General features: G+C 52.8%; 2 protein-coding genes and 1 long non-coding RNA gene across 4 annotated transcripts in view; 1 reads left to right on the plus strand and 2 right to left on the minus strand.

The window, feature by feature from the left end:
- Positions 1–16,323: 16,323 nt before the first annotated feature.
- Positions 16,324–21,523, minus strand: LOC142603300 (uncharacterized). The gene is made up of 2 exons (XR_012837192.1): positions 20,977–21,523; positions 16,324–17,518 (listed from the first exon to the last, which is right to left on the minus strand). It is a non-coding gene; the product is annotated as an uncharacterized LOC142603300 (long non-coding RNA).
- On the plus strand, positions 19,132–80,454 carry AR (androgen receptor). Of its 2 annotated transcripts, XM_075762976.1 has the most exons (8): positions 19,136–20,757; positions 47,653–47,804; positions 56,947–57,063; positions 63,500–63,787; positions 71,050–71,194; positions 72,078–72,208; positions 72,743–72,900; positions 73,916–80,454. In XM_075762976.1, exons 1-8 carry the CDS (start codon positions 19,763–19,765, stop codon positions 74,069–74,071), a joined length of 2,142 nt encoding a protein of 713 aa, XP_075619091.1. In that variant the 5' UTR covers positions 19,136–19,762; the 3' UTR covers positions 74,072–80,454. The 2 variants fall into 2 exon arrangements, with proteins under 2 accessions (XP_075619092.1, XP_075619091.1); XM_075762977.1 differs by lacking the exon at positions 56,947–57,063 and having other exon boundaries at positions 19,132–20,757.
- A 6,686-nt stretch (positions 80,455–87,140) lies between these two features.
- Positions 87,141–140,476, minus strand: part of OPHN1 (oligophrenin 1) — a 66,366-nt gene continuing 13,030 nt past the window's right edge. The window contains exons 2-25 of the mRNA XM_075762975.1: positions 132,692–132,787; positions 128,264–128,325; positions 125,856–125,927; positions 117,254–117,355; positions 116,123–116,233; positions 115,267–115,371; positions 114,157–114,286; positions 112,766–112,866; positions 110,694–110,785; positions 110,491–110,569; positions 109,555–109,588; positions 107,821–107,883; positions 106,857–106,931; positions 104,560–104,644; positions 104,152–104,210; positions 102,544–102,649; positions 100,723–100,882; positions 96,523–96,670; positions 94,895–95,200; positions 92,292–92,457; positions 90,948–90,998; positions 90,080–90,130; positions 87,755–89,702; positions 87,141–87,516 (exon numbers count right to left, since the gene is read on the minus strand). Coding sequence (XP_075619090.1) covers positions 90,088–90,130; positions 90,948–90,998; positions 92,292–92,457; positions 94,895–95,200; positions 96,523–96,670; positions 100,723–100,882; positions 102,544–102,649; positions 104,152–104,210; positions 104,560–104,644; positions 106,857–106,931; positions 107,821–107,883; positions 109,555–109,588; positions 110,491–110,569; positions 110,694–110,785; positions 112,766–112,866; positions 114,157–114,286; positions 115,267–115,371; positions 116,123–116,233; positions 117,254–117,355; positions 125,856–125,927; positions 128,264–128,325; positions 132,692–132,787 — 2,246 coding nt within the window. The 3' untranslated portion in view covers positions 87,141–87,516; positions 87,755–89,702; positions 90,080–90,087. The remainder of the gene's footprint in view (positions 87,517–87,754; positions 89,703–90,079; positions 90,131–90,947; positions 90,999–92,291; positions 92,458–94,894; positions 95,201–96,522; positions 96,671–100,722; positions 100,883–102,543; positions 102,650–104,151; positions 104,211–104,559; positions 104,645–106,856; positions 106,932–107,820; positions 107,884–109,554; positions 109,589–110,490; positions 110,570–110,693; positions 110,786–112,765; positions 112,867–114,156; positions 114,287–115,266; positions 115,372–116,122; positions 116,234–117,253; positions 117,356–125,855; positions 125,928–128,263; positions 128,326–132,691; positions 132,788–140,476) is intronic.

Here is a 140,476-nt window from a genome sequence, read left to right on the forward strand (position 1 = left end):
TAGGAAGATCAAAAAAGGGAAAGGAAGGACTAACCACCACTAAAATAATAAGAGGGAGAGCAGCCTACTAGTTTATCTCTCTTTTCTTTGGCTGCCAAAAATTGTACAGCCATTTGCCTTCTCCTTTTCCTGTGGTAAAGTCGTGGACATTGAGAGGGAAAATCAGCTGCTTGGCTTTACTGTGGGTCATGGTTTAACCCAGCTGGCAGCTAAAACGACCACACAGCTGTTTGCTCACTCCCCCACAGTGGGATGGGGGAGAGAATCACAAAAAAAAAATATGTAAAACTCGTGGGTTGAGGTAAAGACAGTTTAATAGGACAAAAATAGTAATAGCAATAATAAAAACAACAACAGTAATAGACTATTACAGAACACAAGTGACGCACAGCACATTACTCACCACCCACAGACCACCAATGCCCAGCTAGTTCCTGAGCCGCGGTTGCGCTGCGGCCGGCTTCCCCCCAGTTCTATACAGACCATGACGTCATATGGTATGGAATATCCCTTTGGCCAGTCGGGGTCACCTCTCCTGGCTGTGTCCCCTCCCGGCTTCTTGTGCACCCCCAGCCTCCCGGCTGGCGGGGCAGGGCAGGGCAAGAAGCTGAAAAGTCCTTCACTTGGTGTAAACATCGCCAGCAACAACCAAAACATCAGTGTGTTATCAACACCATTCTCATCCTAAATCCAAAACACAGCACTGTACCTGCTGCTAGGAAGAGAACTAACTCTATCCCAGCCAAAACCAGGACACTGTGGGCTGTGGGACATCCACTTTTTGCATTTCTTCTAAACTTACTTCTCCCAGGCTGAAAAGGCTGAAAAGGTTTTTGTTTTGGTTTGTTTGGTTTGGTTTGGTTTTGTTTGTGTTTGTTTTGGTTTGGTTTTGGTTTGGTTTTGTTTTGTTCTGTTCTGTTTTGTTTTGTTTCCTACCAGGTGAGGACCACCTCAGTGCAGGTCATGTTCAACAGACAGTACAGATTTAAGGTACTCAAGGATCAGTTGAATAGTGGCAATCAATTTGAAATAGACTACTCATCTTGTTTGTTTCCACTGTATTTTGTTAACGCCAGACAGGATTTTGTCTAATGGAGCAGAAAAACAGATGCCCCTGATGAGCCGGTGTGAGCAGCACTAGTAGAGAGGAAGGAAGCATTAAATAATTGCTTGAAACTCTTGGCTTCCCAGAAAATAGTATAAACAAGGTTATCAGACAACTGACAGAGATTCCGACACAAGGGAATTCCATTTTCCTGCTAAGCTGTGTTTTCTGTAACATGGATGTTTTGCCTAGCTTTCTGTTGCAGATTTACAAACACGATATTCATCCTCCAGCAAGGCAGCTCTTCTAAATCCATGTAGCTGGCTTCACATTTCTACACGTCCAAAAGGTTCTGCTTTCAGCCAGACTGATGGACACTGTAGAGTATGTGCTTCAGGGGATCACAGAATGTACCAGCTTGAAAGAAATGTCGAGTGTGTGTTGATATGCTGGATCAGCTTTGTTATATGCCTGGGCCGAACTGCTGCAAGGAAAATCATGTAACAGTTTTATATTCTCTGTGGTGCAGTGACAGTTGCCTGTTGGTGCAAACAAGACCAGAAAGTTAGTATTTCAGGCTGACTCTGTGTAGGTGAGAACATGACACTGCATTGGTTTATTTTTGATGGGTTACAACTGTATCTGGTGGAATTAAAAACATGAAACACAACTCATCAAAACAAGGAGCTAGCAGAGCTACAGAGAAAGACGTGGCTTCCCCAACAGCACCCCTTCCAGCCAACTACAGCCAAAAGGGTCCCAGGTTCAGGGGAAGGAGAGGAGACCAGGCACCAGGAATGACACGCAGTGCTTGATGCAGAGGAACAAGGAACACCACCATCAGGCTTCCCTTCAGTCAGAACAAAGACAGCAGCATGCTGCTTCTACAGGGGAGGGGGACTGCAAACCAGTGGCTGGCTGGTCACAAGGATGGCAATTGGAGAATAAACCTGATAATGAGCAAGGCTTTCTGGGGAGGGGTGGACACTGGGCTAGTGAAGTCTCTCCATGGCGAGGGTAGGTCAGGATTTCAAAACCTGACTGGACAGAGATGGCATTTCTAGTCTCTGCTCTCAAAACAGGGCTTGATATGAAACGACCAGATTCCTTAGGGGGAAAAACTGAAAAACAACAGAATACAAATATATGCAAGTACTGAAGACTTTTCTTGTTTAATCGGGAGCTACAGTAACAACAACAACAGTGTTCTTTCTTTTTTTTTTTATTGGTAAAGCTGCCAGTTTCTTGATGTTTCAGAAAAATGAGACATCTGCCGATAATTTACAAGCACAAAAAGACTCCCCAAATGAACTTGCAACAACAGTTTATGAAAGTACCCAGAACATCACATGATGGACAATAATCAGCTCGCAAAAGAAAGCTTTGGACAATACGGTTCCAGTTACGGTTATGTAAAATTTTAAAGCCAATAAACATCAGTTGTTGGTTGAGCAAGGCACAGACCAACACTCCACTCCGTAGCATTTCTGTTCTCTGTTCAGTCCACCGAAGGGTAAGAGAAGGGTTGTAGCCATTAACAGCTTTCCTTATCTCCATTCCCAGTACGGGACAGGACTGTGGCCATTCAAATGCAAACCTAGCACTGAAGACTTGAATTTGAGAAGGTTGCTTTTGTCTGTTAAAGCCTTTCCTGAGATTTCACAACATTTTAAAGCCTAGTAAGATATTTCTCAACCATTTATCAGAGCAAGTATTGATTGCACAGTCCTGCTAATCGTATGGGTCCTGCTATGTCCGTTGCTCTGTGCACACACAGCGGGTGTGCCCTGCCGTGCCTGGCATTGCAGTTTTCTTGTTCTTCAGAGCAGGAACCTGTCTGAAATGTGACAGGGCTCCCGCCTGGCTCCTGCACCCACGCTGCCTTTCCAGGGGAAAAGGATGCTGGCAGAAGAGCGTTGCATGCCCCAGCCTTGTTCTGCTCTCAGCTTAAGGCATTGCTAAACTGGGCAGCCAGACCTGAGAGATGGAAAGTGCTACTGGAGTCCCCAGATTTAGACATTCCTACAGGCAGTATGATATCTACTGAAAAACAGAAACCTGGAAACAAAGTGTTTTGTCTGATCCGGCTACCTCCTGTAATGCATATGCGTGCATACACCTCCTTCATTTCCTGGGTTCTTGTCATTCGCAGAGGCTGAAAGAACTGCAGCGTGTCTGTGTCTGTGCCTCTGTGTCTCTCTGTGTGCCTATGTTAAGGCTGGAATCAGGGCAGCAAAGATAAAGCCTAAGAAATAAAGACAATATATCTCTCCCCATGGGAGCAGTATTCTAGAAATACTGCTCAGGATGCAGAAAGGCTAGAAGTCTCTGTTGCCTCCTTATGCCAAGATTTACAGCCCTGTAATGATGTCACTAACAATTTTTTGTACTATAAGCTAAAACTTCTCAATACTAATTGAAGGGCAGTAGAAGGCAAATCACTGAAAAGGTGTTTCACCAGCAGGTTACTTTTGTACAGCAGAAGAACACTTGGTGAATGTAAACCCATCCAGCCTCTCAGAGTTTTCTTTAGATTATCCTCACCTCTGTTAAGGGTAAGATACTGTATTGCATTTGTCCTGGTCAGTTCAGATTCCTGCATAGAAAAATTTCTTTATTTTGATTCACTGGAGACACTTTGGAGACACTATACTACTCATGCAGTGATTTTAAGTCAATTAGCAGGACAAAATCTATTACATCTTTTTATGACAATCTATACCTGCACCTGAACTCACTGATCTTTGCCATCCTTAAAGTTCTTGATTCTTTCTATGCAGTACCACCTATGCTGTAGATTGCGCAATTTGCTGGGCAGCACGAGAAGAGTTCAATTTAAGATGTGGATCCTCAATCTGTGATTCCCTGCTGCATTCTGCTATTTCTTATGCTACAGAAAATAATAAAAAAAAAAAATAGGACTTGAGGCCAATAGGAACTTCAAGGAGGTTATCTACAGCAAGTGATTGCTACAGCATCAGTGCAGTGGGTGAACCAGAGACAGCTCCCTTTTGTACATGAGCATGTGACGTGCTTTTTTTGGGTCAAATCTGCAGGTGAGGCCTGTGGTATCCTCTGGGATACTGAGCGTCCGGTCCTGGGCAGTGGAGACAGACAACTGCCAGCACTGCTTCTGGTGAACACATCCCCCCCCAAAACCCATTGTCACAAGTGGGTCTTATCAACAGCCACTGTCATTTTAACTTCCCACACAGAGAAGCTGGGTTCGGACCAGCTGTGGTGGCCTTCGCTGTCACGTCACCCTCAGTGGGTTGTCCTTGCAGAATACATAGAGTAGGGTGAGAATCAGTTGACGTAGCTGTTGCCAGATGTGTCAGTGCTGTGTGTAAATAGCTCTCCTGCAGACTAGCTGGCATGTCCCCCATCATTGTGCTTAGTAGGTGTAAAAAGACAAAAGGGGGGGAGGAGGAGACAGCTCTCCACACCTGTGTGTTACAACCATTTTGCTATTTATGGCTTTCTTTTCCAGGTCATCTAAGTGAGGTTTCCCTTGCCAGATACCTTTCATCTCTACTGTCTCCCTTGGGGATGCACTATCCTAGTTTTCCTTTTAATTTATTACACGAGCATGCTTCTTCCTTATTCCTGAGAGTCAAGGCAGTTCCTCAGAAAGTGCACATGAGCAGTCACACCAGCCAGGCCTGGATTTACCTGACCGGGGCAAGCCCAAGGACACATCTGATCCACCGTACCTCTCATTCCAGGATGCTGCGTGGTCTGCGGCGTGGAATACTGCTGCAGCCGCGCAGCTCCTCCAGCCACCTTGCAGCTGCCTCCGGGTCGGTGCCCCAGGGTGTGTGTTAGCAAAGGAGAAGAACATATGGAGAAGAACAGGACAGAAACTATCCGCTTCAGAAGCTTGCCTTGCTTTGTAAGGGACAAAGAGTGCTTTTCATACCGGCCCATTCAGTGCTCTGCAGGAAGAGCTCGGTGCTCGGGTAAGGGAAGCAGAGAGCTTTGAGCAAGGAGCTCAGAAAAGACAGTAGATGGAGAGACTGTACGGAGAACTCCAGAGGAATGACTTAAAACTGGCATGGGAGCGATGCAGGTTATCTCGGTGCAGTGTGCACAGGTAGATTAAACAACCGGGCAGTTTGCTTTTGCACATTTGATTGCTGGCTTACTGATGTCTGGATCACAAATGGCCCGGGCAAAGATTTTTAGAAGGATGGATAAGAGGACTAAAGGGAAAAAAAAAATCAGAAAAATCTGTTCTCCTCTCATGCAGCTTAGGCACATTGTCATAGCGTTTGGGACATTTACAGTCTCTTGCTGGCTAACGGTTGTGTTATCAGCCAGCTCTGTGACAGTGGATCTGTACAGGTGTCCTCTCCACTCCTCCTTAGCACATTCCAGCTGCCTGGAGCAGCGATCAGCTCCGTCCTGAGCAGGGTTTTGCTTCCAGTGCCCCAGTCTGCGTGCGCTGCTATTCAGAGTTTCAGGAAAGGCAAAATGCATTAGTGCAGGAGTAAGTGTACCACGCTGCCTCAATTTTTAATAAAGATCTAGGAGGCGTTAAACTACTTCCTCAGTCACACAATATACTTATCTGATGGAAGAATGGACTCCTCAGTGTCCAATTACCAGTGACAATGTGCTTGGGAAGTAAATTGTGCAAAGTCTTACACCTCTAGGACATTGTATCAGAGTTTTTGTGACCTGTACTGTAACAACGTCATACAGATGTGTAGTTTTACTGAACTGTCCAGTGGGGAATTTCCTTCCCACGGCAGCTCATACTATGATCAGCACAACCTAATCCCCTCAATCACACTCAGCTTAGCCATGACACATCCCTCCTCTATGATATTCTTTAGCTATGTTACAACCTCTGAGATGTACTGAGGAACAGCTGTGCCTGCTAAGATGGGACAAAGACCGGCAACGTTAGAAACTTCAGATAAAGGAAAATGTTCTAATGCTTCCTTGAGATCCTCAGACTATTCAAACGTGCAGCAACAACCTAACATCAACTATGTATTTAAGCCTGGATGAGACGCTCTCCTGCTGAAGGCAGCAGCAGAGCCCCCATGGACTTTGGTGGAGTCAATGAATCTCCATCAGCCTCTGGTATCTCACCTTAGGTGGTCTTCCCTGTCTGGCAATGGACGTGGCCTTATCCCAGGCTTCTCCCAGCTGTATGCTGGGAAAATGGACCTGTCAGCATCGCTGCCTTGGACCAGGAACTTCATACAGGAACTTAGAAGACACAACCCCATGTTGTGACTTCAAACTCTACCCAAAATGCAGTTGTGTAAGACACGATGAATGGTACAAATGTGTGTTTCATTAGGAATGAAGTTTCTTAAAGTTCTTGGCACCATAATGATTGCCATTGATCAAATGGACCAAGCACTTCAGTCATTTCATTAAGGTGCATGAACAGGCAGTTCTGAAAATCTGTCTCCAATTTGTAAGAGAAGGAAAGTATGTTAGTGATTCTTTGGAGGTGACAGGGATGAATTTGGGCAAAGAGAAGAATAACATTTCAGGTGATTGTTACTGTTCCAGAAATACTACCTAAGACATCTGCTTAGTCCTGTTTTTAAAGTAAGATTTGTTTCAAAACGTATGAACAAAGGCATTTGAAAGCCACCGTGCAGGTCTGCCGCTCTCTGTGCAAGGATGCTGCTGGTTGCTGAGCAACCTGGCGCTGGCCTGTTGCTGCTTCTGGGCAGGGACCGGCCGGTGGATCCTGCCGCATGCCTGGAATTGATCAAACTCCTCCTCTCCTAAGTGCTTTCTTCTTGAGAGGTAATGATGCTCAATCAATTCCCCCCCTGCCCCCGCGCCGGGACAGGGCATGCAGGGTGACTGATGGACAGAGCAGGATCCTCTCACTAATCCCTGCCCTAAGCTTGATGAAAACTCACTGAAGGCAGTGGCGAGGAGCCAGGCAAATCCTCTCCCAGGAGCGTGTGAGGTTTGGGCATTCTTGGGTAAAAGCAGCGTGAGCGTTGGACATCAAGGAGAGGTACAGGGGAAAGTTAAGCAACCTATGGTGCTAAATCAGAAGGATGCAACATACTGAGCCACAAGAGATGTAAGACATTTCTACCTTCCAGAATTAAAATAGATGGAAGTGAAAACAGTTTCTGCACCCATCTGCAAAGACAATTTTTAAAGCCTCTTAACCCACCCACATGAACTCACACGTCTATCTGACAAGGCAAAGTTAGCAGTCCAGGATTGATACAAATGGCCAAAATATTTAGAATTTTAAGAAATGTGCTACTTCTGTGTAGCACTAGGCAATCTAAGAATAGCGGCCTTGATCAAATAAGGAGGAAAAGCTGTGGGTGGTAGAAATAACGAAGCCTGGTTTCCTGCAGACTTCTGCCTTGTTAGCGTCTGTAGGTGCTGGCGGGTGGGAGGTCTCTGGGGCTGCTGCTGTACCGGCTCTCCGGAGCCTAATAACCCATCAGCTCCCACCGTGGTTCCCTCAGCGACAGCATCCAGGAAAGGTACAAATAAGATCTCTCTCACCTACTTGCGTGTTTCCTTCCCCCAGATTACATGGTCTCCATTGCCGCTGAATCCTTGCTTCCCTCTCATAATTAGGTGAGAACCGTAACAAGTTCAAATACACAGAGGCACGAGCGCTCACCCCCAAGCTGACAGTGCCTCTGCCCCAGGCGGAGAGCGGGATGCCGTTTGTGCTCTAGATTATTTTTGAATATTTGCCATTATTTTAAATGCACCACAAGAAGGATTCTTAATTTTCCCATACTGGCTGCTGTAGTTGGACAGGACTTCATTATTTCCACATTTATGGGGCATTAATCAGGCAGGTCTTCTGCGGCTATATCGTAAGTAGGTTAATAACCTCATAGCTGGGATAGCGCAAAAGGAGTAGTACAATCAAGATAATACTGTAAGCAACTGGCTAATGGATTATGCCTGCAACTTGCCTCAAATGAGTGGAAGCAAAACTGTTGAACTGTGTGCTATCAGCCTATTTTACTAGAGATTAATGGCAAAAAAATGATTGATTCTGCTCCTGGCAAGCTCCACAGGACTACGATAACATTTGAGCTCTCAATGGCTGTAGATTTATGCTCTTAAACATCACCTGGTGTTGATTTTTTTTCAGGCAACAAAACAAAGAAACAGCTGTTGATCTTGAGTCTAGAGAGAAATTTTTAATGGAATGTCCCCTATCTATCTGAAAAATGTTATTTGCTGCAATTTGAAGCAGTCACATAGGATATTCTGAGCCAAAAGATTTTATCAGAAAAAGTATTTTCTCGGTGCCTGACGTATTTGACAGCACTTCATAAATAATCATTTTGGTACTGATCCAGCAAAGCACTTAAGTGAATACTTAACGTTAAGCACACGAGTGTTTCCTTGATTTCAGTCGGACTATTTATATACTTAAAGACGAAAATGTGTTGAAGCGTTTTGCTGGATCAGGTCTCCAGCATCCCCCTCTGCCCCTGATCAGAACTCATTCTGCTCCTGATGAAGTCAGACGAAGTCCCTGTTCAGTAATGCTGAATCAAGTCCATCATCTTTTATTTTTCTTTCCTCCTCGTGCATTTAAATTGACTTTCTCTGAGCTGAAAGACAAAACTCTCAGTGACATCCACAGATCAAGCCTAAGCCTGTGGTGAAGGTCCCTTATAAATATCTGTAGGGGACTTTAAAATTCACCCTTAAAAAAATATTTTCAAATAGATACAAATTGCCTCAATACATGCTGTTGAGAGAACGGGAAAACAAAATTCAAAATCGTATCAAAATCAAGTTGAGAATAGGTCATCTCCAAAATATTGCATGATGCCTAGAGCAAAAGGAGGGCCAGGGAACAAGTTCTTTTTCATGCTGTTCTCTCGGGATATTTTGTTTGCCTCCTTTGCTGGGCAGCCCAGGTTTCTGCTCTGCCTTCTGGAAAGCGGAGAGGCCAATGCAGCTAGAGAAAGGCAGGCTTCTGAACTCTGCTTTCCTCCGCTCTCACTGAGGGTTGGGGATTATGGGAGAAAAGAGAGCTGGAATTGTTTTTATCCTTATTTGACCTGGCAGTCCTGTCAGTTGGAAGAATCCTGCTCTGTTTATCAAGCAAGCTGTCTCTGGGCCTGACGGAGGAAGAAGAAATATGAAATACCCAGATAAATGATAACTTTTCTAACTGTGACCGATTTGCAGTAAGCCATATGTGGAAAAAGCTTGGCGTCAGAACGCAAGAGCAAAAAGCTGTGAGTGCTGTTCCCAGCCCCGCCACCGACTGACGGGCTGCTGGCCACCAGGTCATGCCGCTGCACAGCCACCGCGCGTTTCCCGGGCGGGAATCTGGGACAGTTGGTTGTACCACCGCCTCCTCTTCCCGGAGCTGCACGGAGATTCAGTTTGAGAAGGTTGTAAAGCATTTTGGGCCTCACAAATGGGGAAACTGCAGGAATGGGAAAAGCAGAGATGTCTGACAGTTTTCTACCTATTCGATCAAAGAGATGAAATTTCTAAAGGCTGCAGATCTGAACCTTCCCTGAATGAGGATTAACCCCTCTGCATTTCCACTGATTTTCCCTTCACGTCTGAGGGATGCACAGTTCTCCACTGCCTGCCTACCTGCTTCCCGCAGCAGAGAGGGAAGAGCCCCCCCAAAGACTGACAACAAAAGGGAGATATCTGCTGTACCCAGGGGCATGGAGGGGACAGCAAAGGTGGTTCTGTGAAGGAAGGGGGGAATTCCCATCCAATTCCTCCCAGGGGCGATATCTCAGCAAATACCACTGATGGGATGATGCTAATTTGAAATTCTTCCTGGTAGTTCAGTGTTTTAGAGTATTAATAAGTTGTAAATATTAATAAAACTACCATGTTCATTAGAATTGCTTCTTTTTCTCTCTCTCTTTTTTTTTTTTAATGTTTTTCCAACAGCTCTAGCTGGCAATTCCAGTGAGAGGCAAAACACTGCCTGTGGCCATGGGAATGAACTCGCTTGCTGCCAAGGAGAGTTGAGCCCCGGAGAGAATGTGGGTGAGCGCAGGGGAAGCCTGCGCCATGCAGGGGGCAGGTACATGGGAAGATGAACTATTTACCAGCTCTTCTTCAGACCCTGCCTAAACTGGCATGTCCAAATTTCCCCTGCAGAACTGCAGAATTATGTTTTTAAATAGTCACAGTCTTGAACCAGCGCCCAGTAATTCTCCTCGACCAGAGCTCTCCACGTTTCAAGGGCTCCGCTGGCCCCAGTGGGTCGTGTTGGTTATGGGACGAATCCCGAGCGCAGCCGGTGACTACACGAGTAGGAGCAGGACGGAGCTCCTACACAGCAGGACTCAATTTAAGACCGATGGGGTCAGCGCTGGATGCTGTTCCTGTTACTTATACCCCAAATAGCAAATGCCTGTCACACCTTCTTTGTATTGTTTTCTGCTATGGCAAGCCCCACTGCAAATCACTGAAATATAGAAAAATCTTTTCACAGAAGGTAATAAGTTTTCGCTCGTTGTGCAAGGCCCTTATCGAATAAAGCATGGTGGACACACGCTGAATTGTAAGCCTCGTAGACTGGAACGTAACAGTTCTTTTGTCTGAAGTTAACTGCAGATGAGTACTATTTGCTATAGCAGGGCCTAAATGATTTGCAATGAGATGGCTATTGCAATTTTCAGTTCCTGAAATCTTGATGATAAAATCTAAAATATTCGAACAAGAACTATGATTTCAGTGCTTAACCTGAAATAGAAATTTTACAGACAAGGTTTGAACTAATTTATTGTGCTTAGTTTAAAAGCAGAAGTTTTAAAAGCACTTTGTGTGCTGCAGACAGGCACAATTAGCTCGCTGAAAATGTGTGACTTTGTAGTAGAAAGAAACTGAAAATTGCATACAATAAAATTTTCTGCTTGTGGTCAGAGTGGCAGAAGAAACTGCCTAATTTCCTATGACAGTTGCATTCAAGAATAACTAACTATCCTCAATTTACTGTTTGTTGTCCTTTAGCACAGCCTGAAGAATATTTATAGCTGTCGTCCTATTGTATCCACAGAGCATGGAACATTTTGAGCCAGATTCTAATAGATGGGGTTGCACTGAATAGCCCTGCAATCATCTCCTTGGAGTAAGGTCCTACAGTGTAAGATACTCAGGCTCTAACTCTCACCTACCCAGATACTAAGACTCTGCTGCCAAATCATACTCTAACGTGTAAGTCATCCAAAAGGGAAAGGCTAATAAAATAAAGATCCCTAGTTAATACAGTCAGAAAAGGCATCCCAAAGGATTTTATTACTGAAGCAGTTGCAGCGTATCGTTAGCTCTGTATACGATTACACGTCTAAATACAGGGAACCCCCCTTCAATCAGTGGAGGCCAGTCCCAGCTCTCAGGACATACTCTCTGGTGTTACTGGCATTGCCAGGTGTGCTGACCCCGGCGATTTCCCCAAATGTGGGAAACTCGTGTACTGGAATAGAGCTGAAACTCTGAAAACATTTCCTCCTGACAGTGTTTAATTTTAACCAAAAGGCAATTTTCTCAGCCAGCTAAAATGCTGCACAAGGATGAGAATCTATTTTATATTTGCAAATCATGCATCTCAGCCGCAAACTGCACCTATCCACTGTAACTATCACGCTACTGCAAGAAACCCCTGTACTGTTCTCTTCCTCCCATCCTGAAAAGTCAATGCCTCCTTGTTCTTTCTAGGGGTGAGCAATTTGATAATGTCTCCAGAGAGCATTTTCATCTGTTATAAAACTCCTGATCTAATTCAGCTGCTTGCCAGGAAAAGCCTCCTTGAAGAATTACCTCCTCTGACTTTCAAGAGAAGATATAGGTTCCAGATGAATAAAATGAAGTCTCTGCAGAGACATTTTCACTGTCACACCAAACAGAAGCAGCAGGTAATCGGGTCTGACTGGCTTTTGTCTCCATGGGGTAAGAATCCGTCTCCGGTGCCCCCCCCACCTGCCTCTTGCCCGCTCCCCCAGACGGTGACCGTGTGGTCCTGCCCAGGCTTCTCCCGAGGGGTGCTGCGGGTTAGAGGACAGCCAAAGCATGCTCGGTAGTGTAAAAGAAAGCAGCATTAAGGATTCAAAATGGTAAATGCTAATAGAGCTGCAAGAGTCAAGCTTTTAAGTTTGTGAGCCTGTAGGTATTACTGAAAACAATGCCAAAGCCCCTCCGGTATCAGCAATGCAGAAACAAGCTACAGAAGGAGCGTAAGAAACGTTTATGGAACAGCTGGAGGGGTGTTACCAACACTGTGACGGGTTTCGTCTTACTGACTGTCAGTAATGTTTTTCTGGCTAATATTCCACATTTTCTTTTTTAAAGCACGTTCCATGGGCAAGTGAGGTCAGTCATTAAGATGTCAATACGATTGGGGCTCTAAAGGGCAGTGATGCACAGCATCAGTATAAATATCATCGTGCTTTTGGATTTAACATAATTTTTCTCAAATTTATCTGCCTTCTTGAGGTTGGTAGCACTAAATAAAAGCACAAAAATGGAAAGTAAGAAGTTGTTTGCTGACTTCTTTTTCATGGGAGGCAGAGTGCTGGGAGGAGGAGGAGGGAAGGAGGCTCTCGCTTGGAGAGGAGGTGCTGTGGCAGGAGCGTGGAGGACGTGGGATTGCTCGGGTGGGTTCTCAGCAGACGGGAAGAGATCAGCAAATACGAGTTTCAGAATAATTCCGGCGGCTCCCCCGGCTCCGCCCAGGGGCTCCGTAGTGCCCAAGGCCAACCCCGGACAGTACACCAGGCTACGGACCACAGGGACACCCGGGAATGCACGGGTGGTTTGGATGAAGCATGCTTAAAAGCTCAGAATTAAAGTAGATGATTAATACCTTCCATCTATGTCTTTATGCACAGGCAGCTCCGGCAGTGAAGGACGCTGTCCATGGGGTTCCGTCCAAGGCACTGGAAGCAAACGCTGCCCTTTCTCGGAGAAGCAAAGGAACAAGGTGTCGCTGGAAGTCCTGCCTGTCCCTCCAATCCAGAAGGACCCGTCAGGAAGCAATGGTACACAAAAAACTTACATTGTATAGATTTACATTTTGTTCCCGCAGGATCTGCTGCCACTCCTTTCGCCAACTGATTCCAAGCACGAAGAGCCATCACTGCTGGAAGCCGAAGAGGCACCAGCGTACGGGCAGAAAGCGTAACCCGATGGCTGGCAAGAGGTAGCAGCATCCTCAGGAAAGACAAAACGATGAGCTAAAAAAATCGCTGAAAAGCTACAGGAGCTTGGGAAGCAAAAATGGCAGCTCATTAGGTCAAATGTTAACTAAAATCCCTCACGTTGCTTTTCGCCTCATCTGAGTGACAAATAAATATTTTAACATTCTTTATGATAAACTAAAATATAAATGATTTGGTGTTGTTCAAGGGTCATTAGAAAGCAAATATGAGACATATTTGTTGGTAAACAAGCTTGAGTAAGTACCAAACCAGAAGCTACAGGAATACAATATAGCTAACACGGAGCTGGTTTCAAAGTCCTCAAGGTTTTTATGTCAAATTTTCATGTATTCTACTTGGGCAAACCATCTGTTAATCTGACATGGGTAATAAGTAATTGGTTATGTGAAATCCTTTTTAATTTTAGCACTGTAAGGGGTATACTGCCTTGTAGCCGAAGAGATTCTAATTATATGCCTGGCCTCCATGGAGTAAGTTTAACAAATCCAGCTGTGAGGTAACCATAAAGGTTTCTAACATGGAGTAAATGACGTAACCGTTTGCTTCCATTTCCTTGGGCACCCTTAAGATGTGCCTAACTTCAAGGCAAGGAGAACGTGTTCTTTTAAAATATTTTAACGGAGAAACCGCTTGTAAGATACGTATAGCTGAAATAATAAAATACATGCAAGCTGATTTTTTAAATTATGAGAATAGAGAAGAATATCTTTCAATTTTTATAAATGGGTTCCTTTATTAAATGGCTATGTTGCATTGCAGATCATGCAAGTGTACATTGTGCACTGCGCTAATGCTCTTCCCATCCCAAACAGCCAAACAAACATGTAAACCTACATCGTGTTTCGCAGCTAAGCACACGGTTACCTCATTCGGTTGCTTTTTATTTTCTACTCAATACACATACGACTCACTGGTTATCTAAATAACTTGTATTCTGCTGAACAGGTCAGGCTAGTAGAAGGTTAATCAATATCAAGAGTTTTAATTCTCTATTTAGATACTAGAAACAAACCGCAAACATTGAACTGTATCTTGTTCAGCATTATTTTTTTCAGATTTTTCTTAACATTTATTACATTAAAAAACAGGGAATGAAATATTTCTTAATTACAGTGTGATTATTCCTTTGTGTGCTCTATCAAGCTGCATTTAAAATCAGTTAAAACATACACGCAGAATTTTAAGATTATTTTACAGTTAAAGAAAATGCTATTAAATTCTGAGCATGTAAAAATTTTATTATTTAAACATAAAAAAGTATTTCATTAGATAAATAAAGCACTATCCGTGTGTAATGCATTGCATCGACTGCACACGGTCCCTGCCTTGTTCCTGGTGTTGGAAGTAGTTCATCTCACCCATTCTCATCCCATCTTGACCACAGGATAGAAACAGAAGGTTTGCTGCTTTCCCCAGCCTGCGTGCACGAGTTACTGACCCGGACCAGTCGAATGAACTAAAATGGAAAATTCCCCCTGTCCCTTGAGAAGACACTTGGAAATGACGGTTTAACTTTTCGATAAACTTTAATTTGAGGTGCTCAGGTAGTGACTTCCACTAGGCAAATGAGAAAGATTTCTCTGTGATCCTGGGAGCAAAGACAGAGAATAATGTGATGTTTTTATGTTTGATTTAACTTATTTTTATAAACTATATTAAGTTTAGACATGAATCTAGGGTCTCAATTTTTTTTTTTTAAATTGATCAATATGCATTTAGTTTGCATCAGTAAACCGCCGATAAAACAAAGGAAAAGGTGATGTTTCTCTTAAAATTATTTTATGCACTTTACGTATTTTATTGTCAAAATATTTCCTGTATTTGTATCTCTTCACTCACAAATTCACATCTCTCCGAACGCCAGGTATTACCACGTCGATACGCCACTCACAGATGTAGAGTAACACCGCGGCTGATAGCTCTGACCGATCGGAGACGAGAAGCCAGGCAGCGGACCTTCACCACGCCGGGCACGCAGAGAAGAGCCGGGCCGGAGCGGAGTGCGGGACCCCAGGCACTCGCTGCCTCCTCCACCCCGCGCACACGGAAGATGCTGCCAGCTCCCCGAGCCGCTGGGATTAACGTGGTTCAGCAATCAAACCTTCCTCCTACTGCGATGCCCCCCCAGCCTTTCCCCTTCACTCCGCACCCAGCCATGGCAACCTGCAGGAACATCTGCTGCAAATACTCAGAGAAGCCCCTCGTGCTGCATTTTCCTTTGAGTCATTGTTTTATAATAAAAGCCACATGTACCTCGGATAGAATGAAACTGCTGAAAAAATACCCGCTTTCACTCATGGCTAGTTTTCCATCACGACGATGCATTACCCAGTTAGAAAAGTCAGCGGCCGCGGGGAGAAGGCAGCGAGGGGCAGGGTCGGTGCTGGCAGCCCCCCAGGAGCTGCGGGCACGGCGGCCACCGGCCAGGCGACACTCGGCTTCGCTCTATCAAAACAGTCGAAACGTCCGCACGTCTCCCCAAACGCGTGTCTCTGATTTAAACTGCAGCACTTTCAGATTGGATGTCCACCCCGATGACTGCTTTTAATGCTATTTTACATAACAGAAAACAATATATTGTAATTCTTACACTCAGATTTAACGAATAAACTCAAATACCTCTGGAACGTTAGAAGAGAAATTTGAGAGACAGTAAAGCGAAACAAAATACTTTCAGCCCGCCTTAATGCTTTAGCAATAGAATGCAATCAAATGCACAAATACCTCAGCCTCAACCACTGACAGCCGCACACAAGGTCCAAGCGAATGATCCATAACGCGTTCCTCGACTCGTTCTACAGAAAAGCTCCGACTCATTTCAGAGAAAGGCACTTATCCGAAGCATGCCGAGGCTCATACTGCTGCTCGTTTTTCACTAATTTGATAGTCAAAACTACAGCTTACCTCGCACACGGAAAAATATACATTTGTGTAGGTTTTGCCTGGTCTTTCCATAAACGATGCCGATTTTACTGTGTTGAAATGTAGCTCTCTGAATGTCAGATCTAAGCTGAGATTGCGGTTGACTTCTGAACTGTAGAAAGTGATTTTATGGAAAGGATTTAACTCAGCTTTAATGAAACCAGTAAAAGAACTTTGAAACACTAAAGGTTAAAGTTACATTTTAATATTTGTAAGATAGTAACTGCAACTAAAACACTCTCTGCATTAGCAGTACTGATTTTTCTTCGTCAACCAAGTATAAAAACTAGAATACATGAAGCCTTTAAAATATAGCACATGGAGCCATACACATACTGTGCTTAGTTGCCGGCTGGGGCAAATCCACGACACATACGCATCCACAAAATCTGTTAACATTTAATAATTTTTCAAAGAAATACGTGAATACCAGGGAAAGATGCAAGATGTCTTTTCGGGGAATGTATAATAAAAAAAAAAAGAAAGAAAAAGAAAAGAAAAATTACCAGCTTCTTCAAATTTATGTAAAGATCTAATCACAAAATTGCTTCTAAAATAATACATCTTAACCACAAAGACCATCCATCAAAACTAAAGCGTTGGCTCTGTAAACTGAGAAGAACATAAACCATTTTGCAGTCTCTCTTTATGTGCATCTGTTGTGATTAGCATCTCCCAAACCCTGGCAGCAAACTTCAGAGTGTGGGAAAATCCACGTCCCCGCAGATGTTGCAAAGACAGGAGAGACGGAGAGCAGCAGGACAAACACCAGCCTGAGAGACAGAGCCAGGAGACACATGCGGAGGCCCAGACAGATCCCATCCCAGACAGAAAAGGCTGGTCGAACACAAAATTCTGACTTGTACCGAGGTCTTCACAGCTCGTGCCGTCTTCAGCGTGTACGAACTTAGGACATTTGTTCCTTGGAATGGTGGTGTCAAAGTAAGTTCTTCCGGGGCTTGTCCGAATCGCACGTGTGAATAACCCACTTTGCGTTTAAAAGGCAAAGCCAGCCGTTTCTCAAAGGGTATTACACTGCATCTCCCATCCTCAGCTTTTTTCAATACATTTCTCGATGCTAATTATAAGAATGCTCCCTGTGACGCTTCCCAGAGCCTGTATATTCCACTCCAGAGGCTTGGCAACGGCGGAGGCTGACAGAGCACTGGGACGCACGTACACTGGGCAGGTATCTGCATGGATTTGTGGCAACAGCTGATTTTCTGGGACAGGGGATACCACAACACGATTCAGTTGTGAATCCTGGTTTGTGCCTCCAGGTTTTTGCCATGGTTTCAGAAGCGCAGAGCAGCTTTGCAGTGAAGCTAGGCCGTCGTTATTGCTGCGTAGCTGGCAGGAAGTGAGTTCAAACACTCATCTGTGTCCAAAAAAAAAAAAAAAAAGGTTCTTTGAACTTTCAGAGAATCTAATTAAGGCTTTACACCAGCTTTTTGAAAAGCGGTGCACACAACCTTATTTCTGCAGGAGACACTTCTCTCACGAGCCTGCCCCATGAAAAGGCATCCTGCGCGCCGGCTTTTCCCCACACGGGTAGGTGAAGAGCAATTTGTAACGTGGTTAACACTTGGCCACACAAACGTCCTCCTTGTCCCCATGGGTTTCTTTGCATCCCTCCGGAGCACCTCTCCGATCCTCCCTTGTCGTGCTCCCTTTCCCCACTCCTGGGGTCGCAGCTCGCTGTTGCTGCAGGGCCGGGCTGTGCCCGAATCACCAGGCTGGGGCTTCTGGGCCGCACGCAGAGGGGGACCTTGCACCCAGCCTCGGCCGGGCCCATCTCCAGGGATGCAAGGGGAACCGCTGAGACCTACGAGTCTTTAAGAAGGCATTCTGCACGTGTTTTACAGTGCCTCCCTCTCTTTTTACCTTTTCAGGTTTTAGCCGTGCTTGTCATTAAAAGCCAACTTGGTGTTTCATCCATGTAAAAGCCTACAAGGTTTCTCCGCAGATGGTCTCCCTCACGCACGGCCAGCAGGAGCTTGGCACAGCCCTGGGCTCGGCACCGTCCCGGGGGGCGGCAGCCCCTGCCCGCCGCCTTCCTGCCCCACCGGTACCGGCCAACGGCGAGGTCCAGGCGAGCGATGCCGTCCTCACCTTGCGCACCGACCCTCTGCTTCCCCAGCGACTTTGCGGACGGGAGGTTGGGTTCTCTGGCCACTCAGGCAGTATGGAGGACACTGCCAAATTATGCTTGGCTGTACTTACTTTTTTTATTTTTATCTTCTATGGCTTGTAAAAATGCTTTTAAAAGACTGGACGTGATGCTTCGTTTTCCTGAGTGGCTCCACTTCTCCATTTGCAACAAATTCTTACTATTCCCCCTTTGAACGACTATGACTCCAGTACCAGGTTGCCTGGGAGTGGTGCCTACTGGAAGTTGCTTTAAGACTGTTATTGCAGGACCAGTAAGGGGAGCTCAAGTCTTGTTTATGGCAGGTCCTACACTAACGATGTCTGCTAGCTAGGTCTTTTTCAACCTTGCGTGTGACCAGAGCGGGGGTGCGTACGCGCACGATGCGCGGACCTGCCGCTTCTCGCTGCCGGCCAGCGGGGATCAGCGCGGGAGGCGCAGCAGAGGACGGGGGGGGGGCAACGCTCCCCCTCGGCGAGGAGAGGGCGGCCGGGGCCCCCGGGGGCGGTGCGAGGTGCGCGGGTGCCGAGTTAGACGGACCCCTTCGCCAGGCCCAGCCGGAGGAAGCTGTTGAGCACCGACCGCGTCAGCGCACAAGGAAAAGCAGCGGGTTTTGCTGCTGAATTCCGCCCGGCTGTGCGGCCCGGGGAGCGGGGAGAGCGAGCAGAGCCGGCCCGGGCCGGCGCCCGCCGGGGCCGCACGACCGCGCTCGCCCGGCAGCCGGGGCCGCAGCCTGCCCCCTCCCCGCGCCCCGGCCGGCGGGGAACCGGGGCAGCCGCCGCCCCGCCCCGCCCCCGCCCCCGCTCCGCTCCGCTCCGCCCGGCCGGGGCGCGGGGAGGCGGGCCGGGCGCTCGCCCAGAGGCCGCGGTGGCGGGCGCTGTCCCCAGGCGGGCCGGGCCGGGCGGCCCCGTCCCGTCCCTCTCCGCCCGTGGGGGCCGGCGCCGGTGAGGCACCGAGCCCAGAAATTGCGGCGAAAGCCGGCGGCGGCGCTGCTGCGGCCCCGCGGGGCTCCGTTCGCCGCCCCCGCCGCCCAGCCCGGCCGCCGCGGAAGGGGGAGCCGAGCCGAGGGCAGGGGCGGACGCCGCTTGCCTCCGCGGGCGGGTTACCGGATTAATCATTGCAGAGCCCCTGGACCGCGCCGGCGGCGCGGGGCGGTCTCCCCCGCCGCACCTCCTTCCCCCGCAGCCTGCCGCCCGCGCTCCCCGCGCCGCCGCTCACACGGACCGCAGGCAGCTGCCCGCGGCGGCCGCACCTGCCCGTTGCCTCGGCTCCAACTTTTCCTGCCTGTTGCGCGCACCGAGCATCCCGCCCGCCGCTCCCCGCCCCGCGCCGCCGCTCCGCCGGGGATGGACGCCGCGGGGCAGCGCCGCTGCTAGCCGGCCCGGCGGGCGGGCGGCCGGGGGACGCCTGCCGGGGCTCTCCGCCCCCGCCTCGGCCGCCGTTGCCATTTTCGCTGCCCCGCGCTCGGCGGGCATGGAGGTGCAGCTGGGGGTCGGCCGCGTCTACCCGCGGGCGGGAGGCAGGACCTTCCGCGGGGCTTTTCAGACCTTCTTCCAGAGCGTCTGCGAGGTTTTCCAGACGCCGCGGGACGAGCCGGGCGCCGGCCAGCAGCCGCCGGCGTGCCCGCCGAGCCCCCGGCCGCCGCCGGGCTCGCCCGCCTGCCTGCCGCCCCAGGAGCCCCGCGGCGCCGCGAAGGCGCTGCCGGCGGGCGGCCCCGCCATGGGCTCGCCCTTCCCCTGCGCCGGCGAGCTGAGGGAGCTGCTCTGCGAGGCGGGCGGGCTGCCGCTGCTGCCGCCGCCCGAGGCCGAGCCGGCGCCCAAGGAGGACCCGCTGGGCGACAGCGCCAAGCAGCTCTGCAGGGCCGTGTCCGCCTCCATGGGCCTGGCCCTGGAGGCGCTGGAGGCGCCGGGCGAGCCGCTGCCCCGCGAGGACTGCATGTTCGCGCTGCCCGCCGGGCCGCCCCGCGCCCCGCGCCCCGCCGGCGGGGACCCGCCGGAGCCGCCGCCCGCCCCGGCCGCCTTCGCGGGCGCCGAGGCCGCGCTGGCCGTCGACGCGCCCCTCCCCGGGCCGGGGCTCTACCGGGGCTCGCCGGGCCCCGCGGCGCGGCCGCCCCCGGGCTTCAGCCTGGCGCTGCCGCCCGCCCGCATCAAGCTGGAGAGCCCGCCGGGGCCGGCGGCGGGCGGCGGCTGGGACGGCCCGTGCCGCTACGGCGCCGAGATGGCCCCGCCGGGCCCCGCGCCCCCCTGGCCCGCCTTCCTCGCCGAGGAGGGGCAGCTCTACGGGCCCTGCGCCGAGCCGCCCGCCGGGCCCTTCGGCTGCGGGCGCGGGCCGGCCGCCGACACCGCCGACTTCCCCGCCGACGCCTGGTACCCGGCCGGCCGGGCGCCCTTCGCCGCCCCCGCCGCCTGCATCAAGAGCGATCTGGGGCCCTGGGCCGAGGGCTACGCCGGCGCCTACGGCGATGTCCGGTGAGTATCCGCGTCCCGCCGGCACCCCGCACCCCGCATCCCGCCGGCACCCCGCATCCCGCCGGGACCCCGCACCCCCGGCCGCCCCGCCGCCTCCCGCAGCTGCCCCGGCAGACGCCGGGGGTCCCGGCCGCCTCCGTCCTGGCTGCCCCCGCCTTGATTCATCGCTGCGCTGTCGGAGCCTTCCCTTTCACCGAAATGCTGTCACTTGTGACTTACTGGCCAAGACCGTGCCAGAAATACTGCGCTGAACTCCCGGTATTCTCCGCCGTTAAGGTTGATTGCAGTCACCTCATTTCGTTAGGGTCCGTTATCCCCCTTCTCTCGGCTGCTGTAAGCGTGCGGGAGTCGGGACACTGCGCTTCAAGCGCAGACGGATCTTGAGATGGAGTTAAAATTCTCCCTGCACCTTGCTCCGCCGTGAGCAAGACGAATGGGGAATGCGCTGTGCAGAACAGGCTGAAACTGCTGAACGGAGAGGCAGAGGAATACTGCGTGTGCTTTGAAGCTCTGATTTAAGTACAGATAGAAGATGCGTTTTAAAGTAGAGATAGAAGAGTATTTAGGAGTACGGCAGAGGAGGAAGGGTTTATGTGCTTGAAAGAAGGATTCGATGAGAAGTGATTTTTCCTCAAAAAAGGAGATTAACGGTCTCTGTAAATTAGGTATGCACAATCTAAACCAGCAGGCATATTGCATCATCACCTTTCATCGTGGCAAAACGCATTATTGCGTGAGAATCGCTGCAGCCGAGAGAAACGGGAGTGAGAACGTGACTGCAAAAGGATTTTTCTGCTGGTCAGAGGTAGCCCCAGCCACAAGTGGTTGTTACGGCCTCAGCCGGGGTTTGCATCATTGGAGTTTCATCTCCACGTGCTCCCCTGTGGCAGTCTGTGTGCTGGGAGCAAAGACTGAAAGGAACAGCTAGATTTTCCCGTTAAATTAGCACAGGGCAAATGCATCACACTCCTGCTTCTGTGCTTGGTTTGCTGCTTTAAAACGCTCACAGCTTTATTTGGGCAGTGCAGTAATTATCATCCACACAACAATTTACTTGGGGATTTTATGAAGACGTTGAGGGCTTCGCAAAAAAACTGGGATAAAAGTAAGGAAAGGTCAAAATGAGTCCAGCTGTGAGTGTCGTGTGGTGGCAGGAGTTGTGTGTACCCTGTGTACGTTCCTCTGACGTCTGCGTAAATCTCTGCTGAAATCAGTGCAGAGTGAGCAGGGGTGAATGAAGTTGGAAAAGTTTAACTGTCCAAACACCGTCAACGGATGATGCAGGTTTTTGACAGCAGAAGGCTCAGCCTGGCGATGGTTTATTTGCTTGCAAAGCCTGTGCAATAGAATCCCTCACAGATAGGGCATGTCGCGGTAAGAACAAGTTTGGGCTTACGTGGTGGTCAGCAGGCTGGACCTGGGCAGCAGGTAAGTTTTGCCCGAGTCTTGCTTTTGAGACAAGTGATGTCCTCCCTTATTCCTGTAGGAAATGCTGTATCTTCATCTTCCTTGCAGCTCTGTTCAGCGTGCTGCATCCGTGTTCCCTCTTCCCCCGGCACAGCGGCTCCGAGGGGCCTGGGCTCCCGCCGGCAGACTTCTGCAGGAGGCAGTGGCATCAAGGCCAGCACAGGGACCTTCTAAAATACCATTATCTTGTCCTTTGAACTCTGTGGCTCGTACAGCGTTACCTGGCTGCTGCGAGCGAGCAATGGACAGACAGTATTCATACCCCTCTGTGTGTTCGGATGCGATTTTAAAATGCTGTAAAGAAAGTGGAATGCTCCTTTGTGATCTGGCTAAAGCCGTACGGGTTAATTGCTGCCAGGTTTATATTTCATCCTTACAAAGTCTCCACTAACTTTACGGTGTGCTACCCATCCATTGCTCTGGCTTTTAATTTTCTGCTGGATATGCAACAGTGCCAGTGCAATGAGCAGCCTCCGCTGCAGCCGGAGCCGATGGCAGCGGGTCGCGTCCCAGCTCAGCAGCGCTCGTGCGGAGAGAAGGTCATGGGAGCTAAAACGCTTCGTAGTAAAGTTCCCTCACCGAAGGATGGTCTGCTTTGGACCTGTACTCCCCTGCTAGCTTCTAGTGGTAGGTGTAAGTTCCTGCCCTACGTGGCACCGCACGGAGAGCTTTACGCTCTCGGAAATGCAGCCTCAGCATTTTCCTTGGGAGTGGCGGAGAGCCCTTCTGTGGGCTCACTGCAGCGTCCCCGGCTGAGGAGATCTGCGCTTCAGATCCCCGCAGTGCTGGCAGTGGCAGCTGCAGGCGCAGCCCCATCTTCTCTGAAGAATAATAAAGAGCATTTTAAGGTGTGTTGCTCCTAGTTCTTTGCACGTTTTGAACGGTCCTGCTTTGTGCTAGCGGGATCCCATCTCTTCCCTGCGAGGTGAACCTCTCTGCAAAACCCCAGCTCTGCTCTGGCGCAGGCTGGGTCGGGGGTAGGTCGGTGTTTCAGAAGTTAGAGACACCCTCTCCCCTTCAGACATGGCCCAAAAGCAAGAACAGTTTCTTAATATTTTGGGGGAGTTGTTTACATTTTCCCTTTATGTAAACTAGTATCAGTTTGGGTTTCGGGGCTCCTAGTGGGAGAGTTTCTACTTGTAAAGCCGTGAGAGAGGGGAGCCGGATTGCTGGAGGGATCGTTAATGGAAAATCGGGTGCTGGCTTCCACCTCGGTCCGGGATACAGCATGCACAGCTCATAAAACAAATGCTGTCAGCTGCAGGGCGATGCCTTGGAAGCCAGCGGGTCTGACAGGACCGAACTCAGGTGCCCCCTCGGCAGGAGCCACCCTCGCCCTCTCGGGTCGGGGTTGGTGGTCTCCAGGCGCAGCGCGCAGGGGGGTGCGGGGTGGGACGGGTGCTCGGAGCGGCGCGGGTGCAGATCCGTAACTGCTGCCTGCCCCTTTGCGTGCGCAGGGCGGGATTTGTCTGGGTTTAGAGGCACCGAAACGTTGCAGAGAAAACAAGGCATTAACACAATTTAATTTAATTTACAGCTTTTGATATAGTGCACCTGATTGTGCCAGTAATGCTTATGTATAATTAGCAAATTAATCCAAGCTTTTGTTACTCTGTGGGCTCATAGCTGTTTATCTTTGCGCGCTGGTTATTGCATAATTATTACCAGCAGTCTTCGAGGTGACTAAATAACCTGTTTTAAGAGCGAGACGCAGCACAGATAGAATAAATCTAAAGTTACGGCGTCAAACCGAGTTGTGAGATCAAAACACAGTGGCAGTTAAGTGGCGTAGGCCTATTTGGTTTAAATTATAGTGGAATCAAAGAAGGCGCTATGACTGAAGCAGTGGAAACAAAGGTGATTGATAAACGAATTTAAGGGGTACTTGGCTCAGAAAAATCTAGCTGTCCACGTAGTTTCAGGCTTTTTTTAAGTGGCGCTTGCTGTTCCTACTGTTACCTGTTTGGTGTCCCTGTGTTTGCTGGTTACACCTACCTGCAGATTCCTTTCTTCAGTTCGGTTGTAATCAGCCTGGGCGAGTGCCATGTGTTTACGCATCACCTGGCATAATGGCTATATAATCCTTTTTGTGGCCAGCTATGTAATTGTGATACTGCTTAAAGATAACACCTGTAGTAATTTCTACCTGCTGAAGGAGATAAGAGTCTGATAAAAAGACGGGGGCAGGTTAGTGTAGTAACAGACAGCCGAGGCAGGAGGCCGTTCTCGGCGCTGCCCTCGCTCCCAGCCGGTGCCCAGCCGCCTGGTCCGTCCCGCGCCCGCCTGGGCGCTGCTTTGGCATCCCTGTCCCCAGGAGAGGTCTGGGGTCCTGACCCTCAGCTCTGCACTGGTGGGGCTCAAAAACCCACGGGAAGGGGGTGACCCTCCCGCCTGCTGTTGTCAGGATGACCTTTCTGCTCAGGCGAATGGCGATATTATGTTAAAATTTCTTTTGAAGACAAGCCGTGCATGGAAGAATGCTGTTTCCGAAAGCCTGTCCCTCTGGCCAGCTTCGTGATACGTACTCATGGTCTGCAGCTGCTGGTACGGATCCATGGACAGCGAACCTCGAGTGGCTGGGAAAGTCATCAGTGTGCTAAAACTTTTTGATGGTTCCTGATAAAGGAGAAGAGAAAGCATAAAAAAGAACTCTTCCTCATCACCTTTCAGTTCTTGTCCCTCCTGGCAGTTTTAGACACAGAAGACAACGCCAGTCCTGCACCAGCGCCGTGTCTGGTCTAGAGAACTCAAGACTCCTTTAACTGTGAATTGGCACGCTATCAGGCTATGACAAGACGCTCATCTGTCATGGCTTGAGTTAAAAGTTGTGAAACAAGTGATACTCTGTGGCTGGGTAACTGGAGTAGCCGGGATGTGAAAAGTTCTGCTCAAGCCTTGTTCTTGCAGAATAGCAGCGGGTGCAGCGAACCCCTCGTGACCGGGGAGAGTGGCTGAGATGGGCACCGCCGGCTTCCCCACGGCTGTACCGGGAGCACGGCACTTGTGGTTCCTTTTTCTTGCTCCTGAGCGCTGCTATCTGAAGAACTCCGGCATGCAAGCCAAAGCTCATTGATTTTCTTCCATGCTTAGCTGGTTGACTTGTTTTCATTTCATTTCGAGGGTGCTGATTTATTGAGTCTTTCCCACGAGATTATCCTTTTCCACAGCTAGTTACCTCGACTCTGCACACAGTGGTGTGAGCGCAGCGAGTCGCCCTTTCTAGAGACGGGCTCTTTGACTTGACGCTGGGCGCCTGGGTCCCGATGGCGTAACACGCGGACAGACTGGCCGTTTTCTTTTGAAGATGCCCAGAACCACCCAAAAAACGTTCCAGACTGGAAGGATTATGGCCCTTGTGTTATCACGCTGGCTGAGCCCATGGGAATTAAAAAAGCGTTGGTACTCTCAACCCTCACGCAGCGCTGGAAGTGGTGGAAGCTCTGCCCGAGGGGCTGGCACGGCCCTTTCCTTTGCCATTAAACTGGCATTTATGGCTGCGGCGATGAATGAAGGAAAACCAACTGTTTCCAGTGTTCCTCCTTTTCCAACTTGCTCCTTCCACTCAACTGATTTTGGTTCTGGGGCGTTCCTAGTGTTTCCGTAGCATATACCAAGTATCATAAAATGGTCTCCCTCTTTTTTCCCCCTCCCTCCTCTTCTGTCCTTCCCTCTCGTGTGGACTCTCCCTCTCTCCAGCTCTCCCTGTGCCATTGGGAAGGGGAGATGTGTCACCTTGTTACGGCAGGGGCTATGGAGGGCAGACACACCGTGTGTTTGCGTGGGACCTGCCCATCCGCTCTCACGACACAAACCATCTCTTTGCTTTTCCACCCGTTCGTTATAAAGCTGTTCAAGGGCAGACTTTGCCCCATCCTCTTCTCCCCATGCCTTGAATTTCTGAGCTCTTACACCCTCTGGAAACTGGTTCCAAAGTCTTAGGCTTGATATCAACAGTGATTATTTCCCCCCACCAGTTTCTCTTAGGTGCTGGTTGCAATGACAGGATGAGCTCTGCAAGACACTTGGCATAGAGAACAGTGGCTGAATTCAGAAAAAATCACCAAAGAAATAATGCATAAAGAGCTGTAAGAGTGTCGATGGGTTTGAGTTGTACAGGCATTTTGTGTGCTTGTCCTGCATTCCTGGGCAGGAAGCAGTAAAGGATTTGCTCGTGACAGCTATTCTCCTACTTGTACAGCTTTTACATTTTTTCTGCCGTCTGCAGTATTCACTGGTGTTTATTTGTTAGGCAGATGCTAGCTGTGCTCCGCATTACTTCCTGCAGTCAGTCTATCGTATCACCCGTTGGTTTTCCTGTTAGGAGAACTTAATTCCAGCCAAAGAGAGCTAGTTAAAAATTGGTAGTGATTTGGTGCTTTTTCTGAGGTCAAAAGGGCAATATATTTCAAAGTACTGATTGTGCATGAGAGATAAACCGTGTTTTGTGGCCCGCATAGGAACCTAGGGCTTTCCATATTGCCGTATCTGAAAGAAAACTGCTCCGGTGCTCAGCTGCGCCTTTGCGCACGTGTTTCGTTCTCGGGACGGACATCGGCTCTGGTGCAGGATCAGCGCCGCGGGGACGGACATCAGCCCCGGTGCAGGATCACACCCTCTCTCGGGACACGTCTCCCCTGGCGCTGCGGCCACACGTGGGAGCGGGAGGTCGGTGCTGCTGGCGGGCCCCTGGCAGCGCGGCCACGCTCGGTGATGATCTGTCACCGCGCTGCCGAAGACACCTGTGGGCATCGCGGCGTAGAAGGTATCGGCACGGGGCAGGGGCCGTGTCGTGCCGAGGAGCCCGGCGCCCGCGGCGGGTTGGCGGGTGCTCGTGTCGGGAGCGCGCCGCTGCCGCCAGCGCGTCCCTGCAGCCTGGAGCGGGCGATTCCTGGAAGTCTCTGCCGCTGGCCCCTCTCTGCAGAGCCGGGAAGGTGTGGGACCGTCCGGCAAGAATGAGAGCAGAAACACTGTAGCGAGGCGGTGAATGCTGGATGCCATCGGCCGCCCCGGCAGCCCCTCCGGACCGCGCGCAGCCCCCCCCTCGCCTCCCTCCGAGGACCCTCCAAGGCCACGCTTGGCTCCGGGCGGGAGACAACAGTTCGCCCTGTGCCCGGGCCGGGGTGGCACCTTCCGGTTGCATCTCTCAGGCGAAAGCAAGACAAAGGCATGCGGTACTTCCCGAGCAAATTTCAGGTGGGCGGCTCAAGGAAAAAGGACGGCGAGAGCCGGAGCTGATCGGAAGTCGGCGTCTGTGCGTGGTGGGAAGGGATGTCTCTCACGCGTGTGCTCCGGAACTGGGAGGAAATCTGGAAACGTTGCCATTTTCTGCAGGAAGAGATTCCAAAATTTCCTAAAATATTGGAAATTTTTTCGGTCGTATGGGAATGTTCTGTTTTGGTGTGACAAAAGCAGTTTCGTTTCACAGAGTTAAAAATAATTTGTAGTAGAGAGCAGTAGTTCAGGTCTTTGTATTTTTCTGTCATTCATATTAATTACATTTTTGTCTCAGCACTGAGCTTCATTCATATTTTATAAATTTCTGAATTTAAAATGGCTGTCCTAATTTGCCATTTCTGTATCGGCCATTGTTATTCTAATTGGCTTTCAGTCCGTACTTGGCACGCTCGCTGGTGGCTGTCCACTGGGATGCTTCAGTAGGCTGTTTAGTTTGGAATGGATACTTTCCACTTGTGATTGTAGGCTAAAATTACAAAGTTAAATATAAAAGAAAAAAATCGTATTATTTTATCATCCGGTGGAACATTTTAAATTTATCAAATGAGCATTCACTGAAAGAAAACTATTCTGTGGGAGACTTTATACTACTTCTAGTAAAAACCATTTGTTCTCTGGGCTGCTCTGGTAGATCTCAAAGCTCTGTGCAGCGGTTGTATGACTCAGAAAGTTAAACATTGGAAATATATAGAAAAAATGAAATTCCCCCTTGCACAGACATTCAGCATCTTTCCCAATGAGATGCTCCCAGGTGGGGCTGCCGCGTGAGTTGTTAGAGGAGGATTTTACTGTTTGGTGTGTTGCAAGATGATCTACGTGCCCGGAGAGGTCTCAGCTTTGCCCCTTTCGCTCTATCCCCCCTGCATTCCCCTGGTGCATTTTCAGGGTGTTGGCAGTCTTGAGCGCATTTGCAGGTGGAAAAAAACCCAGCACGGCATTGTAAGCCAGAGGGCAATGCTAAGCAAGAAGCTTCAGATGAACCTAGCTGCCCGAAGGGCTTATGAGACATGGTAGTTTCCTCCTCTTGTTCAGTTTATGTAAATTTTTTTTTTTTTTGCAATTTAAAGTGAATGTTCTTATTTTGAAGACTGTTTTCTGCCAAAAGGGACATCTGCACCAGAAACCGAGACAAGGCGAATGCTGCAAAATCATCTTGGACGGACGAACTGGCTCGTGTCAGCTGGGGAGAGGCTGCTCTTTGACACCACATCGAATTGGTGACGTGGCGCAGGGGGCATGGGCGCCTGTCTTTGTTCTTACTGTTAGGTAAGATGTGGCCATTTACCAGAAATGATCTCCTCTCGCCTTGGATGAACCCATTTCTACACCACGTTCATAGAATGCAGCAGCGGCAAAGCTTTCTGCGTGGGTACCAGATCCTTTCCAGCTCTTTTTTCCCTCGAGAGCCGGGAGACAGCATGCACCAGAGGCAGATGTCCTGTCTCCCTTTTTAGTGGAGCGTTTATGCCCGGTACACAATTAAGAGGCAGATACCAGCTTGTCATCTCTTAATACCCGGCCAGTGCAGGCATGCCATCGTGTCTCTGCCCCCTGTTCTCCTCTTGTTTTCACAGCTGCTGGATTGCAAACTAAACCGGGGTATTGCAACTTCCCGTGGCTGCCGGGGCAAGCGGCAGCCATGGAGTGGACCTCGCCGCGTTCTGCCCAGACCAGCACGGCGGCAGGCGCGGCTGTGGCGGTGGAAGACAGCCAGCAGTGTCTTCTGTGAGTCTTTGCTTCAGCTGGATCTTCTCCTCCTCCCGCACAGGTACCAGCAGGGAACACCTGGAAGATCCTCTCTGGCCGCTGCAAGTCTTCTGCGCGGGAAGCAGGCGCAGCAGCACGGACCGAGAGGGCCCGGTAACCCGCTCAGAGTCCTGCCTTACAGCCCAGGCGTCATGGCCAACGAGCGGGGGGAGGCCCCAGGGCCGCTGTCTGGATCTCGTTAGTGTTCTTTGAAGAAGTCTTGGGGACAGCAGTGGATGTGTTACCTTCCAGCACGCCGGTAGGACGCGGTGAGTGCTGAGGGGTGATGCCGCCAGGTGTTCGGATGCTGCCACACCGACAGCGAGATCCAGCATTCGCCCGTGGGGCATCCCTGCCCTGCTGCAGCTCGCCTCAGGTGGGAACCCTACCGAATCTGCGTCCAGCTGCTTTTCCCTCTTGCCCACAGCTGCGAGGGCAGAGCAGCCAGCCCGGAGGGTTCTTCCCCCCGTCTGTACTGGGCCTGGCACGCTGCTCACTGGGTTTGGTGGTTGGATGCAGGATGCTGTGCTTGTGCCGTACCGTTTGAGCACCGTGTTGCACGTGCATGAACCATCGCTGCTTCTCTTCTGCAGCCCAGGGGAGCCCCGATGGCTGCGGCCCCCGCAGCACGCTCCCTGGGCGAGGGAGCCGAGCACGGGCCCCTGGGGTGCCGGCAGCGCAGGGGGTACCGCCGTGCATCGAGTATCGGCACACGCACAGGGCCTTACAGAGGCTTGTTTCGCTCTGCGTAAAGGCTTTAAATCCGTGAGTACAAAGTGTAACTTAGGATTTGACTTTGAATATGAACAGTTGGAGCTGTTTACGAGCAAGGAGCTTTTACCTGATACACAAAAGCACATTCGGTTTCTTGTAGATCACTTGTAGTTCAGGTCTTTTGCAGCGAGAGTGATGCTGGGTCCTGTGACAGAAAGCTGAATAAAAATGCTGATTTATTTTGGGGAGTGAGAAGCAAATCTTACATTTTGTGTACATCCTTAGGGGTGAGAACAGTACACTTCCAGCGGCCCCATCGCTCACAGTTTTGAGTTAGGACCTAAGTGAGAGGAGTGGCAGGAGCCTCAGCTTGGACATCCAGAAGCTTCGGGCTGCAGTTGCAGAGTGGCGAGCCTTCCTTTGGAAAGAGTTTTGGGATCGCAGGGTGGGAAGGCAGGTCTGATTGTTAACAGTATCTCCTTGAAAAAGCTAGAGCCTATAAAAGAAGTTGTTTCGTGAACTTCACGTTTGTGCCGTGCAGCAGAAAGCATGAATTTTGCTTTGAGCCTGTGGAAGAAGTTGACGTGTCTCTGCGTGTCTGACAGTGCTGCTGACAGCCCCGCTGTCCTGCTGACCGAGTGCTTTGCTGGCGAGCCAGGCAGGAGCCTCACCCGTTACTGTGCTCATGTGCTGACAGCAAAGGATCCTCGTGGTTTCCTGTGATCCCAGTGGAAATCCCGAGGGCTGAGGCTGTGCGAGGCATGCACCCTCTGCTTGCAGTTCAGGCGGAGCGAGTTACATCTGGACCTTGAGGAAGCTGGTAGCCGGGCAAGCGGGGGGCTGGTTGGGCTGGTGAGCTGCACTCTTGACCGGGTGAAAACATCTGTCTTTTGGGAGGGAGATGTTTCAAGGCTTGGGATTTACAGAGTACAGGGCAGTATTGGTGCAGGAGAAGGGAAAAAGACGTAGAGATGCTGGTCATTTTCCGTCAATCAATGATTCTCAGCGTTTTGAGATGCTGGTTGTGATAACAGGGCCATGAGAAGTCAGCGCTGGCAGTTGTGGTGGGAAAAGGAGGCGAGATGAACCTCAGCTCTGGAGATGGGGGGCGGTGGGGGTGCTGGGTTGGGGGTGCTGGGCTGGGGGTGCTGGGCTCCGCCAGCCCCGGCTGCCTTGGCACAGCTCGGCTAGCATCACGCCGACGCCTTGGGGCACCAGCCTTCATTCGGTCCACGGGTCCCTGGGGACCTCTGGACTGCGTTAGGGGTCCGTGGAGGGTAACTGCCAATTATCCGTAGGTTTGGGTGTGCTGTACGGGGCACCTGGCTGCATCTGTGTGGATGAGCATTCCTGGGTTTGGACTTGGCGCGACCTCGGCCAGCCCTGACCTGGCGTTTGAGGCTGGCTGCTGCGGAGAAGCCGGGCTGCTTGTTTTCCTGCGGTGGGAGAAAGCAGTTTGGTCGCTTTGGGATTTTAACTCAGACAGGCTGGTGGCCCTGCTGTCGGTAGCCGCTGCACACTGTGTGGACCAGAACTGGCTTTATTTTTTAACAATAATAGCGATCTGAGCAAGCTCATTAAAATAAAAAGGACCTGACCCAGTTGTCATGGCAAAGACTTGTAATGGCGGTTCTTCATCCATATTCCCTTTCACTGCGTCCACTGCTGTCTCTGTCTCCTCCGCTGATCTGCCTGCGCTGGCTGTGCTGCTCATCCACGTCCAGCTGCAGCTTAATCCTTCTGCCGGCTCTGGACGTGGGGCAAAGCGAAGGAGGGGGTGTCCCCGGAGCGCCCCGCAGCCCTGCATCGCGCGGGGTGCCTTGCTCACCTGGGCACGCTGCCTGCAGCAGCGGTGGCAGTCGTTGCAACGTATGTTTGTGGTTTAGTCTGCTTTTAAAATAATGATTACAACGCCGATTCTTCTCATGGGTGTTTTTAAGTGAAGTTCAATATATCCTCTAACAGTAATAAAATATTACTGGTAATAGTACTTTGTGTTTTTATGGCACTTTGCTTCTGAAGCACTTAGGAGCAGCAATTCATTTAGCCTGCAGGCAATCGTGCAAAATAGGTATTCTTCCTTCTCCGTAGATGGGGGAGATGAGATTTGTCGTGAGCCGGCGGCTTTGGCAGCAGTCCCTCAGCTCACGTCAACGGCCGTGCACCCTGGCAGCCGTCGGAGCTGGGCTCCCGGGGGCTGGCTTGGGTTCTGTGCCTGGTTTTGGGAGGGAGTCCTGCAGAAGCGTACTTGTGCGCTGGACTTTACGCCCTGTCAATAGTCCCATTTACTTTAGCAGACCCGAGTGCTGTCCTCGGGGATGTCTGACCCCATTCAGCTCCCGGGCGGGCGGCGGACGGTGTTTGCAGGAGAGGGGTTACAGGAGTGCAGTGCTCACCTCGGGAGATCCGAGCGGGAGAGCCTCCGCCGTCCCCGGATGCCTGCCCGGGCAGCAGGGCAGAGGGAGGTGGGACGGGTGGGGAGGGCGGGCTTGGCTCGGGCTGCTCTCTCACCTCTGCTTTTTTCCTGTTTAGTGCAATCGGAGCAGAAGCCAGAAAGAGCAAGGTCACCTGCGCTCCTCTGTGGTTTGAAACTCCCTGGCTCCCCGTCTGGGGAGGCCTTTTTAAATAATGAGAACAAACGAAGTCAAATGCCGACACGTCCTCAGAAGCGGTGAGAATGATTTGTCAGGACACAGACCGCAGATTAAGTGATTTTTCAGTAGCAGCAATCATCTGAAAAATATAGCCCAGCTCCATGGGTATTTATAGCTGGTGCCCTTTCCCCGGGCAGCAGGCACCCGTCCCACTGGGCAGGAATGGGATGCCGCCCGGCCCCAGGCATCCCGGGTATCCGCACAGGGTGAATCACACCCCGAGCTCTCTGCAGGTCTCCTGGTGACTTTTCTGTGCAATCAAAAAAGCAGAATGGAGCACACCACAACGAATAAATACAATCCCCAGTGCAGGGCAGCGGATAAGCCCGTGCTTTTGCTGGAGGGGCTGGTTGGGTGCCTCCGTTGCGCTGCCCGGGGCGTGGGGCTGCCGAGGGGCTGCGTAATGCCATGGACCACGCTGAGCTCCTCAAGATTGCAGGCAAGGCGGCCTCCGCTTCCAAAACAGCTCTGGGAGCAAAAGAGGTGTCCTTAAGCAAGGCTTAGAGAGTTGGTGCAGAACCGCCGATGCTGGGACGCCAGTAGCGGTTTTTTATTTGTATGGCGCATCCTCTTCTGCGAGAGCGAGGGAGCTCTGCGGGCAGCCGTCCTCTGGCTTAGCTGGGGAGAGCAGCCAGGCATGTTTCACTGTACGTAACCGTAGCGGACCTCAGCGGGTCTGCACCACGGAGAGCTGGACTGCCTCCAGGACACACTCGATGTGCGCTTGGGCTGGCAGTGTCCTGGTCGTGCTGTGCAGGGTGTGGAGAGCCGCTTTGGCGTGCTGCGCGCTGTCCTGGCCGCTGCTCACGCACTGTGCACAGGCGTAGTTGTAATGATTTAGCTTTAACTCCTTTAATGTCTGTAGCCAGGTGTCTGTGAGAGGCGGTGCTGGGAGTGGTGTCCCTGGGTGCTGACTGCCTGATCCGGGGTGCAGCACCGCCTGCAAAGCTCGGCCTTAAGCTCTTGCCAGAGCCTGGGGGGGGTCTGATGCGCTGGCGACTCGTCTGAGGACGGGTGGGTGCAGGCGGGTGGGTGCCCTCTCCCTCCGCACCGATGTGCTCCTGCTGGGACTAGAAACGGGGCTGGCTGCGGCCGGTGGCTTTGGGAAGAGCCTCGGGGGCAAATCCCGTGGTACAGGAGCATCTTCAGCCGTGGCGCCGTCAGGAGCAATCCCCAGAAATGCCAGAGGGGAGACCGCAGATTTCCTAAAACACACTTTGCAGAGGCACCGGGGTGTGTTTGGTTCCCCGGATGAGGTGGGAACACTCTGGGCTTTGCTGCCTCTCCCCGTGTTCTCCCTGCTCGGGGAAGGCCTTAGAGGGCGGCTGCTTGTTGTCTTCCCAAGAGGATGCTGCTTTTTCTGGCGTTTTCTCACCACCCTTCAGCAGTTTGACTGGTGTAACGTATTTTAGCTGCACTAGCTTCTTTGCTGGTTAGAAAGGGCAGAAAAAAATGCTTTGACCTTGGCCCATATGCTGAGAACAGAGTCTGGGCACAAGTTTTTGTATCAGTAATTTCCTAGCGAAGGCTCCTGCCTCCTCCCCCTCCCCGCCTATCTGGAGCGGGCAGCAGCAGCGTCCGCACATTTTCTGCGGTGCCGTTGGGGAGGGTTTGGACGGGCTATCCCGCAGCTCCTCTTTTCTCTTAGAAAAGAGAGAAAAGGAGAAAAGTAATTTGTGTGCAGCTCAGGTTAATTGCTTTCGTCTGGGTGGCACTTAGGTGCATTAACTGGAAAATGAAATACCGCATGCCACTGTTGTTCAGATGAGCTACATTTTTTCTTGGATCGTGTGTGTGTGTGTGTGTGTGTGCATTCGTGGGTGTGCAGCTGCTTCTACCCATGGACGCGACGCACGGTTTTTGTGTGCATATTCTCTTCTTGCATAAAGAACATCTCCACCCCTTGCCCCGGTGCGTGCAGCAAGCCGTCTGCAGCCACTGGCTGGGGAGGAGACGTGGAGGAACGGGCGCTTTGCACCATCCTGTCCGTGGGAAGGAGTGCCGGTCACGGGTCCCCCCAGCTGGATGGGGCTCTGCGAGCCTCTGCGTGGGGACGTCACGGGGCTTGGCAGGAAATCGGCACCTCTTCTCGTCACTGCTCGGGTGCGAAATTGAGAACTGACCCTCCGGGTCACCCCCGTGCCTTCTCCCGCTGCCTGGAAGCGCCGGCTCCGTTCAGCGGGGCAGGTCTGGGTGGCGCGTGTCCGGCTCGGGTCCGAAGCCTGGAGCCGTGGGGCCTGCGGGGACCCCGTCCCTGGCTGGGCTGGCGCCGGGCTCTGTCCCTGTGCGCGCTCGTACGCTTCAGAGCGTGTGCGGCCATCCCAATTAGCTCAGCCTGTTCACATGGGTTTAGTTTTCTGGCTTTCAGTTATTTGCACGTTTTTATGTGTCCCCTGTGGTTGGAGAGGAAAGTCTTTCCCTGATAATACGATCTTTCACTTGCAAAGAAATCTGTTACTTCCTGGTCTGCTCCCGAATCCCCAGGAACATCTTTAAATGGTTAGAAAAAAACCAGCAGCACAGGGATTTTTTTTCCCCCTTTCTTGTGCACAGCACAGCCTGATGCCAGGTCCTCGGTTCCTGGCCGTTTCGGGGGGCGGCTTTGAAGGGGGAGCAGAGCGGGGCAGTGCCGGAGCGTGCGCTGGAGCATCGTCCCCCGGGGCCGGGCTGGGGGTGGCAGCCAAGAGGGGCCTGGGGCAGCGGTTCTCCCTGTGTTCAGCTCACCCTCCGTTTTGCCACGTTGGTGCCTAAACCCTTGAGTTACGTCCCGGATTGGAACAGCTGCGAGTCCCTGCTGGGAAGAGGGGGCGGCCGGAGGCGAGCAGGGCAGCGGGACGGTCCCTCTGCACCTGTTCCAGTGAACGGAGGGGGGTCCGTGTTCCTGCGGGGATCCCCTGGGATCAGCGGTGACCCCTTTGCTCCCAGCCATGCCCTCGTGGGCAGAGGCAAGGATGGGGCTGTGCCCCCGCGCACCCTCCGGCTCTCCAGGAGTCGGGGTGAAGGTGGGCGCTCGGCGCTTCGGCAGCGTTGTCCTGAGATGACTCTCTTGCTGCTCGCCTAAAAGAGAGTTAACGCTCTCAAGGCTATGAGGCCTAAAATCAGGTGTGGCATCTGTGCTGTGGCTTGCGTGCGGGCTTAAAAGAAAACAATTCCTGGCCGCTTTCATTCTTCACCTGCTTGGCAGGGGGAAGCAGAGGCGAAGCAGGCAGGGTGCTGGGCTCGTAAGCAATAGCAAAAGCTCCTCGGCTCTCTCGGGACATGGCTGCACAGCAGGGCCGGCACGTCTGCAGATTTCAGAGCCTGTCTGCGGTTACGGAGTACCTCCCACGCACACGGAATCCCCTGGGATCAGCCGATTGCTGCTGCTGCAGGGCTCTACCCTCTCTACTTCCCAGGAAAGGCTTTCAGCCCCCAAAACGACAGGTCCGGCTGTCCGCGCCTTCTCTCACTAAAAGAGTGTACTGGCATCAAGGCAACATTTCCCAGGGCCGTGCCGGGATGCCCTGGGCTTGCCGTGAGCGTGCCGCCGGGGTGTGCACAGCACAGCAGAGGTGCCGCGGTGCTGCCGCAGCCGGCAGCATGGGCAGCTGTGAGCCGCGGGCACGCGTGGCCTCACGGCAGCCGCCGGGGAAGGCAAGGCCACGGAGCAGGAGGGACCGGCTGGATGATAGCCGGTTCCTGCGGGATGCTGAGGAATTTGCCTCTGCATCGCTGAGATCAGGGCTAAGAGTGCCAAGACGACCATAGATATGTGAAACCTTCGTTATAATTTGTGTGTTTACTCTTTATGAGATGACTCAAAGCACGATCTGCTTTGAGGGCATGGGGAGATGATATTGTTGCGTAAGTTGTGAAGTCTCCTGTAGAAAACAAGTGGTTTGCCAGCAGAGCCGAGGAGAAATTTTGCAGATATAGCTCATACCCGTTTCCAGACATAATAAGAAAAAGCATTTTTGTGCCCCTGCAGCTGTGTCTCTGCAAAGGTCTGGTCTTGGTACAAACATGCCTAAAAATAAAACAATTGTGCCAGTAAGTTATGGGACCAGCTGAAGTTCCCACTGAGGCCAGCCCGCAAACCCCACCACAGGCTCTCGGCAGCTGCGCCGGGAGCGGGGCGCGGTGCGGGAGCCGGCATGGCCGGTGATGCCCAGCCTCTGTGGTGAGTCCCGGCATCCTGCTTCTGCGAGGGGGGATGCTGTGAGTCCCGGCGTCCCGTTTCTGCGAGGGGGATGCTGTGGGGCCGAGGGCGGGAGGCGGGGGCCGCTCCCTGAGCCGCATCTTGCTGTTTCTTCCTCTCTTCCCCATCCGTCCCCAGGGCCGTGAGGAAGAGGAGGGCGCTGGCCCACCCGGCAGTGGGGAGGACGGAGAGGCAGACCCCCCAAGAGGTGCTGCCTTTTGCTTTGCTGCCCGGGCTAGCAGGTCTCGCTCGTGTGGTGTGCCTCCCCAGTCGGGTCCCTCCGATGTAAGTGGTATTTGTGGGCCGCTCATTTTTCCATGCTGGATTCCTCTGTTGTCTGCCCATTTTCAACTCATGCTTCATCCAACAGAGAAATAAAAATGTAGAATTTGCGGCACCGGTTTCCTTAGCAATAATTCTGCCAAATGAAGTGGGGAAAATATTATGTGTTTTAAATATCCGAGTCTGGAAATGAATCCTGACGTCCCTCAGCAATCCGGCGGGGAGCCTTCCCGTTACGGATGTGGTGCTGGTGGTCTGAGGTCCGAGCGGGGCAGGGAGGGCTCCGGTCTGCAGCCCCTCTGTGCACCGACTTGTTCTTCGGTGGAATAACCGGGGAGTGGGATTATCGGACGGGTTTCCACGAGTTCCCGCAGGACCAGAGGCAGATGCCGTCCCGGGCTGCAGAGCTGATGGGGCAGTTCGTCCATCCTCCGTAAGCGAGAGGAACGCTGTGAAGCACGGGTTGCAAGTGGGGCAAGGTGTGGAGCCCTATTCCCGCTTTCTCATTACGGAAGAATGTGGAAGCCTGTGTTTAACGGAGTCTGTGAAACTCACGGGAGGTCAGTAAAATGTCACGGTGGGTGGTTCACGGGATTTGCTGGTGTCTCGGAGGAGGTCAGGCTCCCAGCAGAAGTCAGCACCTCCGCACCAGGAATTCGCTGTGTTGCTGAACTGGCTCCGGGAAGTAGAGAAAATCCAATTTATTCAGCCAGTTCAGTTCAAAGGCTAGTCATTCAAAACTGAGACCTGCTCGGAGTTGCAAAAGCCAGAAAATGTGGGAGGTTTTCTTCCAACCCGTGTACGGGATGAGGCTTGGGACAGTGGCATCCAACAGACATTAAATCTTGGAGATCCCGTAGGAAAGGGCCGGTCAGCAGAGTTTGCAGCGCACACATAAGCCTGACTTGGCTGTAGTAGTCAATTGATTTGAAATATAGCGTGCTTTGGTAAATTTAGTTCTGACTTACCAGAGGAACAATTTAAAATGTTCACATTTCCATTGAATTTATGGATCTATTTGAATTCAACTTGACACATATCACAAATAAAATATTAACCCAGCATCTACTAAATAAGAAATGTGTCATACATAATTTTCTAAGTTATAGAATGGAAAATCAAAAGTCAGGACAAACAGTATAATTGCCTAAAAAAAATTGCATAATTGCTAAACAGGAAAAGGCTCTTGCTAACGAAAAGAGCTGTCACATCCTCTGCAGAGGCATCAACATGGCCCTATTTAAAATAAACCCGTTCTGCACATTGCAAAGAGAAAATGTGAAGGTAGGGAACATCACTGAATGCATTCTTCAGGGAAAATCACTGAATGCATTCTTCGGGGAAAATTGTTGCAAAAGATGGATGTGGAAAAGATGAAAATCAGTTATTTAAGTAGAGGCATCCTTGTTGCCAAATTAAATTCTCATTACATTTGAAGTTCTGTATGACGTCATTAATCAGGGCACCTTGGTTTTCTTTCTGCAGTACCTCACGGGATTCTGTGGCGTTAGCTGAAGGTCCTGTCCTGGCGGGCATCCTCCTGGCGAGCCCCTCCGGTCCCTGCCGGGGGACAGCTGGGGGGTCAGCCCCGCTCTCGGGAAGACACAGCGCGACTCGGGGTGACCCCGGTGGGAGGCTCGGGGGGTTGAGATGCTTGAGATGCTGGAGGGTCGGCTGCCTCAGTTCTGCTGCCCGTGGGCTGGCGGCGATGGCGAGCGCTCTGCCCGCGGCGCCCGGAGGCACGCAGCCCCGGGGGCGTCCCGTCCTGTGTTAGAAAGCCAGGCTGGGGAGCGGGGCTCGCGGTGCTCGGGCTGCGGAGGAGATGCCCGTGGGTGGGAGAGGGGCTCTCTCCTTGCCTGAGCACAGAGCTGAGCAGGGCGTCTGCATATGGCGTTGGCATCAGTCCCCGTCCTGCCAGCGCCGTGCGTACCGTATCATCTCTCCCTCCAGCAGCTGTTGTTTTCAGTTGAGACCCGACAGTACTTTGTTGATGGGCCAAGTGATTTGTGGAGATACCTCGGGGACCAAGTGGCCGGTTCACATGAGGTGCTCTGGCTGCACCCCATCGCTGCACACAGGTCTGTTTGCGCTGGCCGACCGCCCAGCCTCCACAAGCCTGCCCGTATCCCTGCATCCTGCCAGGGAAAAGAAAAGTCTCGGAGCAGCTATTGTTCTACAAAGGCTTTGTGAGCAGGAGCTGGGACTACTTGTCTAATTCATAAATGCGGTGCTGGCATTAAGATCCGCGTCCTACAAAACCAACAGGAACATTAATCTGCCCGTGAAGGGTGTGCCGAGAGAGTAGCGTTGGTCTTCTGCCCCACGCCGATCTCTGGTTGCGTGAGCCCTGCAAGCGCGGGCGAGGATGGGGGTCCCTGCCGAGGAAACCCCCCCTGCCCGGGAGCGCAGCACCGGCGCTGCTGGAGGCACGAGGAGCCGTGCTGCTGGCGTGGCCGGCTGCGGGTCCGGCAGCCCCGAGTCCCCGTCGCATGTGGGCTGCTGAGGGGTGGCCCTGGCCAGGGCGTGGGGGCTGGCTCCGGCGGGGAGACCCTCGGTTACCTCTGGAGACCCGCGCTTCAGACGGGCTGTTGTGAAAAAGCACCGAGGAGCTCACGCCGTCTCTTCCGAAGCGTTTAATAAGTATCACTGCGCTCAGGTTTTGAAGAGGGAAAGCTGAACGTGTTCCTGTAAGAGCAGCCTGTTAGTGCGTGGTACTGCAAGCCTGCGGTGCCCTGCCAAGTACAGCAACAGCCAGGATGCTTTCTGGGGGGCTGTAAGCCAGTACTCCCTATCCGGCGTGATGGCAGTGTCCCTTGGAGTGTGGAATATGTGGATCGGGAGTCTCTCGTCATGTGTGATTTTTTATAGGTACATTTTCTTTTTGTCAGCAGAGGAGATGGATTTGAGAATGGAAGATTATGGTGCGGGTTAAACTAACTGAAAAAGTATTAGTCAGGACAGACTGTTTCCTTGGGAAATAAGCAGGGCTCTCTGTGCACCGAGGACACCAAGGTCTTGTCCTTGGAGGCTCCGGGTGACTCTGCAGTCACCAGGACGATGGGGAGTGCAGCGCTGATGGCCTCGGGGGTGCTCGTCAGGGCTGAAGCCCGCTTGCATTACTCCTGTTCTGCTTTTTGTCCCCTTCATGCTTCACAATCAGGTGGGTTCCCATCTCAAGTAGCCTTGCAATACGTTTATACCGTCTCTTTTCGTAGATACCTTCTCTGTGTGGGCAAATCGAGTGTTTCATCTTCTCAGAGCTGATTTGTTTAAGCTGCTCCCTGAGCTCGATGCCTAGAGATCAGGTTTTGAGGCAGAAGTTTTGGTCTCAGTACTGCATCCGAGATGCAGGCAGCTGCCCACCGCAGAGGCCACACGTGTGATGCAGAGGCCGCAGAGTGGCTTTGCCCAGGGTTTGCATTTCAGGTACAGCACACCCGCCTCCTTTCACCTTTTTAACCTCATTTTCTGCTTCTTCCTTTGGGATGACCGGAAGGTGAGAGCCGATGATGGGTGTTGAAGTCAGGAGACTCCCCAGAGCTCCGGGTGATGACGTGGCTCGGCTGGCCGGGGGGCCGGTTTGGGACTGTCCCCTGGGACTGTCCCCTGGGTCCGGGGCAGACGGCAGCTGGAGCAGCCTCCGTGCGCAGCGAAGGAAAGCAGAGGGAGCAAGAGCCGGGGGCTTCCCTGCGCTGGGCTGGTCGAGGTGGGGCTGCAGATGCGGCTGGGACCCAATGTGTGAAAAATAAACTGTCAGAATAAGTAAAAGTAGGGTATTTGTAAAGAAAAAAGGACATGTTGTTCGGGAGCTTTGAGAATGGATTTGTGCAGCTGTGCTTGTTGGAGCGATTTGTGCCCCCTGGGCTGGGAGGCAGCTCCTGAGCCGCTGCTGCCTCTGCGACCCGCTGCCACCTCAGCTGGAGAACCCCACGCCGGGAGGACCTTCTCCTGAGCGCATGCGGGTTCTGCCTGCCCTCCACCACGGGTGTTTGGAAAGCCCAACTGCTAATGTTTATTGAAATCCAGTGATGGTCGAGTTCCCATATGTGTTTACCACGGACTGTCCCTGTTGTTCACACTGTGCACCATGCTCTGCGCTCTCAGAGATGCTATCTTGCCTCTCCGCTTCCAGCAGTTATACATGAAAACAAGGCATGGTCAGTTTAGAAACATATTCAAGGCTATTTAGAAAAAAGGAAATAAATTCAGTGTACAAGGCTGCACATTTACAGATTAAACTGCTCAAAGCATTTTAACAGATGGGATGCTTTAAAGTTTCTGTGCAGGCCTTGTTGTTGGAATCAGCGCGGCTTAATGACTCTGGATTGAAGATCCAGTTCAGCTCTGGCTGAAGCCAGTGGCACGGAAACAGGACTGTGAAAGAGGGCGGGAGGCTCGTGCCTGCAACGAACAGTCCTGCTCTTAGCTGAACGTGGGGCTGGAGCCTCGGTGTGTCATAGACCTTCGTCCAGGCACGAGCCACGCAGCTCCATTGGCAGGAAGCCAGTTATCTTTAATACTGTGTTTGAAAATGTCACGCACAGATGATGCATTTTAAAGGCAACGTTTACTACTGACAACATCCCAGCATCGCAGAAATGACGGTACTTGAAATGACTGGGCAGGATTCTGTGTCGTCCAAGTTTGTGTGCAAGTGCTTATTCAGTTCATGGCTCAGCTTCGTCTTGAGCGTTATGGCCAGGCAGATTTTTAGACAGAGCGTTGTACAGGCGCAAAACCACCAGCCGCTTCCCCCAAGGCAAGCTGTGTGCCCAAAAGTGCTCTGCTCCGGGCATTCCCAGCTGACGGCCGGGGCTGCCGCCGGGGCTGGGCAGGCAAATCCCGGTCAGGGATTCTCCGAAGGCCAGTCCAGCTGAGTCTCCGTGCGTGCAAATCCACCGCATTGTGCTTTAGCAGACGTGTTTCTGGACGAGGCAGCTAAATCCCAGAGCGGGCTCCGAGCCCGCTGGTGCAAACGCTGACACTGAGCAGTTCGTGCGGTGAGCTGACGGCACGAGGAGGTCGCGCCAGCCGTCAGGACACAGCCGTGGTGCCGGGAACAACACCGCGGCGGTTTGCTTCAGTCTGGTGACTTGTTCTGCTGCAGCCATTGGAGTGATTTTAACGTGGGAAATGTAGTCAAATTTCAGAGTGAAGGAGGTGGAAGTTGTGCTTGTTCAGGTGTGTCAGACTGATGGAAAACAGAGGGAGAGTAACAAGGATGTGTCACGTTATGTTAGCATGGTGAACTGTTTACCGAATTAATCTTACTCGAGCAGGTAGGCACGGACTGCAGAAGCCGTGCAGATGAAGCAGCAAGCGTCCGTTGTCGTGCTCTGTCTTCGCAGTTGGAAGTTCTGGGCAGTGGCGGGGGGGCGGTTGTGCCTTGGCTCCTTTTGGGTAGTGCGTGCCGTCTGTTGCTGAGATGGAAACTTCCTTTGCGGGTTAGGAGAAGTGGTTGACTTTTCTCTTACCCATGATTACTCTTGGTTTTCCGGGTGTGTTGTGAAATCTGGGCTGTTTGGTGAAATTAACTTGACAAACAAGTGCTTGTATTGCAAAATTGTAGTTCTTACTCTACAGAAATATTGGCATGTGGCAGAAGCTCAATAGAGTCTATTTGTTTCCTTAAAGAACTCTTCGGAAACGACAGTAAAATTCTTTCTGTAGCCGTAAGAGAGATACCGAGGTTGTTTTTCCCCCCCCTCCTGAAAACCGCCGTGCTCCTCCGTGAGCAGCCCTGACCTTGGCCTTCAAGCCGCGCGCCAGGGCTGGAATCTCTGCCCGACGTCACTGCCGCACCAGTTGTGTCTGCCCGCGCCGCGCTATCGCCCTGCTTTGGGTTTCTGAGGCAGCGTGACGCTTGCCACACATTGTGCAAACTATGGTCGCGTATTCTGGAGCCCTCCGCAGCGCGCTCGGTGCTTGTTCTGGTCACACCTCAGTATTTCTGTGGCTCTGCGGAGTGGGTGCAATCAGCAGGTACCGACGGAGTGAAAACCTGCGCTCAGAGGGAAGCTGCCGAGCAGCACGTGGTGAGCCTGCTGCCGAGCCATCCGCCCCGTCCCTTGCGCAGGGGCGGAGGAGCTGCAAACGCTGCTGCTGCTGCTGCTGCTGCTGGGACCCCCCTGTGGGTGGGTGTCGGGGGCTCTGCCCAGAAAGCTGCTGCTCCGCACGCCCCCACGCTCCGTAAGCCATCTTTTGGCTTATTGCAGTGTTATTACCTGCGTATTTCGAGAACACCCTTAAAAGGTCTCTTGGAAACTGGAAAATAGATCGTTAAAGGCACCATTATCACAACTCGCTCTGAGTTGCCCATGTTTCCAGTTAAGTTGTTCTTAGAATTTTCCCTCTAAAAATAAAAAAAAAAAGGCAGATTGGCATCTTTTTAAAATCAAGGGCGTTCCTGGGCAAATCCTTCCGCTCTGTGGACGGTGGCTGCCGGCGGTGAAGGTGCGGGAGAGAGCCGGACATCGCGTTGGTGCCGCGGGGCTCAGCCAGCCGCCGAGCCGCTCCACAGCTGCCGAAACATCCATCTCGGGACGCGAGGGGACGCGGGGGCCGAGAGCTCCCCTGGGCAAAATCCGAAGGCAGGAGCGTTACACCCGGGAGGAGCCTGTCTCACAGCCAGGATTAACGTGTAGCGTCTGCCAGCTCCCTCTGATTTCCACCCGTAAACGGGCGGCGGGGGGCGAGGTTGGCCGGGCGCAGGTTTGCGGGGAGAGCCCGGCTGCCTCTGGGACGCTCTGCTCAGCACCGTGCGTGGGCAGGTGCACGTATGTAGGTACGCTAGATACACACATACAAGAAGGTGTGTTTGTGCTTGCACAACTCTGCTCGTGGACAAGCAGCTATTTAAAAAGCTGTTAAAAAAGCCACTCAAGCTTTAATTGCTTAGCTACTTTGCAGCTTTAAATAATTAAGCCTCAAAAATACTCCAAGGTCTTCTGGGGGTCCTGCTTCTGTTAACAGCTGCTGCTGGGAGAGTCACTTTTGCTCATTTTCTATCTGAAATACGTAGTGCAAAGAATAGGGAAGGCACAGTGTGGAAGGCCTCATGGAAAAAGATAAATGAGCCCTTTTCAGATTTCTGATTCCATGGAGAGGAGAAAAAAGGTAAGGGGTCATTAGAGGAGAGGTCTGGTACTGCTGGAATCTAGGCATTGCTGGATAAATAAGGCATTTTTAGCCAAGCTTTTATACGTGCTGCTGGTTATTTCTTAGTAGCGTCTGCTCCGGGGTGGCACCTCAGGCTGAGTGCCACGGCCGTGCAGCGTAGGGCGCTTGTGCAGACGTGCGACGGGGAAGCGGGGGTGCCGGGGGGGTCCCGCCGGGAGGACGGGCAGGATGCTGCGCACTGCGAGGCAGGGAGATGTTTATTGCATCAGGACCTAACTATGGCAGATATGTTGTAGCCGACCATATCTCCTCTGTTTAATCAGTAATTCAAGAAAAGCCTTGGAAATTGAGATTGTCAGGGAAGGATAGTTGAGCAGCATCTACAGATGAGTCACTGATTCTGATTGCTGCTGCTAAAAAGATGAGAAACCACTCAAAATGTTTCCTGTCTTAAGAACAGAGGATAAAATTGCTGCTCCAGTTATTAACCTACAATTTAGGCAGGATCTGCATAGCTCTTATATGAGGAACAGAAGATAGCAGCATTCTTGAAGGCCACAACTGACAGGAAGATCAGAGGAGGGAGGTGAGCCGGGGTTTGTCTCGGCAGTGACTGTGCCATTTCATGCTTTCCTCTCAAGGGGTGAGGGGCCTGGAGAAGACGGCCGTACTTCAGCAAACAGCCCTGGCCGGTGGGAAAGGCAAACCGCGCCGGTACTCTGGTAACGGGGTGGTCTTTGGTTGAAATGAAGCGTCCCGGCTAGTTGTTCGTATAACAACAGCAGCAGTCCCTTAAGTCCTGTCTGCACCAGAAAGTATTTTTCAGCCTATGGTATGATTTAAACCTGTCCAATATTGGTTCCTCATCTGTTGTTGAGGAAACACTTTTTTCTCATTGAAAAGCTCTCTCTCCTCAGTTTAATTTATGTCTCTTGGGAAGCGGAACAAAAGGGAATGGATAGTTTGGACTAAAGAAGCTGCTCTTATTACCAGAATTGGAAATATCTGAGCAAAAGATGATCACCAGGCAGCTGCCCCTACGTGAGCGCATCCTTGTCCTTGCCCCAGTTCTCCTGAGCAGTGATTGCTCTTTAAGCTCTTGCACTACAAGTAGTTTTAAGTCCTGATGTCCCTGGGGCTGCTGCTTGTGCAAGTCCAGGTTGCAGGATGTTTTGGCAGTCGTGAAAGGAGGAGGTGGGAGAGAGATGGGAGAGGTGTGGGACCGTGTGGGACCGTGTGGGACCACCTGCCCCGGTGCCTGCTGCAGTCCAGCCCGGCACGCGCAGGGCAGCGGTACCGTGCATTGCAACTTACTGCAGAGATGGACACCTCGGTGGAAAAGCTGGTGATTAGCTCAGACAGCGTGCATATCTGTCCTCTATTAAACCTCCATGTTGCCAGCCGCTCGTTTGGCGTGTGAGATGTCCCCTTGCTTGCAGAGCGCAGAGAGGCGCTGGCCACGGGCAGCAGTTCGGGGACTGAGAAGCAGGACAGCATTCCCCTGCCCTGGGGTCTGTGTTGGTGTTTGACCCCTCTTTCTAAAAGTTGCAAGACTTTTCAGAAGATTTATGGTACGGGTTCCAGCTGCCGTCTCTCCCAGGGCTATTTTCTGTTTCAGTGGATTTGGGGCTTATTCACACTGTGGCCCCAAATGGGGCTTTTCTGAGTATAAAGATTTTTTTCCAAGAAGTCCCAGCACTGTCACATTTGCTCTTAATATAATTTGATTTCTAAGAGCTCACCCGCAAGCATTCAAACAATACCAGAAACCAAAAGCTGATTTAATTTTGAGCAAAAAAGTTGCAGTGACCTACTGACTGTTAGAAGCTAATGGCCTCATCCGGTGCCTTGACAAAAAGCCAGTTTTAGCAAATAACTTAAAATGCTATTGCTCCCTATATTGCCTGGACATGCGCTGACTTGTGATTCTGATAAGCACCTCTCCTGCTGCCATGCCTTCCGAAAAAGCACCTTCTCCATAGATCTGATCGAGCAAGCGTGTCGGGAGGGAGGCGGCGGGACGGGTACCAGCCGAGAGAAAAGGGTTTGGGCAGGCGGATGGAGGGAAGCACAAGGAACGCGTGGTCGGAGAGGAGGGCTGGCTCGATGCCGTGGTGAACACGTCTGGTTGGCACCTTGCTTCAGCCTGGCACGGGCAGTGCGGCGCGGCACTGGCGGTGACGTCCTCCCCCAGGGTCCCGGCTCGCGGGGTCCCACGTTTGCAGCACATGCGGGCTGCGGGCCGTGCTGGCCGTGGAGCGGCAGGAGGGCTGGAGGTGTGGAGCTCTGCCTCCTGAGCACCCCGGCACCGCCGCAGTCCTCTCGTTGTGCTCGGCACCTGCCTGGGCTGTCCCAGGGCTGCAGGAGGCAAGTCGTGCTCCCCCAGCAGAACTTGTGCCGGGTTATGTCAACGCTGGGGGTTGGGGAAAACGGCCACAGGAGAAGATGGCCCCAGGTCTTCGTGGGAGTCGGTGCTCTGCCCCTGCTAACAGCTGGTTTCCATCCCCATCCTTGTTCCCAGGTATCCGGACTGAAACCCCAAAATGGGTAGTCCAGACCACTGAGCGGGCGAGTGGAAAAATGTGAAGCTCCATAATGCACAGCGATCCACTTCCAGCCTTTAATCATAATTATTATATGGCAGACCCAGCGACTTTTATTTTTGGCTCTGAGGTTTGTTTTCACCCTCCGGTGATTGCCAGCGCTGTGCTCTGCCCGTGGGGCCATCCCAGGGCAGGGATCTCGGTGGCTCCATCCCAATGTACCCCGTGTGACTGGGGGATGCAGAGGCAGCGCCTTCAGTCATGGGATAGGTATAAACAGGAGCCGACTGGGACACGTTCTCAGCAAATGCGTTATGTTTTCACTGGAGGCTTCTGGCTGGTTTCAGTAGTCATGTGCGTGAGCAAGGAGGTATCCTGGAAGAAGGTTCAGTCCAGCTGTTGCCAGGTATTGAAAGAGGGAATGGGTAGAAAACAAGCTAGAAGAAAAGAATAGCTTCAGGGAGTTTGATAGCTTAGGAAAAATTAATTTGTTTAAATTAAGAATCAAAAGGATAAATTAATCTGTAGTGAAGTGACAACAACAACCTTAATGGAGTGGGATCACGTAACTTAATGAGCATGCAGAGTCCTTTTTTGATGTACCAGCCTCACTATTGAAGCCAAAATTACATGAATACTGCAACAGCCAGTCCCAGTCATCTTCTTTTTCTAGGCTGTGCTGTCACCGCGCCTGTACTCTGTCACACGTTGGCACACCTTGCTCCCAGGGGCAATGTCAGGAGGGGCACCCCAGCGTGGTCTTCTGCGCTGCCAGAGCAAGGTTTGGCTTAGTCGTTGCTTGCCTCCTTCCTGATCAGCGCTTGGCTTGTCCCATCACTGAAATTTTGGGCTTTGCCATGAATGTTCTCCCAGGTGCCATCCGCTGTGCTCACCCATAGCTCGCTCTGACCTCATTTGCTGACCCGTCCCCTTGTTTTCTTTTTGTTTTACGCTGCAGGTTGGAGACTGGCCGTGAACACGTCTTGCCCATTGACTATTACTTTCCACCTCAGAAGACTTGCCTGATCTGTGGAGACGAAGCATCTGGGTGCCACTATGGAGCCCTCACTTGTGGTAGCTGCAAAGTCTTCTTCAAACGGGCGGCTGAAGGTAATGCATACAGAGAGAGGAGGGAAAATCACTCCCACCTCCAAGCATTGGCTTTCTCTACTGAAGCAGCCCGAGTCAAGTGCCGCGGAGACAAGTTCTCTCACTGGCAGTCAAGTCATTAACATATAAGTGCTGGAGTCATTTGCAGCATCATGGTGTTTTCCTCCTGTTGAACAAGCTCTGGGGAGCCTGCCAAGCCAAGGGGACTGAGGCAAGAGTGGTGGGGACAACGTGTGGTGGGTTACTAACATTGTCCTATGTTTATCATTCCACATTAAGTGGAATGATAAGTAGCCCAACCGGGTTGCCAAAGCACAATCCTTTTCAATGCCCGATTATCTTAGTGACCTAGTGAGACCCCAGAGCAGTCAGTTCCTGCTTCTCCTCTTGACTCTGAAGGGTGCTTTGAATTCCCATCAGCTCTCCTGTGATCTCAGACCCAGTCCAAATTTAGGGGATGCTTTTCCCCTCTTGTACCCCTTTCAGAGGGTCACTTCTCCCAGTACCTGCAATCTGGCAGAACCACCTGTCCATCAAGAGCTGTGCTCTGACCTTGGTGTCCATGATCCTTCTCCCCAACCCTTGAGAACACAACTTCTCCTTCATGTCCAGCTCTGTAGTGCCAGGCTCTCCAGAGGTAAGTGTGAGCCCCGATGTTCCCTCTCAACAGCAAGGTCTTTCCACCATCTTTCCTTGGAAATCAGTTTGTAGAAGGATCTAGCCCAGCTGTTTCCTTGGGCTGTGGGTCAGCAACGTCTGTTTTCTAACTGCAGTTAGGAGTCACGATTCCTTGGCAGCAGATGAGAGTCCCTGTTGTGGAAGCCTGTCTGGTAATGTAATGTGCCTGTAAATCACACATCCGACTTGTTTTCTGGAGTGGCTGAACCAATACAAATCATCATTCTTCCTTGGTGCTAACATAAGTTACTCGGTGCACCAGCACGCCGTTGGCAGCCGTGGCACCCCTGGGAGAGGGAGGCACCGCGTTCCCAGCCGGTGGCCGGTGGTGGGGATGGAGGCTTCTGCCTCCGGCTTGTCTCGCCCTGACCTCCCCTCCCGTGCCTCACGTCATCCCGCTGTCGAGCGGAGGTCCCAAACTGACGGGTGCTCACCTGCCGTTGTCAGAGCACTGATTCTTGATTATTTCTAGCATTATGCTGCGTGTTTTCGGAGTCACATTTTCCCTCGTTCATCACACGTGCCAGGAGTGAACTTGCCAGCACTGGGTCAGGGAGGAATCGGGGCTGTGCCATAGAGGACAACAGCATCCTGTTGCCATAATAGGACAGTCAAATAATATGAATAGATAATGTTTGGCATATTTTTCCAAGTAAATAATTTACAGACATGTCTCTTTGCTATACACCAATTCTGTGTAAGGCCAAATGGATTGGCTTGTGCAGCCAGAGTAAATAACAGATGCTTGTTTAAGTCACCAAGTTATTGTTGATTTATAGTTAGTGGAGTCTTGGCTCTCTCTGTCAGATAAACTGCTGATGAAATGCCCCGTGTCAGCTGGCGAGTCCTGGAGCGGCGATCCACAGCAGGGTGGGCTCCGTCCTGCGTGGCGTGCGGATGGGGGCCGTGGGGTGTCTGCGGGGGGAGAGGAGGCAGCCTGGGCTGCTTGCACTGCTCTTCGTCATACGCTGTGGTGGTGCTCCCTCTCCTCATTCTGTTATATCATTAATTTAAAGGGTGTTTATGCCTCTTCTTAGTTTTTAAGCCTTGAGGTATCGCAGAGGGTTACAAGTGTTGGGTTGCGTTAGGATCGGGCGGCAGCAGCCCTTTACCTTTCCCCTGGATGAGACCGTGGAGCAAAGTGCGTCTACGGTGAGGAGCAGCAGCGGCGGGGGGGGACCTGCCCGAGTGTGAGGTTTCATCTTATGTTACCCTGAGGTACATGGATAGAGTTTTTATTTCGGGGAAGGGACAATAAATCAGACTCCTTTGAATGCGGGGTAGCGGTAGGTGATGATTTCTACCCTAACTCTTAGTGATTTTCCAGCCGGACCGTTCCTTCTTAAAGTTGAGGAGCAATATTGAAAGCTGATATTTCAGTGTGTTCTCATGTTTTAAAGTCCATAAAATGCACCTCTGAAAACCTTAGGTCACCTTTGGACGCTCTTTACAATGGCAGATCAGAAAGCTTCTCTGATGGGAAAAGAAAACTTTTCTTCTGCCGCTGTGACCTTCCTGTCGCTGGTGCAAACCGTCGGGCTCCGAGGGGCAGGAGAGGCAGTGGGCTGGGAACGGAGGAGAGCACAAACAGGTCGCCTCGGAGGGAATGGAGAGCAGCTAGACACGTAGTTTTTCTTTTATCATATTCTTTGCCTAATACAATACTGAACTTATTTGACAGTAATGCAGATATTTAAGAAAGTTTTATAGACATACACTGGCTTCTAAGGGATTAGAAAGGGAAAAGATATTTTGAAAAAGAAAAATTATGACACTGATTCCTCTTCCCTTTGGAAACATGCTGAGGGATTCGTGTGGTTTCCAGTACAGCAGATCGCTCCTGCTTTGATAAAACGTTTGACAATTTGGGGGGTTTTTTCAAGCTTGTGTCCAACTGGTTCTTCCAGAAAGATGCTGGAAGAGTTAACAGAGAAGGCATGAATATTTTCCTGATCTCTTTCTGTCAACTCTCTTGATTTATAGATCCTCTCAAGATGTCCAGGTTATATATAGGCAAGCTCTAAAACACGCCCTGCAGATTCTTCAGCTCTGATGTGGACTTCCTCACTTGCACGATGGCCAGCCTCACTTTTGTAATCAAACCTGGCGTTTGCTTCTCCCTTTCTGTCACCCCGCTCTGGGGTCCCAGCGCTGAGGGATCCGGGGGGTGGGGGCTCGCTGCCCCGGCGAGAAGCACTGCCCCTCTTCTGCTGCCAGACGTGCTCGCAGCCTGCCAGTGAGGACTCCTCCTCCTAATTCCTCTTCCTCCTACAGCAGCAAAGGTTTAGTAAACAAAAAGTGCACCCACCTCAGCACAGATTTTGTGTTTACTCGACACACGTAGGCAGGGCATCACTTCGCATGGTTTGGATGGCCCAGATGAGTTACAGACTGGAGGGTTTGGTCCTCGTGATACCACACTTGTCCCTGAAACAGAAAAATGTGTCCAACACAACACACTTCCACATCGACTGGCAGTCCAGGGGTTCCTGTTGTACCATCCCATCCAGGAAGGGAGTCATTTTTGTGTCCCCTGCATCCATCCCTGAAAAACCGTAGACCTTCCTCGCCCCTTGCTTGAGGTCTGATGGCCACTTTGGCCAGTTGAGAGCTGCCTCTGTGCAGCGTTGCTGGGCAGTGCAGGACTGGGACACCTTCGGCTGTATTCCTGGTGGGACTGCCTTTAAATAGCGGAGAGCTAAATGAAAAAAATAACACAGTATTTGGCAAATTTCCTAGAGGGCTAACAGCCAGACTGCTGTGCAGTCTGTTCTGATTCTCTTTCAGTCATTCTCCATATGGATTGTTGTTCCACATCCTGGCCTGCTGAGGATTAGCCTTGCACCAGAGAAATGTCTCTGGGCCAGCTCAGCAGTTCCTTGCCAGTTTTCAAGATGGCAGCAAGTTAAGGTGAACCATTTTCAAAGACCATCACCGTGTTTTAAAACGCTTTCTTCCCCTTCTCGAGGCTGATCCGACGGTAGGCAAAAGAGTCACGTCTGCAAAAGCCTCCCGTGGTGCTGCAGCACCGTGATGCCTCTGCTTCAGTGGTGGGTTTCTCACCACCCGTTGGGTATCATTGGCCTTAAAAATCTGTGGGAAGAGCAGAAGGTGGAACAACCAGACCTTTGAAAGCTCAGGCCCTCCTGGCACAGCCTGCTGCCTGTCTCCCGTGCTGCCTGCCAGGTGGGATTGCTTTTCCCTGCCCGTGGTGTCCGCAGACCAGCTCCCCCCAGCCCGACACAGTGATGCTTCTCCGTGGGTGACCTGGTACGTTGGCAGCTGCTCGCTGCTTCAGCCCGTGCTCGAGCCGGCCATCAGTCAGTGAAGAGTCAGATGTGACATTGGTTGGAGGCCGAAGCAGACAGTTTGACTTCCAACAGACTCAGGAGTTAAAACATTATGGTTTGTCTTGTTGCCAGAGAGCTGAGCAATTAAAACATTTTTGCTTGCTGGATGTGAGCATCTTTAAAATAAAGCCGTTTCAATTTGGACAGTCCCAGAGCTGTTTACTTTTAAAGCTCATCGTTTAGCCTTGGCTTGCTCCAGGCTTCTTGCTAGGTTGTCTTCTGTACGGAGCTGTTATCTGCCCGTGCTGTTAGTTCGCCAGCGTCCGTAACCTCCATGCGTGCGTTTCTCTGGCTAGCTAGCGTTTTCCCTTGCAGACCATGGTTGCTGGCTCCCTGGAGAGCTTCCCCCTTGCTCTTCCTGCAGAGCCAGCCCGAGTCGCTGCCCCAGAAAGACCTGGAGCCGGTGCTGGAGCCTGCACTGCGCCCGAGGCCAGACGCTTTCCTTTTGTTTTCGTTAGTCTTCTCATAAATGCAGGTGACTGTTAAGAAAACGACTTTGCAAAGGTTGTTCATTAATGGTGGCTTAGTTGTTTTGACAGCAGAGCACTGGAGACCCTGCGGTTACGTGAGACCCTGGGGGATTCGCTTTCTCAGAAAGCTTGGCCTTATCCCCCAAGGGTTAGAATTTGGCTTGTGCCCTGAAATATGAGGATATGTCTCTCATCCAAAAGGCATTTAATGCCTTTTCACATTCACAATCGTAAATCTTACTCCAGGCATTTGTATAGATTACTTTGCTTTCTGGAAGAGAAAGCTACGCTAGGTGCAACAATTCATGTGGCAACAGGCTTTTTGTTAAATAACTTCTCTGGATTGAGCAACTGATCTTTCTCCGTAAGTCTTTATTTTTAGTCCAGACTGGAGAACTGCTCTTCTCTGCTCCTCATGTTCACTGCAGTCCCAGGTGATGAGCAGGACTCAGGGGTGGCAGAAGCATCTTCCTGCCTGGTGTGGGGTGGCACTGGGGGGGAGCCGGGGCCGTCGGGGGGGTTCCCAGCGAAGGGGGCGGTGGTACAGCAGAGTATTCGTGGTATGCAGTGAAGGAGGAACCGCAGCAGCCTGCCAGGGCCTCGGCCGTACAGGCTGATCGGGGATTCCTGTGCTGCTCTGACACAGCAGAGCGGTGCCGAGTGCCTTTGTAACTTCACTGCTCGCCCACGTGCACGTCAAGCCGTGTCTGAATCGGCAGGGAAGGAGAGGGGTCTTCTCTAGGCAGACATCTGCGGTGTCGTCAGCTGCGTAATTATAGCTGAGGCTGACGCCTTGCCAGCACCCCCGTTGTAAAGACAGCCTGGGCGATCGGCTTTGCAAGGAGCAGGACCAGGGTGTAACAGGAGAGTGTGTTCAAAGCGTAGACCTGCACTCACAGGTTTGCAAAGCAAGAGCCTCTGCTTTGGAGCAATATGAGAAAGCATCTCTATTGTTTGCTGGAAAGAAAAAAGAGAAAAAAAATCATTCAAATGTTAAACTCAATAAAAGAAAAAAACCAGTGCATTTATCTTTAAATAAGATAACAGCTGATTGCAAACGTCTCAGCTTGTTCTTAAATTAAGAGAGTAAATTATCCTGGAATTAAAGCCAGGTCTCTGTACATGAGAAGTTACTTGAGACGGAACCTGTCTGTATCCCAGCCACCCTTCCTTGTTCTCCGGGCTTTTACAGCCCGTGGCACCTTCTCCTCCGTACGCCCGTGCTGTGCTCAGGTTACGCGGCCGTTCGGGTCCGTGTCAAGTACCGTGTGCTCCCAGCTGGGAGACAAGGGGCGGCGTACAGCGGTGCGGACGGAGCAGAGGAGCTGCTGTTGCCGGCGTATCCACCAGAGATGCTTGGTCCGACGGTGTGTCAGTCCACGGTGTCCTGGCCGTAGCAGTTCTCTGCGGTGGATGGGGCGAGCGCAGGCGGATCAGGACGGTTGGCTTCACCGAGGCAGCGACACGGTGCGGTCCCTCTCCCAGGTCATGGCTTCGTTTCACAAACTGTACCCCCAGCTGGGGACAGCAGTGATGAGGGCACCGAGTTTCTCTGGTAATTAAAAGGGGAATCTCTACATCCCCAGGAATTAGGACAAGATGAGCAAGCAGCTTCTTCTCATGCTGAGCAGAAGCAGGTTCGTGAATAGCCGTTGCAGCACCATTTGTCTCCCTTTTTGTTAATGGCTAACAGCTTAAAATAAACAGTGCTAGACTATGCATGTACAGGTAACAGAAAATCAGTTCCTGCCCCAAAGAGTTTATTTTGTGAACCAGGAAGCAGGCCCTCACTATTTCAGCAAAATCACCGTACCATGACCGTGGGGTGAATTGTTGACTGCAACTTAAAAGCTTGCATTCATCCGAGCCCGTCGGCAGGGAGGTAAAGTTGTCGTAGAGCCTCTTCTCATGTGCCCGTTTTGTGCGCCGTGATCCGGGAGGGCCGCAGACCCGGAGGCACCCGCCTGGTCTCGGCTGGGAGATCGCTCCCTCTCCGCGCCCCTTCCCAGCGGTGCCAGAGGTGGCGGGTGCTGCTGAAGGGAAGCGGCACGGCTGTCTCACCGAGCCAGGCTTGAACCCCGTTCCCAAATCTCATCCGCCCCTGCTCCCCTCCTGGGGGTGCCCGGGGGTGCCCGGGGGGACGGAGTGGGGTGGGGGACGAGCCCACACGTCAGGACGCTGCCCGGAGCTGGGGGCAGAGGGGGGAGCTGGGGCTGGTGGGTATTCCTGTCTTGGCACAGGAATTTAGATAGAGCTGTGCCTGACCCCGGAGCATCCTTGGGGTCTCGGGCAGTGAACATGCCACCTTCCCTTACTAAAACCGCTCACAGGAGAAGCTTGACCTTTTTAACGATTTTGAGCTATTATTGTTGCAAAGATGCTGTAGTTTAGACTAGAGGGGTGAGGTAGGGAAGGAGCAGGAGCCGGGGGGCTAGGGGGGAGCAGGAGGGTTGTGTGGATGTTCCCGGGGCAGCACCGCTCGCAGCGGCCGAGTTGGCCCCGTGGGCTGGGCTTGAGCCTTCCCAGTAGTCCCAACCCCAGCCGTTTTGTACTCGTGGTAGTTTTGGTGGGCTCTGGAGCATCCCAGCGTCAGACGTTGTCATGAGACGGGAATCCTGCAGTGCAGCTGGAGGGGAAGGAGAACAGAATCTCCTTACAGCCCTCCATGCCGATGCCTGAGAAAGCAGGGCATCCATCATGTTCAATGTATGCACGTAAAGAGGTCGAGCGGAGAGAGTATGGCCTCAGCACTCATTTCCCATAGCACAAAAATAACTCCAAGTAACCCAGTTTCAGCTGGCATTTATTACTCATCCTGCTCAATGAACTGTTGAAAGGGAGGATGGTGCTTGTGTTCTCTGGGATTTGGTGTAATCGCTGCTCCTGAGGCTTGCCTAAGTGTCCTTAACACTGGTAATGAGCAAAGGGAGGGGGATGAGAAGAAGTGCTGATGAGAATGGTGTTAAAAGGATTTAGCAAGGTGTCATGTGCTGCAGGTAACGCACTCGTGCCCCATTATGTCTCCAGTCTTAACTGGGGATGACGTAATCAGCTTTTAATGGGGACGATTCTAAGAAGTTGAAATGTATGGTATTTTTTCAGCCTGTGTGCACGCAGCATGAGAAGGAGTTGATTATAACCGAGCCTTATAATGACTTTTCTGTGACCCTGTGATGTGAGGCTGCAGGTGGGATTTCACAGCTGGCGAAGCCGCAGCCGTGCGGTGCTGACGGTGGGACCGGCTGTGGGCTCAGCCCTCCCCAGAGCTGCTCCCTGGAGCGGGGAGGGCGATGGGGGAGCAACAGACGGTGCCAGTGAGGTTTGCGATACTGGGCTGCTAAAAATTTGCTGCTTTTTCTGATTCTAATATCTTCAGAAGTCGTGGATGTGTGGGCGGGAGGTGGGGAGTTGTTAAATCAGTGCACCAAAACCGGTGCATCTCTCACCAAACTGGTCCATTAAGAGGTTAGATTCAACCTCGTCCTTTTAATGGATCTCTGATGACTCCCAAGGGCTATTCCTATAAGAATATAGAAAGCAAACCCTTGCAGAATGATAAATGTTAAGCTGGTTATAGACTGACTTCCCATGTAGGCTACTTATGCAGTCTGAGGTACACAGCTCTATTATTTACTGAGACCGGTTTAGTTTGGAGTGGTATGAAGAACATCAGATAAATCCTGATCCAGCAAACGTGTTTAGACTTGACAAGAAAACAAATGATGAGTCAGGAAGGAAAGTTCACTCTTGGCGTGTCTAGCAAATGAGGCAGTAAAGTAAAAGCTGAAATCTGGAGCTCTAAGGGCTGCGCTCTAAACAAGTGGAAAGGGGAGTCTAAGATACTGGTTACTCTGACAATAAGTAACTTCTGAATTTTCTGCAAGCTCCCCTAAAGCTGCTGCTGCGCAGGGTGTCCCTTACGGGGGGGTTTCCTCCGGCTGGCTCTGCCTGCAGCCCAGGGGACAGGGTGATGGGTGCCAGCACGGCATGGGACGCACAGCGGCAGCTCCCCGTGCAATCAGTTCCCCAAGCCCGATGTCTGTAACCTGCAGACACCAAACCCAATTAGTATTAATGGGTGGCACAAAAAATAATTCAGCCCGAAAAGCACTGTAAAGAGAGTTGTGGTTGTAGAGGGAGGGCCACTGTCGTTGAACAGAACCCCCGACTGGTTTGGGTTGGAAGGGACCTCAAAGATCATCTAGTTCCAACCCCCTGCCACGGGCAGGGACACCCTCCACTAGCCCAGGTTGCCCAAAGCCCCATCCAACCTGGCCTTGAACACTGCCAGGGAGCCAGGGGCAGCCACAGCTTCTCTGGGCACCCTGTGCCAGGGCCTCAGCACCCTCACAGGGAAGGATTTTCTGCTGAGGGGTGAACTGGGAAACCAGCACTGATCTCCTCTCCTCTCCTCTCCTCTCCTCTCCTCTCCTCTCCTCTCCTCTCCTCTCCTCTCCTCTCCTCTCCTCTCCTCTCCTCTCCTCTCCTCTCCTCTCCTCTCCTCTCCTCTCCTCTCCTCTCCTCTCCTCCTCCAGTGATGCCGGTGACCCTGGTGATACTGGGAAAGCATGAGCCCATTTCTCCTTATAAGCCTGGTCTCGTCGGTACCCACCACCCATCTGCTGTTTCCTCTGATGTTTTTAGGTAAACAGAAATACCTCTGTGCCAGCCGGAACGACTGCACCATCGACAAATTCCGAAGGAAAAACTGCCCATCCTGCCGCCTGCGGAAGTGCTACGAGGCTGGGATGACTCTCGGAGGTACTGTCTGAGTAACGTCCCCTGGGTCCTTGCGGTGGGTCGGGGCAGCCGGGCTAACCCTGCAGATAACGGCTGTACTCGGCATATTAATAGTCAGTAAAGGGCTGGAAAAATGAGGCTGATGGAGAGTAATGAGCTTTGGGAAACCTTTGAAGGTTTCTAATACCAAAACTGTGAATTTCATTAAACTTTTGTTTGAGTTTCAGGAAACATTCTTTTCCTTAATTTAAAACCTTGTTAATCTGAAAAAATGTAAACAGCCGGGTAAGCTGGATTCTCACTCAGACCAAAGCCTCTTTGAACAGAGCACTCCCATTTTAAGATGATTTTTCCCAGGCAGAAAGGGGCATGTTTCTTTATAAAATTACAGCCCCGGTATTTTTCTTCGCCGAATGGCAGTTGCTCCTGTATCACTGGTAAAGTCCTTGTTACCGTTTGTCTCTGTTCCAGTAGCTGTAGCTCTACCAAAACCTGCCAGAGTATCCAAAACCTGAGGTTTTCTGCTCAAAATGTAGAAGCTACAATGTAGATCACTGGGTGGCTCATCCTTGAGCTCACTCAATATGAGAGTGAGGAGGAAAACACCCAGGAAACCAGGGCTGATGGATCTGACGCACGATGAAAAGGCCCCTGGGAGCGAAGCGGAGGGGAGTCACGGCTGATGCAGAAGGGAAAGCGCAGAGGGAAGCGGGGGAGCCCTGGCTGGTTAGATGTGCCAACATTTTAGTTTAAAGCCTTCCACTGTTGCGGGGATGGGCAGTGCCTCCCGGGGCTCCTGGGCTGCTGGAACCTTGTCTTGAAGAACGTGCTACTGAAAAAGTTCTGGTTTGTTGCTCATCGGGGCACGGTGGTTTTAAATTTATTTCTCCCCAGAACAGTTGTTACAGCTCAGGCACGGACCAACACGCACGGTCGGCAGGTCGGCTGCTCTGGCAGCAGCGGGTGGTGAGTCTGAGCGGTGGGGACCCAGCTCCTGGGGCGGGGGGGTGGTGCAGAGACGTGCAGCTCGCGCCTTTCCTCCTGGTAACAAGCAGAAAAACCAAATGTCCCAAAAGGTAATGGAGTCCTAAAACCTGCGATGTCAACCCCGTGCGCTGGCTCTGACCGCACTTACACCCTCGCCCCGTCGCAGGCGAGCTGTCGGCAAGCGGCGGGGTGCTGCTGCTGCAGCGCTTCGGGAGCGATGTGGCGTACGGGCACGTGCCAAGGCACACCGCGATTTGGGAGCCCCCCGGGAGGTGCCCGGCCCCCCCGATGCCCTGCCCGTGGGGATGCTGGGGGACAGGGGTGAGGAGCCAAACCCAGCTCCCTGCTCCGCAGCCAGCCCCGCTTCGTAATGCCATCCAGAACAAGCACGCTCTTGTTTTTAACTGCTACTTTCTGGTGACATTTCCTTAAGTGAGAGAAGACGTATATCAGTGTAACCTTCTTCTGCAGGACAAGCTGACAAAATTAATGCTAATGCTGATAGCCCCCCCCTATTTTTTTTTCCTTAGGCTCTTTGGGTCACCCTGACCTGTTCTGCCTGGTCTGTTTTACATTTGTTTTGAATGTCGGTTTAAAGGCAATTGTTAAAAGCATGCATGCTATGAGTTTGTCCACAGTTATTTCTCCCATTTGAGCATATGAAAATGCTTCCAAGCTCCAAACAGTTGATTTTAACTGCCTGTTAATTACCAGTCGCTTGTAGGGTATAATAGAGCCCCTGTGACCAGCAGACCTGCAGCTCTCAGTATGTTTAATGGGAGGAGGAGGTGACACACTGAATACCTTATTTAGGACTCTCTGCTTTGGCGCAGAATAGCAATATGTCGAAGCACTTCATTATTGATTGAGATCACTCTGACCTGCAAGCTGAAATCCATTAAACAGAATCTTCTCTCCCGATCAACACTGTAAAGCCCAAGAAAAGGAAGAGAGAGGAAAAAAAAAAAGTAAAAAAAACCCCACAAACGATAACGCCGGTTTTGTGTGCTTGGTTCTGCTGGTGCACTGTCCTGCCTCTCCCACAGCACCAGTTCCTACTGCGAGCACAGGTGCCTGCACAGCTGCACGGATCCTGCCAGCCCCTGTGCATGGGAAGCGTGGTGCTGCACACACGCTGCACGGATCCTGCCAGCCCCCGTGCATGGGAAGCGTGCTGCTGCACACACGCTGCACGGATCCTGCCAGCCCCCGTGCATGGGAAGCGTGCTGCTGCACACACGCTGCACGGATCCTGCCAGCCCCCGCTGCACACACGGGCATCCGGACCCCTCTGTCCTGCTCCAGTCGGGATCCTGCCCATCACTCAGCCGGCACAGCTCCTGCTGCGCTGCGGAGCTCTGGATTTAAGGCACCTCCTGTTCATTTCCTTCCAGTGCATTTTAATCTTGGCGTGCGAGGTCCCGTAGGCTGTTCCCGTTGTGAGAACCAAGCGTCTCTGCCCGCGGCCGGAGCTGGCAGCCCGCCTGTGCTGCAGGATGTCTCAGCCAACAGCTCTGCTGTGCACCTTCAGCATCATGACTGCGCTCCGTGTGGGCCCTGTCTTGGGGCAAAACTTCCCAAACATGCAGAATTCAGTTGGTATCATCGATGGTACGGCTAGAAAACTCCTGTAGTAACTGATGATGGCCTGTGAAAGCCCAAGGCATGAGTCATACCTGTATTTAGTCCTAATTCCGGTCCCGTTGCCGTGGTTAAACTAGAGCTCATGTCTTACGAAAACGTTTGATATCTATGTAAGCATTCCCAGCAGTGGAGGATCTAACACACTTTTTGCCACGCAGTTGCAGTAGTTAATTACGTTTGGTGTAGTGATAGATGTACCTGATTTTTCATCTTGTCTGTCCGTGAGTTCCAGCAACTGAATCTTTATTACATCTTGCTTGCTAGATTGAAAAAAACTACTTTTACTGAATTTCTGTCCCCACAGTGGGTCTTTGTTGGCTGTGATTGAATAACCCTTTAGCGCGCTGCATAGCCACCTCGGTAAAATCGGTTCCTTCCTTGCTCCAAGGTGCCTTGCCTAGTCTTTACTATTCTTACGGCTCCTGCAGTTTGCGAACGCCTCCCTCGTACGGTGAGTAATAATCCCAGTTTCCCGGTGTCAGCAGCATCAGCGCTTAGAGGCGGCGGTAAGATGCTCTCCGGGCCAGCGTTTTCTCCTTTGCGCGCGCGGGGTCCGGTTAGTGCGGTGTCCGCTGAACCACGCTGCCAGCTCAGGCCTCTGGGTTTGTCCGTCGGGTTTTGGTGCGAGTTGAGCCCGCCGAGGATGGAGTTCCACACTCCTCGAACCTGGCTCACTTCTCAGGTGCTCGGTGTATCTCCTTACAGGGAAGCGTACTTCGCTTTAATAGACTGAGCTTATCCGCAGACCTCGGTCAGTCTGTCCAATGATCAGTCCTTACTGTTCATTGTTGTTTTCCCATCTTTGTGTGGTCGTAAAGATTTTTTTAGTAGAAATAGTTCATTTTCTTTTTGGAATGAATGTAGACATTCACTAGCAAAGGGCCGTGAACAACCCGCGTAAGAAACAAACCTGTCTGATGTTGTTCCAACATTTATAATTACTTTTGAGATGTATCACTTGGGTGATTTAAAATCATTCAGCTGTACCGGCTGATTTTATATCATTTGAGTTTTTTTAATTCATGTGGGCCAATCTGACTGACATCTCTTAAATGTGTCTGCTATACCAGTACTATTATAATTATTAACTAAAATTATCGTGCCAGAAAAGATTGATAGCTTGACAAGATCTGGTTTCGACAAGCCACACGTTGATGTTAATAAGAAGTTGAAAGAACAGGATATCACCGTGCGGTGCCTGGGGCTGGCAGGATTTCTCTGTCATTGCCAGTGCAAAAGCAGTTTTCTTCCAGGTCCCCCGAACTTCTCCGGGTCCCAGCACTCCTGGAAAATCCGTGCCGGAGCCCCGAGCTTCAGAAACGCCTGGCAGGAGGGCGGGCAGGTTAAAGTGCTTAAAATGCGTGTCACTTTTTGATAATCGCTCTGTAGCGTGCTCCCCGGGGGTTTTGCGCTGGTGAATTTTTTATTGTGATGCCATCTGATTACGTCCTCTAAGCTTTTTTTCGAACGCGTACGGTATTTTCCCAGTTAACGCCGAGCGGGGGCCGTGCTGTGCCAGCTGCTGCTTCTCCAGGCTTGCGAGTGCCATTGTCCCCGTAACAGCCTGGCCGGCACGCCGCGCGTTTCCAGGCACGCGCGCTGGGGCTCATCCCACCTGGGCTTGGAGAAGCACGCTGCACGCCCCTGGCTTGGCTCATCCCAGGACAAAAGTATAACAGAGGTCTTTTTTTATTTCTGTTTTTGTTCCCAGTAGCTGCTGAGTAGGAGCTACCACCAAACGGGGGTTTTGCACAGGTGACTCAATATTAGCTACTCTTTACCTCGGAAGCCTTTCTCCATGTAGTAACATCAGTGTTTCAGTGCTCTGCGGAGCAGCTGCCCCTGGGCAGCGCAGACGCAGGGCTGCTCTGATCAGAGCGGTTATCATCCGCCTGCTGCTCTCCAGCACGGAGGGGGCTGCTTTACAGCTGCAGTCTCAGAGCCGGCATGGTTGGGTGCTTGTGTTCCTACTGCACTCAACTTCTTTTAGTACTAGATAATTCAAGTTTAAGAAGAAAAAAAAAAAATTAACATTTAAACCAAACCATGCATGTCTTGACACAGTGTGGGTTTGGCTCCATTTACGCGCAGCACCCGATGTGCACTGATTATTCATCTTTGGAAGATGCAGTTTGGTTTTTAATTCTTCTTTTAAGCCTGGGAGTGTTTCTGTCCTAGCTGCAGTGCCGTCTCTGAAGGCCCAGTGCCAAGCACACCACGGGATGGGGTTTGTGCCCCGGGAGTCAGCACAGGTCCCTCCTTCCCGAATGAACCCGCGGGTGCTGGGAAACACAGGGTCGGCGTTCTGCGCTCCTCTCCTTCCGTGCCGCTTCCAGTGCAGCGTCCAGGGAGAGCTGTGCCGTACCTGTCCCAGGGATCGGCTCTCCGGGGGTAGAGAGGAGAGCATGGGGATCCTGCCGGGTCCTGGTGCTGCCCGTGCTGCCGGCGGCTTCGGGAGGGCTGGGAGAGGGGAGGCTGGATGCTCTGGTGGCCTGCCACCCGCGCCGGCGATGGCTGGAGCATGTCAGGCTGCGCTGCAGCTCTGTGTTCCCGTTGCTCTCTTTTATTTTTATTACTTTTTTCTCCTCCTTTTTTACAAACCAGCCTGTCTTAATTGCTCGTACAGTAGATCATCCAAAGTACATGACTTAAAGATCAGCGTTTTGAATTGATTTACAAAGCTGCACTTTAACTTGACATTTTTATGTTTCGCTGCTTATTTTTCTAATTACAGCTGAAAGGAAATTTGAGATAAGTATCATGTAATGAAGGAGCCAAACCCCCAAGGACAGTTGGTTTGATGTTATACTCTCTGCTTGAATTAAACGATCGGCTTTTTTTCTCTAATTAATTAGGGTTTTTTGGAGTCAGTAAGGGGTGAAAGCTGTTCCCATCTGCAGTGGCCTGCCAACCCATGTTGTGCTGAACACCGTCACGCAGATAGCAGATTAGGTGAACACTGACTCTCAAAGAATTCTGAAGTCACGCATCTGAAGCTCCTGGTGTATCTTGCTAGCAGGCTGGCATCTGTAATGAAGAGCCAGGTGCACAGGAGAGACACTTCGTCACGGTGACTTGGCCACGGTCGTCGGCTGCCTGCAGTCCCAGCCCCATGCTGCTGAGGCTCCTCTTCAAGGTGGCCGGCAGACCAAGGCCACCCCTGCTCGAGTCTTCTCCTCGTCGGTGGGCTAGCTGGGGAGACTCCAGGGAAACAGCCATGGAACCACCTGCTAGCTTTTAAAATGTATTTTCCATAATATATTTGCAGAGTAGCAATCCAGCTGGGAGAGCTTGGTTATAGGGCAGGAGGTGTCGCAGGAGCCCCGGGCAGCGAGAAGGCTTTTCTCTCGGTTGCAGCCCCCTTCCACTCTGGCCTGGGATGGAACAATCCCGCTTGAGCATCTGAGCACAATGGCTTTTTTCCCTGGAACGTGTCTATCTACTGAGTTTATTTGCTTGCATTGCTTCCCTTTTTAATTGCATGTGAGTAGCTGTTTGAATTGAGCCACTCCTCTCTCTTTTCCCCAGTTCTTCTTCTCCATTTCTAAGTGGGAGTTAATGTGAGGCCGGTCGTGGCTGAGGATGTAAATGATGCTTGTTCTTTTCCATGTAAGATTAATGAGCACATGGATTTCCTGCCGCAGTGTGTGCTCCCTTTTGTCCTTAGGTGAGGTCCTCTGTGGGCGGCGTGCGCTGAAGGACTAGCTGCTGCTGGCCATTGGTTTCCCTTTTCTCATACATAGACGTGATGGAGCTGGAGGCCAAGAAGCCTCAAGCTTTTTCTTTCCTTAGTCAAGTCTCACACTAAAATGTGTCATTTCCACAGCCCGCAAGCTGAAGAAGCTGGGTAACCTGAAGACACAAGACGACGCTGATGCAGCCAGCTCATCCAGCCCCACAGAGGAGCAAGCTCCCAAGATGGTGATAACGCACATTGATGGGTATGAGTGCCAGCCCATCTTCCTCAACGTCCTGGAGGCCATTGAGCCTGGCGTGGTGTGTGCTGGCCATGACAACAGCCAGCCAGACTCCTTCTCCAACCTGCTGACCAGCCTGAATGAGCTCGGGGAGAGGCAGCTGGTCTACGTGGTCAAGTGGGCAAAGGCCTTGCCAGGTGAGCTAAAACCCTAACACATCCCGTCCCCTGCCTGGCACGTTCCTGAAGTCCCCTGCGTGTGTCACCTGGGGTGGCTTTCGAAGGAGGCGATCTGCAGCCTGTGTCCCACCGTCACGCGGTTCCTTGGGGGAGCATCCGTGGGGGTGCCTGGCTGTGTGATACCTCGGTAAAGCACCGAGCAGCGTCAGGTTTGGCTCCTTTGGGCGGCTGGTTGATGGGAGAGGTGACTAAGGTGTGCCAAAGTAGGCAGAAACGTGTGCTTTTGGGTCTGTCGCCGCTGACAGCCCCCGGCACGCAGTACCGGGTAGGCACGCGTCTGCTTCCCGGCACGGGAAGGGCTGTCGCTGGGCAGGGGTTCGGGGTCTTGCTCTCTTCCCTCTCTCCCTGCGGGGGTTTGGCTCCACTTCCAGGGCTGCGTCAAGAAGTCTGCTCTGAACAAGCGTTAGCCCCGTCCCATCACCCGCATGAAGTGGTGAAAAGGGTAAATTCCCCAGAAGTGTGCCGCTTCGTGACGCGAGAGTGAGATGGGGGAAACTAGGCTGGATGGAGCTGAGGCTCGAGAGACGGCAGACATCACCATTTTTGTATTTCACAAGCCAATTAATTGTAAAATAGCAAAAGAGAGATACAAAAATCCCAAAGGGATTGCTCTTGTGCGACAGGCTGCTGGAATATATTTATGATGCAGTCATAGTCGTGATACGGGAGTACGTTACAGTCGGGAAGTTTCCAAGCGGTAATAGCTATCAGGTGCTGCACATGAAAACGTCCTGATGATACGTGTGTTTCACTGAATACGCTCCTTGGTTCTCAGCATAGAGCTTACCCGCCTGTAACACGCTGCCTGTCGCATGTTGTAATCCTGCCAGCTGAGTGAGTGAAATTACAGAAGGCTGAGGTCACTCTGGGGGTAGCGGGATCCAGTTCACCTTCCAGCATCCCGAGAGTGGGACGTGGGGCGATACCGAGCTGCCTTCCTCACCCTGTTCCTCTTCCTCAGGAAATGCCACAGAAAAGAGGGCTCCTGCTGTTCATGTGCGGGGTGATGTGACCAAAGGAGGAAACTGAGGCAAAATAAGTTTGGCACTATATGCCAAAACCTGGTGATGAAATGTAGTCAGACGTTTGATGTTCCCAGAAATTTAGCAGTTCCCCTGAAAACAGCTTGACCAGTGGTCCAGGAGGGCTGTTAGTCTGAATACGCTTAGCTGCAGAATAGCCCATTCTATTTCTTATGTTCTTGAGTCAGAAAAGGTTCATGTGGCTTGTCAAGCCAGAGACAAATCATGCTTTGTCTTCTGGCTTATCTACACCAGACATCAAGATTTCTTCAGAAAAGTATACGGAAACGCCACCAAACCTGACCGGCTATCCGGGGGCTGAGGCTGTAGAACTGCGGGAGTGCTAATGGAGAAGGGGAGTGCTTCGAACAACATTTTTCATCGTAACCACCCCCCCGTGTCAAAGGCTTTTACACTCCTGCACTGCACCTGCACGGTGCGTGGTGGCACGGCGATGCCAGCTGCTGCACCGCTGCCTCCCGGGGCCGGCACCCGCTCTGCCAGCGGCAGCATCTGGGCAAAATTAATTCTGGTCTTCGTACATCTGAGCGGTCACCGCTCTCTGGGCGGCTGCCGGGGGCTGATGATGGATGATGACCACATCCCCTCCGCAGGCCGGGGGTCCCTCATGGAGCCCAGCTCTCCTCGGAGCCCTGCCTGGGCGCGCGGCAGTGGGATGCTGCCTGGCTGCCCTCCCCGTCCCGCGGGGCCTGACCGTTAGCATCACCGTGCCCGCGGCGAGAGGCAAAGCCAGTTTGTTTTCCCCGGATTTCTCCAGCCGTTCCCCGACATGTGCCAACGCCGGGGTTCAACAGCAGTAACTGCAAACGCGCCGCTTAGTCATTCTCCTGCTATTTTCCAGGAAAGGAATAAACAACCGCAGCACCGTTGCTGTTCTGGTGCTCCAGGCGGTGGTTGCGCGGCCCCTTTGCTCGGGCAGCGGTCCAGCTGCCGCTGCGAGGCCGCATTCTGCCTGCTCTGGCGCTGGTGCCCCCCCGGAGCCGGGTGAGGGATGTATGCAGCTGGCAGCGCCGGGCCACCTCGCTTTTTGGGTAAACTTGCAGAATCCTACCCCACAGCCAGAGGTGGTTTGCTATCTATAATTTATTGAAATGATAGTTTGGTTTGTGGTTCCCGGGCCTGCAGGTTGGCTAGGCAGCTTGGTGCTCGGCGGGCTCAGGAGAAGGGGGGGAGGCAGGCGAATGCAGACGGGGGGAGAAGTAATGGGGAAAAAAAACCGCAAGCCATTTAAAACAGCAGGATGTAGTTCTTTTTATTGAAACAGAAAGATCTTCGCACAGTCTGTTGGGAGACTGAATGCAGTTTAATGAACACCGTTGCTGGCGAGGTGCAATGGGAGCAGACCGGAGGGCTTGACCGGCCGCTGCGGTGCCGCGGCACAGCCTGCTCGGCGGTGAGGAGGAACGCTGCCTGAGGCCGAGAGCCAAAGCAGCGCGTCTCAGCGGGTGTTTCTGGTGCCGAGCAGGCAAACCTCGCTCTGTCCCTGCCCTCAGGGCAGCCCAGCAGCAGGCGTCGGGTGGCTGCTGGGAGTGCTGCGTGGTCCTCAGGAGGTCCGCAGGAAGGGTGGAAGTGTTAGCCCCCTTCCCCTTTCCCCATTAATGAAGCACATCTGGCACAAGCATCAGCTTAACTAAGCCTAAGCAGCCCTGCGTGTCAGTTAAGATAAATATCAGTGTAAAGGTGCAAAGGTTTTACTTCCCGATGACTGCTGCTGGTGGGAGGAGGGGGGACCTGTCCCTGCGACGGGCATAGCCTCCGCCTGATAACACTGGCAATAAACACTGGTTAATAGGTGGTTGTTAACCTCGCGTCCTGCATCGAACATCACCGCTGTACCAAGAGTGATGAACGTGCAGCAAGGTGTTGCGGCATTTCTTCCAGTGAGGTTTTGGTGATATCCTAAAAACGAGCCTGGGTCGGGTAGGAGCATTTCTGAACCCTGCGTGCCCGCAGTAGCAATGCCAGCGTCTGTCCAGCGGAGAAAATGTCATGTGTGGCCCTTTGGACCCTATGCAGTTGAGATTCTGTGTAGGAGGAGGTAGAATCAAACTCTGGTTTCCCTGGAAGGAAAAGATGAAATAACCACAGCTTGCCAAGAAAGCTGCTGAAACACAGAATTAAAGAATCTAATTAAATCAATAAAATCTGTCCACTTCAAGGTCAGTGGAAGGAGTATGTGTTTTCCCTTTCCCATGTATATAAATACAGTGAAGGTGTTACAGTTACTTTAGATCAGCGCTCAAACACATTAGTTTAAAGCTCATTTTGACTGGCAGCAAATGGAAAGTCTTCAGTTTGTTCGGGAAGCCGTTAGGAAATCAGTCCGTAAAAAATAACGGGACTGCGAGTGCCAGAGCAGCGCAGAGCAGCGGAAGGGCACGGGCAGGCTGCGGCTCTGCTGACGGGGAGGCGGGCGAAGAGCCTTCGCGTTTTAGCAACTCGGTGCAGAGGGGATGAGGTGAAATCCTCCACCCCCTCGCACGGAGAGGGACCTCTTTACTAGAGCTATTGCAGAACCTCTGCGTACCTGCCATTCCCTGGGGCTAACGGGGTTCCTGGCCATCGCTCGCTCGCTTTTCTGTTTCAAATCTGCTGCCTTCTCCGACTCGCCCTTTAGCTGTAGGGATACAGTGAACTGCGCATCTTCTGCCATTCTCCAGACAATAACGTCTCCAGATACAAAATGGGTATTCGCCTACACTAGAAACGTTAGTTTGTGGTAACGTGTGAGGTGCTCAGCTGCTGATCTCTTAGGAAGATAGCGTTCTGGCACAGCAGTGCATCAAGAGAGAAGATAAGGAATGTATTTCCAAACTGTGCTGCTTTAAGATTATTCACAAGAAAAAGGTTTTGCATGGATCTTTTTCAAGTCATCAGTAAATCTAATTTTACTTTTGCTATGATTTCTGTCTGTAGAAGGTGTCTTCATTTGGGTCTCTTCATACTATGCCAGTGCTAAAAATTTAACAACATATTGTGGCATTGGGTTCACATTTGTTTTCTTTACACTGTTTGATCGTACATCATCTAAGATGCCTGGAGTGGGGAGGTTTCCAGGAAATGATAGGTATCTGGTTTCTGAAAATCAGTTTGGTGTCAAGGCATTTCAACTCAGAAACTGGAAGCAGTGATTTCTTTTAGAAAAGTCGGCCACTGTGTTTTTAGAACTTGATTTTGTGGACAAGCAGAAAGGAAACTTTAAGTCCTGTAAGAACAAAACTGTTGTCTTCAAATACTTTTCCTTAAACACTGATACAGCTTTCACAAATATTTTTTTTTTTTAGTGAACATATCTGCAAGGTAATGAACAAGTGCACCAAAATCCTTCTCATAGCAAATATTAGGCGCAGCAAATGCTTTCCCCAGATATGTTGGAAAGCTGATAGTCGTTGGGAAGGGAAAGCCAGTCCCAGATGAGACCTGCTGCCTGCAGAGCGCTTCGGCGCTGGTTTGCACGGGCAGAGGCAGCGCTCGCAGCATCGCGGCGGGTTGAGCAGAACGAGGAGGTTCTGCCGCGGATGTTGGCGTTTCCGACGGCTTCGTCCTGTTGGTGCTGGACCCAGCAAAAGGGGGATGGGTCATTTCTGTGAATTAGGGCTAAATGTCACAGAGTTCGCTGTTCACGGGTACGTTTTCTGTCTCCAAGTCACTTACAGAGTATAGGTTTCCTCTTTAGAGGTGGGATTTATGGACCTGGCTCCCAGAAAACAGGCACGAGGGAAGCCAAACGTCAGAGACCTCTGGTTTGCCTTCTTCCTCCCCCAGCTCATCCTCTCCATCGTGCCCTGGCTTGCAGTTCATCTCTGGCCCTACAGCACCTCTTGGACCCAACTTCAGTTGGGAAGTTCTTCCATCTCTTTTGAAGGCAGAGCGTCTGCCGTCATAAACACGTTCGTATTCGCTGGATCTTCTTGTCTGCGTGGTTAGAAGCCTCTTTCCTGGGGAACATCTCCTCCTCCCGAGCACGCTGGGGTGTGTGTCCTCGCCGTCCTGTCGGGAGGGCTGCGCTGAGCCTTCCTCAGAGCTTCCTTCAAACTGCGGAAGAAGTTTTGGCTGTCAGTCTTTAGCTTGATCTACTGTTTCATGTTCACCCTTATTTTTAATAGAGCATTGTCTGCCAGTTCCCTCTGAGGGCAAGATTCATTTTTCCTTCAAAGAGCAATTTAAAAAGAGGAAAACCCCTAACCTTATGGATTTGGGGGGTAGGATTGTGCAGCAGACTGACGAAATGTTCATCCTCTTCACTCAGTGCCAGCGCGGGAGCGTCCCCTGCACCATCTCGCTGCCTGCTCGCTGCAGTCTCAACCACGGGGGCCAGCAGCATGGTTCCTCTTCAAGTAGCTCGAGTTCTTCCGATCTTTTCAGGAAGTCTCGGCGAGGAAAAAGAGCAGTGGCAAGTACGGCACAGGAGGAAATTCAAGGAAGCAGTCACTGTGAACAGCTTAGGTTTTACTAGGCAGTGAATTAATCTCTGACCAAATTTGCTGGATAAATAGAAAGGTTTTTTTATAGCATGGAGTACTGTAATTAAATAGGAAAATCTAACGTAGACATGTCCTAGAGATGTCTATGACCGTTTATGAAGCCCTTGAGTTGCCCAGATGCCTTGTCCGTGCTCGTGTGCCGTTAACGAGTTTCACTCTGGCTGCCGGAAGGTTCGTGTTCAGCCGGTAGCTGAGCGCCCTCCGGATAGGAATTACCTGTCCAGGGTCGGTCGGACCCTATTTGCGCACAAGCTTCAGTTTTTTTAATCCGGTGACATGAAAGCTGAAAGGAAAATGTATGCACGTAGAGCGAGTTTAGTCAGCCATAAAACATGACTTGTGCTCATTTGCAGCTGACGGCTTCCCAAGCAAGAGACAGATGCTCGCCTCAATGGATTATAATTATATGCTGGAGGTGCTAGAATTGCTTTAATATTTGATTGAAATAACATACGATTTTCTTGAAACCCGATTACATTTGACTACTTACGAGTATCTGGAAAAAAGTACAGTGTTGGAGGTGATGTTTGTGCCTGTGTTGTAAACATGCCTGGGATTTAACTGTGAACCACCATCTGGGAATACTAATTTGAATTTAATTGATATTTTTGTTTAGCTTGCGATTCAGCAGAGGTTTTCATACTCATTTTCGCAGTCGTTAGTTAAATGCATTGTGTATTTGACAGAGAAACCGAAGCAGTCTGTTACCCTGTGATGAGGCCTCGGGGTTACTTGCTGGCTCTGAGCATTATGCACTACAATCCATTTACTTAAATTTGGTGAAGTCTGAACGGGTTGAAAGTAACGGAAGGTTTTTGGTTTATTTCCTCGAGGGCCAGAATTGCACCAAAAGGAGGTAATTGGTTAATGAGGGCTCGTTTCTGCCTCAGTGCCTGGGGAATGTGATACGGTTCGCTGTATTGCTGCTGGGGCTCCCGCTCCTCTTCGGCTGATCTGTGAGCAGAACAAAGCAAACAAATCCTCATCGCCTATTTATTTCGCTCACTTTTGACACAGTGTCTCACACGGTAATTGTGAGCGTGTTGGAGCGTAACTTTGGGGGTTACGCAATGACTGCAGAGCAGAGGGCACAGTAAGACTCGGGCAGTCTGGGTGTCTGATTAGTGCCAGAAACGAGGGCTGTGCCAGGGCCAGCCTGGCGCTGGGGAAGCTGGACCCGCTCAGCACCCGAATTTGGGTGTATTATCCTGCAGGACTCCAGGAGGTCACTGAATCCCACCCCGCTGTACCTTTTTTGTCCTGTCTGTTGCAGAGTGATGCCTGCTCACCTCGCTGAGTCTTGCAAAGCCTTCAGCGACGATTTGTGAAGATCACTGAGCCTCTTAGGGGGAAGATGCCCTTCACTGCCACTTGTCACTGCCTTCCTTCAAGACACTTCGCTGCTTGTGTTTTTGTTTATCCCCTCCTTGTGTCTGGGCACCCCCTTTCTCCCCTTCCAGCTGCAGTTTTGTGCTTTGGCCGTTTCTGTTTCCCATCGGGGTGTGAGCACCGGGCTGCTGTCGCTGCGGTTGTGTCTCCGGCTGCGTGTCCTGGGACAAGCTGAGGTTAGGCTGTGGACCACCTTGACATAACAGGAGCACTGCAGGAGAGCTGGAATCCGCATGAAAACAGCCCTGGTAACTGCAGGAAACCAAGACTGATTTGTAACATCCCTCTCTCATTTTTTTAATAGGATTTCGCAACCTGCATGTGGATGACCAGATGTCAATAATCCAGTACTCTTGGATGGGCCTTATGGTGTTTGCTATGGGCTGGAGATCTTTCACCAACGTCAATTCCAGGATGCTTTACTTCGCTCCAGATTTGGTCTTCAACGAGTAAGTGCGAAATAACAACAATCTAATATTGTGCTTTGTCTGGGTCAGACTAGGTGAGAAATGAGAACAAGACAAGGAATCTGCTTTCCCATCTGCTTATGAAACGCACGGCTTGCGAAAGCCTGCTGTCAGAGCTGACCAAGAGAGCACGGGGGGCCCTGCTGGTCCCCTCTAGTTGCTCTGCAGTGGTCTCTGGGAGCAACAAGGAGAGGTGCAATGTCTCTCCTGGTCCTTCTTTCTTTTCCCTCAACCTTGCCTTGGGTTCGACCTCCATCAAGGCACCAGCAGGTGCCGGTGCGGGGCGTGAGGGGCTGGTCCGTACAGACCTGCCGTTCTTCTGACGGGTCTGAGTTCCTGCTGTCAGCTTGGTTGGTCAGCTGGAGCGAGCAGAGACAGAAACAAGCCCGTATTGTAAGTTCCTGCTGGGTTCTCTCTGAAGTACCATCAGCTGAGAGTTGGGGAGGGTTTGTTGGCACTAAGGTAGAAGAACTTAGAACCAATAAATACGCACAGCAGCAAGGAAAAGCACACCTTCACTCCGAGAGCCCCGAGCTCAGCGTCGGATCCCTCGGAGATAGCCACGTTTGGTGAATCAGTGCAGTCGCTCTTCAGGAGGGCAGAGGGTCAAGCGAACCCTGCAAATCCCAGGTAGTCATCCGTTTCCACACGAAGAGGATTACACATGGGAACTCTGGAAAACGTTCCTCTCCTGCACGCAGCCTGTTGCTGCCAGCTTCCCCCGAGACAGAGCTCAGGTTCTTGCGGGTGGGGATGTGCCAGGCGAGGCTGGGATTACCGGGTTGGGCAGAGCGTGTCCTCCCCCACACATCACTCAGCAGTGCTTTGATCTCCTTGCCATGCATTGCGCGTCTTGCCCTGCCAGGTACCGGATGCACAAATCCAGAATGTACAGCCAGTGTGTCAGGATGCGGCACCTCTCTCAGGAGTTCGGGTGGCTTCAGATCACACCCCAGGAGTTTCTCTGTATGAAGGCTCTGCTCTTCTTCAGTATTAGTAAGTACTCACGTCCTTTCCTCAGCAGATCTCCAGTTGCTATGCACTGTATCGCCCTAGAGGCACCCGGTGCTTTCCCTGTGCATGTGCTCATACTTCCCAAGGGATGGCTGTGGATGTTCTCCTCTCTGCTTCGAGCTGAGCTGCTCAGAGACAGTGAGCTGCCAAGCCCAAGGGTGCCACCACCCCCCACAGCTAGCCCGCCCCACCGCTGCACAGTGCAGCTCGGGCAGGAGGTTGCTCCTCAGCCTGACTGCTGTCATCGTGGGGACCTCCGAGCATCACCTGCCGAGCAGGAAAATAGTGCTGCACTTTGTTACCCTGCCTGTCTTTCATAGCGAGTGCTGAACGAGGGTCCTTGGGCTAGCAGCAGTCCAACAAGCTGATCAGATGAGGGCCATAGCGGAAGCGGGGCTGGTGGGCAGATCTTTCCTGTTAGTTCTGCACTGACCACGTCTCCAGCCTTCCTCTTGCTCTTCTATTCTCTCCGCTTTTTGGGCAACTCTTACTGTTTCCTTCCTGTGTTCCCCCCAGTTCCTGTGGATGGCCTGAAGAATCAGAAGCTCTTTGATGAACTTCGAATGAATTACATTAAGGAACTTGACCGTATCATCGCTTGCAAGAGGAAGAACCCTACCTCCTGCTCTCGGCGATTTTACCAGCTCACCAAGGTCCTGGACTCCGTGCATCCTGTAAGAGAGGACAGTGAAATGTCTATCTATACACATCAGAAACGATATACAAAAGAAATTTTTTACAGTGAGAGCAATATTCACTGGAACAACTTCCCTGGGGTCACGGTAGTCCCCATCACTGGAGGTTGTCAGGATGCGATTGGGCAGGGCGCTAGGTAGTCTCATCCAGGCTCCCGTTCCCAGGGAAGACTGCACCCGGTGACCTTTCGAGGTCCCTTCCAACCTGGGCTGTTCGATGATTCTGTCACCCTTTGTGGTTTGCTTTTTAACTGCTGGCACACCTTTGCAGGGACAGTATTGCAGTCTGCTCCCAGGTTAAGCGACAGAGAAAAGAGAGATGCCAACTCTACCGAGGGAGTGAAGGTTATCGGTGTCTGTCACTCCCTGCAATAACCACTCTTGTGCTTGGGTTTATGGGCTTCCCTTTTTAGCAATGTAAAGCTCTTTGTGGACCATGCTTTTCCATCGTCAGCCTAGCAGAACAACTCAAAATCTCAGTGACCCCGATGAATCTTCTCTGATTACAGCAGTGAAAACAAATTCTCTATTTGTGACTTAAAGTTGTACCGGTGAAACGTGAGCTAGACCTTTCCTCTTCCCTGGGGCTCAGCTCCGTGCCCACACAGTTACATGTCTACAAGCAAAAAAGTAATTCTTAGTGAGTGAGGTCAGCAGCATCTGCACACAGTAAGCCGAGTTTCTGTAGGAGCAGGAAAGCGCCCTTTTTATACAGCCCCGGTTTTGTGGGACTCGGTAATGCCTGAGCGTGAAGGGCCATGGCAACACACGCTCCGTGCTCCCAGGCTGGGTGGGTCCCTCGCTCATCCTTGGGATGCGCGTACCTGCCCTCTGGTAACTGTTAGCGGGGCAGCGGTGGCCAGAGAGCAAAGCAGGTCCCGCTGCAGCAAGGTCCAGCCCGGCCCTGCTGTGCCTGCCAAGGTCTGCTCGGTATCTTCCCAGAGAAGGCACTGCCCAGGGGCGTCTTGCTTAACAAACTTTCTTCCTTTCCCAGATTGCCAAGGATCTGCATCAGTTTACATTCGACCTTTTAATTAAGGCACATATGGTGAGCGTGGACTACCCCGAAATGATGGCCGAGATCATCTCTGTGCAGGTTCCCAAGATCCTGTCTGGAAAAGTCAAGCCTATCTACTTCCACGCACAGTGATCTTCGGAGGGACCTCCCAGTTCTGCCATGCCCATTTCAGCCATCTCCTGCCTGTTATTTCTGCACTACTGTACTGCAGTGCCTTGGGGAATCCCCTCTACGGAGGCGGCGTGCCAAGAAGACGGACAGTAACAAACGACTACCTGCTGGGATTCCTGAGATTTCTATTTTTCCTGAGGTACCTCTGGACTGAACTGCCCACCACGGTTTCTGCCTGGATTCGGCTGGCGCGCTGTGCTGGGACAGGAGGGGACTGTGGCACGGTGACAGTGGCACCATGTCTCTGCTCTCTTGTTTGTGTGTTTTCCACAGTGACTCTTACGGCCCAGAGCCACCGGAGATTGGGAGAAACGCCAGCAGCTGTTGGGTTGGGGTTTATTTTTTAAACAGAACAAGACAAGCAGCAGGTTCAACCTATAAGTTTGGGTGCGGGTTACTTTACTGGGCTCCTTTGGGACTTTTTATTTGCATTATGGTGCTGGGAAGCAGATGAGCTAAAATATTACAGTAGAGAAACAGAGAAGAGTTGGGGGGCGAGATGAATTTGCAGCCTGATGAATTACAGGACCTGCTGCTGGCTCCGAAAGCTGCGATGCGGTCGTCGTGGGATCTGGTCCGGACAGCACGCCGCTGCCGTCTGCGACCCCGCAGCCCCGCCGGCGCAGTAGCACGGACGAGCTGGTGGAGCCTTGTCAGCAAAAGGGCTGGAGGGAAAGGTGACCTTTGGAAATCCCCAGAGATGCCGGACGGCTGCTGTTTTCTACCTGGGATGTTTTTCCTGCGGCCAGTCAAACTGGATCTCGGTCTGCCCCGCGGACGCCTGGGCGCTCAGCAGTCACATTCCCGTCCTCGAAAGCTGCTGCTCCTCTGACACAGCCGTACGCACCTCCGCAAGTGCCTGACATCCTCGGACCTCACGCTCTGCCCTCTTCCGTGGGCACCCGCAGGCCCCTGCCCAGCACCCCGCAGCTCTGCTCCCGCTGGGTGTCCGCAGCCCCCGGGTCCCCAGCCACGCTACTCGTTTTCCGTTTGTCCCAGCTACTCCTTCCGATGCCAGCAGACGAGCGTCCCGGGAGCAAAGCAGCAGGGCTGGGATCTGCGGGCCCTGCGAGGCCACGGGCCGCTGGCTCTTAATCCTGTCCTTCGGGAGGTGGCTGCGGCGACTGCCGACCTCCTGCCCTTCTGAGCGCTGCGCACACCTCCTGCTAATTGCGGTGGTTGATTGCAGCCCGGGGAGCCACCGCCCCTCGCGCACCGTCCCACGCGCACGGTCCTGTGTGCGGCGTCCCACGCGCACCGGCTGTCCCCAGCAGCTGCAGGTGGCGCGGTGGCGGCACGGTGGTGGCACGGTGGTGGCACAGCACGGGCTGCACCTGCGCGCTGAGGACGGATGATGGTGCCCCGGGTGACGGGCGCCCGGCCCGCGGCCAGCAAGCAGCAGTGGGTCTGCAGCTGCTGGCGGCCCCCAGCAGTCGGGAGGATCTGAGAGACGCCGGCTGGGTTTGTCAGGCACACGCGCTGCCTTGGCTCCACGTCGTACGTCCCGTCGAGAAGGAAGCGCGGGCCCACCCGACCCTCTATTCAGATTTGTTTATTTGGTGGGCTCCGCTTCCCACAAAGTGACCGAGCCTGCGTGCCCCGCCGTGTTTCAGCCCCCCCACCCCGTCCCGCACAGCCGTGAGCCCTCCAAAACCGCCTGGTCAGACCTGGCCGGGGGGGTCGGCGAGCGCAGCGCGTACAGGCCCTGGCCAGGGTAGTGTTGCCCCTCGGGGCTTTGCTGACAGGCGTCTGCAAGGGGCCCCATGCCTGCGCGGGCAGACGCGGCTCGCTGGCAGGCGGTGGTTTCGCCGCTGCGTTCCCCCTGCGTAATACCCGCTATTTGTGTTTGTCAGATGTCGTTAAAAGTGAAGGGAGCGAGGTTTAGGCCAATTGATGTCCACGTACGTGTCGTGCAGAGAACGGTGGTAAGGCTTCCGCTGCTTGGCCCGGCCACGAGCTGAGCGTCACCGTCAGCTCTGCAGGCGAACGCGCTCACGGCTCGTCTGCGCTCTCAGTAAGAACAAACAGTTTTCCTGACACTTTTCGATCGTGCTATGGGATTTTCCTTAAGGGAATGGGTAAGAAAAAACCCCAAAACTCTCGAAGGGGAGGATCTCTCTTTATGGTTGTTTGTGATGAGTTTTCCTCCCCTGCTAGAGATGGCTTTGATCGTGCTCTTCCTCCTGAAGTCCCTTCGTGCAGGTGGCAACAGAATCTGTAGATAACCTTCCTGAATGCCAGCCAACAGGACGGTGGTCTCAATAGCTTTTCCTATTTTAGAGGCTTGCAAGCATTTTAATTGTTGATATGATCTAATATTTGCAAATGAACTGGTAAAAAAATCCTGCTGGTGCGTTCCTCTCTTCTTGGAGATTTTCTGGCTGTTGGCAGACGAATACAATGAACAACTGGGTTGGTAATGCCCCGATCTCTGTCTCGAGGGGAGGATGTTTATGAGCAAACTGAATAACTCCTTTGGAGAGCTTTGTATTTTGCACAAGCTTCCGTCTAAAGTTTTCGTTAGTTAATGAGGGTGGAGGTATCCTGCTGGGTACCTTTCTACTGGGCGACTGGGAAGAAATCAAACTTCACAGGGATTTGCATACACTGATTTGCTGGTGGAAGCGTAGTGCGAATGAAAAGCGGTTTAGAAGGGGATACTGCCCATACATCATCTGCCAGGTGCGTGCAGCTCACATGTGTGATGCCTCTCCAACCAGGTCCGCTGTAAGAAGGGAGCAGGAGTACCCCCGGGCGATGGGGCGGGGGAGCGGGCAGGCTGCCTCCATCCGTAAGGACCCAGAGCCCCCGTGTGCGCGAGCGGGGCAGGGGTTGTGTCCTCTGGCTCTTCTGCATCCAAGTAACTTCTGGAACTTTTTATTCAAAAAAAAAAAAAAAAAAGATATTATTAGAGAGATGACTGGAGGATGTGGGAACCAGGATCGCTGGCACCTGTGTGTGTATTTGCTGGGGAGAGTTAACACCGTTTCCTTGTTTATTTTCATGGGCTGCTGCAGGAACCAGGGAAAAAGAGTATTAAGAAATACCAAAGTCCAGGTCCTGCCATTGATCTTTGTACTTTGTGTTTTCTTCTGCGCTTTCTTGTCTGCTTTTGCTTTAATAAAGCAAAGAGATTTTCACCATCTTCACAATCATGTAGAAGCTGTCCCTGAGGCTTCCCTCGGGACGTCGAGCCCCGGGAGAGGGGACCCCCTTGGCGTCGCAGCCGGGGAGCAAACCACTTCCACGTCCCCCTCCGGTTTCAGTGGCTCTGCTCTGGTTTATCTGGGATGCGTGGGCTCTTGTGCTGGCTTGTCTGGGTCGTGGCTCAGACCGTCAGCTCCCACCGACGGCAGCAGATGGAAGACAAGGAACACACATGTTGGCGGCAGCCCGGGAGCAGCGTTTCTGCACGGAAGGCTGTCGTGAGATAAAGGGTACGAGATGAGGTTGCCTTTCGTTCGCGCAGGGGGGACTGTTCCTCGAGCCTGTGCAGTGCCAGAAGAAGTGAGCCGGATGCCGCGGTGCAGTCCCATGCCCGGGCAGGCAGCGTTCCTGGGCCAGCGACCGCAGACCTTCGCCCACCTTCGCCCACCTTCACTCCACAGGCTCCTGCCAGCCCCAGCCGTGGTCAGCGGGGACCTTCGCTTAGCAAGAGGAGGAGCTAGGGCAGCGGCTCTCTGCTGGGAGAGCGGAGGGGACGTTTCTGGAGCCTGGCAGCGTCTGAACGCTGTTCCCTTAGAAGTCAAAAGGCCCCGTGTGTTGGCTTCAGGAAGAACTGAGTTAAGCCAGAGCAGTGAGCGTCGCACACCGTGCTCGCACGCTGAATGCCACGTGGGTCAGCGCTGCGGAGGGGCGGCGGGACACTGACCGCCTTTACCACCGTGCACCGTTTCACGCTCGCGGCTCTGCCCTGTGCGGTGCCGGCGGGTCGTCGCCACGGGCCGCGGGGACGCTGGGTTGTACCCGAGGTGTCACGGGGGGTGGCCGTGCCCCCGGGCAGAGTCACGGGCCAACGCCGGCCGTCTCCGCAGCTCCCTGCTGTGCGTGGCTGTCGCTCCACTTACTGATCTCTCTCCCTAGATGCTTCAATAATGTATGTTAGACACATATATATATATATATGTATTAAAAACGGCATGCCCCATTTTGCGTTGCTAAAGATATCTATTTAATGTAGTGCTCTAAGAGAATTTATTTTCCGATTGCACTGATTGCAACTAAATGTTCTTCAGGAGATGAATCGGCATGTGCCAATATTAATGGAAACTTCTAATTGAATAGTTTTGTCTGGTTAGGTACTGCCCAGTTTTCAAACGTCCATCCTTTCACGGCGTGAGTGGAGCGTACACTGGCATAGTGTGGTGTCAGCATCTGCTTCTCCAGCTTTCTTGTAGCTGATTCTGGTTAGACAGGGATAGTATTTGCACTTGGGGGACAACGGAGTGTCCTTTGTTTCTGCCCTCTTTGACTGCACAAAGTGTCCTTCCACTTTCAGGCAGAATGCTGGAATTCCAAAGCGGTAGCCGTTTTCTAACTGTTTCAAAGTAGACTTTTCGGAGCACAGAAATCTTTTCCTGTACCGTTAACGACCGGCCGACTCGCACTCTGCACCGCCACGTCCCGGTGCCCGCTACCAAACGCCAGCGTAGGAAACCGGCGGCGCGCGAGACGCGGGGCGGGGGGGCAGCGGGGACCGGCGGTGGGACGGAAACCCGCTGCCGGCGAGAGGCTGCCCCGGCCCGCTCGGGGGGGAGGCAGGGGTCCGGAGGGGAGCGGGGCAGGCTGCAGCCCTCCCGCGCCCGCCTACGCTCCTCACCTGCTCCCAGGTGGCGCGGGGGGACTCTTGCTCATTCCCTTTTAAAATGGCAGGGGAACCTGCACTGGTGAGTCAACGCGTAACTATCTATCTGCACCACACGTCAAACCACAGCGAATTTATAATAAGCTGCTCTCTGTGCCGGGTATTTTGTGGTCTGTGGCAATTTAATGCTGTTTTTATTTGTTAACATGTCTCTGTAATAAAAAGAGTTCTCTATATTGATATATTTTATTTTCTTTGTAATAAGCCAAAAAGCTCATTGCTGGTGCCTTTTTGCCTGGGGAGGACTCCCAGCCCACAGCTATATTCATGACGGTAGCTCAACATCATGTCTCTGCAATTGCTCGTTTACACCGTAGCTGAGTGAAGTCCTGAAGCAAATTCTGCAGGATTACCAAAAGAAAAAAAGAACAAGTAGCCTACAGACCGGGCAGAAAGACCGTCAGGTACAGCGAAGCGGTTGTTTCCCTCGGCCTGGTTCCAAGGCGGGGGCTAAGCTTCCAGCTGCCCCCGCGTGACACGGAAAAAGCCTTTGCCCTGTCTCAGGGGGACTTTGCTGCTGCGTTGCGAACCTGTATCCTCTGCCAGATGTGCAATGATGTCGACGCGTACACGTATCATTTTATTATGGCTGCAGCTGTATTACGGTTGCAGCACTGTAGTCTTTTTCAGTCGCCTTTCAGAACTGGCAGTGGTTTGCCCAAATTAATAGCATCTGAGGCCAAATTCTGCTTCGAGAGAAGGACGTTAGTTGGATTGTTGCCACTGCTCTTTTTTTTTTTTTTTTTTTTGTTTAATTGGAACTGAATACATTGACTAAGGAAAATAGAGACCTACAGTGTTACGACGTCATGGAGACTGGGGAGCAGTGACACCCACTGCCGTGGCCGGTGAGATGCGACGGAGGACGCCCAGGAGACGAGCGTGACTCAGGAGTCACCGTGCGGGACTGAAGGATGTCTCTTCTCGTAACCAAAAAGAGGAGCCTGTCTGGCATCCAGGATAAAGGCAAAACCAATTCCACGTTGGGAAATGAAAATATTCACTTTTTGACTGGTTTAGTCCATGCTTGGGTCCCACGCGAGCCCTCGGCCTGTGCTGTGCCACAGGGCAGACCTTCGCGCTTGGTGTTCAGCTCTTTTTGTAATCTTAAAATCTGTTGTTGTTCTAAGTGCAATAAAGGCAGAATCTCGTTTGTTGGAACACTGCTCTGTGCGTGTATTTGGCTTTTGTTTCAGTTATGTGCATGAAAAATGTTATCCAGTGTGATGAATATTAGCTATTGAAGACGCCAGGAGTAAAAGTGGGTCATTTTTCAGTGGACAAGGCTGTATGTTGGGTTATTCATAGGCTATTTTTCACAGTCAGATTTTGCTGTTAATCACATGTCTGAACTGTTAATTCATTTACACATCAATTGACTAATCCTTTCATATATGCCTCTTTGGGTCTTTTAAATTGAATTTTGTTTGATTAATGTATTTCTCAAAGCAAGGAGCTAATAAAGGCCAGTGTCCTCCTCCTTTTGTTGTTGTTTTCAGTATCTTTATGAGCAGTTGTAAATCCATTCTGCTGGAACTTCTTTATAAAATTGACCTACGCTCTCCAAGTAATAAAAAGCACTCCTTATCAGCCTGCTTATTAATTCAAGGCACAGATGTGAATACTGCACAGGGTCAAGATTTTATTCACTGTGAGACAAACCAAAGAGCTTGGAAAAAAAAAAAAAAAAAACCCTCATCAGTCCACAAATAGCTGCCAATGTCTAGTGTATAACTGCCCAGCAGCGGTACATGTACCGATACCCCGCAACCCGGAAGCACGATGTCCTTCGCAGTGCCAAAACCCTCGCCCACGTGCAGTAGTGTCGTGTTTAGTCGTCTGCAGAGACCCTGGTCCCGTCCCTCTGTTGGAGCCACCCTTAAAAACGAATGTGTTGCTCTCAAAATTCACCCGTGAGCGACATCATTGAAAAATCCGTCACCATTCACGGGCTGCGGTGCCGCCTCGGATACCTGGCAACACGTTGGCCCCGGTGTCCCCCCTCAAACTTTTATGTGGCCACCACCGTCCCCTGGGACACGCAGGAGCCGCCGCTCCAACACGCCCCGGGGTGACGGACCCAGTCCCTCATGTGGCTACGGTCTTACACCTCGGTCCTCTTATGGGCTCCAGCCTGGTGTGGCGTACACAGCGCTTGCGTGTGCGAGAGCTGCGGGGAGGTGAGCCTGAGCGGGGGGCTGGGGCTGGCCGAAAGCGCAACTTCACTTTGCTCTCTTAGGCTCCCGCCATTTCTGCGGCACGTCGTGCATCCGTCCACCGTGATGTCCGCTGTGATCTACGCACGACCTGGGAATCGCTGATAGCCCCGAGCGTTTCTAACAGCGCAGCCCGGCCTCCAGAGCCAAGGCAGAACTGCTCGGGCCAAGCGCTCTGTCCTTGGCAATGGCCTTGCTCTGGAGCAGAAACCCACTCGATATCACAGTAACCATCCCATTTAGAAAAAGCAACACTTTTCAGCGGGGAGGAGGACGTGCTGGGAGGTCTGAGAGGGCTGCAGAGCTCCACTCCGCGCTGCCAGGTACATTTTTCCGTGGAGTCCTGGCCCTAACCCTCCTGGCCCAGTTGGCAAATCGCCCCGTCCCAGGCAGGCTGCCGGTGCCCTTGCTGGACCTCTGCGATAACAAATGCAGTGGGACCTTTTCTGACGGCCTCCGTCAGCGAGCGGGGCTGCCCGGGGCACGGCCGCTCTCCCGGTGAAGCAGTGGGGAGCCCGTCTGCTGCAGGACGGGCTCTAACGGCAGAAGCCGAGGGAGGAATCAATCTTGCTTTTGCTTTTTTTTTTTTTCCTTCTATCTCATGTCAAGCAGCCCTAAAAGCAGTTTGCTTGCCTTTGTCCTTAGAACAGCCAGTGGGAAATTTTTAAAACAGAAAAATTGTTCTATTTCCTAAAAAGATAATGTGCTTTAAACACACATTTCAACAGCAGTTTATCTCCCTGGGGGCCCTGGGAGCGCTGCGCACACTGACACAGCTGCACTGGCGGCCGTTTCCCTGCGTGCTCTCCAGTTGTATCAGGTTTGGGCTGCACCGACGCTCTGAAGCTGCACCAGAACGAGCGGTGGAGGGGGATGCTCCGCACGCCAGATTATTCAGCAGGTGTGGATGGACCCCCATCAGCAGCACAGCCCAAACCCACGCCAGCAGCAGCGCTGGGCCAGCGTCCCCGTGGGACACCCACCTGCTGCCAGTGCCCCACGCCGGTGGGGGCTCTCCTGCTCCTCCTCCAGCTCCGGTCGCTCGGTCGGGGTCTCTGGTCCCTGGTGGCCCAGGCAGCTTCAGCTGGAGCCCGCAGAGAGAGCTCGGCTGCCGCCGCCCCCCGCCCCCCTCCGGTCCCCGGGCTGTGTTCAGCGCGGTGGCAGAGCCCCCCGGGTGGCCCCGGAGCGCCCGAGGTGCGACGGGCTCTTGCAGCTCGCTGCTCCTCTCTTGCCCGGGTCAGGTTTTAACAGGAGAGAGGCGTAGAGCCGGTGCGGGAGTGGGAGTGCAGCAACACACTGTCTGTGCCAGGACTCTGGGACGAGGCTTTTGGGGTGGTTTGGTTTATATTTTTTTTTACCTGTGTGTGCACACACCAGCTTTGCACAGCAGTCATCCTCACCGTCAGGAAATGCGTGGAGAGGAATAACGAGGCCGGCAGCACGCGTCGTCAGCGTGGGTTGCTGAGCTGGGGCAAAGCCATCAGGTTTGCCCGTGTACCATCTCTCTCTGGTGAGGGGATGCGTGACCTGCCCAATGCGGCTGCTGCAGCAGCCCCCAGGCTGGCTGCTCCGGGGGGGACGCTCGGGCTCTGGCCCCCTGCCCCCCTTCTGTACCTGCCCTTTTCGCGGGGCGGCTCGCAAGCACCCCTGCGGCTCACCCCATCCCTGCCCGGGGAGCAGCAGGGAAGGGGCAGAGGCTGCCTGCACCAGATGTCCCCCCCCCAGGAGAGCCCATCTGTAGCACAAGTACACGATGCTCCGGGCGAGGAGCATCCAGTGCGGAGAAGGCATTGCCGCTTCACTGGAGGGTGCCGGAGCCGCCAGCACCTCGCCTGGTTGATGACCGGAGTTGCCTGTTTCACGGTACTGCTGAAGTTTGTGTCTCGGCACGTCCTGCGTCCCGCCTGACTTGAGCAAACAGCGCCGAGCAGAGCTGGGAGAGGCGCCGGGAGCTGCTCTGCCCTCCGCCCGCGCCGGGCTCCGGCGGCTCACGCAGCAACCGCAGACCTCAGCGGGGTCACGCCGACTCGTGTGCTTTTGACATGAGGAACATCGGCCAACTCCAGGGTTTGCTCCTTACCCAAAATTGCTGCCGCCTCCCACAGCTGCCGGCGGGTAGACGCCAAGGCAAGGGTGAGCAGCGCCCTGCGCTCCCTGTCCCCGCCGGAGCAGAGCGACCGCAGGGGCACGGCACGGCAGCACCGTGCCAGGATGAGCCCGTGGGGCTGAGGCACCGGCGAGGGACCAGGGTGCGCAGGATGTGGAGCAAAGGATGCCGGACCTGTGAGGGGATGGAGGTCCTGGGGGGCAACGTGCCGGGGGGGGGTGCAAAGGGGCATATTTCTCTAAGCCTCCATGGGAATGGCAACGGTTTACATACGATTTCAAGAATCTTCAGAACTTCTGCCTTTAAGGAGCTCTCTCACAGACTCCGATAGAGGCTGTGAAAGCACTTCTTCCATAAATTTCTGAAAATATAAGGAAAATAAAAACCATCGCAGCTTTTACTGGTTCAAAGCATCTCCTGATTTATTTAAGCCAATTGCAGGATTTTTTTTTTGGTGGACCGACTCTTGATTTATGGATGTATAGGCCAAGTAATGTTCTCGACCGTTGCCAAGAAAACATCCGGTGTAGAAAGCTGCTCCTAAATCAGAGCATTCAGCTGGTTAACTGTGCAGCGAGGTGGGCCAGAGAGAATTATGGAGCTTAAAACTAAGACTCTGATGTTGGAAGAAGTCCTGCGTGGGTGGATTCCTGTGCCTTTATGGGTCTCTGTGCAGCACATAAATTTAAGATGTCAGTGCTCCACTAAGTACATTTCAATTCTAAATTTATCATATAGATGTGTCTACTGAAGTGTGCCTTTAACCTCTCCACATTCTTCCTCTGGGAAGTCCTCACTGAGGCCCAGTCTCAAGCTTTGAAACTTCTTGTTTTGGTATCTTTTCTCTGTGTAAAAACCTACAAGGTTTTACTTATGCTGGAAAATATTTTTCTTGCTCAGATGAAATCAAAACGTTTTCCGTAAGAAAGCAAACCACGCACCTGTGGGTTGGGACACCAGAATCGTTGGGATAGTGCCTCGGTGCTTCTTCCAATCCATAGTCATTTACTACAAGGGCTAACGGGAAAAGAAAATAGTTTCTTTCTTTGCAGCACTGTTGTTTTGAAGGTCTCCATCCCTGGAAAAATTACAGCCCCAAAAGGAAATTTTTCAGAGAAACAAGGAGCCAGGAAAAAGGAAAAAAAAATAAAAAAAAAAAAAATCCCTCCAGCTGCTGCTTCAGCTTGTGCTGCTGGGCATCGAGACCCGTGTGGGTCCCAGGCAGAGCATCCCCCGGGCACACGGGTGGGACCTGACCCCGGGGATGCTGCGTGTGGGGCTGCACCCGCTGCCAGACACCTGGGCGGCCACCGCTCTGCAACGTTGCCGTTTGATGTTTCCAGCTTTAACAAGGATCTTTTGTTAGTTTGCAGTATTTTTATGCTTAACCAGCAAGCCCGGAGCCTGAGCGACTCTGGCTGAATCACGCGGTGAGATTTTCTGCCAGCCCCACCATACCCGTGGCAGCAGCCAGACCCTTTGGGCGCAGGTCGGTGCCGCAGCGAGACCCGGGCGAGCGGCTCGTCTGGTGAGGGGAGGGCAGACGGGGCCGCTCCGCAGCCCACCCACCCCTGCACGCTTTATCCCGCCTTGCCCTGCACCCTGCACCGCTCCCAGCACACGGCCCCGGCCCCGCTCTTCAGCCCCTGCTCCTGGGTGCAGCAGTGCCCAGGATCGTGCTATCAACATTTCCCTCCCCAAATTATCGCTGACAAACCTTCATCCCGTCCTTCTGTACCCCAAAGGTAACTGAGCCATAACAGCCCCAAATACTCCCAGGATGAAAATGGGGAGAAGGGTTCTAATCACGAGGGAAATGAAGTCTGTGTTCCTGCTCGGAGGGGTTAATCAAAACCTAGCCGCGGTTAAGGTGGGTTTAGGTTAATTCGTAAAAGGACACACACGCGGTCGTGCCATCGCCTGTGCCGGCGGCAGGCAGGACCCACGGGCCATGGGGCATCTCCAGGTGATGTCCCAGCACCTGCCTGCTCCTGCCCCTGTGGCAGAGCGTGCACCCCACGGCCGAGCCGATGGCCCCGGCTTGAGCATCTGCCTAGGTGCTGAGCTCTCCTAATTAGAGGTTTGCTCCGAGCCCTGACGAGGGAGCAGGGAGCGGTTTCACTGCCTGAGCCCTGCAGGCGCTCGCGCTGCAAGAGCCGCACATCAGGCTGGAGGAGCCGAGGAAGAGTTCTCTGCCAGGCTCCCTGTCCTGTCGTGCGCTGTAGTAATTTGGTTTGGACTGCGGGCTCTTGCCAGCTTATGTTACTAGGATTAGTTTTTCCAGCTGAACAGATGGGGAAAAACAAAAAGGGAGTAAAGGAAGCACTGCATGTTACGTGCCATGAGCCTCACGCGTCAACTGTGCGAGTCAGCCAGCGCTCAGCCACCGCTCAGGGCAGAGCACAGCTATGAAGAAATCAGCATTTCACTCGCACTCCCTGCCAGGAGAGAGATTTTCCTCTTTGGTAAGAGAAGAAAGGCCAAGACTGTCAAAACGCACAGCGGTGCAGTAAATCCTGCCGTGGGGAAGGCGCCCTGGGGACTCCTTTCCCATTCCTGCTCCTTGTGCAGAGGCTTAGCGGGCACCCGCGAGTGCTGAGGCTGGAAGAGAGACGCGGTGGTTTGGAGGTGCTGGGGGGCACCCCAGTCCAGCTGCCCCTCGGCGGAGCCGTGGAGCGCTCTGTATGCTGCCGGGACTGCTCCTGCTGCTGTAAAGGGGGTCTCGGGCCCCTCCGCCGCCACACTGAACGGGGACGGGAAGGCAGGACCGTGCTCGGCAGGGACGGTGCAAGGGGCAAGGCACAGACCTGCTCCGAGCCCACAAACCTGGAGCTCATGCTGCAAAGCTCAGCACCCTTGAACTAGGGCTGGGGTGGTGCAAAATAATTGCAGCAAGGATACTGCAAAGAATGCAGCAATTAGCAGCCTAAAAAGCGAGCGGGTGAGAACAGTCCCCGTTGCTCAGCTGAGGACCCTCAGAGACACCAGAGCTGAATTCATCCATCTCAAGCTGCCGGAGCAGTTCCTGAGCTGCTGCAGCCTTTTCCATCCACGTGCTATTTGGTTAAGAAAAATAAAAATAAATCTCTCAACAAAGAAGCGAGCAGTGTGGTTAGGAAACCTCACGGAAAGAGGCTCCATCTCCCCTTCGGGGAGGGCAGGCCGTTGCGCAGGCTGCCGAGGCGTGGGGCAGAGGGGGGTTCACCCGCCCCACGCTTCCCCCAGCAGCACCCTCCTCCCCTGACACCTCCTGCGCCGCCGCTGGCTCCTGCGTGGTCACCTCGGGCAGGCACTTCTCCATAAATGCAGGCTCAAAAGCAGGCTGCAAGACTCCCATTTAAGAGAAGAAGCTCTTTTCTCCTGTGAGAGGTCTTTTTGTTAGATAAAAGCAAGGCACCTGAAAATCAAACGCTAGCGCACGACATCACAACATCAGAGTTGAGAGGGATGGGAAAAACAGACACGAGGAGAGGAAAAAAATGCCGGACAGATGGAAAGAAGTCGGTGTCGTGGCTGCAGTAATCATAAATAAGTAGGAAGGTGCTTGTACTGACAGAGGCAGCTGAACAAGAATCAATGAGCTGAAGTTAGAAATGAGAAAACATTTGAAACCCACATACTATCAACCGCGCCTCTCTGTAGCAGGCAGAACAACCCGCCCCTGTGCAAACCCACTGCCCCGACGCACACTCGCGTGCACTGGCCGGGCGCAGGGAGGTCGGCTGCGTCCCCGGGGTGCTGGGACGGGTCCTGTGCCGCCTGTGGACCTGGGCAGCGGGACGCAGCAGGACGGCTGCAGCGAGTGCAACTCTGGGACATTGTTTAAAGAAGGAAAAAAGCACACGTGGACTCTTCCTTTTTTGACTTCATGGAAACTTTATAAACACTCAAAGTAATCTACGCTTTTACATGACAAACCGGCTCCGGGGGCTGATGTCCGGGGGCCCTGCCGTGCTGCACGGGGCGAGTCCCGCGGTCCCGGCTGTGTGGTTCCGGTGGCACCGCGGCAGGGCTTGTGCCCCGCAGCCCTCCACCAGCACAACCGCACACCCTGCTGCTGCTGCACCGCCGGTCCCCAGCCTTCGGCTGCGTGCGCGGAGGAGGAAGAGCCAGCACTGACACGCATGTGACAGAGCATTTTAAAGGGACACAATGAAACACATTTCTAATAAGCCGCTGCCCTCCATTGTTCACAATGTCAGACTTAAAACCAAACCCCCTCGGATTTCTTTCTTCCCGCGGACCCCAGCTCTGTCCCGCAGGGTCTGTGCCGGGCACACGAGCAGCGTGGAGGATGCAGCAGCCGCCGTTTCCGACGGGACGGGTACCGCGGGTGCTAGCGCTGCGCCCGCATGCGGCGTGGGGTGCCACCACCAGAGCCGCCCCCCTCTGCGGAAGCCCGGGGGGTTCCCGAACCAACAGCCTGGAGGGGCCCCCAGCGCCCAGCCCCGAGAGGCGAAGGCATTTTGGGAACCACTGGAGGAGCCACCGGCCCGACGCCTCTGGGACAGCCACCCCGGGGTGACACGGCAGGAGCCTGGGGCTGGCTGGGGGCTGCAGGCAGGCGGCTCCACCGGCAGCCAGAGCCATTCTGGGCTGGTCAGAGCAGCTCTCCCCCTGCTTCAGACCCGCCGGCTCACACCTTTACCTGCTCTCTCAGGTACCTGATCAGAAAAACACGACGTGCTCTGTTTCGGCGCTGCTCACACCTCCCGGCTGCTCGCCAGAGGGTGCGGCAGAAAGGGCTCACCGTAGCTTTGAAAAGCCCTGAGATGCCGGTGCGTGAAGTACAGTCTGGGTGTCGATATCACTGGCTGGTTTTTTAAAGCCACTTTTACGCGCCACTGTTGAAAGCAGGAGTACAGGAGCGAGCAGCTGGGCACCGCAGCAGCCCGAGGGAGCAGAAGCACCATTGACACGACACGCGTGCGTCCAGTGAAGGCCAGAATTACATTCAGCGATAAAGCAGACGGGCGCACACGAGGCAAGCGTCAGCAGAGAGCTCGGGAAGGACCGCGGCAGCATCCCGCCCGCAAACCTGCGCCAGGCAGGACACAAAGCGCGCTCCAGAGGATGGAGCACCCGGGAAGCAGCTAGCGGGGGTGTCTGGCCCCTGGTTTAGGAAGGCTCCCAGCACCCAAGGGAAATCATTCAAAACAGGGAAGCTGCCTTTGGGCTGGAGGGAGCAGGGAAGCCGCTCAGCGCCTATTTACAGGTAAACACTACAGCCCAGGAACGGAGCCCTGGTGTCAGCTGGGAACACAAATAAGCCTCTACTGTTAACAGGGGTGGTGCTGGCCAGGAGAAACCCTTCCAGAGCAAAGGGCATCATCTGCACGGCTGCTGCTGAGGAAAAGAGACTGGACATCTCTTGCATTGGAAATGAATTAACAAGCGAACAAGAAACTCGGTTTCTCTTAGAAAAATGGTGGCTTTGACCCACATTCAGCGAGTTTCAGTTCCTCGCCACCTCTGTCCTGGCTCACCAGAATAACCCCAGGGACAGAGACTTCTTGGTGGGCCTGTGGGAAGCAGATCTGGTGGGAGAGCAGCTCACGCGGGAGGAGGAGGAGGAGGAGGAGGAAGACTGCCCGCTGCCTCCTTCTCCCAGCTGCGCTCTCAGGGGCTGCTGGCCCGACCGGCACCACCTGGAAAGCCAACCCGCAGGCAGGGGATGTGGTCCCGCTCAGGCAAAGCCCCTGGCACAGCCGCGTCTACCGGCGCGGTCTCCCAGGACAGGAGCACGCTGACGCCAGGGAGGAGACAAAGATTGTTCCCGCAGAGCCAATTCCTGCCCCTGCCTTAGCACAAGCGGCGTTTCCAGTAACATACACTGCTCTCCTACACACTGACAAACACACTATAGCTTATTGAGCGAGGAAAACATAACATAAAGGAAGGAGCTTCTCATGGCAAGGGGTCCAACCCAAACTCCAGTCGCTCTACCCTGGCATCCCGGCACAGGGAATCAGCCCCTTGCGTTTCAACTCCAACGTCTGCCCAAGGTCACCCTTGCCAAGGTGCATTTCCCAAAAAATGAGCAGGAAAATGGCCACTCCCGTCCTCCGCTGTCCCTTCCACAGCCCGTCGGCCGGATGGCTCTGCCCTGCAAGCGCTGCTGGTCACCTGCAAGGACACGCACGAGCATCCCTCAGCCTGCAGAGAGGAGCGGCGGAAGGACTGGGAACAGTTCAACACAAACGTCTGGGTAGGGTCTTCTCTCCATCGTTTTCTCCCTCTCTTCTAATTTCTTGAGCCACTTACGACAGCACGCTCTGAAATTATCGTCCGGTAAGATAGCTGCTCTCCAGGGGCACTGGAACTGAAAAGTCTTAGCTGTGACACGTCCGTTTCACAAGCACAGAAAATCTCCTGGGCCTAGCCGGGCTGCGGTGGTTACAAAGTCTGGAAGAAGAAAACAAGCATGCTCTGTGCGGCAGCGTAAATCCATCGGCGATGGCAAAACCACAACCAGAGCAAGCCCAGATCCCGGCGCCGCACAGTGCTCGCGTTTAGCCTGGGCGCTGCAGCGAGGAGGCTCAGGAAGGGCAGAGCAGGCTGATTCACTCCACCCTGCCACACTACCCCCAGCGAAGAGCCTGGACCTCCTCCAGTCATTATCCTTCCCCTGCAAGGGTCTCCTACAGGAAGGACTTTCCTTCTGACCTTCCTTTCGAGATTCCCATTGCCTCCACTGGACTCCCAACCAACCCACAAATGCCGAATTTGTGTTACATGTGTGCTTCTGGTTTATTATTTGATTTACTGTAATAAGCACGTACCTTTAGCCTCAGCTGTCATCACCTGGGATCCTGCCTTGTGGTGATGAAGAACTGTATGTAAGGAAACAGAAGAATACAGAAAAAAAAAAAAATTAACGCACTAAGCGAGCTCAAACTCAGATCCCTAAAGCTAAATAGAGGGCTGAGTAACAGTCAGGTCAGGGATTACTTTTCAATATAACAAGTGAACTCGCTGTCAACACTAACAGACAACATTTATCAGACTTACACGCAAACCAGCTTGTACTTTTGGCAGAGGTTGGTGATCTTTAAAAGCGGGAAGCGGAAGCTTATTTGAGCAGATATTATTGCAAATGCAATCTGCTGCCACAAACCACAGTGCCTGCAATTTGAAGCCCTGCCATCCCAGCCCGCCCGAAGGCTTCGATGCCCGAGCTATCGCTCCATCGCACCGTACCTCTCTGCGTGGAGCTACGCCTGCACACACATTGTGTGTGGGACCATCTCCTCCCTGGCCTCGCATCTCTGATCAGCTGCTGTGATCTAACCAGCCCTCCTCATCTCTCCCGTGATCTTATCTCTGCTCTTTGCAACGGCCGAGAAGTAAGCACAACGGGCACTGCGCTGACTTAGATCCATACACATGATAAAAGAAATCCATAGATAAGTCTATCACTTAGCAGATTTACATTTAACTTATCAAGTCTGCATCTGGATTCACATTTTATACTTCACGCTCTTTGTTTAGTTCCAGCATTTTAGCTGAGACCCATCTTCTGCCCACAAGTATGAGGCAAGAAAGGCGGGGGCTGGAGCTTCCTGAGGGGACTCGCCCAGCTTCAGAGGGAGCGCCCCGTGCAGCAGAGCTGCCTTCGTTTACGTGCCAACCCCTCCCTGCCAGCCTTACTTGCTTGTTCTTCGGGAAGCTGTCTCAAAGAACTTTGTCCTAGAGGCCACCCTGCAAAGAGAACAAGAGAGGTCACCCCAGTTATCCGATAAGGCAATTTGCTAATTAGATCTCATCTGTGCCAGGGAAAAGAGCAGCAGCATTAGCAGACATTGAAGACGATCACCTTCGAACCATGCCTTTTCTGCCGAGGCAGCAGCCGCGCTGCCCGTGCTGCCGGCTGCTCTCCCCTGGCCAGGCAGCCCTTGATCGCTTCTGGCCAGACTGCTTATTGCCACGCTCTTGCTTCTAATCCTATATGCTGCTTTATAAACCCACGTCCATCGCTTTTTATGGCCTCTCCTTCAGTTTTAAAGCGTGGCTTTAGCGGGGGCTCTCCGCAGAGAGCAGGGCCGGCGCAGAGCGAACTCGGGGGCTGCTCCCACGCGGGAGATTCCCCCGGCACCGCTGCCGGAGATTGGTACTCTGGGCTGCGCAGCCTCCCCGCTACGGAGGCACTTCAGTTCAGGGCAAATGGTTCTGCACCTCATGTCACTACGGGCAGGATGAGGCCCCGGGGGGGCCCTGCACCCCCCCGGCTGCGGTGCGGGGTGTTAGCGCAGAGTCGGGGCGCTGCCCTGCTGGGATGGCAGGGGAGGGAAACACGTGCCTTTGCTGGATGCGCCGGGCAGCGAGCTCTGTGGCAGCGCCCAGGTTACAGCCTCCGCACCAAACCTGTCCTGGCTGCCAGGCTGAGGCCCCCGTGCGTTTAGTCACCCTTTTTTCTTTTTTTAATTCCCATTGAAACCAGCAGGGTTTCTGTCTCTTTAAAATCTGAAAGAAATCTGATGATGAAGCTGAACTCCAACCAATTTCCTTAAGAGAGATCCAAGTTGGATCTTGTCCTTCCCGGGAAGCATCTCATTTGAGAGGCTTGCTCAGAGCCAGGCAGGGAAGGGCTCTCTGGCTGCACTGGCATGAGGAATAGCAGAGAAGGTGATGTGACAGAGCTCAGCCCCAGGGCTGTACTTGAGAACGTTCGGAGCTTTGTTTTTCCTGCGTGTTTGCCTGTGCCATGGCCGTGCTCCCCTCCCCAGCCGTGCCCTCTGCACAGCTCTTCCGACGTGACGTTCAAACCCACGCTTGCACCGGTGTCGAAGAGGACGTCCACGGGCTCCAGCCAGTGTACACCAGCGGCACTGGAAACCAACGTGGTGTTTCTCCTCTTCCAAAATTCCCGGTAGGTGACACCAGCTCCTACTCCTGCCGCCTGGGCTGACCTCGGCCCCCCGCACGTCCCCCAGACTCCCCGGGTGCTGGCAGCGACCCCGGGTACCGAGCGCCCGCCGAGGGCTGCTGACTTACACAGACGAAGGCATCTCTTCTGCTGTTCCTGCTATCAGATCTGGCCTCTGCTCCAGCCTCGGAGGGACAGGAGTCCTGCACGGCGGGTCCGGAGGTCTCACGGGGGGACGCGTTATCACGGGCTTATCGCCATGGGATCGTGGCTTAGGGACACCGTCGTACTCGCCTGCAAGGTTGAAGATTACAAACACTGAGTACGAAGCTTTGGCAGAGGGCTAGATGTTTCTGAAGAGGCATTAAACAAGTTAGTGGGCTTAGTTCTGTCCGTCTGTCTGCCCGCCCCAGCATTCTCTCTCTGACAGTGGCTAACAGCCAGAATTCAGGGGAAGAGTCGGAGGAAAAGGCAGTTCCCGTTCTGCCTGCCCGGCACAGCCTTCCTGGCACGAGAAAGGGGCTGACACTGGACCCGGCGATGACAAACTCAATGTAATTGCTGATCGCAAAGATGATACTGTGTGGGAACAAGTTTTCTTAAACAAAACCTGTGCAGTGCCGCTCTTCAAAAGCGACAGGAACAGCACAAATTGGCGATCCCTGCAGTCCGGGGCCGCTGCTTCTCCGAGGTTTTATCTGGGACCGTGGCACTACCTGTCCTCTCCCCCTGCTTTCTGCTCTGCTCGCAGGAGTTCCTGCCTCGGCGGCTTTTCTTCCCCGAGATCCAGCCCACCCAACCCTTGAAGGCCGTGCTCGCTCGAGCCCTGACGCCCTGGGTGACCCCGCACCTTCCCTCCAGCACCCAGACCTCCGGGGCGCATTTCTGCGGGGGAGCAGCCCTTGCAATCCCCTCTGGCCGTTCACGTGGCTCTAAACCACCTAAGGGCTGGGCTCCTGCCCTGCCGATTTCCACTGCTGCAGTCCTGTTTCTGATTAGAAATAAGACAAAGAGATTCTTCTATTTGGTAAGATAATTGATTGCTGCAACTACTTAACCAAGCCTTTGTCATCCCCTTAGTTACCGAACCTTATTACATCCTGGCGTGCTAGCGCGAACACCAGTCCTTAACCAACTCTCTTCCACACTTGCATTTGTAAATTCTGATCCTACATTTTCTCCTTGGTGAGCTGTGTAACTTGAATTTCTCAGTAAAAGGCCTGTTTTCTAATCCTTCAGCCTATACTTCCTCTTGGTTTTTCCAGTTTTTCAAAATTATCCCTGTGCACATTAAAGCTCAATACAGCATTCTAGCACTGATTTGCAAGTATCAACACAGATGTAATACAACTTTATTACCACTTCAGTGTTCTTCTGCCTACACATTCAAGGATCAATGCAGGCAGTTTTATTATGCTGTGGCTCCAGGACACGCTGTCAGCACGCTACATGTGATAATGCAAACCCATCAAACTTGGAAGCACTAAATGCAGTTGATGTAAAAGCCAACTTTAAAAGCTATCTTATTCTTCCAAAAGCAGATTTCCACCTTAAATTTATGCGACCAATTTAAATTAAGCCAGCACTGTCAGATGAATTTGATGTTTGTGCTGCCCAGTCGGACCTTCCTTCTTTCTCTCCGTTGCGCATGGGAGTCACTTGTCAAGAATGCAGCCTGGTTTTTATTTTCTAAATACAGGACTGTGAGGCTGTCAGGATACGAAAGCGTCTGAAAAGCACTGGAAAGTGCACAGGAAAAGCCGGCAAATTGCAGGAAGCAATACCTCTTTTATTACGACCATCACCTTGAGTATTTTGTAAAACTCAGCACCAAGTGCCTGCTGTTACAGCAGCGCGTGCTGTCCTGCAAACGGCTCCCTGGCATTGCGGGCAGAACGCCCGCAGACGCGCAGATACACAGATACCTGCCTTCCTCCACCCAAAGGGGCAACGCCAGCCCAGATCTGGCCCCAAACTAATTATTTCTACCTGTAATAAATATCTGTATAAAGCTTATTAGGATACAAAGAATATTCATTATTTCTATTTAACACTAACGGACACACTGTTGAAATAAACATTCCCAGTAAAGCCTCGCTAAGCCAGAAGCTGCGTCACAGGGGGCATGACAGATAAAACCATCAGAAATTAAAACGTGACAGTGACTTTTGCCATTTCCTCATCTCAGCGCTGACAATCCAGAGTGCTCGTGGCTGGCTGGACTGGGCACAAATTGCTTTGGGTTTAATGACCTTTACATCACTACTCGAGCCTGGATTTGATGACCCCACTGCACTAGGCTGAGCCCAGCACAAGCAGAGGCTCAGCTATCGCTCGAAAGCCAGCTTCACCCGACGCTGGAGGCACCTGCCTGGCTCAGCAGAGGAGCAGCGGCACCGGCACTGGGTCTGCAGGCTGGGCCAAACCCCGCGGCAGCCGCAGCCCCGGTAAGCAGCACTGTCTGAAATAACACGGGGCAGCTCAGGAGGCCAAGGCTGGAGCAAACCCTGGGGCCGCGGGCCCGTGCCCGCATCTCAAGCTATTCTGCCTCCCAGCCGCTCTTGCCGAGCGGCGTCGCAGCACTCGAGGCCAGAAGCCGCCACCGCAGCGCACGATGCGCGGCGGGGAGGGATGGCTGGGGCACCTCCAGCCGTCCTTGGAGAGCGGCGCTCCTTCTGCCTGGCTTCGGCTGGGACCCCGACGCGAGCCACGGCCCCGGGCGTACGCTCACCCTCTCTGCCGTAGATCCCCGGCCGCGGAGCCGGCCTCCTGGCCTGGAGCGTGGAGGTCCTCAGGGCAGGGCTGGCCACCACGCCGTTGGCAGCCTTGCTGGCTGGCTTCACTCCTCCGTCCTGCAGCTTGGCCACCAGCTTCCCCACCTCTGCCTCGGCGCGCGGGTCAGGCCGGCCCTCGGCGGGGGGACGCCCCGGATCGTCCCCCCCCGGCCAGGGTGCGGGCGGGCGGCTCCGGTGCAGCGGCTTAGGGGCCTCCGCGCCGACGCTGCCGCTGCCGTTGGGGGTCTGGCCGTGCCGGTCCGCTGCGGAGCAAAGAGGACAGACAGTGCCCGGTTAGGAAACAGCGTGGAGACGTCGTGGCCTCTGCCCCGCAGCAGCACGGAGCTCTCCCCCCCGAGCCGCACAGCTCCTGCAGTACCCAGGGACAAGCGTGCTCGTGGCGGGGAGCCCGGAGGAGACGGCTCCTTTGGCAGGGACAGTTCCTCACCGAGCAAAATGCAAATAGCGAGTGGCTCATGCAAATGCTGAGGCATAAAAACCCACTGAATACAACAGAATATACTTATGGGCTTCTTTTAAATTTCCAGTACTCTTGCTCATGAGAAGTTTTGTACCATGCTTTTATGTCCCTCCAAAAATCATGTGTGTCCCCCCCTTGCTGTGCTAGAGACCCGGGCATGGGATGCAGCAGCAGCGCTGTGAAACGGATTGCACCCTGCTGCCTTGGTGCAAACGCTAACGCTTCTGCTCCCGCTTCGGAGAAACATTTAAATGCAAGGCCATCTCTAACTACATCAGCAGTCCCGTGATTCTAAAGAGCAATTTGAATCAATCATATTTTGCCGGTGCCAAAAAGTACACTTGTAGTATTAAGCCTAAAACATCATTAAAGCTCTGAAAATTGAAACAGAGAAAAAGACTTTTCATGTCTTTGGTGATGATCTGATCTAGGGCACAGCTTGCAATGACAATTAGAGCAAATCGGGTGCAGAAAGAAAGTTGATTTTAAATTGATGTGCCCTTCAACATGATAATAAGGGCCTTACCACTTCCTTACAATCAAATGAATTTAACAGCAGAGTTGCACTTGGTCTAGAAAATGCTATCACTGGGTCCTGAAAAAGCGCTGCGGTGTTCTTGCTCTGGATGTAAAATCACCAGCAGCAGAGCTGGCCCTGCAGACCCCCTCAGGACCGGTGTGCTCTGGCCGAACAAGACTCGAGCAGCACACAGCCCCCCCAGCCCGGGCACACTTGCTCCCATCCCACCGACTCTGCTCCGCAGCTGTATTTCCATCACTTTGTGTTTTTGCCTCTGAAGCTGCAAAACCTCCCCACTGGGCTTCTCGTATGCAAGAACCAGTCTTAGTTTAGCTAACGGAGAACACTGCAAGTAACAGAAAAAACCCCAGACCCCGTGGAGTTTGAGCTGTGAGGTGCTACAACCTATGTGTGAGTGGTTTTTTGCCTTCCTTTCTGACTGAACAACAGACCTCACTGTCTGCCGCGTTCACGGCCCGGGAAGCGCGGACCTGCTATCGCTATCTCCGTTGCTCTGGGAAAGGCATTAAAAGAAAGAGGAGGGATGAGAGGCAGGTAAGGCATCAGTGAGGAGCTGGACTGACCTCCACTTTCCTCCAGAGAAGCACCGAAGAAGACGGGTCTTTCCCTCAGAGGACGTTTGGAAATGGTGATGGGTTTGTGTCGCCGGGCAGCCACCCTGGGAGGAGGCACCGGGGGTGCGGCGGTGTCTTCTGGGGGGCCGGAGTAGATCTGTAAAGGCAGACACGTTTAGCTGACCCAGCCCCACACGAAGGAGCTGCTGCCTCACCTCCGGCCGGAGGTCCACCAGCCCGCCCAGCACAGAGGTGGATGGTCCGGGCCCCCCCGGCCAGGCGTGCCGGGCAGCCCTCCGAGGACAGCGTGCCGCAGCCGCGCTCCAAGCCGTCAACTCCCTGGCTCTGGGAAGGAGTTTGGCGGTTGAACCACGCCAGGAGCAAAGACCCATCTCCTGCAGGGCAAGTGGCCCCCAGCTGCCTTTGCCAAGGGCTGCCCTGCTCCCCTCTGCTCTCCAGCACGCACGGCAGCGCTCTGCGGCCCGAGTGCCCTCCGGCTGACCCGGGAGGGCTGGAAAAGCCAGGGCTGCTCCAAAGCACCCCGCCAGCCACAGCCCACCAGAGCCCGGCAGGGCCCTCGCCGCCGTCCGCTCCAGCCCGGACCCCAGCTCCGACCCCAGCAGCTCCAGGCTCCCCGGAGAGGGACCCCAGCCGCTCCCAAGGGTCGGCAGCGCCCGGGAAAGCCCCGGCTGCTGGGGCTAGAGAGGGGCTGGAGCAGGGCTGGTGCTCTACAGACGCGTCCTGCCGTGGGCTTTCCTACGGACCACCCGCCCTGCGCCTTGCACACCCGCTGCAGCAGCTGCAGGGCTAAACTAATTAACGCAGCAAAATCACAAATCCAGACAAAACGTGTAGAAGCAAACTATCCTGGAGCATATGAACGAAGCTTTGACGCTGACAGTTTCTGAGAAACATCAAGTTTTCCACACCAGCGAGGTGATACAATCTACAAAATCACCTGAACAAACCACTGTATTGTTTCAGATTTAACACTAAAAAACCTTCAGCTCTTGGCTTACAATGAAGTGTGTGGCACTATGAAATTATCTTGGATGAAATACTGGCACAAAAACAATGCTGCTAAGGAGTTTTACCTCCTTTTCTCACTGGACATATGGCACCTATTTGGTTGGGTTTAATTTAGAGGTTCTCATTTATGTCAGTGCTTTTTTTTCTAAGAGCTGAATAAGAATTAAGCCTCCGGGCGGTCTCTTGAAGATCTGAAACACCACGTTAAGGACCAAACCCAGCTGCTCTAGTGTTCCTCCCATGGACATTAACTGATTTTATATCAGGCCTTAAAGAGTGAGTTACTACGGCCGGGGTGGCACAGGCTGCCGAAACCCAAGGCTGCGCTGCCCGTCCCGGGAGGACGCGGAGCCGGTCCCTTCCCGGCCATTGGCAGGAGACGGCTCCAGGCCATGGGAGGAGAGCTCACACCAGACCCAACCGATGAGCAGGGTCACCGCTCCCGTGACGCACGCTTTGTTATGGAAGAACAATTTTATTGTGTCTACCAGAAAAATTTTTAAATGAAGAAATTAACATTCTGATTTGATTAAGTATGCCAGTTTTGCTATTTAAACCAAAAGCACGTTCTTTTTTCTCCCAGCCAAAGAGCAGTTCTGGGAAATCAAGATGGGGGATGACAGAGAAAAGCACATCCCCAGGTTAACCTCATCACCCCAAGACCGCGTGGCGTGCACCACGGCGAGGGGGGCACCGGCACCCCGGCTCCCCACGCCTCCCTTGCCTGGCCACGCAGGGCTGAGGCTGGACCTGAACCGCACCCAGCCTAAGTCTACCCAGGCTCTCACTCGGCAGGCTCGGCATAAACACCGTGCGCTGGTACTCAGGCTTTGCTCCTGACTTAGTCTGCCCTACTCTGCATGGAGAGAGGGGGAACAACGACCCAGGCGAGCTCCAAACCCCGATCTGGTCATTTCAGCTGCTTTTCTTTCGCTATTTGGTGAGGCGCCGTGGCTGCTGACGCTTAATGCCAACAGGGGCTCTGCCCTTTGCGGGGCAGTACGTCTTCTCCTCTCCAGAACACAAGGAGAACCAGGCGTTCCCCCTGCCTGCATTCAGAGGAATTTGCTGTGACATTAACAGCCCATGATTTAAAAGCAGCAGCTCACATATTATTAAAATGGCAAAGGTTTACCTGCAGCAGAGCAATTTTTTTGAAACACCAACCTCATTCCTATATATTGAAAAGTGTCCAATATTGGTTTTTAAAGAAAAAAAAAAAAAGTGTTACATTCCTCATGGATGCTTACACAGGTACCGCAGGATGCTGTTTTCACGAGATGCTTTTCAACGTCTGAAAACCACGCTAAAACCCACCACAAACTACTCTTTTCAAGACGTGGGGGCAGCCTCTGCTTTGCTTCTGCCTCCTAAATGAAACTCCAAGTTAAACAACTTGAAGGTACGAAGATATTGACAGACCCTCGCATTTAGAAGGTTTGTACAGTGAAGAAGGTGTTTCCAGAGCGATCAACTTCTTTAATTTAGCCATGGCACTGAAATATAAGCTGTGGAAACAGTAATTACCCACAAAGACTTCATGAATACTTACTTTGTCCTCGGAGTCTTCAAATTGCACTATATAAACCATATCCCTCTCTTCCTCCAGACTCATTTAGAGTGTTTGCTCATGTGTGAGCTGAAGACACTTTCAGCACTGACGCTGAACTTACAAGCTCAATCTAATAAATGTTACTAACTTAACCTTATCGCTGAAGAAATTAAAAGCAAGCAAAGAGAAGTCTGGCTTAATTAAAGATCTGATTCCAGCTCTTAGAGGTGGCAGTGTAAATGGTGTGTTGACTCAGCCTGCACCGCAGGCTCTGCAAGAGGGGAGGACAGAGGCTCAGCTCTGGAGCAAGTGGTGCAAGAACCCCAGCACACAAACGATTCCCTGTTTTGCTGTGGGAACTTATTTAAAGCATTTGCAGAGACCTATGAAGAAACTGGCTTGTGATTTTCACGAGCTCCTTGTGTAGACACTCAAAAGTCTCTCTGAGCTTTCATCCCGTTTCTCTGGTTCCAATCCTCGGTACCACGACCGACTCCCACGCGATCCATCTGGTCCCCGTTTGGTTGCTCCGACTCCACATCCACTTTTGCAAAAACTTTGCTCTCTCAGCTTCAGCCTCCTCTTCCTTTCCTGAAAAGGGAGCTTCACCCCTGCACGTGTGCTGCCCTGTCTGCTGGGAGCGCTGCTCCATCCTCCTCACAGCAAACGACATCCTCCAAAGGATGGCCTCAAACTTTCCCTACCTCTAAGACGTAAGAGATTGTTTGGTCACTCTGTAATGAAAATATTGTGAAGAGGAGAAGGACCAAACTCACTCCTTCGAACCTAGTGCTGTTATGAGGAAAGCGATCTGGTCCCTGGTACGCTGATCTGAATGCAAATGCTGCTCGACTTTTTGAATATTAACATACAGCTCTACCATCCTCCAGCCGCCCTGAAAACCCTAAGCCGTTATATCAGATATCACGAGGAGAAAGCACTAATTCAGAAGACAGTGGAATATTCTGCTTCCCATCAGGAGACAAACCACCACACGACAAAAAGCTGTTGTCTACACGTGAATCTTCAGCACCCCCCCGAGCAGACCGAGCCAGGCCGTGCATTTAGGCAATGCTCTCAGAGCACAACATTCGGCAAAGACCCCACGAAGGCGAATGCTGGTGCAGCCCTCGCCAGGGTGCAGTGCCCTGGATCTGAACGGGTCGTATGTGCAGCTCAACTATTTTCATCACCCTTTCAACGCTTGTCTGCTTTGGGTTTTTCCCCCCTCTATTAATAGTTGTATAGTGTCTCATCTTGGACTGTGCCCCTTGAAACCAGTTATGCTCTGGTCTAGCTCCAGTCTTCAGCAAAGGAAAGCGTAAAATCCTGTAATGTCCAGGCATAGAATAGAGGTTTTTTTACTAAAGATTCCTGTCATTTAAAAAGAAAAGCGAAAATGCCTAGACTCAGGATTTCCTTCAGCTAAAGGCACCAGTGAAGAACATACCTGCTACACTTTTTGTTTCCTTCTGAAGCATTTCAGAACAGCATCTTACATAAAAACCCTCCCAGCCCCTACGGAGACTCCAGAAAAGGAGCCAGAGCTCGACACCGTTGCCACAGCAACAGTTTGCACGAACATGATGGAGCAGGCAGGAGCTGCGCTCCGGGGCTGCCAGTCGTACCTTCCCAAAGTGCTCGATGAGGATCTCAACCACTATGTTTTGGAACTTGATGTTCATCATCGCCGCCACGGTGTCCTCCTGTGCCCGCATGAGGGTAGGTCCAAATATCACCCCCATGTTAGAGGGTGACATCAGATTCTCTCGGCTGTGCTCACATATGCTGTGGAGAGGAGGGACAGAAGGAATACGTTTGGTTTGGTTTTTTTCAAACAGATCTTACTCCAAACAATAAAAAAAGGACACAGTGAGAATCAGTCGTTCAATTTTCTTCATTTTGTTTCAGCAGAATCTGTTTCCCAACCTTACCAGAGATAAAACACGTCCCTAGCTATGGCATGCACGTTTGCCTAGGATAACTGTTTGTCAGCAACACGCTGACAGTATTTTTATTTGATCCCTAACCCACTCCTAGCTCCTCTTTTAACTCTGCAATCAAGAGTCATCTGTGCAACACATACACAAAAGGAATCATTTAAACTGGAATATCCTGACATTTGGCTTTAATTTTTCCTCTCTCTGAAGGAGGAGGACCAAACGTAGGGAGCACACTCTGGAGGCTTTCAACAAATCTCTGCACAGCGTCTTCTTTCGGAAAGAACCACCGTTTCCCCAGAACAGAGCTCGCTCTGCCCAGCACCGGCCGCTGCCTGCGGAACCGGCCAGCTCAGTGGGCACTGCCTGGTCCCGAGGGGGACCGGAGGGGAGTGACGCTGATGCTGACATGTAATGAATTCTGGGTTTGCCCTGTAGCTCTGGTGTTAAAGATGTTTCTGTCACCACAAAGGGGAAAGGGAACAGAATTTAGGCGTAAACACTTTAAGAAATAAACACAGTGACCACAAGTACAGCGTTAGCTTCATCGGACGGCACGTCAGAGACTCAGCTCTGCCACTTACGCGGAAGGGTTTCTAAAACCACACAGACACGCAGGATGCGCAGCAGCCCTCCTCGCCCAAAGAGGGGTCATGGCACCGAGGGCCAAGCACTCGCCTTCGAATCTCAGGGCGCGACCATCCCAGGTCAGCCCTGCTTCTCTTGGACGCTGCCCGGTTTTGAACACGACTTCTCCAAAGGTGCACAGCAAGCCCTGTTCACACAGAAGCCATTGCTTCTGCGAGCCCCAGTCCTTCCTGACTCGCACACAGATTGCTCCCTTGCTTTTGAGCTTCAGCGTGGCCCATCACAAGCCCCTCTCCCTGCTGCGCCCTGCTCCTCCCTGGGGTGGAGGGGGCAGAGCTTCCACCCCAGCCTTCGCGCTCGGGGGGACAGGGAGGCAGGACAACACCCCTTTCCCAAGGCAGTGCTGCTACAGACTCTTTCAGTGGCTCGCTGGCGGAAGCACGTGGAAGCTGCTCAGTGCCACCGAGCACCCAACACACCCGTGTGAGAGCAGAGACTGACACGCTCGAACCTTCACGCTGCCCTAAGGGCTCGGGACATTGAATCCATAGAGCTGGAGATAAAACCAAAGCATGCTTCACATTCAGCCCATGGGCACAGGTCCTACAGCTGTTCCCAAACCCCAGACCTAACGGTCTTGTTAACTGGAGTGAGAGGTGACACTCTATAGCTCTGCTGCCAGAATGTATTTTCATTTTAAAATTATTTCCCGCTTGGTGCTTGTCAGAAGGGGGATGAAAGTGGCAATTAGAAGGATATGGGTAGCAATGGGTAGCAAGGATAATCATACCATTTGTGCAGCTGTAAATTCCTAGGAGACCATGGTGGACACAACTTTGCAAACCTGCCACAAGCGCCAGGCTTGTTCTCCCGATTCCATTATTCCCCTTACTTTGGCTTTAGAGAAAAATGCCTGCTTACTTGACGAGGTGTTGTATGAGGAGCTCTAGCATCTCTCTGTTCTTGTCAGGTAGTTTATAGACCAGAGCGTGAATGGCTCCCAGCCTGTAATCCAGGTTCTCAGATTCTGGAAAGAAGTAACACAAAGCAAAGTTTGTGCTCACCACCATTTCAAAGTAAATACCTAAGAGAAAAATAAAGCCAAAGAAAATCTGTGGGAGCTGCTCCTTCTGCAATGTAGGGCTGGCTAGCCAAACCTGGCGATGGGAAGCAGAAGGAAAGTGAGATTACATAGCAACAGGGTAATCATTGTGAGAAACAAAATGAAGTGGAAAGAGGGAGAAACGAAGCTTGAAAGGGAGCTCAGGGTCACGCTCTGCCTCTGAGCACGGCCGGGGAAACAGGCTGGGCACGGCCGGGTGCTCCCCGTCACACCCTCGCCCCACACACCAGCACAGCGGGGAGCACACGGCCTCTCCGCTGGGTATCTTATCAGCCCAGATAGCTGTAACGCTGAACAACGCGGTAAAATGTCCTGCGGGAAAAAAAAAAAAAAGAGTCCCTGACCCAAAGAGGTCACCCTTAGAAGCATAAATAATCAAGAAACAATAAAATACTTGGTGTGAAAAGAATAGTGTGGGATCTTGGTAGCTGGGAAGCTTAATGGTGCAAGTTTCTGAGGGAGGGTAGGGAAGGCATTATGGTTTTGCACATACCCAGTCATCGTTGGTTTAACCAGTTCTGAAACTAATAAATCTTGAGCTTGTGCATGATCATTAGGTGGTAGAAAATTTTCCTTTCCAAGAAAGAACATGTATTATTAATTCTCCAGAGGTCCAAACTGAGGAGCAGCGGGCAGTCACCCACCCTCCCTTGACTTCAAGGAGGCAGGGGGGTGTGAAGGATGCTTTAATCCAAAGTGTTTCCGAGTGTGCCGTGAATTTCCAAACGCCAGTCCTCTCATGCTGAGGGAGATGACCAGCTCCCTGTATCCCTCTAGTCTCCATCTCGGCATGCTGGCTCTCAGGACACTCTCAGGATGCAGCCAGTTCAAATTATTATGGTTTATTTGAAACGGTCACAACAACAGAGCAGCTGAGGACTGGCTGGTTCAGCACAGATGATGCCCTGTCAGTATGCCCATGTTATGTGGCTGATCCCCGTTAGCGCTGGCTGCGGCTCAGTCCCAAGAGCTGCAGCAGAAAAATGTCTTTCATGTACTGGCAGATGCTTTGGATTCAACATCCCAGGAGAAATTTCACGACCTAAAGGGAGCACCTATCTATCTGCGTGGCAACAGCACATCCCATTCCCTCACAGGTTTAAAATAAAATAAAGATACTATCGAGAAACAATTCTTCTGGGACGCTTGTGCTATTTCAGATTAGTTGACAGCCCCTGGCTCTCCAGACCCTCCAAGAGCACGACGCCCTGTTAGAGGGAAGGGCACTGCAATAGCAAAGGAAAGAAGGGAAGAAATGCCACCACCCCCCTTGCACAGGTAAGCACTCGGAAGAGGGTCACTCCCTTTGACAGCAGGAAGCGGCCGGACACCCCGGTGTCAGGCTGGCAGAGCCCTGCCAAGCGCTTCTGGCTGGGGACCGTCGGCAGGGCAGCTGCGGGACTTACTGGCAGCCAGGACCAACTCTTTGTGGAGCTTGTATGTCATGACGGGTTCAGACAGGTTCCTGCAACAACCGGAAAGAAAACTGAGCTCTGGCAGGGCAGCGCGACCCACTTCGACCGATCTCAAAGGACCGACGGGCAAACCTGCTCGCCCCCCAGCACCGCCTGCTCCCAGAGGCGTCTCCCCCCAGCCAGCATTATTTAAACAGCTTTCCCCAGCGGATGTGGGGTTTCTACAACAGGCATATTTCTCCCTCCCCCCAAAAATCCACTCCTCTTCCCAAAGCCTTTGTCACTTCTTTGTCCTTTCCGACAGCCAGATGTTAACATCTGGCAGAGAAGTCCGCTTTTCACCTGGATCAGCCCTGAGCTCCTTTGCCCACTCGGGGCAGGTGTGACCTGCAGTGCTACCTGAGATAGAACTTCAGTGAGCTGGTAATCGTCTTGATGTCCCAGTCGCCGCTTTGGAGATCCACGTCCCCTGGACATTTTGGATCTGGAAGAAGAACAAAATGGCTTTAAAGTAAGGTCCGTTTTGAGGTTGTTCATAAATAGCACGCTCTTGGGGAGGGTATGCTCTCAAGACAAACCAAGCTGCAGCAGCACATGAAGGAAGCTGCTGACTCTCATGGTTGGGAAAGGCAGAACGACAGCACCAGCGTCAGTATTTTCAAAAGGCTGTGGAGCAGTGCTAAGTAGGGACAAAGGAAGAAGCAGAAGGTAACATTTAAGCAGTGGTGAAAAGCTAGCGGGGGCATATTGTCTATAGCTTGTTTTTTCCCAGCACACCCAAGACTGGCAGAAACGACACATTTCAACGGATCCAAGACAAGCTTTCTGATACCCAAAGTAATCTAAGCGTCCAGCTCCAATCCCTCCTTCGCAGCTACTCCCCCAAAGGCTGTTCTGGAAACATTCCCTCTCACTGCACGGAGAGGAGGGAGCTCAGAGGAGGCGGCACAGCAGCGTGGAGGTACACTTTGCTCCTGCCTACCCTCACCGAACAACCACATCATTTCCGTGGCAGGAGGAAGTAAAGGATGTGGTTGCAGGATGGGGGGCAGCTGGACTAAAGAAATAAATTGCATGATTTATTTTAAAAAAGAAATAGGACTAGAGACAAAAAATAAAAATAAAATTAAAAAAAAAATCTATCTCCTTACTGAAGTTCAGGATGAAAGCCTTCTGCAGCAGTTATTTCTGTTGTTGGACTTTCCATCGTGAGTTTGTACACAGGGAGGTGGCAATAAATAAAATGAAAAGCCACTCATTGGTGGGGTTCAGAGGAGAAAAACCACAGAGCTACTCACAGGGAGGGTGAGAATCGAGAAGCAATAAAAACTTAGGCTAGGTAATTAGTCATCAGGCAAGCATAACCAAATAGCTGTCTGAAGCCATAGCCCCATGGGAACTGGGTACAGCTATACATCAGCACAAACCAGCTGTCATAATAAACACCAACAATAGTAAAAAACAATAGTAACAGCCTTTGAATACTACATTAATATCAGATGTCTGTCGCAGGGAGCTGGTGCGAGCCCGAGGCACGCAGGTATCAATGTCAACGTACTTTCTCCCTGTGCTCCGGCCCCTCGGGCAGGGACGGTGAGAACGGCTCAGCCTCTGGGCGCACGGGTGACCCCGGGGCTCGCCGCCTGCCCGGGCCCACACGTACCAGGGCAGGGGCACGACGGCTTCGGCCAGGTCCCAGCCCGGGAGCGCCTGTCCTGGCACGGAGCAACCTGCTGAGCCCCACAGCCTGCTGCAGGGAGCGCAACCATTCTCCTATGACGACTGCCCACCAGCTTACATGCCGGTACGAAATACAAGAGTCAGTGCACAGAAAGGCTTACAGCAGAAACGCGTACATTGACTTATTAACCTATACATTGCATACAGTGAGGTATCCCAGTCCTTCCGCGTGAAAACCTTAAGCCAGGGTAACGGTCTCCCTGCAGAGGCTGCCTTCCCGGTACAGCCCTCCACGACACCCCCCTGAGGAAAAGGGCCCCCCGAGCTCGTCTGCGGGGGCTGGCGTAGGAGGTGGCCGTGCCGGACCTGTGGGACACTGGCCTCCCCATGAACAGCATCGGCCGGGCGAGTTCCCTGGCAGCAGCGCTGCAGAAGGGGCTGCCGAACACAGAGGCCCTTAGGATCCCACAGGCTAATTAACGAGTGCTAATTCAGGTCTGGTTCTCATTTGCACTGCCTAAAAAGAATGGGGACACAGGCTGCTATCAAGGAAAAGGAGTGGCGATGGCCAGGTGGCCAACGCTTCTCGCCATTGCCCGACCGTTGGGCGATGCCGGCAGCGGAGGAGAGGGCGAGGGCTCATCTCTCCTTGGCCAACGTCCCGCAGCCCCGGCCTGCGGCAGGAACATGTCCCCGGCACGTGACTCCAAAATGCCTGAATATTTTTAGCACACGATGGGAGAAGGCTTGTCCCCACTGCTGCAGGGTCACTGCCTCGCTTTATCTCGCTGCTGCTCACTCAACGTACAACGCAGGCTGCAGCACAAACACGTAAATGCGGTTTGAAGGGAGAGGCAATAGAGTGGGTGGCAGACAAAAACCCCAAAAGAAGGGGAAGATTTGCAGCGGAGGGGCCGCAGGGACCAACAGCCGTGCCGTCAAACCCGATCCTCTCTGCCCCTCTCAAACAATACCAAAGCAGGACAATCTAATTGCACGGAACAATTAATTCTTACCAAAAAAGGCATTCAGCAACTTCTGCACCTGAATATTGCTGCCAACGGTGCGGTAGACGCCCTCCGTAGTAATCCCTGAGCAGGAGAAAGCAAAGAGCGTTAGCCCAGGCTCTGCCAGCCGGTCGAGGTCCACAAGCCCCATCTAGTGGAACTGCGCTCCGAGCCGCAGGAACGCCTCTGCCCCGGGGACCGCCCGCGGGCTGCGAGGGGCTGCGGGCGGGGGGCTGCGGGCGGGGGGGCTGCGGGTAGGGCAGGGGGCTGCGGGCGGGGGGGCTGCTGCGGGAGGGCAGGGGGGCTGCGGGTAGGGCAGGGGGCTGCAGGCAGGGCAGGGGGCTGCAGGCAGGGCAGGGGGGCTGCAGGCAGGGCAGGGGGGGCTGCAGGTAGGGCAGGGGGCCTGTGGGCAGGGGGGCTGCGGGCAGGGCAGGGCGGGGGGGCTGCTGCGGGAGGGGAGGGGGGCTGCGGGCACGGGGGCTGCGGGCGGGGGGGCTGCGGGGCTGCAGGCAGGAGGCAATGGGGGCTGCAGGCAGCAGCTCCGCTTCGCCACAGCCAGCAGCACAGCCGGTGAGTGTGAGCACACGGAGTGATTTATCTTCCTCCCAAAGCCCACGGACACCAGCCTGAATAACGCTGCACCCCAGATAACCCCTGCCTGTCCCCCCAGCACAGACAGACTTCCAGCACTGCTCTCCTTCTGCTTCACAAGGAGTTTTCTCAGAGCCAAAGATAAGAAACCAACGAATGAAAGCAGCATAAAGGTGTAAATGCAATCCTAACTGGATTTGGTGTAACAACACTGCAAACAGCGCAGGATCTCTACTCCTCTGACACGTGTTCTTCAGTTAAAAGTCAAAGTCTCGTTTCATTGACCAACACCACTATACTGCAGAAAATACGATATAATTCAAGGCCACAGGAAGCACCACCAGGACAGCGGCACCTTCTGATGCCATGACAGGCACCTTACCTTTCGTTTCCACCGCGTTGATGCACTTCCGTACGAATTTGAAGCCGACCTCGTTCAGCTCCACTGTGTGAAAGAAGGGAAGTGGCGTGAGCTGCCTGAGCACCGGCATGTGGCTCCCCATGGAAAAACACTGCCCGCACCCAGACCCTGCTCGGCACACGGCCGGGTTCACACCTGCCTCTGCATCGTGTACATCCCTCCAGGAAAACACAGGCATTCTTTAAAGCCCGACAAGGAATTATTAGTTCCGTATGTTCTCCATTTTTCCTTGAGTCTATTTTGAGTTACGGCATTACTCCCTACCCCCTGTCTTTAATAATAAAAGCATAAATCAGAGTCCCGCCACATGTGAATTTGTGTCTGATAAGGGGTTGATTAATCATTTCCAGGGTGCTGCAAAATCTGCAGTTAAAGCTCTTCCACATCATAGGATCATGTAATTTCTGCTTATCTACTTGACTAGATTAAAGAGCAAAAACAATACAGCTTGATATGCTGAGCAAAGCACAGGGTTTTGTTCCAGCCAATTAACCACAGACTATCTCTGCCAGGTAGAAAGTCAGGATTTTTTTCTATACACGAATTTCAGCTTCTGTAATGATGCTACTACTACTGCTAATCTTTCTGGGATATCTGAAAGCGTTGTCCAAGTTATGTGAAATATCTTTCTGCTCAGTGCAAACATTTATACTGAATTTCTCCTCAATGACTATGCTGCTGTTGGTTTGGAATTTTTGGGGTTTGGGTTATTTTGGGGGAGTGTGGGTGTTTGGTTCTTTCTTCATCTTTTTAAGGTAAATTGACATTTTACTGGAAAAGACAGCCACAGGACACATCTGGGCCAACTCCAGTCTTAGCACAGGCTGTGATGGCAAATCCTACGAAATCACTGTATTTTCAGCAAGTTCTTTATAACGATTCTCTCTTCTCTGAGCAACAGCAATGAAAAGCTTATGCATATCTTAGCTCTAACATGGGAATGAGCTGGCACCCTTACGCACAGATCCACTCGGTACTTGATACTGAGTGGTATAACACGACTTGAAGTCTTTCTAGCTCTCATCTATTAAAAAGAGTGTATTTACTTTTGTAAAATGAGTCACATTCCTTCCAGACGTGTAATGCAAACACAGTCAAACAACAGGTTTCACACTTATGCCTCTGCTAATGCTACCTCTATGCTCATTAAAGTCAGCTAATTAAAGTGCTGATAAAAGTAAGCTCTAAAATACAGAATGCAAGCTTTCACCCAGCTAACGAAGCCTGGAGTCCTCCACGGCAGCACCTCAGCCTGCCCCGGGGCAGCACGACGGGTACACCCCGCTTGGGAAAGGGGAGGCACGGGACAAGGTGCTGGGCTGGGAGCTCTGGGGAACTAAATGCCACCTCTGTTTTTCTATTATAATCTTTGCTAAGGGAAATGTCCTCAAAATCTCTTGCTGATCTTTTTTCCCCGCTGTTATTTTGGGGTTTAGAGGTGCAAATTGAACTCCGCATCCCGCTAGTTCTCTCTAAATAAAAACTGCACATTGTAATTGATAACTTTTACCGTTTGCAACTCATTCTTATCAGTATCAGACACTGTGATGAAAGGGACAGAAGTTACACTGCCACCACAGAGGGAAAACAGCCCACTCAGCAGAAACTGAGGATGAGTGTATCTGCAAGGAAATACACTGCCCGACCCCCGGACAGCTTCGACAGCTCAGAGGAACAGCAACAGCAGCGACTCACTTTCTTCCTGTTTCGTGATGGGACTGTGGTAGATCTGAAAAAAGGGAGGGAATGAGGGAGGAAGAAACAAAACCATAATGCAACATCATTTGATATTTATTTTCAAAGGAAAATGCAGCCCCCCATAAATCACCCAAAGCCAATCACATAGGACAATGTCCCAAAGAAATGCCATTTTATAATTAAGCAAGATGCCATTATCTACACAATAAATGAGTTTTTGCTGATTACCTACATTTCACTGGAGCACCTATTTCTAGGAAAGAAGTCGCCCAAAAACTGAACAGGAAGCTTTGTTTGTCCTTTAGGCGCCCTGCAAAAATGGCAGCTGGACAGTCTGGCACACAGGGGTTGTGCATTTTTAGTTAGTTTGCTTGCTTTTAAAAATTCAAGCTGCCAGAAAGGGGTTTTCCTGCACTGCACATCCTGCTGTCCGTTCGGTAAAGCGCAGGAGTCTGTGCTTTGCTCAGACGGAAGGATAGGAACACCAGCAGGCACAGAAAGGTGGGCAAACACTGGTGCAGGGTGGCTGCTCCCATGGGCCAGACTCTACAAACACTGCTCAGAGCAGGGACAGACAAAAAAAAAAAAAAAAAATCACCTCCCACAGGTTGGAGGGCGAGTTGTGAGCCGCAGAAGTATGGAGTGTCCCAGACCCAGTAAGGCCACAGTCCTCAGGCAGGCTGGCACGACCAGGGAACGTACCAGAGCTTTAAAGGGGGAAACCCGAAATCCCCATTGCGAGCCGTGCCACGAGCAGGACAGCACAACGCCCCGTTCCAGACATGCAACGGCTGAACCGATGCAACGGCAGCGAGGGCAGAGCTGTGGAGCTGCAGGACGGGGCCATGCCGCTGCCTCTCCCGGGGACCCGCCGGCAGAGGACACTGCTCGACAGCGCACTGACGGCTGGGCAGCAGCTCCCCGAACACCTACCGGCTCCTTCCCATCCATGGCTTCCATCCACAGCCTTCGATTGGCTTCCGAGAGCGCCTGCAGCGTGATGGTCCCAGACCTGCGCAGAGTTCACCCGGGGACAGGCAGGAAAACGAAGCAAAGGTTGTTTTTAATAAACAGCAGAGAGCGATTCCGTCCAGGTTTACGGGGTTTGGAGGCCATGTGAATACTAAGCAGCTCACCTTTCATTAGTTTCAATGTCAAAGCAAAACCTTTTGTCTATAGAGTCAGTCTTTCTCCTTACGCAGGATTTCAGTGTCAGGTCTAAGGTGCCCTAGGAGAGAAAATGAAAGCCAAGGTTAGAGGAACAGAACATGGGAGAAGATTTGGGGTTCCTCAGCACCCTGGGCTGCAGCCTAGCACAGCACTGCCCACGGAGCACCAGGCTCCCGGCGGGTGCCAATCCGATGGCATCGGTACCAGGAGCACAGACGTCCTTCCCACCATCAGCAGATCAGAGGCTCTGCGAGCCAGGCTTCCTCTCCACAGCCACAAACTGTTCTAGACTTCATGGCACTACCCCACAAACAAGCGCTAAATATCTCAGCAAGGAGCAATATGCCTCCGCAGAGCGGGAACACTGCTGCCAACAACTCTCGGGAGGTGGGCGCTTGGTCTTTGAGGCCGGGACTGTGCTTGTCCGTTGTCTCACACAGCTGGGTCCTAATTTTTATCACGTTAATCAGTGCCACCAACTATCCCTAGCATTCATGGTCCAAACAGCTTTACACAAAATACCTCGTTAAAAAAGAAAGTTAACTGACCGAATCTAGAGCAGATGCACTCTGAAGAGAGGCCGGCACGGCAGGGCTGAGCGCTGGCCCTTTGCCTTCGTGCGCCTTAATAAAGGGGCATTAACTGACTCTACAGCGGTCAGGTTGTAACGTGATTGTGAGATCTCCACGACTTTGCACAAGTCTGAAGAGAGGCCCGGGAGAGCTCACAGCCAGCCAGACCCCAGGGCTGAGCCTGCAAACGCGGAACGTGTTCATCCCCCGGCTGCCACCGCTGCGTCTGCAAGACCTCTGGCAGAAGTGGATCAAGCAGACCCAGGGCAGCTCGGCAGCAAGGACAGCCTCCTCCAAGATAATGTTGGGCTTACACGCCATGGTGATAATCTCCTGGCTGTGTTGTGCGTGTGTGCTGGTTGTTTGGGGGTTTTAAGAGCTCTGCTTGTAATCGTGGCATTGTGAGGTTGTGTGGCTACCTGCGAGCTGAAGGTGCAGATTACCAGACTGCAAGAGTTTGGGGACTAACTTACATTTTTACAAGCCCCTACCTGCATCAACTGGCCTTACTGGACATGTTTACAGCATAGATGACAATAGATCTCTCCAGTCAATAGTCTGGACGTTTCTTTGCCACAGTCTCTGCCAAGGGCTTCCAAAAAATACATATTATTTTATTGCTGCAGAGTGCAGAGGGCTGCCAAAGAACAGACCATGAGATCACGAACTGGAGCACAGCACGCCTGACTGGGAAGTCCCGGAGGGACGTCGCTCCATGGCAGAGGAGGGTGGGTGGACTCAGCTGGACGCGCTTGCTGTACTCTGTCATCCACGCCTGCATCCCACCCCCCCTCTGTCACACCGAGGAGCTGCAGGGAACTCCCAGACACACTGGTAAAAACCAAAGCATTTTGTGAAAGCAGCAGTTCCCCGAATTGTTGCCTTATTGCAGTTCAGAGTTGCAACCACTGCCCTCTCCTCCTCTCCTAACACCGGTCCCACTCACACGTAACTAGTTCTGAGAACAGAAATCAAAATCACAAACCAGTGACTGTGCGGGCATGCAAAGGCAGAGAAATACGGCTTTTGGAAGCGCTCATCTAGTAACTCAAGTAATTCAAGTACTTGCAATCACTGCCAGAGGGCTACGTGCAAACCATGCTGCAGGTTCACCACCCATCTGCATGGGTAAATATAATAATTAGCTTGTCTAGAAAGGCAGAAATTCCACACTCGCCCCAACCCACCCGCCCGTGCGGCCAGGCAGGGAGGGGACACGACGCCCGCTCTGCTCGGTGGGCAGGAGCCCTTGCACAGCCGCGGCGTTAGGACCAGCCCACCGCCGGCACGCCGTGAGGACCGGCGCTGCCAGACGACCGCTCCCAACGGCGGGGCTGGCCTCTCCTGCCTGGACGTGGCACTTTGACGTCTGTTTGCTTACGGACAGAGATGACGTGGATGGATTGAAGGTGAGACCTGGCAGCTGGGTCAATGTTTGCAGACATTCCTCCAAGAAACCAACTCACTTGCTTAGCTCCAGGCTTCTGGTCCATGGGCGTCATCCGTAAGGTTTTTGCCTCTTTTTCGTACTGACAGTAATATTTCACCCAGGAGATGCCCAGCGCCCCTGCAGAAACACACGGGAAGCTGGAGTCAGAGACGGTGCCACGGGTGGACGCAGCCGGCGGGGCACGGCCGGTGATTCCCGCGTGTCTGAGCTCCTCCGGGACGGACACCGCCGGCCCCGGGGACACCTCCCTTGCCAGCATCTCCACCGGCAAGAGCCAGGAGGAGTGAGAGGAGGAGAGGTGCACGGGCAGCAGCCACCTCCAGCACCCTCCCAAACCGCTGCTGGGGAAAGGGCGTTTGTGGGACTCTGGGCACCAGCCAGGCCGGTTCGGCCAAGTCCAGCCACGACCTACACTGGCAGGATCCTACGTATCTTGAATGCCTGTTTCACACAGACACCCCTATTTTTCCCTGTTGCTGAAAGTTGGTAGTAAAGACAACAGCATCTTTAAAACACTCTGAAGTTCCTATTTGTATCACACGAGATTTATTGTCACTGTTCTTTGCTGTCTCACCTGAACCCCTTTATACAAAATACTTCAACTGATACTTTTTCTTTATTATTTTTTTTTTTAAGTTGCAGTGTCAGGAGGAACAACTCCCTTCAAACTGAATTTATAGGGGAAACATAAATAGAGGCAGCAAATGGTCACTGGCATGCAGGAACACACAACGGTTGTTTATGGACTAAAGTTACTATCTATGAGTTGTCTTTAAAAGCAGGATAAGCATACATACAAATATATGTATAAATATATTTGTATATATAATCCAAAAGTGAACTGCTCACAAAGTGAGTTGTCTGCAGACTCAGAGGCCACAGCTCTCATACAGGCTTTTGTCCCCTGAGCGTTCATACTTGCGTGGCCACTAAAGCTACAGTGAGTATTTGTAGAAGACTGAATTTGGTTTGATTTGATTCTGCACAGAGTCACAACAAGTTTTGCTCTCAGCAGCTTAACTCCCACCGCCGGTTAACACTTAGCTGTGCTCAGATGCCCTCAGAGACGCTGCGGGAGGGAAGCTGGGCAGGACACCAGAGTCGTCCTGATAAAACGCAGCCAAGGTGCAATCTGCCAGAGCTCCCGTCCCTCCAGCACTACAACAGAGTAATAAATCTCATCTAATTTGAGCGCAGGGCAATTAGCTCCTTGCTTACACGGCTCACGTAACCCAGAGAAAGCTCTGTGCCACCGCTGAGAAAGCTGGCAGCTGAAGTTGCCAGTGACTCCCGGGCACCCCGTGCAGCACAGCCCACGGCACGGCAGCTGACGCAGCGGGGCTCTGAGCCGGGCAGCCTGGGCTCGCGTGTTCTTTAAGGCATTCAGATGCATATAAAAGCCGTTACATTTCTCCTGAGTGTAGAGATAGCCCTCAATGGTCGGCTGCCCAGGTAGCTTGCAGGTTAGGGGGGCTTCCTTCATCCTCTTCTTCAGGTCTTCCAGCTCCTCCCGCGTGCTGGAAAAATGATTCCTTGTCTGTTAAGAGAAAACAAAAGGAAGCACGTTGGAACACCAGCAAAGAGCAAGCTTCAGGTATTGCTGGTCAAATTTTAGGTGCTGTGGCAGAAATGAATCGGTCCCCAACATACAAATGCAGAAGCCGCTCCGCAAACTCACATGAAAACTCCAGCTGTAAGAACACTGGGCTCTTAAAGATGAGTGAAGAGACAAAGTTTAACATGGAAACGGTGTTGAGCAGTCATGACTGGGAGGACACTTGTTCTTTCAATAAAAGAAACTTAGCACATTTTAAGGCTAGGTGGAGAAGAAGGAAGCACCTGAACTTCTCTTTGCACCATTGTTTAGGTAACAGGCGTATTCTCCTACAAAACTAAGGCGTTGATCCCTCAAAAGATCATGCTACACTGCTTGGCATGAAATCGTTTTTACAGAGTCAACACAGGGTACAAAATCAAGGCATTTTTATGGAACACCACTTAGACCGATTAACGAGCCAGCAGCAAATTCAGCTTGCCACAGATTTATGACTGTTGTACGGGAATGAGGGCTAGCCATGAAAAACTGAGGATAAAAGAAAGAGGACACAGATCTTTTACCCCAGGAGTATACTTAGCCAATGGAGGTGCTTACCAAAGTACGTAGTAAGCCGATACCACTAAGATCAAGACTGGAGGCCTTTTTAGAAGACGTGTACAGTTTCAATCTCATGAAATCGGAAGAAATTCTCAGGCTTGTTTATGCACAAGGTTAAATGACACAATTGCAATAGCCCCTTCTAGACAGAGAAGAGCACTGTAATAGCACCTGCATACTCTCTTGTGCAGGAGAGGAGAAAATACATGTGAATTGAGAAGGAAATAACTTTATCTGCACCTCCCACAATGCAAACACGGACAGTCTGTTTTGCATGGAAAAGCCTTGCCACCAGAGGCGATTAAATACAAATGAGAATAGAAGTCACATGCAAAAAATACTTCAGCTGGGCAGGAACTCACATTCTGCAGGCTGAGCTGAAGCTGCTGTTTATAAGGGAGGAAATCCTGCGTGAGCTCAACCGTCAGGTTGTTGTAAGTGAAGAGGCTGTGGAGAAAAGCCAGCACCTGCAAAGCAGGGAAAGGACACAGATTAAACTTCTATATTTCTGATCAGAGGAAAGAATAGACAGTAATTCTGTAATTCAGAAATTACATATACAAATCGATTTTTTTTCTTACAATTTTGGAGTGATGCAAGTCTTAGTATGACTTATGCAGACAATGTCCCTAAAGCCCAGCTCTGCCACCCACACATCTGTCTTAATAAAACACACCCGAAATGAAAGACCTTGCTGGGAGAACAAGAGCAGATCTGCAGATTGCTTGTCCACGAGACCTACATGATCCCACACTCATCCACGTCCGGTGCCAGGGCAGAGCCACCCACCCAGGACAGGGTCCCCACACACAGGGGACCAGCCCCACGCTGGTACCGCTCCACCCTGTGCCCTGCAGGAAAGTGGACTGGGTAACAACTCTCTCCCTCTGAAGACACTGAACGCTTACCAAACACAAGGTGTCCAAGGTAATTCCTATTCCTAGGATAAAGTCCTCTAGCTACCTAGGGCGTCCAGCCTGTTCCTCGGGATTAACTTACAGATAATGAGAAACAAGTCTGTGGCTTCATGGTGCTCCAGCAAACACCACTAAGGCTGTTAAGCTGCAGCAATCCAAGCATGCAATGTTAACTCCTGCTCCACCACAAGAGTCCCCAGGACCAAATCCAACCTGTTAACTCATCCTTTCCTGCAACTGTCAGCAAGTCAGCGCATCTGAGCGTCAAACAATAAGGCCTGAAAGCAGAGGAAGCTCCTACCGGTTCAACAATACTGAATTTCTTGCTTTCTTGTACTTCCTGGATCTGGTACACATACTCGAGGGAGGACTCAAAGAAATTGTGTCTCTCTTTGTCAACCTGAAGGTCAGCCTGGAAGAAAGAGGCACAGGTGAAAAAAGAAAATACATCACATCTAGCTTGACAACATTTGACTAGCATTTGTCTGTCAGCCCACAAATAGTTGTCCTCACTGCAGAAAAAGCCTCCCAGAGGCGTCCGGCCCAGGTTTGGAACACTTTGCACAGAACCAGAAGACTGGAACATTGGCTGTTCTTCTCAGGTCTGCCCTTTTCTGGCTCCCTTCAGTTTATGGAACCAGCACATCGCCCCACTCTGCAAGGACAAGGCTCTCCCAAAGTGTAGTTGTTATTTTAGCACAAGCTCCTTCTCCATCGCAGCCCTGCACGGGTGAGGACAAGGCCACTGTCACGATCCTCTCGCCTGACTCCTGCTGCGACCCGAAACCAGCAGTTCCAGAGCTGCAGCCCCAGGTAGGACACCGTGGCGTGCCGTGTTACCGCGGCTTACACAAATTTTGCCCTGCAAAGATGTTTGTAGGTTGATAGGACAACTGGTTTGACAGATTTGATTCGACCCAGCTACTCTGATGTGGGCTGCAGCAGCTGGGGCTTTGCTTTCCTTTCCTTTCTTGTTGCAGCATGTCTGGCAGCAGCAAGAGCTGGAAGGGCGTCCCCCTCCGCCTGCCGCTCGCTGCCACAACGACCCCTGCAAACACCAGGGGCTGGACAGGAAGCCAGGCTGGCAAAAATAGCCATAACCAGCTACTTTGCAGCCAGATCAGGTCCCCAGGCAGGCGAAAGGGGGGTCAGCCCCCAGCTGTGCCAGCATCCCTGGTCACTGCCCGGTACTAAGGGAGAGAACAAGCGATGGCAACGCATACAGCCACTACGGCCGTTCAACACGCTAAGGAGAACTATGATCTCGATTTTTTTCCTGGTCTCATCCAGAGAATCTAGGCTATAGGTAGATTTAACTGCTTATCAGTTTCAACTGGTTACTGAAAGGGACGACTTTCCCTCCTTCTTTAAGATCTAGAGCAGCTGGTGATGTTGCTTCTGGACCCAACTCTGAAGAAAACCCCATACACACCTCCTGTAACTGGGATTCCTTCTTTTTGGAAGACAAATGCAAATGGCGATCCAGCATAGAGTAAAACTTCTCACCATCCTTCTCAAACTTTTTCTTTCTTTCCTGTGGATGCAAGAGTTAAAACAGAACCAGTTATTGGTGTTTTCCAGATAAGAACATGCAACAATGCCAAGATCTTTTGTGCAATTCAGTATTCCCAAGGAAGAATTCTGGTCGACCCAACCAGAACAGGACACCACCTTCCATCTGCTGCTTTCACAGTCCGCTGCCTACGCTGGGTTTAGCTATGCCCCACGACCAAGCTCTGGCAATACTTTGTGGCACAGGAACTTGACGGATTTCATCATGTCAGCATTGCGGCAAAAGCCCCACCGAGGAGGTATTGTTCCCCCCTTCCGATCTCTTCAATGCCAAGTAAACTTGGGACATACCAACACACCCCAAACCTAGGCACCGTTTGCTAATGTGCAGTCCACGTAGTTCAGAAACAACCGGGCAAATACTTTAACATCAAAGGCATGTCCGGGATAAGAAAGGATTTGTCAGGAGTTTGGCAATTTTCTGTTTGGAAGCTTTTCTCATGTGTTTCTGAAAAGTATCCGGACGAAAGCAGAAGACTGGACGGGCGCTACGTGGGAGGGAAGTCATCGTCCCTTTGTTAGCAGTGGTGGAAAGAGAGCTCACAAACCTTGCAGTCACAACTTACACAAGTTTTACTGCACAGCGCCCAGCCCCAATAGCCCCAGGGGAACGCTGCCTCACGACAGCTGCCCTACGATGCGCAGCGTGAAGGCTTCGCCCCTCGGAGGTCCTGCAGCTGGGCTGGTTCTGACCGACCTGCTGTCCTCTCAAACATACCTGCCGCAGGCACGCGAACACCAAGGGTGGACTGGCTTGGTAAGGAAAAAAAGACTTTTGAAGAACCACATAGCAAAAAGGGTTGTTTGCACTGGCAAACCTGAATGGGTAAACGTGTAGAACGAGCGCAAAAGGAGACATTTAAGAAGGAAACCCAGAGAGAACGCAGGGAGCTGAGCTGAGGACCAGGCTGTTTGCTCACGCCTTATGACGACTGTGAAACCACGGAGGACTGTGGCAATCAAAAAACAACCATGAGTAGAAGCCAGGTTGACAAATACCTACATCAGATGGTAACCAAGCCATCAGTGATGGCTGAGAGGCAGTTAAATTGCTAAAATAGGGAAATTCCAGCCTGGCAACAGCCTCAATGCCAGGCCCAAGCAGCTGAGGACTAGTGTATACATACTACAGGGTAGGTATAAGATGATCGAATGCTCTGTCTAGCTTTTGAAAGCACAAGAAAGTAGAAAGCAGAGTCAGGAAATCCCAGCCTCCTGTGGAATTAATGGTATCTTTCAACAATTATCTCCTAAAAGCCCTGAAATCCTGTTCTCTTGCCCTCATTCAGGAATTCATTGTTAAGCAAACACACCCCAATGCCACCAGAAAACAGAGCAGCAGGACTCTGCCAGACCAGTTGATATTAGTTATTTTCCTCACGAATTCAGCAGTGACTGCAAAGTTTGAAGCCGCGTTTCCTAAATAAAGTCCTTTCTCCTTCTCTAGTCAGTTCTCCTGCCATGAAGTTTTGCTTCCCCATTCCAGCTGCAAGGACGACCCAGTCTGCGTCCTGGAGCACACGAAGCGTGCGCAGCTCCCCACGTTGCCATCGCGGCTAGCATCTGTCGGAGAAGGGCAAAGGCACTCACATGCAACAGCTCGGTTGCATGATCTCCCGGCGATAGCCGCCTCGGCCTTTGCTGGAGGAGCAGCTTGCCGTCAGCACCCCGGCTGGTGTTGGTGGACACCGGTTCCTTCGAGGCGCCTCAGACAACGGGCGGATGAGCGTTACTGCCGGCTGCCCTCCTACAAAAAGGACTTCTCACCCCCCACGAGAGTCCTGTTTCTCTAATCCTTGCACGTTGCTATTGTGAAAGCACAATTACTATGGAAAAGTGCAGAGGCGCCAACTCAAATATCCCTGCTTATATTTAACTGTCTGGAGTAGGGCGGGCTTAGACCAGCAAACCTTTTTACCCCAGTAATTACACCTACTGCCCTACAGCGACCCTGTAATGACAAGACCCCAGAAGGGAAGTTTATCTTCTGGTATCACCCTCTGCAACATCAGGGATACTGTGAGACTAAATTTAAGCAGCACCGCAGCTGCGGAGCCAGTGCCAGGAAGGACTGTCAAAACAAAACACCACCCTCGTGACTGACACCCCGATAAGGAAATCCAAACCCAGAAGCAAAACCGTCTGTGAAGTGGCGATTACCACGTCTGTAAGGTCACGCTTCTGGATCGTCTGTCTGTCCATTAGATGCCACGTCTACCGCAGCCAGGCTGGTTTTCATTTCCGTAACGAGGAGTCCCCAAGCACCAAGGCCACAGAAGTGCAGGGAAGCACAGCTGCATCGAGAGCGGTGCTGCGGGTCTGCAGCTCACGGCTCTCCTGCTGCCGGCTTCTTGCATCTCAGCGAGGATGGCTATGCTGGCAGCAGGTCCCGAAACCCCCCGGTGATGGAAAGCTGGCTCCAAACCCAACCAAGAGCCCAGCTGTCCCCACGGAGGTGATGCACAGACATGGTCTCTGTGCACAGCACGGGACGGTGCCAGCCCCACTCCATCAGGGCGAGCAGCTGATGGCGCAGCAGGAGAGGGGCCGAAACGTGCTCCCGTGCTCGAGGCACCGCTCCGGGCGCCCTGTCCTGCCTCTCCACACCGGCGAGCAGCACACGTAGGGTGACTCAGCTATCCCCGCCCTGGTGGAGTGGCCACAAGGGACAGCAGCCATGCTGCAGCCCAGAGCAGGGACCAACCTCTCCCGCCCTCCGCCACCCGCTCTCCGGCTGGACGGCTGCCCCAGGGGCCGCAGCACAGCGCAGGGCGAGGGACCAGGGAGCAGCAGCCTGGTGCTGCTGCGGCCGGGCACGGCAGAGCCCGCGGGCAGGGCAGGGGGATGCGCCGCTGCATGCAGCAGCTGGGGAGCCCGTGGCTCCCGGCGAGATGAGCATCTGGTCCCCGGAGAGGTGACGTCGCTGTGGACGGCCGTGGTGCCCGTACAGATGGCCACAAGAATACGAGGCTGCAATTGCAGGGAGACCAGGAGCTGGGATCCACGCAGCAGCTCTGCCACCAGCGCCCTGCGGGAAGACACAGCCCATCCCGCAGCAGAAGGTCATGTCTGCGGAGCAAAGGGAGGTGAAAAGGAAGAAAAAGCCTGGGGGAGCAATGGGAGAACTTTTTCTGCAGCAGGAGCTCAGACGCCAGACGGCAACTCCTTCAGGGAGCACCTCCTTCTCCACCAGCACCCGCGGGCAGGCAGAGACACGCGGCCACGCTGGGGGTGCGGAGCACCGAGCTCTCCCTGGGGATCGGGAACGACGGCCAAGATGGACACCAGTGTGTGACTCCTGCGGGACATCTGCTGCTGTGCAGAAAGGAACACAGCGTAGAGCAGCATTTTTGGCCACTAAAAGGGGGCTCGCCAATCATTTCCCACTCTGGCTAATTAACATATAACTGAAAAGCAAAAGGATGAACTACAAATCCTTCCTGATTGTCAAGCCAAGGCTTCTAACAGCTTGTTGGCTGCCAAACAGAGCAAGCCAAGACAAAAAACAACACAAAAAAACCACCCAGACTGAAACACAATCTGGAAACATGAGCACAAATTAGTTCCTCATGAATATTCAGCAAAGAACACCCTCACCTTCCCATTAAGATCTGCCAAGTCCAAGAAGCCACCCAACTTTCATTTACTTTCTCATCAAGAGAAACCGAGGCCATTTCACCCGAACGCAGAGTCACGCAGCAGTGGAGGAGGGTGCTCTTCGGAAGCTTCGCTCTCCAAGCTTCAGCAGAAGCTGCTTTAACCAGAAGCGAGCAGAAGTCCCGGGAACAGCATGAGCTGCCCGGCCCAGCGGTCGATCCACCGGCAACTTGGCCGGCGCTGCGTGCACAGGGTCCTGCCCTGCACCCGGCTGCTGCCGGCAGCGGGGCAACGCCGGAGCCCTCGGCAGCCGCTCAGTTCCGACTCGAGCGAGAGATGGAGCGGCCGGGACTGGGGGCAGAGGGGGCAAACGGACTTGCCAGAACTCTCCCTTAACTGTTGGTTGCTAATTAGGATCCGCTGAAATTCCCATCCTAGAAGAGGCAGAGTGAGCTGCAAGCGAGGAGCCCAGCTCACATGGCTCCTTCTCTTCGTCTTAAAGAAAAACGAAAAGAAACACGCTGCTGCCGGGAGCCTCCACCTCCGAACACACCTGCAGGGGTTCGGGTGGAGGATCAGCACCCAGCAGGACAAGCAGCCGGCCACCAACGGGAGACGGGCGCGCAGCCGGCGCCGGGTGCTGCCGGGCTTCCCCCTGCCTGTCCCTGCCTGCACGTCCCCGTCCCTGATGCCTCCCCTGAGCAAAGCCCGGGAAACACCGCAAGATGGAAGCCTGTAAATATGAAATGAATCCGCTTCTGCTGCATTTCCCACTGCAGTGTGCCCCTTTTTGATGAAAGCAACAATAACCCTGCGGAAACCGCAGCAGAGCTACCACGCTTATGACACGGACGTGCAGTCATGCACACAGCGATGTGTTCACCATCACTCAATAAAGACGACAGCACCGAATAAATGCAAACCCCAACCCAGTTTGGGGAAGTCACAAGCTGTTGCTGGAGAGGAGTTGAAGGCACGAGATGGGCGGCAGGTTCTGCTTCGGCTCGAAGCCTCATCTGGCAAACAGCGGAGGGAAAAAAAATGGGAAAAAGAAATACGTTTGCATGGAAAAAAATACTTCATGCCTGAGTTTAACTGATTTTTATGATGCATCAGCAGTTAATACAAAAAAAGATAATTTCTAAAAAGTATAATGTTGTTGAGGGGTGTAGAAAGAGCATTTCTGTAAAACCACACTAAATTTAACCTGGTCTTTTCCCCTCACCCACGGTTTTCTCTCAAATGCTCCTTAGATCTTGCTCCCACAGAGATGAAGCAAGAAGTTACTGTCTTCCCTTTCTTTTAAAATTATTACTAATGAAATATTAACAACAGAATTAACCAAGTGCTTTTAGGAATACATGCTATCTCCTGCTTAAGAACTTTTTGAAAAAACACTGCGTTTTGACCCAGAGCGTAGTAAACACTCCTCCAACAGCTTACAATGAGTCCAAACAAGTTTTTCCCCTCTGACTTTTCTTTTGTTTTGCTTTGTGTTTTCGTTTTTGTTTTGAGTTTGTTTGTTTTTTTTTTTAAACAAAAGCTGTCTCCTTCCAAGTGGAATTGGAAATACCTTTTCTATTCAAATCTTCCTAAACTTTATGATTGCAGCAAGGCTCCTAACGAAAGTACCCCAGCCCCAGAGCAGAGCTCTCCTGCAGCGCAAGAGCTGAATGCCGAGGGCTTTGCTGGGGGGGCTGCTGGCAGGGAGGGGGGACTGGCACCGTCCCTGTGCCGCTGCGGCAGCACCCGAGCTCAGCCCCAGCCCCGCCGAGGGGTCTGTCCTGCGAGAGGGCGAGGAGGGGCTGTCCTCAGGCTGCTGCAGAGCCGCATCTGCCGCCAAAACACAGCATCGCTCTGCCGCCAAAACACAGGCATCGCTCTGCCGCACAGCTCTGCGGATCAAGAGGAATGGGCACCAAGTACCACCGTGCTCACTTGGGACTTCAGGCCACAACCATCCTGCTTCACATTCCCGTTTGCAGTGAGCACATCTCTCCCATTACCCCTCCTTCCCCTGCTAATCAAGAACTCCACCACCCCAGACGCTGCTCTGCTCGTTTGCAAACCTCACGGGCAGGCACGGCTTCCCCAGGCTCGCCTGGACTCACACAGAGATGGCACGCGGCACAAAATCCGCCCGTTCACAGCCTGCGTGGACCGAGCACGCAGTCCAGCCTCCAAGAACATGATCTAAGGTGAAATGAAAAAACAGACCGCCACACGCACTCCCTCCCCTGTGCCTCCCCGGTACCGTCGGTGCCCTTCCCAGCGCTCGCAGCAGTCTCGGTGAGGCTGGTTCAGTTACACACTCACCAAACCAGGGCTGCACCCCCAGCCGGGAACTCCCACCAGCTCTTTAGCTTTGGAGCAGAGTAAGGTGCCAGGGCTGAGAAATGGGTCAGCTCAGGGGATCCCGGATCCTCTGCTTTTATTCTTGATGTCTACATGTACAAACATTTACCAACAAGTCACGGGATGAGCAGCGGTCCCACGGGTCTGCGGCTTGCAGGGGAAGGTGGCTGGAGGGGGGTGGCTGCGGTGGGTCCTAGTGACACCCCGGGGGCTCCCCTGTGTGGGAGCACACCATCTGACCGAGGAGACTCCATTCATCCCCGGGAAAATGGGTTAATGCAGATTCAGATGCCTCGGCCAGACTGACTGGCCGCTCTCCAGCCAGAGCCATCACAAAGACCCAATTCAAAGGCTCTTCCTATCTGGCTTCAGCATCGTGCAAAGAGAACAGAAAACATCTCTCACAAGGCGACTGCCAAAATATGGGAAATGAAGCAGAGGGCACAAATTCTCTGTGTCGTGGCTCCGGTTTGCTCCACAGCCTCTCTCCCCCTGGCGTAAATCAGGAAGGATCTACGCGGGTGATGCCAGTCAGTGGAGGCACAGCAGAAACGGAGAGGGACCCCTCGCTGACAGAGCACCATTGTAAGGAGCCCTCATTTGTATTTCACGCCTTCTGCTGAGGGACGCGAATGGCCCGGAGGAGCTCTGCAGGCTGGCAAGAGAAGGAAGGCTTTGTGCCCGAGGCGATACCCAGGGGACGCAGCCCAGCGAGACGCGGGCCAGCAGTGTAGCACCGGCTCCTGCCAGGAAAGCACGGGAGGCGAGGGCAAGGGGCTGGGGCGGGCTGGGACTCGCTCCGAAAATCACACCCACTCCAGGCTGCGGGGCGGCACTGCGGAAAGCGTTACCTCCCCGTGCGTCCCGTCAGCGTGAGCACACCTGCGCACACGGCCGGGTGCAAGGCGCTGCCCTGCAAGCTCCTGCGTGCGAGCACCTCTGCCGAGCTGTGGCAGAGCCCTCTTCTCACCCAGGTGCCCGCAACACCTTTGCGGTTCGCGTTCCTCTTAAGAAACAAACTCCAAAGCCAACCACAAAGACCTCCAAGCCACCTGCAATGAATCCCTACCCTCCGCCACCTCTCTTAACCGCTTCTGAGCGGCGTCCTGCCGCGGTGGCTGCCCAACGCCTCCACCCGGCATACCCTGCCTGCCCGTCAGCAGGGACCGAGGAGGGGCTGTGTGCCGACCGGTGAATCCGTGCCTTGGAGCCCCCGGTCCCGGGGCTATGGCACCAACCGTGCCGAGGGACGTGCCTGCCAGCCGGGCACCGCCAGCTCCGGAGCAGGAGCACGGTACATGACCCGCGGGTGGGAGGCGGCACGGCTCTGGAGCAGAGTGCGCTCCGGGCTGTAGACAAAGTGATCCGTACACACCTTAAGGGCTACTCAAGAAGAAAAGAGCCCCAAGGACACTTTACTACTGTCATCTTAGCATTTGTAGACCATTGCCCTCTTAAGCGTTCCATAAACACAGAGGGGAAAATGAGCTTGGCCTCATCACCATGACTCCATCCTCACGACTCTTCTCTAAATATGTGCTGGCCCTACTGTGAACGTGGATGGATCAACACGGAGGGAGGTTTCTCCACGTGCTGGTAACACCGATGCCTGCTGCAATACCCGCAGGCAGCTTTGCCGGCACGAGACCGACAGCCTTCACCACGCTCGTGCGGCTGCTCGGAGGGGCGTTCTACACGCACCGTTGTACAGGGGGATTCTGCAGGGCAGGACGGCGATCAAGTATCATTTCTCAAATCCTGTATTTATTAAACGTCAAAGACTCCAGATGGGCTGGGCTGAATCCAGGCCCCAAGCGTTCTCCAAAACATCTCCATTTCTGGGCTGGTTCAGAGCCAGCCCCATTTCAAGCTGCCGCCGAGTAACGTGGAACCTGGACTTCTCGATAACAGACAAGGGAAGAATAATCTTTTCTGCTCAACATGTGCAGGATTTGCTTTTTATAGTTTGTTTCTTTAAAAGTTTAGTCCATCTGAAAGAGTCATTAGATGCTTTATTTAAATATTTCATAACAAAAGCCCTATGACTATAATCAAGTTCTGACTGCCTCTCTTTCCCTCCCGCTCTAACACACGCTTATTCGAAGAAATTACTTTATTCTCAATAGCGCTGAATGAACAAAGGGAAGAGGAGAGAAAGAAGCAAGGAGTATACCTCCTGATCACCGGTCGAAACAAGCACGCCTTGCTCAGGATGGAGACAGTGCTGGAATTAGGCCAGAAGAGAACCCAAAGAATTCAGGAAAAGGTTTTGGAGCCTCTTATGATTGAAAAATCAGACTAAAAGTCACAGCACGGACTCTCTCGCGCCAGCAGCTGAAAGCCAGCATTAAACGGGGAAGTTTCTGAAGGCACAAAGTCAAAACCTAGTACAACAATTGTCTACTTTTTAAAAACAACAACAATCCAGGAGAAAAAAATGAATCAAAACATAGTAACAGAAAACAAATCTGTTCAGATTTAAACCAAACACACACACAAACAAGCCTTACCTTGGTGAACCCTATTTGCTCCTTCCGAAAGTTTTCCAAAGGTTTGATGAGCAAATCACTAGCGTTCTGGACCTACAGCGCAAAGAAAGAAACAGTTTGATTACAGGACACGGATTAATTTTCTCCTAAATAGAGGCTGAACAGGGCTAGAAGCCAAGAGCTCTTAGATTTTAACGTCTCTGACTGCAGACTCGTTCTCTGTAGGTGAAGTCACTTAACCCATCCGTACCCACTTTTCCCCACCTGTAATGCCCAGAAAACCCCAACCACGGCACACCAGGCTTCGGGGACATCCTGCAGCTGACAGTGGGTTCCCCCCAGCCCGCCACCTTCCCCGCACGGCTGTGCGAGGAGCCACGGCCCTCTGCCCGAAACGCTGCGATACTCCCTCCAGACCGCGGGCACCAGCCTGCGGAGCAGCCGCCCCGGGGACACCGGTCCCCCCGTGGTCCCACCTGTGCCAAGGCAGACTTTGTCCCTGCCGGCCTCTCCAGCCTCAGAATAAAGCTGCTCGGTTATGTCTCTGAGAAGCACAAACCAGAACCAAATACATTCTCAAAGCACCGTGGAGACTCGTCGGCTCAGCTGGGTCCCTGCCTGCAGCGAGCCGCCTGCCTGCTCGAACGGGAGAAGACGTGCTGCTGCTTCCCCCCGCCACTGCTGCCGGCTCCTCTGCTCCGGCCACCCAGGCACCCCACTGCACCAGCCCTGCTTGCCACGCAGCATCTGCCCTTGTCTTTAACGCACAGCCGCGACGGGTGAGAGCCCAGAGGCAGGGACGCGTCGAGTCGCTAGCATCTCCCAGCGAACACAGCAGATGCTCAGGCTGGTGAGAGCACTGCCGGAAAGTGGCTGCGCAGTCCTGAAAGGAGCTGTTTTCCAACGCTGAACACCTCGTAGGAGCTCAGCAAGGCCATGACAGGCAGGAGCTCCTTCTCAGAGGAGGCGTGATGAAGGCCCCAAGCTCACACGAGCAGAAGAGGGGGCTGGGGTCGGCTCTGTCATGGTCTGGCATTTCTCACCACAGACAGCACTAACAGGGCTCTGCAATAAAGGATGGACTTTCCTTCTCCTGAGATCCAGCCAGAAGAAGAATGACAGCAGGTTATCTGTCACAGCAAGAGAACAACAGTAACAGCTAGGGAAAAAGGAAAGCCTGCCGGTGCCTCTGCCAGTCCTGTCCCATGTCTGGAAGATGCTTTCCTGGGACGTGCTCTGCGCTCCCTCTCCGTGAATCCACAGCAAACCCACCCCAGTTCATATCACTGGCTCCAGCTCCACTCTGGCACTGGGACATGTCCTGCTACCTCTTCCCGTCCCCATTTCTACTGTGACAGGCTCTATCCCGAGCTCCAGATGGGAGAGGAGGAGAGAAGGGGATACGGCACTATACTGCCACAGCCCTTTTGGGTAATTTAAATCTGATGAATGTGGTGAGAGTGTGAAACCTTCTGAGTGAGCCACTGTAAAGGACTGGTCCTATGAGTGAGGGGCAAAAAAAAAAAAAAAAAAAAGATTTCAAAAAGTTGGACAGCATCCCTAGAAGCATCCATGATCCCTGAAATGATCCCTTCCACCCACTTACCCAGTGCCAAAGGAGCCATTGTACCTGAGACGCAATTAATAAAGAAATCCCGTACTGCTCTCCCCCAGCCTCTGACTGGTTGCCTCCCGCTCCCTGCCCGCCCGCGGACCCGCAGAGCGGACGGTGGCGTCCCGCCGGCGCAGCCACCCCTGCGGCGCTGGCCCAGCCAGCAGCCTGGCACGAGCTCTCACTGCTGCACGAGGCAGAGGAAAGCAGAGCCAAGCAGCACATTCCTGGCATGCTGTAAAAGCTCTCTACCGAGCCTAACCTTCGTGTTTATCCTGGAATTAGGAATGCGACGGGAAGCCAACACTGGCTCTGGAGGAGCTCTGGAGAGGCAGAGGGCACAACGCAGCGGGAGAAGGAAGGCAGCGCATCGCTCTGCGGGAGCTGTGCCGGCAAGGGCAGGGACACAGTGGGACCTGCGGGCTCACACCCGGCAAAAACGGAGCTAAAAATACCTCTTGTTCTTATTTTTTAACACTTTGTTTCACCCCAAACCCAGCTTGTTACCAGCTCGGCCGCAAGTTGGCTCCGCAGAGCAAAGCTGTGGCAGCTGGCGGGTCCTGGGGCTGCGCGACTGCCAGGCAGGCAGGAGAGCTTCTGGACGCTGCGTGGGACAACCTCTCCCCCTCCCCGCCCAGCACCTCCCCTTGCTGCCCGGGGCCCGCAGCGACGGCACCGCGGACCCGACGCGGTACAAAGCACGTTCCCTCCGCCGGGAAGCTTCACACCAAGGCACGCGGGGCCGTTTGGCCATGACTTCGCATTTAAACGTTGCGAGGAGGCAGTAATTACCAGAGCACAGATCAGATCATCTTACCATCATGGACCTCTCCAGCTCTACCTCGTGGAGCAGCTCTGCGAACTCCTTAAAGGACTCGGCTGTAAAGAAAAGAAGAGGCTGATCAGTGGAGCCACTGGAGCATGGGACACACGCTGGGGTAACCGAATCTGGCTGCATCCCTCCGCATCGCTGTCTAAAGGCTTGCAGGAAACGGAGGAGGGGTGGCCCCTTTCGGCAGAAACTGAGTTAGCCGAGGCCGTGGGTGAAGGCTGGCCACGAGAGGTACTTATTTACGCCCTGGAGAGGAGGGCCTCCTGCCCAGAGCAACCGGGGAGATAACGCCCTGGGAAGGGAAGATGATGTAAATTAGCTTTCATCAGGAATTGTCCTGCAAAGCCAGCAAGGCCGGCGGCAGGGAGGCAGCAAACGAGGGAAGGGGCAGCCGCCAGCACCGGGGACTGCGGCGGGACGAGGAGCTGCCTGTCCTGCCCGGACGGCTGCCGGCAGCGCCACAACGGGCCCCGCACCTCTGCCCCAGCTGGGAAGAGCTACAGGTGCTTTCTAGGACCAAGACTAGTCTGTAAAATGAAAACAGCCCAGAACGACAAAGATTACATTCAGCGACAAGAAGCACAAAGTCCGTGTACCTCTGAAGGAAAGGCAGCAGGAGTAGAAACGGTCACAGACATTGACACCATTCCCCAAAATGTTAAAAATTAAACAAAAAATATCTCAATGATCAGCACTTCTCTTGGAGTCCAACTACAGCACAAAGAATACAAAACCTTTCCTTTAACAAACTGAAACAACAAGGTTTATTTAGCCTGGGGAAAAAGAAGAGACTCGGCGCCCCACACCAACGGGGTTATCCCGAGAGGGAACGCCCAGCCCTCCTCTCTGCCCACCGCAGGAGCACACGGGAAGGGGCTCAATTTGTAGCAGGGGAGAAAGCCCCTCTCCCCAGAAGAGCCCTCACAGCACCGCAAAAGTCTCGCTTCTCCAGGAGGCGGAAGGCAAGGCTGGGCAAACATCTGCTTACGCGTACAGCGTGGCTGCGTGCTGAACGCCTGCGGGGAATAATCCTGATGCCCCCACGTAGCTGGGAACGACCGGGGAGTTCGGTGAGAAAGGCTCCCACGGTGCCACTCGCCACCTTCCAGCTGCGGGAGCAGCACCCTGCTCGGCTTGCAGCTGCCAGCGCGGAGCAGCGCTGGGGACGTGCCCGGCGGCGTCGCGCTCACCCTTCCATCGCCGTGTGTAAAGCACGGAATGGTGTAAAACCTGCAGGAGCTCCTGCGCCTGCAGTTCAGACCCTGCACTCACCGCAAAGCATGCCGACACACTTGACCGCTGCTGAGCAATTTAAAGACTGAGAATGAACCAAAGAAGCTCAGAAGCGCCTGGCTGACACCAGAGCTCTCAAGCAGGGCGGCATCCAGAGCTCCGGCACGCCTGCCTTGGCAGGGGTAACACACGAGAGAACAAACCAGGCGTACTGCGGGGCACGTACAGCAACGCTCATCCCACAGACAAGGGGAGCGGATGCGTTTGTGCTCTGTGTGCAAGCTGAGGCCCTCTCCCCTCATCCACAGGCGGTACCTTAGGAGAAGTACCTGTCCTTCTGCTAAACCCCAGCCGTAACGCTGCTGCACAGCCAGCGAGTACGAGCTTCCAGTGTCAGAGGATTCACTCTGCAGTTGCTGAGACAGACACAAAAGGGAAAAACCACAGCCTCGTGACACAGTTCCTCAGCTGGCATCATCAAAACATAATCTTCCTGATGAGTCAGTAAGTTCTGAGCTCTCTTCCAGAGAGAGGGCTTCAGAGCCCGGCACATGCAATGTCCTAATAGTTTATTACGCTCGACCACAGGGCCGACACGCCGACTTTCACTGTGGTTACTTAGGACGATGTGAAACCTGAAGTGCGCACAGACACCGGGAGCCTGAGCCAGGAAAGGAATTATCACAGGGAGAAAGAGAATCCAGCCTTCAACTTACAGGGAAAATGTCAGTGCTTAAAATTTTCACTAGGTGTTTTTTTTTCTTGCTCTACAGGAAGAGTCCAGGCGCACATTTCCTGGCTGCAGTTGCAGAGCAGCCCACTGAACTTGACCTTGCACCACAAAGACGTGGCTCAGGCTACACCCTGCTGCCAGAGCAGCCCTGTCCAGGGGCACCGGGGTGACCCGCGCTACTGGCCTGGGTCGATGCTTGCAAACCCTTGCAGAGCCGGGCAGGGCAGGGCAGGGCGGCTGCCTGCAACCGCTGCCTGCCAAGCCACACCTGGGAACTGCCTGGAGTGACTCAGCCGGCCACGGCCAGGAGCATGCCAGGAACGTCAGCTGCTTAAAACCAGAGGATTTCAGGTTCCTGTGCCTGGGAGGGAGGAACACGCCAGCTGATGTCATTGCTCCGTTCATCTCTGAAGGAGCTGCCGATGCGGGTCCCGCACAGGTGACCGGCGGAGGGACCGCGGCCGCTGTGTAAGGCGGGTGCATCTGCAACAATTAACATCCCCGGGGCAAAGCGCTGCTCAGGACAGACAACATCAGCCCGGGGTCTGTGTCCCGACTCACGCTCGCGGTGTTCAAAGCCACCCCCTGATGTGCAGAGGTGTCAGCCTGCTCACCGCCTGCATAACAAGGAAGAAGCACGCCATCAGTTCTATTTACAGATCAAACACGTTCCCTGAAGCACGGTAAGAAGTGCTTGTGAATGTTTCGCTTCATTCCCGTATCCTGCACATCAAATGAGCTCCTACGCTCCCACGCAGATCTCTGGCACACTTGCAGGAGATGTCAACGCCCTGCTGCTGTCTGAGGAATAAGGGAGCCTTGCAAAGCGGCTCGGCCTGGCAGGCGCTACAGGGTTTGGTGTGGAGGAGGAACACAGCACAGGCGTTTTCACAGGGGAAGCCAGGGACATCGTCTTGAAAAAGCAAAACAAATATTCCCCGACAAAAACAGAAGTAGGGAAACGCACCCGTTTCACCACAGAGTGTTTTACATTTGCTGTGATCTCTTGTTGTTCTCCTCTGCCCACAATGCCCCCATTCAACCTCTGCCCTTTCCAGCAGGTTTCCTTGCCGCCAAGTGCCGCAGCCCCACCACACTGGCTCACCACACCGGCTCACCGCTGGCGGGCTCCGTTCCCCTTGCACGAGCGGCGTGCAGAGGCAGGCGGAGAGGCCGCGCAGGGGCAGGGGACGTCAGAGCTTTGTCCCTGCCAGCCGAGGGAGGGACGCTCCTTTCCTTGGGCGGCTGTTTGCTTCAGACCCCTCCGCTCCCAGGAGGGGCATTTATAAGGCAACGTTTTCCCCTCCCTTGTTCAGATGTGTTTGGAAGTTCAGCACCTCTACTGCCATCAGATTTGGAGGCTGACTCACTTCCAGTGGGTTTCACCTAGAGACCTTCCATAAAGGAAATCAGATTTTGAAGGGCAAGCAGCAATCCGCTTTAAATTGCTTTAAATAAAACAACCCAAAGAACAGGCTTTACTTCCTTCCCCTTTCAGCGATGGCCGAGACCTGACATCAGCAATATCACACTTGCAGAAGCTCTTCAACAACAGCCTGACAAGCGCTTTCTTTTGTGGTTGTTCTTTTTTCCTACGTTCAGCCCCAGGAGCAGCCTGGCCAGCACCCTGTGCCCCCGCCACGAGCAGCTCCGTGCCCTCAGCCCGGGCAGGCGTCCCCAGGGCTTCGTCCCACGGGCCGGGCGCCGAAGGCTCTCCTGCCGCCCCTCCTGCTGGCTGCCACCCCCGCAGCACCCACCCCCCTGCACCGGCCCGTTCTACAGCCTTAGCTAAGCCAAGAGCAGGATTAATTTGAAAAGCGCTGCGTTTAGGGCATTTAGGCCATTTCTTTTAGCTCCCTGGGTGCAGCTGTGTAACCTGCACAGTTGCACCAGGCTGGCAGGGACGTGAAACGGCTTCAGGATTGCTAATCCCGACACAGAAGTGCGGGGAGCAGTACGACACACGTGCCACAGGCTTCCCTTCCGCAAAGGCAGAGACTGGCGATTATTTGCCATACAATGACACATCCAGCAATTCATTTCTCCTGGCAGTTTGCAGCCTGGTCCCTTTTTCAGGGCAGCTTTGTTTTTGTAACGCGTTCCCTGCGGAGCAAAGGCAGCTTTAGGAGCACCACCCACCTGGATCGGGAGATACCCCAACGCTCTGGGCCAGGCGTGCTCCCAGTCCACCAACGGCACTGGGGAGTGGGACTTGCTGGGAGGCCAGCGCCGTGCCACCATCCTCCCCAGTGCCTGGCAGCACAGAGCAGGGCTGGAGCCATGGAAAACCTCCGTGCAAATTATCTGCTGAATTGGGAATGTGAAACTCTACCCGTGAAAGTTCAACTTTGTGAAATAACGCTATGGAATCCGTTAGTGCAGGCAAGTTCCTAGAGGAGAGACCTTCTCACTTACTGAAAGCTTGCACCAAAAAGAAGGAAACTTACCAATATTAATCTCATCATCCGTTAGCGTGTCACCAATAAAGTCGAACTGAAAGGACTGCAAAGTCTGGGAGAATTTCTGTACTGCCGATGAGTAACCTGGAAAAGGACAGAGCAATAAGGCTGGGTATTTTTGCAATTGTTATACAGAAGCAACAAGTCTTAGAAATTTAGCCTGAATGGAACAAAACTACAGTGAGTTGGTTAGAAAAATCCACAGCCATCCTGAATTCAAAGCACGTTAGAAAATGTTGCAATGTTAAGAACCATGAGAGGCTGCAAAGAGCATTTGTTTTGTTTTCTTTTTCCTTCGCAGTGCTGTTGAAAATGCTTCTGCAATACTAATGGATGCACCAATCATGCAAAAAGCCAACCAACAGCCTCGTGTCCTGCTACGTACAGAAGAGACACCGACACACGTCCCCTGCAGCGAAACACCAGCTCCGAACGCAGCGTGCACCTCTGCCGCAGGAAGAGCTCCAGAGAAGCAGCTAGCCCCGGTGCCACGCACGCGCTGGCACAGCCCCTCGGAGCATGGAGGCTGTCAGACAGGCTTGTCACTGTTCAAAGCAATTTTTTCGTTATACGAGAGAAAAATCTGCAGAGTCAGAAAATAAACGTGGGGAAAAAGAGAGGTCTGAAAGTAGCCGCCCCTCTTTCGGAGGTCACAGACACAAACAGCCCTAAGAGAAGCGCGGCAGTGCCGCAGCTGAGGGCGGCGAGCCGAGGGCTCGAGCTGTGCCGGCAGCCCTGGGACCAGCTCCCGGCGCGCTGGTGAAGACACGTTTGGTCTTGAAGCAAAGACGCTTCCTGATGGTGGTCAGTAGCTCAGCCCAAATTATTTTTGGACTTTCCAGAGAAGTTTCTAGCCAAAAGGATCCTTTGTGTCCTCGCATCCTGTGCGGCTGCTTCACAGCTTCGTCAGTGGCTCCGTTGTTGCGGAGGCGTCCGCTGACATTGGCAGAGGAGCTGCAGCCGGGCCGGGGCAGCGGCAACACCACCGACCCCAATGCCAAAATCACCCACCTGGTGACAGCTGTGACGGCCACAGGTCACGCTTCTCCGCAGGAAAAACGGGTCCTTCTCCCGCTGGCAGAGCAGAAGATGGAGATGTGATGGATGTGACAGCCTCACATCAACCGCATCCTCCTGCACCACTTTTGGGGGGTCGGTCTTTCCTCAACACCAAATACCCGAGATACAAAGAGAAGGAGGCTGAGCTTGCCTGACCTTAGGGAATAGGATGTAGACAATAAAACAAAAGCAAAGGAATAATTTTACACTTTGATTTATGTTGCTATTTTCCCTAATTTTGGACTCCAGCTATCAGCACAGTCCCAGGCTGGATTCCTTTGGGGGGGTGCACCGGAGACGACGCTTTCTGAAATTCAGGAAGCTGCAAGTGTGGAAGGCGTGACGGCACAGACGTTAACGCGCAACCAGCTCGCACACCCCTGCTTTGCCAAACCAGGGAAAAGGTTGCTCTAACAGAGCAATTCTGGGTGCGTGGGTGAGGTTTTTTAATTTGCCTGTTTGTTCAAAAAAATAAGACAGGCATAATCACTTTTGGCATCAGTTGTTAAAATCTGGGGGGAAATGACAGCCAAAAATGAGGTGTGAATTAGTGAGGAATTGTGTCTGCACAGTATAGGCTACCCCCGGCATTTCTAGCCTGAGGAAGATGGTGATCTGGGTGTATTTTTGTCTGTTCTTTTCCACTGCAGACTCAGTGACAAAAGAACTCATCACCACGGCGGCAAACACGGGGGTTTCTGAAACACTGTTATGAAGGGGAGAGAAAAATCAGATGCCACCGAACTGGACGTTGGGAAAAGGGATCAAGTGGCCACGCAGGACCCCGGCAGGCGCCCACGCTGCTCTGCGTCCCCTGCCCCTGGCCAGGAGCACCCCGGGACCCCCGAGCGACCGCGGCCCCGAAGCGCAGACAGTCCCCGCTTCCCCCTCAAAAGCCTCCTTCAGCAGTTTCCTCCGAGAGGTCAAACCTTTGCTCCTGAATGGGCAGATTCAGGCCTGAATGTCGCTATTTAAGTGCAGCTGCTGGGGGGGCTGAGAGCGCGCGTAAATGGGTGAACTCCGGCACAGAATGATGTCATTGATTTGACGGAAAACTGCAGCAAATAATTCACACTCAGTCCCCACAGCGTTCGCTTCAGGCTGGGGCTGGAGGCTCTCATTCAGCTGCCGCTCAGGGGAATCTTTGTTCGTCCCCCTGCAAACCCTCGTTATCTTCCTCGGACGCTGCGCACCCCGACCCAGCGCCGGGTCCCTGAGCAGCCCCTCCAAAAGCCAGCGGCACCCGAGGCAGCTCCTCGCATCCCACCCTCCCACACCCCCAGCATGGCACTGGATCCATCACCGCCGCTGCCTGCCCCGGTCGGTGTCCGTCCCTCTGCCTGGCATCCGTCCGTCCGTCCCCCTCCACGAGGCACAGCCGGCTCCGGCTGCGTGCGTCCCCGCGAGCCCGCACGCTGCTCACAATTCCCACGCGCAGCGCCTGGCGGGGACGCGGGGTTTCCAGCACCGCTTCTCCCTCGCGTGTGTCAGCGCAGCGTTCAGCCCCAGCACTGGAGAAACGGTCCCTGGCCGGCTGCTCGCCCCCTCGGTTTCATGGAAACAGGGGGTAGAACAATAGCACAGAAGGGTTTGAAAAAGCCAAACACAGTATATTTTAGTCAGTAAAAAAGAAAGAGTATAGCTGATTTAAGTTACATTTTCCTTTCAAAACGTTGCCTGGCCTGAAAGTTTGTTTGCCAGTTTTCTAGCTGAAGGAAATCCAGGTGGACGTGCTATAAAGCACATCTCACGTGAGCTTAACAGTGGGGGAAAAAAAAAGTGTACCCCTTAACCAATTTACCGCTGTTTGGTTTCACTTGGGACAAGGATTTTTTTCATTTTGGGGAGCCATCCTCACCTTCAGCCAAGTCAGGCGTAGGAAGCCCTGGCTGCAAGCAGTGTCTGCGTGCACCCACCCCCGTGCACTCACCCACCCCCGTGCACTCACCCCGCCGCCCGGAGCTAACGGCGGCTGAGGGCCGTGCCATCCCCGCTGTCCCATGCCGAGGTGACATGGCCGGGGTGGCCGGGGCAGCCGCCTGGCACCGCGCGCGGACCCCCCCAGGGAAACACAGCTGTGGAAGAGGCAGGGTTAGGGAAGGAGTGGATCGGAGGGAGAGCCAGTGCTGCGCGCGCCTGGCGTGGCTCCTGAGGAGGTTTAATGGAAACCAGACTCCAACGGGCCAGTGTGACTCGTCCTCACACACGTACAGGGCCTTGGCCGAACACCGGCTTCTGACAAGTCCTGTGTGTACAGGCAGGAAGGACAGCACTGGGCGCTGCGACGGTACTACGGGCGTCGTTATCATGATGGGGTGTTTATCGGGAAAGAACCACTGAGGTGATGCTGGCAGCTGACCCCACCGCAGCAGTGCCTGCTGGCACTGCCCACCGAGGGAAGAGAAGATGCTCGCGCCGGGGGGCTGCGTCCCTGCGGGGTCCAGCGGCCAGGGCAGCCCCTAGGCCCGACACAGACCATCCCCATCGGAGACACGCGGTGGGAAGTCGTGTCTTCCCTCGGTGGCGCCCGAAAGGTGGTGTGGTGACACCAGGGGACGGGGACGAGGCGGGGGGGACAGGGAGAAGAGCCATGGCCACAGGAAAGCGGCTCGACAGCAGGAAGGAGCCACCGCGGTCAGCAGCTGGAGCCGGGCAGGAAGAGATCAGCAGCGTGGAAAAATGGGGCTACGTCTCCACACTGGGAGAGATAAGCCCGTATTCCCTCTCATTTGAACAGGCACTCAGTTTTCCCCTGATACAAACACACGGCTGCCAAACACCCCCCGCTGTGCACACTCGAATCCTGGCAGCAGGGAGAGGGTGTGGGCTGGAGAGGCGGCTGCAGGGTCTGCCCTGCTCACGCAGCACCAGGAACGCGTGCGGAGAACCGCTGCCGAAGGAACATCGCCGTGCTTGCAAGCCAGGGCTGTCACCGCAAGCAGCGTGCAAAGCCGCCCCGCCGGACCCTGCCTGCTCTTGGTACAGCCCAGCCCGTTTCTCTGGAAACGCACCACAATGAATTCGATCAGGAGTCCTCTAGGACTCTTCTTCCTCACAGTAAGGATGCCAACTCTCACAATTTGCGGTCACAATAATTTACTCTTCTAGTAAAAATAAAGTCCCATCCCTCCGCACAGAACAACCCCAGCCAAGCTGTGCCTGGCTGGAGGGAGGGAAGGAGTGCCAGTACAGCCGCGCTAGTCTTGGGAGGTACACAAAGAACCTTCTGGTTCTATTTATGTATGAATAAACACACCTCCAGAGACTGCAGCTATTCAAGGATGTGCCCCACAGCCAGCTCAGCAAAGACCTAGCGGGGATTCTCATTTCAACCTTTCACAGCAACCGAAGACTATGAACAAAAAAATTTTGCTATCTTTGCAAAACCCATGGACTTCTGCAAAAGCATGGACGACAACCGGGACCCCTAAACCAGGTTGTGGTTCTGCTTTCCACCCCCCCGCCAACGCTCCGCATTTAAACCAGCAGGAAACCATCGCCACAGGACAGCCCCGCGGGGGGACGCAGCCCCACGCCGCACCGCGCGCTGCCTTGGGGACGAGCGGATGCAGCTGGAGAACGGGGCGGAGGTGCTGCTGGAGGGTCCGCGATGCTCGGGATGTCACAGACACGCACCTTTAACTAGCTTTGCACTCCTCCGAGGAGGGTCCCGCTTATTTAAGTGTCTGTCTGTGTGATTGCAAAGGTCCTCCCTTGCCAGGAGAGGAGGACGTCCCCGAGCACATGGGAACAGAAGTGCCAGTGACGACCCGCTGGTGACAGCTACAGGGACCACCAGGATCCCTGTGCACCGGGAAGGGAGGGCCGTGCTCGGGCTGCCTCATTTACCACAACACGACGCGGAGTGTAACGGAGACGCAGAGAGAAAGCAGTGTGATTTTTAGAAAGAAACACTTCGCAAAACAGCAAAACCCTCCTGCTGTGTAGCAGAGCAGTCGCAGGGCATACGCTCCGCATCTGCCAGGACACTCACACAGGTCACTGCGCAAAACCAACACAGTCACTCATACCTAACATCCCCTCCTGACCCGATCACTTCACGCTCGTTAGCTGTGCAAAGCACAGCTTTGTAAAGGTGGTGTAAAGCACCGCCACCACCACCTCCACTTCTCCCTGGGAATCGGGGAGAACCGCCGCTCCTCCCGGAGCTCGGGGCCGAACGGGCAGCGGCTCCAGCAGGTCTTTGGCTCATCCTCAGTCCCGCACCGCTCCCTGCACATCACACCGCAAATTAAGGAGAAAACAAAACCAAAATAAAAAAAACCCCCACCCCATCTCCATAGCAATCATCGGCCAGTGACATTTCTTGAGTAAAGCAGTCCTTAATTTCACTTGACTGCAACCGGGGCTAAAACCAAAGAGGCACAAGCACGGACAGCTGAGCCAAGAGAGCTGCAGTGTCCCTGGGAAGGGACGGGACAGCCCTGCCCGCGTGGGAAGCGACCACCCGCAGCGTGGGGCTGCCCTGCACGGAGCAATGTACCGACAGCTTCAACAATCCATCCCCGCGACTATCTGTAATTGTCAAAACGTTCCTTGAAAGTTGGAGCTATGGCAATGCAAATAAATGGATCAAACGTAAGGATGAGCTCCATTTTTGTATTTTGCTTTCCTCTTTTCCAGCTTGAAAACAGAAATATCAAAACCACCACTTTTTTTTCTTTCAAATAAGCAAACAAAGAAAAGACAACAAAAGTTCATTCTGTACTTAAATAAGTGCATTTTAAGCCAAGGACAAATTTTAGGGTTAAGATCTGAACTCTGAAAATCCATTTTTTTCAGGGAAATGTTGCAAGACCCTGATGCACAGCAGCTGAGGATGCAACTAAACTTCTTCCAAAGGCCTGGTCACTACAGAATATTTTCTACTTCCTCGTGGAGAGCTGAGCAACGGGACATGCAGAACATGAGAAATACCATTTTTCCTCCAGCATGCAAAAGAGAGGGCCACGATCCCTGAAGGGAAGAGAATGTGCCCATTGTTACCAACTCCCACTGAAGAATTTCCCAGGGAGCTGCATCAGGAAGGAGACGGAGTTCATCCACGCCGCCAGCCCGGAGATGAGGTTGTGGATGCGGTACCCGACCCACCGCTTCCAGGGGATTCTCTGTACTTGCAGCAAAGCGTGACGAGCCGACACACAAAGTGCTTGGCCAAGGGGTCGGGTTCTGCTCCAAGCTTTTGTATTTACACAGCGTGTACTAACTGCATGAAGTCCCCAAACATTGTCCCACCAAAATACCTCAACCCTGAATCAATGAAGTTACCCCGACTGAGCCCAGATGTGCCATTAGCAACGTGAGTAATGAGCCCTGACTCACAGAACGCTCCTAAATACTCCACAGCTGCTCGAACACAAAAACAAGCTGGTTTTTTCAGATGAGGAAAAAAAATAATCTTCCGGTCAGCCTTCTAGGTAGTCCCAGATCTACACAAGTGTCTTGAGAGGAAAACAACATTCTTGTAACTCCACAGACGAGAGGTGCTTACCACGAGGTAATTAAAAAATGGCCCGGTACGGCGCAGACAGTGCTCTGCGTTAACCCCCGGGAAGCTGTTCACGAGGGTCCCTGAAGGCTGTCCGGATGCTGTGGGGATTCAGAAACACTGACACGTTTTACAAAGGCCATTTTTCACACACTGACATGGCTTTTCCACTTGCCAGAAGTAAATGGCTAGCATGAAATTCTAAAAATAACTTGCTATAGTTAGCTGTACTTCACAAGTCTCTTGCAAAGGAATTTACTGAACATTCAATACTTCTGTTATCTATTTATCTTTTCTAATCAGTCCTTTACTGACCGAGTATTTTATAAACTGCCACTTCACTTCTGCAGTCGATCCAGCACAGACTCCAGGGAGAACAGCAGGGCTGTGGTTCAAGTACAAATACATTTCCCAGTAACTCTCCCTACCCAGGGCCTTGTGCTTTGCAAGCTGGTCATCTGCCCTCTGTACCATAACCTAAACTTACACATCACCCTGCCACTTTTCCCTCACCTAGTTTCTGCTTCGTGTCCTAAACCTAATTCTTCATTCTCATAAATTCTCCTCCTTGCCCAGGCAACCTTGTGGTAAGCGCACAAACTTGCTCGACAGGCTTATTTTCCTTATTTACTGTTCAATTAAAAAAAAAAAAAAAAAGACCAACACATCAATTCTTCACATTTCTCATATATTCCTTATGCTTGTCTTATCTCCCTCCCTGACTGATGGAAACCTGCTATACCATACCTGACACACTCGGGAAAAGCTGGCAAGCCTTATTGTCACACCTAGCGAAGGTCAAGAAGTTAAAACGCAGAGAGAGGCTTTTCTGCTCCCACGAGCAGAGGGGACTGCGGGTCTCCTCATCAACAGCTCAGAACTTAGGCAACGTATCACCTCAAAAACCCAACCAAACTCAAAATCAAACAAGCAAGGTCGGAAGGACAGCAAGGTTCTGGGGTATATTGGCCTGCTTTGGAGAAAAATGGGAGTGAGCGATGCGGGTTACGGGGACAAGGATGCACTCTGCCCCTGCCTCTGATTAAGTTCATGCTGATTATCCAGTGTAAGTTTCCTTCCCTAGACCTTCCTAGTGATAGATACCGCTGACCAGGATGACAAGCAGGCAGCAAAGCCAAATTTTAATGCGAAGACGCGGAGCAGACCATTCCCCCAGTGCCACCCTCTGGCTTGTACTGGTTTCC

The sequence above is a fragment of the Balearica regulorum genome, chromosome 11 (assembly GCF_011004875.1).
Source record: "Balearica regulorum gibbericeps isolate bBalReg1 chromosome 11, bBalReg1.pri, whole genome shotgun sequence".
NCBI lineage: Eukaryota > Metazoa > Chordata > Aves > Gruiformes > Gruidae > Balearica > Balearica regulorum.

Bases quoted from the DNA above. Each gene is read 5' to 3' on its own strand.
- AR (XM_075762976.1), top strand. From the start codon at position 19,763: ATGGAGGTGCAGCTGGGGGTCGGCCGCGTCTACCCGCGGGCGGGAGGC. The intron at 57,064-63,499 runs GTACTGTCTGAG...TCATTTCCACAG, and splicing joins GGCTGGGATGACTCTCGGAG to CCCGCAAGCTGAAGAAGCTG. The intron at 71,195-72,077 runs GTAAGTGCGAAA...TTGCCCTGCCAG, and splicing joins CCAGATTTGGTCTTCAACGA to GTACCGGATGCACAAATCCA.